General features: G+C 49.2%; 7 protein-coding genes and 1 long non-coding RNA gene across 22 annotated transcripts; 5 read left to right on the forward strand and 3 right to left on the reverse strand.

The window, feature by feature from the left end:
* Positions 1-3,733: 3,733 nt before the first annotated feature.
* On the reverse strand, positions 3,734-13,113 carry CA4 (carbonic anhydrase 4). The gene is made up of 8 exons (XM_024572868.4): positions 12,929-13,113; positions 8,505-8,555; positions 7,104-7,259; positions 6,294-6,439; positions 6,088-6,171; positions 5,753-5,816; positions 5,432-5,598; positions 3,734-4,515 (listed from the first exon to the last, which is right to left on the reverse strand). Exons 1-8 carry the CDS (start codon positions 12,984-12,986, stop codon positions 4,321-4,323), a joined length of 921 nt encoding a protein of 306 aa, XP_024428636.2. The 5' UTR covers positions 12,987-13,113; the 3' UTR covers positions 3,734-4,320.
* A 17,446-nt stretch (positions 13,114-30,559) lies between these two features.
* Positions 30,560-53,212, forward strand: ZNHIT3 (zinc finger HIT-type containing 3). Of its 2 annotated transcripts, XR_011650401.1 has the most exons (6): positions 30,560-30,739; positions 30,875-30,906; positions 33,274-33,360; positions 34,320-34,400; positions 35,905-36,219; positions 52,890-53,212. XR_011650401.1 is itself a non-coding variant. In XM_045182173.3 (5 exons), the coding sequence occupies exons 1-5, from the start codon at positions 30,654-30,656 to the stop codon at positions 36,084-36,086; spliced, it is 468 nt and encodes a 155-aa protein (XP_045038108.2). In that variant the 5' UTR covers positions 30,561-30,653; the 3' UTR covers positions 36,087-36,495. The 2 variants fall into 2 exon arrangements, 1 of the variants encoding a protein (XP_045038108.2); XM_045182173.3 differs by lacking the exon at positions 52,890-53,212 and having other exon boundaries at positions 30,561-30,739; positions 35,905-36,495.
* On the reverse strand, positions 36,581-67,592 carry MYO19 (myosin XIX). Of its 5 annotated transcripts, none has more exons than XM_071219348.1 (27): positions 67,434-67,592; positions 67,012-67,193; positions 66,601-66,746; positions 64,476-64,627; positions 61,552-61,678; positions 61,059-61,207; positions 59,184-59,297; positions 53,178-53,310; positions 52,686-52,755; positions 52,036-52,138; positions 51,405-51,501; positions 51,215-51,291; positions 49,643-49,745; positions 49,021-49,192; positions 47,524-47,597; positions 46,689-46,810; positions 46,399-46,512; positions 45,977-46,153; positions 45,481-45,633; positions 44,362-44,469; positions 43,376-43,446; positions 41,621-41,724; positions 39,878-40,044; positions 39,620-39,749; positions 38,702-38,787; positions 37,951-38,253; positions 36,581-37,083 (listed from the first exon to the last, which is right to left on the reverse strand). In XM_071219348.1, exons 4-27 carry the CDS (start codon positions 64,485-64,487, stop codon positions 36,955-36,957), a joined length of 2,895 nt encoding a protein of 964 aa, XP_071075449.1. In that variant the 5' UTR covers positions 64,488-64,627; positions 66,601-66,746; positions 67,012-67,193; positions 67,434-67,592; the 3' UTR covers positions 36,581-36,954. The 5 variants fall into 5 exon arrangements, with proteins under 5 accessions (XP_071075449.1, XP_053786740.1, XP_024428891.2 ...); XM_053930765.1 differs by having other exon boundaries at positions 67,012-67,284; XM_024573123.3 differs by lacking the exon at positions 67,012-67,193 and having other exon boundaries at positions 49,655-49,745.
* On the forward strand, positions 66,758-71,008 carry PIGW (phosphatidylinositol glycan anchor biosynthesis class W). Of its 6 annotated transcripts, none has more exons than XM_045182167.2 (2): positions 66,758-66,892; positions 69,107-71,008. In XM_045182167.2, exons 1-2 carry the CDS (start codon positions 66,770-66,772, stop codon positions 70,625-70,627), a joined length of 1,644 nt encoding a protein of 547 aa, XP_045038102.2. In that variant the 5' UTR covers positions 66,758-66,769; the 3' UTR covers positions 70,628-71,008. The 6 variants fall into 6 exon arrangements, with proteins under 6 accessions (XP_045038102.2, XP_045038103.2, XP_024428894.2 ...); XM_045182168.2 differs by having other exon boundaries at positions 66,766-66,904; XM_024573126.3 differs by lacking the exon at positions 66,758-66,892 and adding an exon at positions 67,636-67,735.
* A 440-nt stretch (positions 71,009-71,448) lies between these two features.
* On the reverse strand, positions 71,449-77,037 carry LOC123477936 (uncharacterized). Its single transcript, XR_006652978.3, has 3 exons — positions 76,754-77,037; positions 76,536-76,640; positions 71,449-74,791 (listed from the first exon to the last, which is right to left on the reverse strand). It is a non-coding gene; the product is annotated as an uncharacterized lncRNA (long non-coding RNA).
* A 56-nt stretch (positions 77,038-77,093) lies between these two features.
* On the forward strand, positions 77,094-106,752 carry GGNBP2 (gametogenetin binding protein 2). Of its 5 annotated transcripts, none has more exons than XM_024572972.4 (14): positions 77,094-77,224; positions 77,791-77,986; positions 84,566-84,646; positions 86,012-86,265; positions 89,599-89,697; positions 93,933-94,046; positions 98,114-98,323; positions 99,367-99,541; positions 100,817-101,011; positions 103,023-103,170; positions 103,514-103,639; positions 103,722-103,870; positions 104,360-104,608; positions 106,107-106,752. In XM_024572972.4, exons 2-14 carry the CDS (start codon positions 77,894-77,896, stop codon positions 106,308-106,310), a joined length of 2,097 nt encoding a protein of 698 aa, XP_024428740.1. In that variant the 5' UTR covers positions 77,094-77,224; positions 77,791-77,893; the 3' UTR covers positions 106,311-106,752. The 5 variants fall into 5 exon arrangements, with proteins under 5 accessions (XP_024428740.1, XP_071075450.1, XP_024428743.1 ...); XM_071219349.1 differs by having other exon boundaries at positions 98,114-98,317; XM_024572975.4 differs by having other exon boundaries at positions 77,094-77,208.
* A 2,018-nt stretch (positions 106,753-108,770) lies between these two features.
* On the forward strand, positions 108,771-117,287 carry DHRS11 (dehydrogenase/reductase 11). Its single transcript, XM_024573377.3, has 7 exons — positions 108,771-109,076; positions 111,840-112,049; positions 114,572-114,666; positions 115,326-115,455; positions 116,126-116,218; positions 116,429-116,494; positions 116,620-117,287. Exons 1-7 carry the CDS (start codon positions 108,930-108,932, stop codon positions 116,659-116,661), a joined length of 783 nt encoding a protein of 260 aa, XP_024429145.1. The 5' UTR covers positions 108,771-108,929; the 3' UTR covers positions 116,662-117,287.
* A 745-nt stretch (positions 117,288-118,032) lies between these two features.
* MRM1 (mitochondrial rRNA methyltransferase 1) lies at positions 118,033-122,736 on the forward strand. Its single transcript, XM_024573137.4, has 5 exons — positions 118,033-118,840; positions 119,035-119,128; positions 121,505-121,637; positions 121,738-121,857; positions 122,066-122,736. Exons 1-5 carry the CDS (start codon positions 118,281-118,283, stop codon positions 122,236-122,238), a joined length of 1,080 nt encoding a protein of 359 aa, XP_024428905.2. The 5' UTR covers positions 118,033-118,280; the 3' UTR covers positions 122,239-122,736.
* Positions 122,737-138,076: the final 15,340 nt, after the last annotated feature.

Here is a 138,076-nt window from a genome sequence, read left to right on the forward strand (position 1 = left end):
GGGAGGGGAAGACTGCAGCAAATCCAGACAGGACAAGCCTCCTGGCAGGCAGCCAGGGACAGAGCCAGGGACAGAGAGAGGGACGCAGCAGAGGGTACACCGGGAATCCTGCAGCTGCTTGGGAAGGGGAAGGGCCAGAGGAAAGTGAAAAGGAAAACTGGTCCCCAGCCGAAACAACCCCAACAGGACAGGGACAGGAGAGCTGCAGGGCATCCTGGGCCTCAGCCTGCTCCCTCGACTCCCCCTGCTGTGCTGGGTGACCTTAGGCAACTCTGGGCAAAGGTCAGGCTGGGAGGCCTGCCTCCGTGGACTGTTCTGTGAATGTGGAGTGGAGTGCTGAGGGGAAGGGTCTGAGCGGAGAAGGTGGCCCCCCACGAGGGGTCTTGCAGTTCCTTCTTAGCATAGGAAGGCTGCCACCCCAACCTGCACCTGCTCCTTACCACAGAGGTGACCCGGCGTGCCGCTCGGAATCCCAGCCCCCACCCACTGTTCTCTACCGTCCCCAGGAGAGGCCAGTTTCTCCCGTCTGTAGGCCCTACCCATCCTTCTGTGTTCTCTCTAATAAAGAAGAATCACGATGATAACTACAAATTATTGAAGACATGTCCTTGGCCAGGCATCTTGTTTCATCTTTGCAGCAATTCTATGAGGTAACTGCCACCGTCATCCCCACTTTACAGATGAGGAAACTGAGCCTCTGGTGAATTACAGTGCCAAAGGCACCTACCTCACTAACTGGTCAGCAGTAGAAGAGCACTCAGAGCCAGACCTGCGTGGCCCTGGCCCACGCTCAAGTATAACTGTGCCTCTTTGACAGCGTGTATTTCGTGGATCTGGTACCAGTGCCCTGTGTCTGCCGTTTTGGTCAGGAGTCTTGGAGGAAAGGCACAGATTGGGGTTTTTTTTGCCCTGAATCCTCAGCCCTTGACACAGAGGAAATAATAGTGTTTGTTAAAAGACTAAATCTTGTTCCAAAATGTACACAACTCCCTTCCCTGTCCCCTGTCCCTCTTCCTGTCCTCCCAGGCCTTTTAGTAGCCAACACTTGGAATATGAAGAGCCTTCTCCTACGTGTCCAGTTTCAGCTGGGGCTAGGGCTCTGAGGAAGGAACTGGCTTATAACTTCTCTGTCCTGTAGCTCTCCTGCAAAGGAAGCCCCTCCCTGGGCGGGCGCCTGGGCCCTGGGACACGTCCTCGGTCTCTAGAGGAGATAATGCCTTTGTGCCTTCTCAGATAAACAAACAGAGGTGGCCAGAAGCGTGCAATGCAAGGTGCGGGAGCCGCGCCCCACCCGTGGAGATAGGCCTGGACTTCCTCCCTGGGTCACCAGCAGGAGACGGGGGACAGCTAGGCCCAGTCAGATGCAAGGCCACCTGCTTCCCTTCCTCTGCCCACCCATCACCTACATAGAAAGCACAGAGCCTCGGGTCACACCACACAAGGGTGCTGGTCACAGTGTGGTCTCAGCATAGGCACCCCCTGGAGTTTTGGGACACAGCCGCTTTTACAGGTGCGTGTGTGTGTGTGTGTGTGTGTATTGCCACCACCGCCACCCATGACCCTGGGCCCCTCTGCACCCCTCTCCCCTGCCCCCACATGGTCAGGTCAGGGCCACAGGAAGCAGGGCCAGCAAGTGTGCAAACCAAGAGCCAAGATGGGGATGTTTATTTTCCAAGAATCATCTAAACATGCGGGGAATATTTTTAGGCCCTGGTTCCTACCCAGATGCCAAATCTAAACAGGGGGCCAGAGAGACGGCCTGCTGGGGACACAGAGCAGCCAGTGGAGACAGGGTGGGACAGGGCGCTGCAGACCCCACCTTGCCCCTCGGATAACTGCCAAAGGAGAAAGCTGGCCACAGGAGCCGAGGAGGGGCAGAGAAGTGACTGCGGGTGGGTGGGCCCTCTTTCTGAATAAGGGGGCCACTGGTAGCCCACTACCACCTCAGAGAGCTGTGTTAGGAGCCAGAGGTGCGCTGTGGGGGGCTGTGGGGCCCCACAGAAGGAGTGAATTTACTTGGAAGGGGAGGCTCTCAAGAACATGCATAGCGAGAGGGATTGCCCAACAGTCTCAGCCTCCTGGGTGCGGGGGGCCAGTTCCAGGGGGGTTGGCTGCACACCCCTGAGATGACTGGCCAGGAATGACCTTGATTTGAGTGGTGTGCTGACAGCACCTGCCCCAGCCTCCAGGCGCAGGAGGGCAGGTGGAATGCTGGGAGGAGGCTTGAGCCCTGGGCCCTGGACAAGCTGTGCCCATTCTGGCCCCCACTGGCCAGGTTCATTATTGTTGTTGTGGGGTCCAGGGTAGAGAAGGGCAGTGTGCCTTCTGCCTGGGGTCAGAGAGGCCAAGCTCCCCTAGACTCCTGCAAAGAGCTGGGACTTCCTGGTTCTGCTGCCCCGAAACTTACTGAATGTTGCCTTGAGGGCAGGGACTGGGTGGGAGGTGGGGGAAAAGTGGGGGAATGGGGTGGTTGGGACTTCTGAGAGCCCTGAGCTGGAGGGGGGGGGCAGGCACTTAGATCTTAGATCCCTTGCAGGCTTCGTGGGAACCAAAGAGAACAGGTTCAGTGTCCACATACCCCCTGCTGACACAGGCTGCCTGCTGTTGCCATGGTGACAGCAATACCAATCTCCCTCGCCAGCCACCCACTGCTGTGTGGTCACCAGTGAAAGGAGGGGGTGCTTATTCTTGGTCACGAAGGGGAAAAGGGAGGGGAAGCTCATATGGAGGGGGGAGCAGCCCTTTCTCCCTCTTCCCAGGCTTAGCTGAGGGGTGGTCAGGGACTCTGAGGCAATCAGGGTGGGAGAAGGCTTAGGGGTCACCTCCTCCAACCAGCTGCCCCCCAAGCCCGCAGCAAGCCAGGGCTTCTCACCCTGGGTAATGGAGTCCCGGTGTGCTTGCTGCGCACTCCAGCCCACGGAGCCTGTTAGAGAGGGTGTCCCCACACCATCCTGGCCCTGGGCCTTGGTGGGGGCGGGGAGGCACCTTTTCACCCAGCAAGACCCATTCTTGTCCCCTTCCCCTGCGTGTCAAGGCTCATGCTCCTCCAAAATACAGTCCTGCTCTGAGTGAGGAGGCCTCAGAGCCTGGGCCCCTCAGTCCCTGGCACTGGGGACCTAGCCTGGCTTGGAGCCCACCCATGGAGCCCCTATTTTCTTCTCCCTTGGTTTCCCAACCCTCTACTCCCCACGCAGCCCCTCCTTGTCTCACTCCCTCTCAGGGCTTCAGAGGCAAAAGCCATCAGAGAGGCACTCCAGGGGCAGGGGGCGGTGCTGGTGGGGCTTCACTGACAGCTCCCAAGTGCAAGGGCCAGAGAGCCTCGGATTCACCCTTCCTCCTCTTCCTCGAATGTCCTGTTTCTGACCGGTCAGCAACTAGACCACGGCAGCAGCCTCCTAACTGCGCCCCTTGCTCCCCGACCCTGCAGCCTCTGCTCTGCAAAGCAAAGTCCCTTTGGGGGCTCCTGGTCGCTCATGCTCAAGACCAGCATCCTCACGAGATCCTACTTCGAGGATCCCCCTCACCCCCACACACTGCCTCTTCCTGCCCCCTCCCTCTCCCTTTTCTCCTCCTCCTCCTGCTCCTGCTCCAGCCTGAACACTGGCTGGCTCCAGGTGCCTCCTCCCTTGCCTCCTGCAAGTCTTCCGGATGTCACATCCCCATTGAGGCCTTCCCTGCCCACCTTCCCTTTCTGACTGAGTTTTCTCCCAAGCACCGACAGACGCCTGAAACATTGTACAGTGTGTCCATTTTATTTATAATGTCTCCCTACTAGACTGAATTCAGGAGGGCAGGCATTTTTGTCATAGCCCATGTCTAGAACATAGACGCTCAAGATACATTTCAGCAAATGAATGAACTCCTTGTCACCCACCTCATCTAGGCTGCACCCACCCACACCCCGCACTCTCCAGCCCCAGTACAGAGGAGAAAGCACTGGCTAGTGTCTCAGGCGCCTCTGCGTTAGCCGCCATGTTGGCCTCCGCCCGGCCTCTCTCCTGTCGCTGAGCTGGAGCTCCAAGGTGCCTTCTGCATCTCTCCCAGTGGGGTGTGGACAGGGTGATCACAAAGGTGGGGGCAGGTAACGTGCAGTCCCTGTTTCAAAGAACCTCCAGCCCCAAGGCCTCTGCCTGGAACTGGGTAGGCTGGGGGAAATGGGCAGGGGTAGTTGTGGGAACTAAAAATAGTCGTGAGAAAGGTTTCTCCAAAAATATATCCATCTTTTCATCATCATCAAAGTCCAATCTGGGAAGCCTGAGGGAGGGAGGCCCAAGCAGTCTCAGGGCTGAGGTCAGAGGTCAAGTGTCCAACTGTGAGCCATCAGCGGAGGAAGCCAGCCATCAGGCAGCTGAGTGTGGACGCCAGCAGAGCGGGCAGCGGCAAGGGCAGCAGCAGTCCCGGAGCCCGGGACTTGAACACCAGGCGCTGGCCCCGGCGCTGTAGGGGCCTGACGTTGTCCGTCATGCTCAGCTTCTGCTCATTGTCATAGTACAGCTTCTCAGAGAATGCAAGGATCTGCAGAGGGACAGGGCTTGCTAGGATGGGGACCCGCAGGGCTGTACTCCCTGCTGTGTGACCCCAGGCCAGTCACCTTGCCTCTCTAAGTCCTCATTAGTGAAGGGGCTCAGAATCCCTACCTCTCAGGTGTCAGTGCAGATGAAAAGAAAGATGTAAAGTGCTGGGCATTGGTGGGCGTTCAATTCCCATTAGCTTCCCTTAGCCAAGTGGACAGCTTGGGGGGCCTATGATTACAACTATCGTTAAAGAACAGCAGACCTCAAACCTGAGCAGGCATTAGTGCCACCTGGGGGCCTTGTTGGGCCCCAGCCTGCCAGGCCCCACCCCCAGAGTTTCTGATTCAGTAGGTCAGGGGTGAGGTCCAAGAATTTGTCTACCAAATTCCCAGGTGATGTTGATGCCATTGGTCCAGGGAACCACTCTCTGAGGACCAGTGTCCTGAAACAAAATACCACAAGGGCAGGGACGGAGGCCCTCGTGACTCACTGCTGTACCCCCAGTCTCGTGTGTTATGGGGACTCCAGGACCATGCGAGGACTGAATGACCTGTTCCCCTGCAGTGGCTGCACTGACCCTCTCTCGGCTGCCCCTGGCCAGCCCAGGCCCTCCACACAGGTGCCTCTCCCCAGGACACACGGCCCCTGCCCTCAGCTGGCTGACTCCCACCTACTTTTCAGGGTGCACCCTGGAAGCCCTTTCCTGACACCCCTGTCAGGGCCTCCCCTCCTTACACCAGAGATGGGACAGCTGGGACCCTTCCTGACTGTCTCCTTCAGGGAGTGTCTATGGATTTAACCAATAGGCCCTCAGCTCCTTGGGATGCCCCCGACCCAGGGGTCTCTGGGGGTCCAGAGGGACAGTTTCTGGGGAGCTGGGCAGTGGGAGGCTGCCGCCTCAGCTGGGCCCTGTGTACCTGGTCCTGGTGGAGCTGAATGGGGTCCTCAAACACAGTCCAGACAACCTTCTCATCACAGCTTGGCGTGGTGAGTGAGCCCAGGTAGCGGAAGTAGTGCCTCAGTTTTTCCTCCTCAGGGAGCAGGTCTAACAGGCTGATGCTCTTTTGCATTGTGGTGTTCATCACTGGTGGGGGGTGATTAAGGATACCGATGGGGGGGGAGTCTCTGAGACATTGATCTCTCTCACACCTCACTCTGAGAGCCAAGCCCCCTTTGCAGGGAGGAGTCTCCTCCACCCCTCCCATCCCCCCACCCCCGTCCTGGTCATCCTGACTCACTGGGTTTGGGAATAGCAGACAGCGCCTCCACCAGGGGCTGGAAGCCGTCATTCCTGGATCCAGCCTGGAATAGGAGGGGAGGGGCAGCTTGAGAGGGGCTTGTGGGGAGCTGGTGGTGACCGCCCACCCATTCATTCCTCTGGTCTGGGGTGGGGAGGGCAGGTAGCTGCTGCAACTGAGACCCTGAGAGACTCTGAGCCCCCGCACCCGGGGGTAGACCAGCCACTGAGAAACAGAAGGCAGGGCCTCCCCAGGTCCCTCTTGTCTTCCCGGAATCCCTGGTCTCTGGATCCTAAGAAATAGTCCCTCAGACCCTGGGGATGGGGGGTTCCTACCTCCACCAGGAAGGCCAGTACTGCAATCTTGTCTTTGGGGTCCTGGGCCTCTTTCGGGTTCTCTTTCTCATGTACTATGTGCATCTGGTGAGAGGCGAGAGAGATGGAGAGAGAATTTGGGGGGAGACCTGGACCACCCTTCTTGCCTAAGGCAGGTACATTCAGGGCCCAGCCAAGGCACTAACCTAGGAGGGGCCACCACTCACCTCCATGGCAAAACGCTCCCCATCCAGGCTGTGCTCCGAGCCCGCATCCAGCACCCTGGACCAGTGCAGGTGCAGCTGCTTGGCTCGGTACCGGGTGGCTAGTCCTCCTCCAGCAATTGTGGCCTCGTTCCCCAGCAACACCATCACTGAAGGGCATAGGAGGGGACAGAGTCCTCGAACCCACCTCCCCTAGCCTCTTCCAGCCACTCTTCCCAGCTCCACCCAGGCAAGACCACTCCTATCTCCCACCCTTCATGGGCTGTGGGCCTGCACCTGGAGGGAGGGAAAAGGGTGGGTGGTACAGCCCCAGATCTTGCCCTGGCCCCGTACTGGCCTCCCTGCCTGCCTCCCTCTGAACATCCCCCACTGCCCCAAACATGAAATTCAGTAGGTTCCTCCCTTGCTCCAACCCCTTTCCATGGTGCCCTGGTGTCCTCAGGGGAATGTCCAACCCCTCAGCCCTCAGTGACCTGCCTCTGGGCTGGCACGGCCCCTCCCAGCTTCCCTCTCTGCCCTCCACCCGTACAGAGCCACGTGCAGCTCCCTGAACACCGCGACCTGTTTCACGCCCCATGCCTTTGCACATCAGTGCTCCTTCATCCTAGGACGTCCAGACTGATCTGATGAAAGTACCGAAAATCCTGCTGGCGTGTTCTCTGCTTTCCGAGCCCTTCCTCTTCCCCCTACCCTCTCCTCAGCAAAGGTGCTCCTGGGCCTCTGTGCCCTCCTAGTACTCAGGGAACTCTGGGCCCCCCTGGACCAGGAGCCCATGCCTGCCCAGGTCCTCCATCCCACCCGTCTGGGACCCACCTGAGTGCCCATTGTTTTGGACGGTCCACTTTTGCTTCTTGTCATAGCTGGAAAAGGAGAAGCGTCCCAGGGTTTTGTTCACCTGTGCCTTGGTGGTGACGATGTTGATGGGGGACTGGCGGGTCTTCCGGCAGTCTCCACCCCACTGGTCTGGCCCTGAGTGGGAGAGAGGTGGGATCAGTCAAGGAAGCCTGGCGCCAGGGTGCAGCCTCCTCTGCTCCGTGGAGGTCAGACCCGAGCACCCCGCTCACAGGCGGCAAGGTCGTGGGATGGCTGGCAGGCCGTGTTGCAGGGGTCTCTCCGCTCAGGCACACACACACGTGTGTGCACCTGCAAAACAGCAGGTCTGGAAGTGATGGCAGGGTAGGAACAGGGTGGCTAGTTGCTGGCTGTGAGCTCTGAGAGAGGGGTTGTCCCCCTCTCAGATGCTGGGCTGTGAGGGGAGAAATGTGGTGATAATTTGCTTCATAACCTGTGTAATGAAGTTCAAAGAAGGTGAGTGGGAGAGCGCCGGAAAGGTGTGGAGTGGAGTCCCCTGGAAGGGCTGTTTATGAAAGGGCACACTGACTAGACACTGAGCATGTCTGAGGCTGCAGCGGGGAAGTAACCCCGGGGGGAGCCTGGTTCCCCGAACTGCTGGGTGGGGCTCGGGGGCGGCAGCGCTGTACCGTCACCACAGCAGAGGCAGGAAGAGAGCAGACTTCAGGGAAATTGAGAAATTCGTCAGCTTTTAAATAGAAAGTGACAAGGATCCCTTCCAGGTTCTTTTGCAAACAGGACCAAGTCTCCTTTTTTTTTTAAATCCTCACCCAAGTACATTTTTTTTCACTGATTTTAGAGAGAGAAGAAGAAGAGACAAAGAGAGAGAGAGAGAGAAGGAGGGGGAGAGAGGGAGCAAGAGAGAAAAGAGAGAGAGGAACATCAATGTGAGAGAGAAACATCAATTGGTTTCCTTCTTGTACGTGCCCCAGCCAGGAATCGAACCCACAACCTAGGCATGTGTCCCAACCAGGAATAGAACCCATGACCTTTGGTCTGTGGGACGACGCTCCGTCCAACTGAGCCACACCAGCCAGGGTCCAAGTGTCCATTTGGTAACAAGAAAGAGCGAAACGTATCTCTCCATTTGATGGTGCTGATGACACTTCATAGGGGACTCACCCTCTTGGTGACAGTGACTGTGGTGCCAGGGAAGGCTGGGTCACTCCACATTCTCTGTCCCCTGAGCACCTGGAGTGTGTGCGTGTGTGTGTGTGCGCTCGCGTACGAGTGTGTGAAGAGCTGACGTGACGGGGGGACACCCTTATCCCTCATCCTTCCCACCGTCCTGTGTCTCCATTTCAGCCTGCACGCCCCCACGCCCCATGCAGTGGGGCCTGTCTCCAGACTCGCTGTACTCACCCAGGCAGTTGTTGGAGGCCTTGGCTTGAGTCTCGTAGCACCAGTGTGACTCTGGAGCAGAGAGAGGAAGGATGTGAGGCCTGTGCGTGCGTGTGTCAGTGCATCCGTGCCCACACACGCCTCCACCAGCTTACGAGAAGTGTGCACTCAGCCTGAGCTCTGGCCTCTAAGCTCACACACACACAGGATGGGTGTGAGCACATAGTGGGTCAGAGGCTGCGAATCTCCCTGAAGTCAGAACCCCCTGGGGTTGGGGTGGGGTATTCCTGGGGTCTGGGAGAGGATACTTAAGAAGAACATGGGGGGGGCGGTGGGGAAGGAGGCAGTACGAGCAGGCAGGCTGCAGGGGTCCCTGGCCTGTGACTCATCTAGTGGTCATCCTGGCCAGCACACTGGTCCTCACGCAGGGCAAAGCAGCCACCAGCCCTTGACGGGGCTCCTCTGAGGCCCCCCGGGGTCTGGCCCCCATACCCCCCTTTGTTGCTCATCATCCCCCCCTCCCTTTTCCAACCCACACCTGGAAGGAGGCCGTGATGAGAGGGGAGGAGGAGGGTTCGGGCCTGGCTGCCTTCCCAGAACTGATCAGGGGGGCGATAGAGAACGGGTTGGCCCCTCCCTCTCGCGTTGTTAAGACCCATTGTTGGCTAAACTTTCCTAGCCCCACAGCAAGGAAGGTGGCCAAGCCCTCTCCCCAGTCCCACCACCCCACAGTCCTGGTGTTTGTGACCCGACAGACTCAGGTTCTAATCCTGGCTCTGCCTCAGGGTAGAACCGGCATCTCTGAAGTAAAGGCTGCACCACAAACCTACCACACTAATGCAAGATGGTAACAATGGGGGAGACGGGGCAGGGCAGAGGGGGACACAGTAGCTTCTGCTTTCCGCTCAGCTTTTCTGTAAACCTAAATCTGCCCTAATTAAAGTCTATTGATTTTCTTTTTCAAAGGCTGGAGAAGCAGGGTGGACAAAGCATTTGATCCAGAGCTGGAATTCTGGCCAAGTCACTTAATCTAACTAAGCCTCAGTTTTATCATCTGTAAAATGGTACTAACACCACCCACCTCATTTGAGGGCCGTGGGAGGGGGGGATTAAATGAAATGGTAGGAGTCCCTGATGCACGCACCCTTCTGTCCTGTTGCCTTGCTCCCTCTGCTCTCCTGTCAGTGCACAGATGGCCAAAGCCGCGTTGGAAAGAATTCAGGGATGAGGCAATTCCTAAGAAAAGCACAGCTTCCCCCTCAGCCTGAGCTCAGACCTCTGAGCTCACACGCCTTCCCTCCACCTTCGTGTCTGGGCTGCCCGCATCCACTGCCACCTCCACTGGGGTTCCTGGAATGGGGACAGGGTGGGGAGGGAGCCATGAGAAGGTCAGGACCTCAGTAGGGGGTGGGAGGATTTGAGGCCAGGAGCGAGCACCCACAGAAAGCTGAGCACCCTCAGAGCCACTTTGGGTGTTTGAGTTCCCCAGCTCTGGATCAAATGCTTCACCCACCCTGCTGGCACAGCCTCTTTCAGAGACGAACAGTCCCTGAGTGTTTTCCCCATAACAGTCCACCCCCTGGACAGGGCTCTGCCGCCCCAGGGCTCTGCATCTGGGAACGGCCCTATGGGTCAACTCTGCAAGGGAGAGCGGCCACTTCCTCCACAGGTGGAAGGGGCTCTGGAGCTGGTGCTGGTTCACTGGCTTCCCATCCTAGCTCTGCCTTCGCTCAGTCACTGCCTTTTCTGAGCCCCACCTTCTCCTTCAGGCAGAAGGACCTAGTGGTGTTGTTGGAGGAGACAATGGACGAGAGGCCCCCTGCTCCCATGAAAGCCTCCTTGTTATAATCCTCCTGCATCTTCCCCTGTCAGAGGTCCGGAAGGAAGAAGGGGTCCCCAAGGTCAGCCTGGATTGGAGGCCGAAGGGAAGGCCACTCCAGGGGAAGCCTTACTTAAACCAGAGTCTGAGGGAGCCAGCTGTGACGGGTGGAACCCTCCAAGCCTCCCCCCGGGGATTATTTGGTTCAGGCTGAGCTTTTCTCAGGAATTTACTCTTTCCTGCCAGCCAGGCTCCTGCGTTTGTAATGGTAACCTCTGATCCACTGCCATAATCATAGAGACTTTTGACCTGCTTGGGCGAATGCTCTTGTAACTACCCTCTTTCAGGAGGCAGGAGGCAGGAAAACACAATGTTGATGAGGCCAAGGCCAGGGGTCAGGTCCGTCTGTGGGCTGAGGACAGAGGGCCAGCTCTCAGGCAAGAGGTGGCAGGTCACACACCAGCTCAGGTTCCTGTAATTGTTGGTGAGAGGGCTGCCCTTGCAGGTGATTACCAGCCCTCTGTCTCAGGCCCCTCCTCGAGGGCCTGGGAAGGAGAATGGCCCCAGGCCCCAGACTCCAGGCTCCAGGTTCCACCGGGTCCACCTGCCCCAGCTGAACCGGAGTGAGAGACCTCACACCCACTGCCGATCCCCGAGCCACTGTTCTCCACCCTGGCTTTTCCTCCAACCCCTGTTCTTTAGAGATGGCTGAAGAATTTCTTTCTGATGGACCTTGCTCACCCCACCCTCCCACTCTGGGGGCAGGAAAAAATCCTGAAAACCAGCTCAGCAAAAGCCAAGTATGTCCTGGGCAAAGTCTCAGCAAGTCCTGGCCAGAAGGGACCCTGTATCCTCTCCCCTCCTCACTCCTTGGCATCAGATGCTCCAGGGAGCTCAGTGGGCAGCCCGGTCATTCTCCAGCCTCAATTTCCTTGGTGGGCTGGCCCCAGGCCCGTGGTAGAGCCAGCACGGCCAGCACGCATGAAGTGCCGGGCATGGTGACAGCAGCATCACACTAAAGCACTTCCATCACCATCCAATGTGAGTCCTTGAAACAACACCTGAGCTCACTACTATCCCTGCTTTGTAAACGGGAAAACTGAGAGTGACTTGCCCAAGGCCACACGGCCACAAACCAGCCGGATTAATTGCAAGGCTTTTCTCTTTCTACTCGGCCCAGCCACTTAAGTAGGTTTCAGCGTCCGACGCTATAAATCCAAGTTTTCACATCCTACTGTGGGGGAGGAAGAAACGTCCCTGTACGCTTCTAAGAGCTTTTGGCTGTCTAAGAATCAAATAGACATGAGACAGATTAACAGGAGAAAATGACCACATTTAATAAGTATGGGCGGGAACCCCTCAAGCAGGAGAGGTCAGAGATGGAAAGGAAAAAGGATGCATATGTGGCTTTCTGAGCTAAGGTTGAGGTAAGGCGCCTTGGGACTTCAGAGGGGAGATAAGTCATAAAAAGTTATTCATGGTCATAACTCTTATTATTGGCAAGGACCCCAATTTAAATTCTTTAAGGGAGAGGTAAAAGTCTTGATTGCCTTCAGCTCGAAATAATTCACAAGCCAACGCGGCACACTTGGGGGAGACCTGTTCTGAACGCCCTCACTGCCTTTTCTCTCTCCTCCTCTCCTGCGAGCTGTTGCAAGACACCCCTCACCCAGCCCTCCTGCACCCCACCGGCCCGCTCGGTCTGTCCTGCAGTCGCCGCCCGCTCTCTCCTCTGCTGCTGAGGCCCCCTCACCACTCACTCCATGACTCCAATAGGGAGCACCTAGCTTTGGAGACAGGTTTGGTGGGACAGACCCGAAGGACCGTGGGAGGGGTAGCTGAGCTGGGGACTGGCAGATGGGAGTTCCCTGCGACGGAGACGGGCCCCGGTGAGGTCGCGGGAAAGGTGCTCCCGGGATCCCTGTACCCGGCCGCTGGAAGCACCTTCAGTTCCTTATCAAATATTAACACGTTTCTCCTGCTACCTCCTACCTAGGAGAATAATTAAGAGCTTGGCCTCACCACTAATCTTTAAAGGCAAATCACCCTGGCCGGAAAGACTGGCTCAACCCGGGACCTCGGGTCCCCAGGTGCCCCCAGCCGGGCTCCCAATACAGCGCTGGCGGTTTGGCGGGAATGTGAAGGGAGGTGGCAGCCCCCAATGATAAGGAACTCAGGGTGGGAAGCGGGGGGTGCCAGGGCCCCACCACACCCAATGCCCTTGCTCTGGGCGGAGGAGGGCAACCACCCTGCCCCCAGCCCCGGCCAGCGGACAGCGACCCACGGACAAAATGGGGAGGACCGGAGCCGCGTGAGACTCCAGAAAGGACGAGAAACGGAGGCGTGCGTCGGGGCGAGTCGGAGAAGCATCCTTCTCCTGGACCCGCAGGCTCGTCTCCTCAGGGCCGCCGCACTCACGCGTGCACACGCTTCCCCCGCACCGCACGTGGCCGCACACCAGATGGCTCGCGCCCAGTCCGCCCGCAGCCTCGGCGCCCCGGGCGCACACCCTAAACGAGACGGGCGCGCACTGGTGCCGGGCGGGCGCGTCCTGGGCCGGGGGCGCGGGGCCGGGGGCGCAGAGCGGGCCACCCGAGGGGCAGGGGGCCGAAGCCCAGGCGTTCACCTGCGCGGGCCAAGGACCGGGACGCGACGAGGGCCAGGAGCGCCAGCAGCAGCCGCATCCTGCGCAGGAGCAAAGACCAAGCCAGGGGTCGCACACCGAGAAGGCCGCCGGGGGTGCTGCGATCGTGCCGGCCAGGGTTTTATAGCGGAGCCGCGACGGGGGGAGCCCCGACCACAGGACGCGGGTAGCGGCTCCTCCCCCTGGCGGAGCCTCCCCTTCCCTCGTCCAGAAATACACCGCTCCCCCCCCACCGCCTCCCCGCTCAACGCCAGAGCCCCCCTCACCCACTCCGCGTCCTCTCCCCCCCCGCCCCGCCCCGCCCCGCCCCATTCCACAGGGTCTCTGGTTTGGGAACGGGGTAGCGACATCGCAAGGTACTTGAGCCACACTAGGGTGGGCGCCTGGATTCCTGACTTTGGGTCATTTTGGCGCAGACCACTGAGCGGCCTGCTCGCCCAAGGGAGCGCCCGCCCGCCGGGCCTTGGGAAGGCAAAGGGTTGAGGGTGGGCGGCGGAGACAGCCTTGGAGGACTGGAGGGACACGCAATGGTGTTGGATCCGGTGTCCCCAGAAAGAGGGTTTGCTTCTCATATTCAGGTGGTGGCCGCGGATTCTCTGTTTCATTTCGTTTTTCTGTTTCCTCTCAGGCTGCTGCAAACATAATTTCGAAGCAGACCAAAGACCCTTCTTCCAACATAGAGTGCAGACGCCCCTAAGTGATTGTGAGTATTTGTGTGACGGCCAGAGCAGGGAGGGTTGAAGGGCCAGAGCTGAGAAATGAATTGCAAACGGGCTCAGTGAGGGAGAAACTTGTGGGGTCAGATGGGAGGGGTGGGTCCTGTTGAGTCCCCTCCACCCCTAAGAAGAGATGGGAAGAAACCAGATGGTGTCTGAATGGACCCCTAGTTTTCTCATGAGCCAGGACCTTCAGCCGAGTTTAGGGGGAAAAAAGTTCCCTTGAAGGGACCCTAGCATCTGGGGCAATGGGCGGGCTGGGGCTTGGCGGGGGCCAGGGGGTGGTGGGTGCAGTGACGGACCATAGAGAAGAAGCTGCTTCTTGTCTCAGGAGGGGTGCTGAGCTGTGGCCCCCCTGCCTCAGTGCTTCCACTCCTTCTTGGCTCTAGGTACTTTATGCCCCACATGGAGGGGGGGGGGGCTTCTGTGGGACTTTGGGAAGCTCAGACTTGGGTGAGGAAGAGGGATGGGGAACCAGGCAGTGGTCCTGGGCCCCTCCATTAACAGGAAGCCCCAGTGTTCTGGTCTAGTCGCTTCCCCATCCGTTGCCAACCTCTCAGCCTGCACCAGCCTTTGAACCTGGGCTAGGGACCTCTGAAAAGGGGTTGCCTCCCTAAGAACCGCCTGGGTACAGGGGCTTCCTCCTTCATTAGAGTGCTGGCTGACACCCCTCCACCCCCTACCTCCTGGCCCAGGATCACACAGCCCAAGCTGCAGCTTTGATCTGACAAAAGCAGGAGCGCCCTTGTCAGGCTTAGGGCCCTATTGTCCACACAGCCTCAGACTTCAGCTGCCAGCCTGGGACAGTGACAGGGGAGGGTTCTGCACCCCGGGGGTTAAGGGGCTACTGATCAGTGACTATGAGATCCACTTCAAAGTCCATGCATTGCCCCCCCCCCCGTGGGGGGAGGAGTGTTGCGGGGAAGCTGCCCCCTAGGTAACCCTGCTCTTCTCAGGTCAGTGCACCCCTGGTATGTTTTTGGGCCAGCAAGACGGGGAAGGAGAGCCAGGCCCCAGTGCAGGGGTCCCTCTCAGGCTTGGGGCTAGGGAGGAGGGTAAGGATGGGCACTTCCTCATGATGCGTCTTAATCACAGACACTGAGGAGGTGGGAGTGGCTCCCGCCCCATCTGCCATCTTGGACTCCAAGGTTACCCAGGGTCAGGAGGCCCCCACTCCTGGTCTGAACATCCCCACTCTTATCTCCCAGCCCGGACCCCGTCCTGGACTGCCATACACCACTCACCTGTCCCTGTTTCTCTCCAGTGGAGAGGACAAGGCCCTCATTAGAGCAGGGATGGCCCTGACAGAGCTCCTCCAGCTTCCAGCCCAGCCCTGCACGCCCTGGCCCTGCCTCGGCCTCCTCCCTTTCACTCGGCACAGGTTCCCCAAGACCCTGCATTCAAGCCTCTGCTCTTCCTCTGACTCAAGGACGACCTTGGGCAACTTTCCTACTTTTTGCAACTTCCTTATCTGCAAGGTGGGGATGATAATCTCTGCCCTTCCGACCTCTGCCAATAAACAGTTATTGGACTTGCTGCAAGCCCGGACTTCCACAACCAGCCTCACGGTGTGGCACTGACCCACTGCAGATGCAGAGATGAATCACAGTTCTCATCCTCCAGGGATCTGCACTCACAAGGCTCTGCCCGCAACAGGAAGGAGGCAGTGGGCAAACCAAAGGGTTTTGAGGTCAGGCAACCCTGAGATCACTTCTGTTCCACCCACTTGTTCTGTGATATCAGCAGAGCCTCAGTTTCCCGCATCTGTAAATTGAAAGTTATACCCCTATCTTCCTCATAGGCTCCTGTGAGGATTCCATGAGCTAAAGTCCAAGGGGGGCTGATCCATGCTGGTCACATTAGTGCACATGACCATGACCTCTAAGTGGAGGTCCTTTCACTTGGATTAAACATGACCCTAGGTAGGTATTGATCTGGGTTCGGGTGGCAGGGGACACCAGGCTGCGCCCAGGGAGGGGACCTGGCATCCTGGCTCCTCCTAGACTCCTAAGAACGAGGGAGGGGTGAGGAAGGCTGAGGGGCAAGAGGGAAGCTCCGACTGCACGGACCTGAAAATGTTAAGATCTGATTCTACCCTTCCTGGGACTCCGATTTGGTAGAGTGGGGTGGAGCCTCATATCTCAGCACTGCACTCGTGTTCATAGATGAGAGGAAGGCCTAGAACTGACCTCTAAACAGAAAAGTAAGCCTGTGTTCAGAGGGTTAGGTGGGCAGACAGAGTATGCAGCAAAAGCTTTGAATGGGCCTTGGAATAACACTGCCCTGGGTTCACATTCCACCCTCAACCCTTACCTTCTCCTCCCTCAGGCTCAGTGTCCTGATCAGGAAAATGGGGGCAAACACAGCACCGGCCCCCCATGGCTCTGTTTAGGATTCAGCTTGATGATGCTGGATAAAGGGTGTGGCGGAGGGCCAGGCACTTAGTAAGTGCTCAACAAACCTCAGCTGTAGTTGCTGGCTGTTGAGGGCAACAGTGGCATATGCCCATGACACCAGAGCCCAGGGGAGTGGCACCTAACTCAGCCAGTCAGTAGGGAATCAAAGAAGGCTTGCTGGGGGAGATAAGCTGACAAGTAATTACTCCCAACAAGAAAGGGAAATCCAGGCAGAGGAAACGGAATGAGAAAAGGCATGGAGGTGGGGTGGGTGGATGGAGCATCAGTGAGAGGTGAAATGTGGAGATGGAGCTGGAGAGGAGTGTGGTCCTAAATGGATGGCATTTGTCTGTTGGGATTAGAAGGTTGGACTCACCTTTCCTTCGAAGAGGTGTAGATATCAGGGACCTGATTTTATAGGCCAGGAAACATCCTTGGTCACTTGACTCTAGAAAGGGACGAGGATAAAAGAAAGAAAGAGAAGGGTAGGGATCTTCACCCATTTCTCTGAGTTACAGAAGAGGAAGCTGAGGCTCAGAGAGGGCAGTGACTCAACTAAGTTGCCCAGCAAGGAGAGAGTAGAGCTGGGATTTGAACTCTGGTCTCCCACCCCCAGCCATGCTTTCTTTCCATGCCATCTCATTCCCTGAAACACACACACCTTCCTCCCTTTGGGACTCCCAGCCTCCACCTCCCCTTGCTTTCTGCAGAGTCTCCTCTTATTAGAAGATGAGTAGGATTGTAGAGACTGCAATTTTCGTATCCCTGGATGTTGAGATTAAACCCACATGCAGAACAAGATTTAACCAATAGCCTCAGCGGATCTCTGCCATTTTCTAGCACAGACCAGAAAGCTCCTTTCCTGCCAGCATCTGTGAGGCTGCAGTCCCTCTTCCCTCAGCTTCACATCTACCCTCTTTCTCTGGTCTGTAGAGAGAATCCTGGGTGAGCAGGAAGAGGGGGACAGAGAGAGAGCTGGGGGTTGTCATGGGGTTGTCATGGCTTCCTTACTAGAGGAGTTGGCAGGAACTTATGGGCCTGAACATTTTTAAATAACAACACCAGTAAGAAGCATGGAATAATCCAGGCCTGGAGATGACATATGTTCTGTTCCTGTCCTGCGGAGTTCAGGAAAACTCCCCCATGGCTCTCCCCTCCCATCTCCTCTCTGCATCTAAGTGTCTAAGCCAGGCTCACACCAGCAGGAGACTGAGATCAGGACAAAGCTTCCTTGTGTTTTCCAAGTGTATTCATCTACATTCTGGCTTCGTAGTGGAAGGACATCTAAAGAGGGTGATGAGGATGGAAGGGGGGGAGGGGCAGGGAAAAGGGAAGAGCCACACAGGCCGGGTGGGTCACTCAGTTGGAGCATCGTCCTGTGCATCAAAATGTACGGTACCATTCCTGGTCAGGGCACGTACCTAGGTTGTGGGTTCAATCCCTGGTCGGGTGTGTAGGGGAGACAACCGATTGATGTTTCTTTCTCTCTCTCCCTTGCTCTCTCTCTAAAATCAATAAACATGTGCTCGGGTGAGGATTACAAACAAGCCACACAAGCAGCCTTGCAGACAAAGGGGACAGTCCCTACTCCATGAATGCTGTGGCAACAACCCCTTTGGGTGGGTGGGGGTGTTGTGATTTCTTTTTTCTTTGATTATCCAGGTAATACCTACTTAGTGTAGAATATTTGGAAAGAAGCAGGGGGGAAAAGTCACCAATAACCTTATCTTCTAAAGGGAACCATTTTATAATTTGACTTATTTTTAAGAAAAAAAAAATTTAGCCCTGGCTGGTGTGACTCAGTGGATTGAGTGCTGGCCTGTGAACCAAAGGGTCGCCAGTTCAATTCCCAGTCAGGGCACATGCCTGGGATACAGGCCAGGTCCCCAGTAGAGGGCGCATGAGAGGCAACCACACATTGATGTTTCTCTCCCTCTCTTTCTCCCTCCCTTCCCTCTGAAAATAAATAAATAAAATCTTAAAAAAAAGAAAAATAATTTAAAGAAAACAACCACCCCACTTTAATCCATCTGTTTTTAATTTTTCCATCTTCCCTTTTACTCTTTACATGCAAAACACAATTGACATAGTGAACAACTTAGCATCCTGTATTTTTAAAAAGATTTTATCTATTTTTAGAGAGAGGAAGGGAGGGAGAAAAGGGGAGAAACACTGATGTGCAAAAGGAACATCTGTCTGTTAGGGGAATCAAACCAGCAACCTTTCAGTCTGCTGGACTATGCCCAATCCACTGAGCTACGCCAGCCAGGGTGTGTCCTGCTTTTTAACCTTGACATTTTACTGTAAACATGAGTAAGTGTTAACCTCACAGCCTTCACAATTGTTGTCTTGTGGCTTCACAATGTACACAATGTTAAAAAGCAAAAATAAAAAAAAATGAAAACCAAAATTGAACAGAGTTAATTTGAAGATCAAATTGGCTTTATTAAGCAATTCATGGACTGGGCTTTTAAAAAAAATTCCCATCCTACACCCCCTCCCCTTTGTCAACCACCAGCTTGTTCTCTATATATGGGTCTGTTTCTGTTCTGTTATTCATTTTTTTTAGATTCTACATATAAGTGAGATTGTACAGTATTTGACAAGTGTGATTGTACAGTGTCTGACTTATTTCACTTGGCATAATACCCTCTAGATCCATCCATATTGTCACAGATGGCAAGGTTTCATGCTTTTTTATCATTGAATAATATTCCACCATGTATACTCATGCATACAATCTCTTCTTTACCCATTCATCTGCTGATGGGCATCCAGGTTGCTCCCCTATCTTGGATATTACTAGTAATGCTGCAGTGAATATAGGGGTACCTATATCTCTCCGAATTAATGTTGTTTTCTTTGGATAAATACCCAAAAGAATAATTTCTGAGGAATCTCTATATTGTTTTTCACAGTAGCTGCACTAATTTATGATCCCGCCAACAGATGAGAAGGGGCCCCTTTTCTCCACATCCTCACCAGCACTTGTTACTTGATGTATTGATGACAGCCATTCAGAGAGTGTGACATAATATCTCACTGTGGTTTGAGTTTTCATTTTCCTGATGGCTAGTGATGTTCATCATCTTTTCACATGTCCGTTGGCCATCTGTACGTCCTTTTGGGAGAAATGCCGATTGAGGTCCTCAGCCCATTTTTTTAATCAGGTTGTTTGAGGGTTTGTGTGTGTGCGTGTGTGTTAAATTGTATGAGTTCTATATATGTTTGGATAGTAACCCCTTATCAGATGTATCATTTGTGAATATCTTGTCCCATTCAGTAAGCTGTCTTTTGGTTTCGTTTCCTTTGCCGTGCAAAAACTTTTTAGATTGATGTGGTCCCATTTGTTTATTTTTTCTTTTATTCCCCTTGCTCAAGGAGACATATCCAAAAGATAATACTAAGAGCAATGGAAAAGAGTTTACTGCCTATGTGTTCTTCTAGCAGTTTTACAGTTTTACGTCTTAACATTTAAGTCTTTAATACACTTTGAGTTTATATTTGTATATGGTGTAAGCAAGTGATCAATTTCATTTTTTTTTTTTGCACGTGTCTGTCCAGTTTTGCCAATACCATTTATTAAGGAGGCTGTCTTTACCCCACCGTCTATATTGGGCTGGCCAAGAAGTTCTGTAAAATGGCTCTGGTAGTGATTAGTTGTCTTTAACTTCATTCAAAACAATTTTGTTAGGCTGTATTGTGACAGCTGTCATATCAGCGTGCATTTAAAAAAAACATCAAAATTGGTGAATTTTTGTGTAGCCATTTTAATATTAAAGATGGAAGGAAATAAGTGTCATTTTCAGCATAGTGCGCTTTATTATTTCAAGAAAGGTAAAAACACAACTGAAATGCAGAAGGAAGATAAAAATATGAACAGTAAAATGGCAATAAATACTATCTATCAACAATTGATTCTAAAACTCAAAATACGCAAACAAGCAGAACAGAAACAGAATCGTAGATACAGAGAACTTTTGATGGTTGCCAGGTGGGAGGGACCAGGGGAATGGGTGGAAAAGATGAGGAATTAAGAAGTACAGATTGGCCCTGGCTGGTGTGGCTTAGTGTTTTGAGCATTGGCCTGCGAACCAAGGGGTCACTGGTTCCCTTCCCAGTCGGGCAGGGCACATGCCTGGGTTGTGGGCTGGGCTCCCTGGTGGGGGACACGTGGGGGGGGCATGTGAGTCAACCATGCATTGACGTTTCCCTCCTTCTCTTTCTCCTTCCCTTGCTGTCTAAAAATAAATAAATAAAATCTTGAAAATAAAGAAGTGAATATATCCTATAATATTTTATATTTAATTACAGTGAAGTATTATTTTCACTTGACTTAAACCTAAGCTTTATGATTTACATTAGTTATACATATGCTTTTCTTACAATTGTTTAGAAACAAAAAAATGTTTAAATACTTTATTTATTTATTTTCAGAGAGAGAGGAAGGGAGGGAAACATGGATGTGTGAGAGAAACACATCAGTTGGTTGCCTCTTGTGCGCCCCCAAAGGAGGACCCAGCCCATAACCCAGGCATGTGTCCTGACAGGGAATCGAACCCACAGGCCAGTGCTCAATCCATTGAGCCACACAAGCCAGGGCATATAAACAAAATTTTATTTCATTTTATTTTTTAAAAGATTTTATTTATTTATTTTTCATAGAGAGGGGAAGGGAGAAAGAGAGGGAGAGAAACATCAATGTGTGAGAGAAATTATCAGTCGGTTACCTCTCACACACCCCCAACCAGGGACCAGGCCCGCAACGCAGGCATGTGCCCTGACTGGGAATCGAACCAGTGACCTTTTGGTTCATAGGCCAATGCTCAATCCACTGAACCACACCAGCCAGGGTCAAAATTTTAAGTCAAAATAAAAAAAATAACAAAGAATTTTTCATATAAATAAATAAATAAATCTAGGTATGGTTACCATGGACTTTTAGCATGAGTGAAGGCATTTTGGGCCTGTGATTTTCTCCTTAGCAGGCAGTATCCCATCTAGCCAGTAGAAAGTAGAAAGGCACTTCAATGAGTGGTACAAAATAAAAGGTTTTTATTTTTTTAACATTGTTTTATTTATTTATTTTTGTATTGTTGTTCAATTACAGTTGTCCCCATTCTCCCCCCCCCCATTACTCTCCCCTGCCCTACCCATCCCCCACCTCCCACATTCAAACCACTCCCCGCCTCCGCTGCTCTGGTTGTATTTTGCTCCCTTGTTTGTTTTGTAGGCAGAAAGGGGTGGGACTAAGAAGTTAAGAGTGGATTATTTCAGGTAGGGGGTTCTAATCAGGAAATTCCAGACTGGTTTAAAATTCTACTCCTGGGAGAGGCTGACACTGAATTAGGTTAGTTATTAAGTTTGGGCTTAATGATATGGCAACAAAAGTGACTCCATTTTGCCTTCCTCCATTCCTCTCTTTCTTTCTCTCTTCCTTCCTTCCTTCCTTTCTTTCTCTCTTCCTTCCTTCCTTCCTTTCTCTCTCTCTCCTTTCTTTCTTTCTTTCTTTCTTTCTTTCTTTCTTTCTTTCTTTCTTTCTTTCTTTCTTTCTTTCTCTCTTTCTCTCTTTCTCTCTTTCTCTCTCTTTCTTTCTTTCTTTCTTTCTTTCTTTCTTTCTTTCTTTCTTTCTTTCTTTCTTTCTTTCCTTTTCTTCCTCTCTCCCTTCCTTTCTTTCTCTCTCCCTCCCTTTCTTTCTCTCTCTCTCCCTCCCTCCCTCCCTTCCTTCCTTTCCTTCCTTCCTTCCTTCTTTCCTTCCTTCCTTCCTTCTCTCTCTCTTCTTTCTTTCTTTCTTTCTTTCTTTCTTTCTTTCTTTCTTTCTTTCTTTCTTTCTTTCTTTCTTTCTTTCTTTCTTTCTTTCTTTCTTTCTTTCGTGTCATCGGTTTACTTATCAAGGTAAATAACACTGCAGGGAACCTCTTCCCATTGAAGGGGCAGGACCACAGGCTGGGGAGGGAAACTGGGGTCCCAGTTTCATTCCCCAGCTCCTCACTGAGCAGAACTACCTTCACTTCATGAAAATACTTTGGAGGTGGGATAAGGATTAAGGCAAAAGATTTGTGAGGCATCTCCTCTAAGGGGCCCTCAGAGGCCAGTTGGAGAATCTAAGCCTGGAGTTCTAACTCTTTGACCTCTGATGTGCCTGTAAAACAGGGAATGTGTGGGAGCAGGGAGGAGGTGAAGGCGGGGGGTGGACGAGGATGGTGTTTCTGTGTAGATCTGCAGGGTAGAGATGTTACGGGAAAGGGACTCATCCAGGAGTGGGTCTGCCTCAGGACAGCCATTAGTGTGTGGGTTCTTGACTTCATGCAGGAAAAGATTTCACAACCCAAGCCCAGGTGAATTTGAGAGTATGTTTATTAAGGCTGGGAACAGTGAAACAAAGGAAGTGCTTAGGGTAGGTAGAAGCAGCACCAGAAGAGAGCTTAGGCGGTGCTCTGCTTTGGCTTTTTAGAAACGTTATAGGAAAGAAGTGGGCCATGCTGGGCTGCGTGGACTCACTGAGAAGTAGAAGTCACAGTGAAAGAAGTGAGCAAAGGCAGAGCTGCTAGGACAGAAGAAGCAACAGGAGAGAGCCTAGGCGGTGCTCTGCTCTGGCTCCCTAGAAACGTTATAGGAAAGAAGTGAGCCACGGTGGGGCTGCTCTCAGCTCACTGGAAAGTCAGAGCAAAGGGGGCCTTGGAGACAGAGTCAGGGGCAATCCTGGGACGAGCTGTTGCTGCTGTTGCTTCCCTGGTTGCAAGTCTCCTGGAGGCCCTCAGAGTTTAAGAGAGAGAAGTAATGATGCACACCTGAGAGGGAAGAAAGGCGTGGCTGTGCTCCGGATAGAGCCCTTCCTGGGCTTTGTCTTGAGCGTCCTTAACTCTTTTCAAAGGTGGGAATTTTAGGGGAGGTCTTAGGGGAGGATCTCAATAGAATATTCATCACCTTTATGCTGATGCACCAAAATGAGATGATCCCCCTGACTTTCTGTGTCCTTGGGGTTGGTTGGCACAGATGAAACTAATTGGATTTCTGTTTCCTATCACCCTGAGTAGGGTGATTCAAGCTATTTACCCTCTGATTGGGGAGAAGTGTAAACTGTTTACTCTGTAGTGTCCTTAGTTAGGGAAGGCAAGATTTTGCCATTTACTAGATGTCTGTAAACTACTGTTTGCTTCGGTTTCCCTGTTCCCCTTCTCCTGGCTTACTGACCTTCTTAGAGAGGTTGTGAGAAGAGTGAGTGCTTGTGGGTGCTCTTCCCACAATTGTATTTGCACAATGGCGCCCTCTGCTGTCCCTGCTTTCCCAGCAATTCAGCACCTTTTATAGTTTGGAAGTCCTTCCTCCTGTCTGTCCATCCCTAGCGTTTCAGTTGTGGGGAGGGCACCATTTAATGATAACAAAGTAACATTCAGAGAGCTGAAAAACAGCTCTTTAGGTCCACCACATGCCTGATACCCAGAACGTTAGCCTGCTTCCCCAGACTTCCCGATGCTACTACCACATGTGACCTCTAATGGCCCCACCTATTTCTTTGAGTTGTGACCCTGGTTCCTCCATGCCCTGGGAAGGATGAAGGTGTCAGAGCTGCAGAAAGAAGCTGAGATTTGGCAAGTCCGAATAGATAGCTCACTTCTGCCTCTGCAGGTCCTGTGAGATGGTAAGGTCAATTCTTCCCTGCTTCCTCCCTTATTTTGGCAAACCAGAAATTGGGGGCAGTGTCTCTGCCATAGTAAGTAACCCAGAGTTAAGCCTGAATGTATGATAGTCATAGTTTAATGAGGCCTATATGGGACTCGGTGGGCTTCATGGGTGTAGAACTTGTGTAGTCCCAGAGGGGCTGCACTTGGGTTAAAGTTCTGGTGTCACCGTCTTGAAATGCTTAACAATTTTTTAACAAAGGGCCTTGCTTTTTCATTTTGTGGCCCATATGGGGTGAGCACGGGAAGTGCAGTCTTCTGGCTGGCTGCCCACCCTCCCAGGGCTGGCCCAGCCATGGCCAGGCAGTGGAGATCCTGAGAACAACCTGAGAACCCGCAACCCCTTGTAGAGTACTGGGCTGGCTCAGGTCCTGCTTTCTCACAGGAAACGCTCCCTTGCTTGAAACCTAGGGCACCGGACTGCTCCCTCCCCTGCCCCCAAGGCCTCTCCTTGCAGCACTGCCTGGAAGCCAGCTCTTTGGCACAAGGGCTGCTGAGGCTCTGGGGGCTGTGCACCTGGTTCAGCCCAAGCCCTGTTGCCACGGGGCCAGCCTGGGCTGGAAGTCTTGTCTGACAGGGCTGGGTGCTGGCAACTGGGCACTCGCTATAGGCTCAGCTCACCTGGAACATGCCAGGGGCACCTGCCAGCCCTGCTCTGCAGACTTCTGCCTCTACTATCTGGTCTTCCTCCGGGTCGCACACTGTGACTCAGGATTAAGATAAGAAGGCAGGAGGAGGCCCTGGGGGTGGCCTTGGAAGAATGTGCAGGGGCAGAGCAGGAGCTGAGGTGCAGCGAGTGGGCTCGGTGAGGCACACACATGTGGCCTTCGGGCTGTTCAGCAGCCCTCTTTTCTGAATGAGTCCCTGCTGTGAGGAGCTGTATCTGCCTTCTTCGTGCATCCCAGCGTCACCACATGACAATCACACTCAATTCATTGGGCAGCCTCTTCATCTGCACCATCAGGGACAAAAACCTGGACCTGGAGTTGCGCTATTCTGAATTGGACACAGCTGGCACCTTACTCCTTGCCAAGACTTTGAGAAGCACAGGACCAGGACTGGGACGTGTATATGAGCTGGGGTCACCCCACGTCGAAGGAGAGCATATTTTCTGTGTGAAAGGTGCATGGGAGGAATTCTAGGGATTTTTCTCTCCTTCACAGGTAGCAGTGTTGCACACCATGGATGCCACAAGGGGGTTGACTCCCTGGAAAGTGAGGGAAATCTTCCCAGTCTCCCTACACAGTTCATAGGACAGGTCTGAAGTGGGCAGGGGCTACGTCCATAATGTACGAGCTCCTGCCAGCGCCAGGACAGAGCATGAGATTAGGGTTTTGCCCTCCTCTCCCATGATCCCGGGGTCCCATCAGGTCACGGACGTTCTCTGTGCCTCCTCAAGGAAGCTCAGACCTCCTGCATGCTTCCAGTTCAAACCAGCGATGGCCTGAAATGTTGAAGCCGACAATGATTCATGAGGGTTATTGGACCAGTGCGAACACGCCCTGGAGTTTTTGGATGGGTTCCTGAGTGGAGGCTGCAGGCCGGGTGGGGGGACTCAGCTATTCCTCGAGGGCGGAGGTCGAGGGGAGCTTCAGCACCATGAGATGGACAGCACCCGAGGGGCTGGCGAGCCCAGGAGGGGTGGTGCCAGCCCCACCCCGCCACCCCGGGATTTAGCCTGGAAAGCAAGGGGAAGGGGCAGTCCCAGAGGCCCTGTTCCTGGCGGGCCTCCAACCCCCGAGGCTATTTGGGGCTTGGGGCCGGTGTCCAGGGGACCCGCAGAGTTCGAGGTCAAGGCTGAGGGGGAAGGAGGGAGGGAGCTGGAGCCGCGCTGGTCTGGGGAGGCCGGCGTGCTCGTGGCTGGGAGGGTGGGGGGGGTGGGGGCGGGGCCGAAGGCGGAGTCCCGGTCTGGCCCCCGGAACCTCTTTCCGTTTGCTCGGAATTCCGGCGCAGACGCTGGGTCCCGGGCTCCTTCCCACAATCCGGGGACCGCCGCGGGCCCGGCTGCAGCCTCCACCCCCCGCCCCAGGTGACGAGGAGAGGGAAGGGCACCTCTGAGGGGAGATGGAGGTGAGGAGGCCTGTTTCAGGGGAGGGAGGCAGAGTGGTTCCGCCGCGCTGACCTGGTGACAGCGAGGGAAATTATGGACTGTTTCTAGGAACCGTGGTGTGCAAATGGCCCTTTGTACGGTCCAGATTACGTGCAGCCTGGGAGCGCAGCCACCTCCCAGCCAGGGCCTCCCCTCAGCTGCCGTCCCCAGCACCTCTGTGGCGTGTCGTGGGCTCCCCGTTAGAGAGCAACAGGGGAGGGAGGTTTGGCGGGGGCTGAGCGGGGCAGCAATTCATGGCCCCTGGGAGAGCTTTCGCAGGGCTTGCGGGAACCCTGGGCAGGTCCCCCCCCCCCACCCTGGGACAGGACGGGCCTAGGGCTCCCGTTAAATATGACTCCATCTATGTGCAACACCTCATCTCTTTATTTATTTATTCATTTGCAGAGAGAGGAGAAGGGAGGGGAAAAGAGAGGGAGAGGAACGTCGATGTGCGAGAGAAACATCTACTTTTGCCTCTCGCACGCCCCCCACTGGGGACCTGGCCCCCAACCCAGTCATGTGCCCTGACTGGGAATCGAACTCGCAACCTTTTGGTTCGTAGGCAGGGCAACACCTCATCTCTTGAGCTCTCACATCCAAGTCCCATCACACCCCACCTTGTCCAGCTCATCTCTGGCTGTGTCCAGTCCATAGGCAGTCCCCGCGGATTCCACTTCCTGCCCATTTCGGTCTCAGATTCCACCTATCAGGCACGCCCTTCCCAGTCAGACTCCTACGTGCCCTCTGGTCTGAAATGTCCCAGTCCCGACACCTCTAACCTGGCCACGTCCAGATGCCCCTCTCATTCCTTCGGGCACCAGCTATTGCCATTAAATCCCTTCTGTGTGTGAGAAGCTGTGTCGTGGTGAAACAGTAGCCATCTCTGCTCTCTCAGAGTCTAATGGGCCACAGTGGGCATGCCCAGGACTGATATCCAAGCACAGCCAGGGCCCTAGTCGAGTGAGCCTCGGTGTCCTGAGAGGTCCTCCTGTGGCAGCTGGTGATGAAGCTGAGGTTAGAAGAAGGAGAAAGGAGGAACTAAGAAAGTGAAGTGGAGGGTGGGACTGAGGGGAGAGTTGGGGGGGGAGGTGGCAGTCATTGAAGAGCATTTCAGAAGATGAACAGCACGTGCCCAGAAAGGCTCAGAGAAAAAGAGAGGCTGTGGGATATTGGAGAAAGTCACAAACGATTCTTGCTCAAGGTAGAGTCCCAGGAGGCAACTGAGAGGGTGGGCACAGGCCAGATCATGGAGGTTCTTATAATGGGCACACCCCAATGACCACTCCACCAGCGGTGGGCAAGGGGCCCTCGCTGTGTGGAACCCACGGTCCCTTGAGATCAGTTACACCTAATGGTCTATTTGTGTATTTCATATCTCTGTCTTCGGATGGGTCTTGGTGCCCTGGGCTGTCCCCATTCATCATTGGGCCTTCTTGCCTGCTCTGGGTACAGAGCAGGGGATGGGACCACCTGGGTATGTGTATGGAGGGGAGGCTGTCAAGGCTCATGTTCCCCTACCTCATCCCCAGGCACCCCACTGGTGGGTTTCTTCTGGTTCATATGTAGACATGCAGGCTGCCAATCTTTCAATTTAGTGAGAGGGCTCCTACCTTGGCCTTCTCCCAGAGGCCCCTGCAGTGGCCCCTCAGTTTTCCCTCATTCTGCCAGCCCTGCTGGATATGTTTGGTTTCACGTTATTCCCAAAGAACAGCTTGGCAAGCTGTGGCTCAACTCTGTGATGAGAAGATGAAGCAGCACTTCTGGCTCGCTGCCTGAAGGCGCAGCAGGTGCGGGAGGCCCCTGCACTTCCTACAGGCCCCCAGCCTTCCCCAGGGTCTGAAGGGCAGTCCTTTCTTCCTGGGTGTTTTTCATGTGCTTGCAATGGCTGTCAGGCCAGCCAGAGGGTGGCGTGTTCTCCCTAATGTCATAATTACCTTCCTCTGGTCCTTTCAGGAGGATGTTGTTGAGGACCCTGGAATGACTGTTTGTTAATTACCATGGTAATCAGCTCTTTGGGTCTGACAGAAGGGACTTCAGTTAGCACCAGCTCCTTGATGAGTGAAGTGGAAAACAAGGAATGGGAAGGAGGATGCTGGAGTGAGCTGAACGCCAGAAGTCGGTCTTTGGGCTTTCTCTGGGCTTTAGTGACTTTCCTATGCCTTCTCTGACCCTCTGATTTCCCATCTGCCTAATGAGTTTGCAAATATCCACTTTGCCCCTTGGGGTCACTATGATGCCCAGGGTGACACTAGTTATAAATCTATGGCCATGGGGGCCACAGTATGGGGCTCATCTTTTGGGGTGGGGTAGGGCTAGGCCTTGTCATCTGGCCACGACTGCACATACCTATCCCACACAGGTGTGTCCCTTTAACAGGCCAAGCAGCACTGCCCATCTCCAGACACTCGGGGCGCACTGGCAGGCACCCTGGATAAGGAGTGGGGGCAGGCCTCAAGAGTCAAGCAACACCATTCACTAGGCACCCTTTTTGCCTCCACTAGTACCTCATCTCTGTCCCAATCTGAACTGAGTTTGACTGATGCTAAGGAGGTATGCTTGGGCCCTGGGCTGCCAGGATCATCACCAATGAGGTTCTGGGGGAGCCAGGACATGGCAGGTCCAGTGTGGGCTTGGTCCTGGGCACTGGTGCAGCCACCCAGCTGCCCCTTCCGGTGTCCTACCAGCCCCTCTTTTCTGGACTAGTTTCTGCCCCAGGGGCTATACCCAGCTTCTTCATGCCTCTCAACATCACTGCCACCATGATTATGATCAACTAACTCACTGGGCAACTGTGCCATTTACTCCTCCAAGGGCAAGATTCTAGACTCCAAGTAGCAGAGCCCTTCACTGGGGACCCCTTATCTCCCCTGCCTGCCTGGACATTGGATGAAGGGTGCAGTTGTGGGCATTCACGGAATTGGGGGTCATCCAGGGTAGAGGAAGAGGCATCCTTATTGGGAGGAATGTGTATGGAAGGAATCCCAGGAATTGTCTCAACTCTCCTTCAGGTAGCTGGGCCTGCTGGTTTGGATGCATGTGGGAAGAATTGAGTTCCTGGAAAGTGAGTGGACCCTCCCCACCAGTTTACCCACACAACTCATAGAACAAGTCTGGAGAGGGCATTGGAGATGCCTGTAGTGTGTGACTGTCTACTGCTTCCAGAATGGATCACAGGAATTGAGTACCGTCCACTCTCCAGAGCCTTGTGGCCCCTGGACAAACATTGGCATTCCCTGGGCCTTCTCAGAGAAGCTCGGATCTCCGAGGCAACTCCAGTTTATACCTGCTGAGCCAGACAAGCATCCCTGGAGATTATTGGGCTAGTCTGAATGATGCCCGGGTTGGGAATGGCAGATGCAGGCGAGGACAGTGTTCTGCTCTCTGGCGGCGGGGCCCAGGACGCTTCAGCACCGTGGGCTGGACAGCGCCTCCGGGGCGGTAGGGCGGCTCCTCTGCTTTCAGCCAGAATTCCGCCGCATTTAGAGGCCGCGGCGATTTGTGGCCCAGAGAGTGCGAGAGCGCGTGGCGCAAGAGTCCTTACAGGTTGGGATACCCTATGGGGCCGGGTTGAGGAGCAGGGCTGCGTTAAAGTGAGACTCGGTCTGTATGCAACGCCCTATCTCCTGACTCCGGCCCCTGGAGACAGGTCACAACCCGCTTGTCGGAACTTACCTCTGACCAGTCCAGGCCTCAAGACTCCTGGATCCAGTACCTCTTAAGCTGGCTCTGCCTGGCTCGGCGACACTTATTCTGGGCCCCACTCCCTTGTGCAGCGGTCACTCTGCAGGTCACTGGTCTCGGCCCTGCTCAGTCTCCCCACCTCCACCCCCAGGAAAGACACCGGATTAACTTTTCCCCCGTGGCCCCAGCGCCTGCTCAGTGCCGGGCACACAGTAAAAGCAGCTCCCTAACTATTTCTCAGGGGACGAGTCTCGTTTTTGTTTCCTCAGCGAGGATGGCCTGGGCTGGAAAGCAGGGCGGGAGGGTAGGTTCTTGCACGAAGCAAGGCTGGTGGCGCTGGGAGTCGTGTGTCACAGCACCCAGCCTGCGGTGCCGATCTGCCTAGTCCAGAACCCCGACTGACGCGAGCTCTTCAAGGATGCTGGATTCCTGCCGTGCAAGCCGCCCTTTCTTTGCCCCCTCACAGTGTGCAAATGGGCTACAGGCTCAGGGAGTTGTGTGGGGCTCGGTTCTCCATGATGCTTCTCTGCTCCCAGCTGCAGCGACAAGAAGTTGTGCACACATTCTGCTTAGGGCTCTGAAACTAAAGTGAAGTAAAGAAGAAATAAGAAAGAAGGGGAGGGAGAGACAGAAAAAAAAAAAACTTTAAAAAGGTGCAGGCAAACCAGGTCCTCTCTGTTCCCTGAGTGAGTGTCTTGGACTGAGCCTGGGGTGGAAGGTGAGGCTGCTGGGCCGTCAGGCAGTCTCAGCTCCTGCTGCCTCTTAAACGTGCAGGTGTTTCTCCAAGTTATAGGTTTGAGGGTTGTTTTAAAAAGTAACTTCTGACTTCTGTGCTGACTTTAGAATTTAACCTTTATGAAGTAGTCCAGTGACTGGACTTCTAATTTACTAGAGGTAAGCAAATGACGTGTGTGGGAGACCAATCAAGGAAACACTGATACAGTTATTGGATGCACATCGAGTGTATCGACCATCTACTTATCAGGCCTGGAACAGTGAGCCGGAGCAATCCATTGCTTTTGACTGCCAGTAAGTGCTGCGCGCTGATTGGTTCTGGTTAAGGAGAAGGAAGGAAGGGCTTGCACGTGGGACCGTGGGGAGAGCTGCGCGCTCCTGGAGTGGGAGATAGTTCCCCGACTTGTCATGGCGTCGCTCAAGTGTAGCACCATCGTTTGCGTGATCTGTTTGGAGAAACCCAAATATCGGTGCCCCGCCTGCCGTGTCCCCTAGTAAGCGCCGAAGTTCGTGGGGGAAGGGGAGCGCCAGTGTTGGGCCAGACGGGGAGGGGCCGGGGGCCGGGGTGGGACTGAGGGAGGGTCCGCGCGGCCCTTGGCTGAAGTGCCCTGTGGTGTCTCTTGTTACAGCTGCTCCTTGACCTGTTCCCGGAAGCACAGAGGTAAGGCCCCCGCGTCCCCGCCTCAGCCCCGGCCCTCTTCCTCGTGCTGGGCAGCTCCTACCCCTGTCTTGGGAACATGGACCCCTCAGGACACGCGCTCTCTCCGGGTCCTGTCTCGATCGATCCTGTCGGATCCCCTGGGGAACCTCTGCCTGTGAATGCGTCTCCGGATTTTGACCAAACCCTTTCTTCTGCTCTGCCTTTTCCGCTACGTGTCATCCTTTATTTGGGCTCCGGTCGGAAAAGTCCAACCTCGCTATTTCATCTTAGTGTTCCGACGCAGCGCCGCTCATCATTTGGCAGAAGCTGCACTGGCTAAGGTTAACAAGAACATTTCTTTCTTGTAAATAATTCATTGTTAGAAACAATGAGGTAGATTTGTTTACAATAAGGACCGATGTCCTTGGCTGTAAATGTTGTCAAGTCTACATTTTAACTTTTCTCAGGTCCTGCGCATCTTCTCAGCTCTCAGGGACCCTTTCCCACGATCCCCTGATTGGTTGATTCTTACGTTCAAGTTCCACTTAGTTTGCCTCTCGTTTCATCTCCAGGCCCTGGTTTACAAGCAGTATGTTTCAAGCCGTCCCCCCAATCCCTTGCTTTTTTTCTAATATCTCTGGAGCATTTCAAAAGCAACCTTTCAGCTAAAGATAAACAGAAAAGAAGTACAACTGCTTTGCTGGAAATAGGGTTGGAGAGCCGGGTCCGGAACACCTCCCTCTGGCTCTGCATTCCTGTGAGGCCCCACTGAAGAACGTAATCGGGAGCTCTTATCTGTGTGGTCCTGTTGCTGCCAGGGTGATTTTTCTGAAATATAAATTTGAGCAATTCACTCTCGATTTTGTTTTTTAAAAGATTTATTTATTTTTAGAGAGTCAGGGGAAGGGAGGGAGGGAGAAAAAGAGAAGCATCAGTGTGTAGAAGAAACATGAATCTGTTGTCTCTTGCACGCCCCCAGCTGGAGACCTGGCCTGTAATCCAGGTATGTGCCCCAGCTGGAAATCACACTAGTGACCTTTTGGTTTGCAGGTCAGCGCTCAGTCCACTGAGCCATGTCAGTGAGGGCAGGTCAGTTTTGGGGTTTTTTTTAAGATTTTTTAAAATTTATTTTTAGAGAGACAGGAAGGGAGGGAGAAAGGGAGAGAAATATCAATGTGTGGTTGCCTCTCACATGCCCCTCCACTGGGGACCCAGCCCACAACCCAGACATGTGCCCTGACCGGGAATTGAACCAGCGACCCCTCGGTTCACAGGCCAGCTCTCAATCCACTGAGCCACACTAGCCAGGGCAGGTCAGTGGTTCTTAACTTGGGTATTGCTCTCCCTGGGGAGACAACTCATCACAATGTTTTTGCTACAGTAGCTGAGGAGGGATTGGTGTTATTTCTGGTAATTGGTATTGATTCTAATAAACATCGTGTGGCGTGTGAGACTGCCTTACAGCACCCACAGCAGTATCCTTGCTGAGAGACGCCTGCCTTGGGAAGAAACACACATGGCCTGTGTGTGGCATTCTTTGCTCCTGCTTTCTCCACCTGTGCCCTAGCCACCAATCTGTAGCATTTGCTCAGCACCATCTCTCCTCCCTAACCCTACTTTAAGGGTCGGGTCTTAGCCATAGACCTTCCCTGTACCAGAAATGCTCTTTAACCTGGCAACCACCATCCCTCCCAGACTCCTCTTGGTCTCGTCTCCCGGCTCTCTCAGGTGACTTAGATCAGCAGACCCTGTGCCTCTTACCCATCTCTTTCATTGTTGTCGTTAAGACTAAATCCCTCTGGGGTGGACCTGGTGACTCCCATCTGTGTTTGCCCAATGGCACGTGCACATGCACATTCGGTATCTCAAACTCCTGAGGAAATGCAGGGACTGGCAGAAGTAACACCTGTTTGAGTGTGGTTGGTAGGGTAGTAATATGGGTGGAATAATTTATAGTTTTAATTTGAACATTTCACCTAAAAAGTCATGTGGTGTGCTTGAGTGTGATATTGTTATGTTACAGAATTACATGCTTATGATTTTGTAATAAAAAAGGGACTTATTTGTGCTGGACCCAGTAGTTGGAGGCTGATTGAAGTCAGTGTGCCACTTAATTGTAATGAGAGCCCCGAGAGATTATGCGAGGCGAGGCGAGAGCTGATCCGAGAGGTCCTAGGGGCCCGTGAGGTCTTCTGCCAGGTTCAGGTTTGCTTGTTTTCATTATACGGTCCCTTATTTGATCTCTTACTTCCTCTGTATCCATCTCCACCTCATCCACATCCCTTCCTCCATGCACATGCTTCCCACCTAGATGCTGGCTTGTTGGGAAGGTGCAGCCTTATCACTAACACGGAGGTGATGTGCTCCTGAGATTTGTGTCTCTTTCAGAGCAGTGCAGTCCTGAAACTCGTCCTGTTGAGAAAAAACTAAGATCAGCTGTTACTGAAAAAACTACAAAGCCTGTGGAAAACAAAGGTGGGTTAGTTGACTTCACACAAACCTAGAATGAGGGTTCAGAGAGAGTAAGTTGGAAGAGGAGACCTGGGCTGGGGCAGGGAGTCAAGAACAATGTTTAGGGAGAAGCTGTTTCCTTAGCCCAGAGCGCCAGGAGTCGGGGCACAGGTGATGCAGAGCAGCCTGAAGGCATCGTTCAGGACAAGACAGATGGGGGCAAGAGGTGCAGGGGAGAAAGACCAGAGGTGTGGCTTGAGGGGTGGGCCCTGCTGGTGGGAGCCTCCTGTAGTAAAGGGCCAGGCTGGGGCTGTCAGTTCACCTGGGCGTGGGTGGGAGGCTGCCTTTGGCCTAGGACACCCTGCTGCCGTGGTGGGCTTCTCACAGCTTACAGGGGTGGTGAGCTGTCATCCCAGCCAGCCAGTCTTTAATACCTTCTGGGTGTCATGCACCATGCCAGGCGCCGAAAGCAGGCTCTCCTGGTGCCACTAAAGATGTAATGAACATTCGCAAGGGGACAGCCCATTTCTGCCCTTGGAGAAACTTCCTTGTTGGGTTCAAGCAATGCCAGCAATTTCTGCTAAGGGGATTCCCATTAGCAAGTTTTTATGGAGCACGCCTAGTTTATTGGCCCATCATAGGGCTGGAGCCAGGGTGAGGTGAGGTGGGGTGATGAGATTTGGAAAATCAGCCTCCAAGTGTAATGACCACAGGGAGACACGTGGACCACGTGCGTGAACACTAGGATGCATTTGTTAAAGTCACCAGTTTTCCATTTTCCTTCCCTTTCCTTTGCTAAAAGAGGAGTGTTGGTACAGTCACCAGTTCCAGAGGTTTGGTTTGTTTCGTCTGTACCTGCTTGCATACCCGTTACTGTCACATGTGTGTATATACATTTTTTTGTCTATTGGGGAAGTTGTTAAAATCTGGCACCTGGGCTTTCTTTGTAGTCATAAGTATTGATTGCGTTATATATTCCTTAGATGATGACGACTCTATAGCTGATTTTCTCAATAGCGATGAGGAAGAGGACAGGGTTTCTTTGCAGAATTTAAAGAAGTTAGGTAAGTCTGTGCTGTGCTTATTCTTTGTCAGTCATCGAGATATATTTACTCTGTTGTATAGAATGTGATTATTGAATTATTTATTTTTGGAGGGAGGGGTAGAGAGGGAGGAAGAGAGGGAGAGAAACATCAATGTGCAAGAGAAACATCAGTTGGTTGCCTCTCACAGGCCCCCAGGTGGGGAGCTGGCTTGCAACTCAGGCATGTGCCCTGACTGGGAATTGGACCTGTCACCTTTTGGTTCGCAGGTAGGCACTCAATCCACTGAGTTACATTGGCCAGGTTAGAATTTGATTCTTAAAGTTATTAAGTACTTCAGTGTGGCATGCAGAGCCCCTCATCCAGCCACACAGTTCTTTAAGCAATACAAGTCTGGCCCTGGTCACGGGGTAGCTCGGTTGGTTAGAGCATCATCCCAGTTTGCCATAGTTGTGGGTTCAATCCCCAGTCAGGGCACCTACAGAAGCAACCAGTGAAAGCATAAATAAGGGGAACAACAAATCAATGTTTCTCTCTCTCTAAAATCAATACGTAAAAAAATTAACACAGGGCTTCCGAACCTCCCAGCCTGTCTACAAGACCCTTCCCTTGTCCTGGAGTCACACTAGCTCTGTGGATTGACAGAATTCTGTCCCTCCTTCCACGCTTTGTTCAAGTGTTCTGTCCTCGGTTAAACTTGACCTTTTGATTCTGTCAGACACTTTTTCATCTTCCTGTGGTGCCTTGTCATACACCACTCACCGGACTTCATGGTAATGTGTCTCACACCAGCCGGTAGGGAGAGACCCTGTATTTATTCCCATGTCCCTCATGCTCCGTTTGCAGTCCAGCAATTCATGCAGGCTGGGTGATCCCAGGACTTGATTTTTTTTAGAGGGATGCGGGTGTTAATACTGCCCAGTATTTTTTAGGACTGCTCATCCAGTCCCCATAGCAATTCTGTTACCTATATAATTAAAGGACCGGGTAGTTCCTACAGGTGGGCGTTATTTTCATTCCCATTTCACAGAGCCGGCCTAACAGGTAGTGCTTTGCACGCAGTCCCGTGGCAGTGATTAGACTGAGTTTGGAGCCAGCTGCGGGCAGGTACGAACAGTTCTGTATCTGTAAAAATCTAACAGATGCTAGAGCCAGTTCACTGCTGCTGATCCTGTTTCTCGCTGAAGCGCCTGCTTAAGTGTCATTCAGAGCATTTGGTATAATGACCCTTGCCAACAAGTTAGTGCTAGGCTCTGCATTTGTGGTAGTAAAGTATTGTTTCTTAGCCAAAGTGGCATAAAGTTAAAGTATTTACAAAGATACCAAGAACAGTAATCTGTGACAGCATGTAACTTAGAAATCACTTGATACGCTGATTTCACTTTGTTTATGTAAAGCATTGGGGTTCCTTTGTGAATTTAAAGGTTAAGGGCATGCAGTTATTTATTACGTTTAAAGCATTTAGCTTTCAGCCATCTCCATCTGTTGCCACTTCAACTCAGATTGGCTTCCCTTCATTTTTCAGGGGAGTCTGCGGAATTAAGAAGCTTACTGCTCAACCCACACCTCAGACAGTTGATGGTCAGCCTCGATCAGGGGGAAGGCAAGGCCAAGCTCATGAGAGCCTGCATGCAGGAGCCCTTGTTTGTGGAGTTTGCTGACTGCTGCTTAAGGATCGTGGAACCATCCCAGAATGAGGACTCTTAAAATGGACTGTCGTGCTGCTTGCTCAGGCTGGTGTTGGACTCTCAGAGCCTGCTTGCTCCCTGTCCCAGGAGACCAGCCACCCGGGCCTGGATCAAGGGCAGTGGTTTCCAGCATGCGGGCCGGCTGACGTGGGGTAGGTCCTGCAAGTCTTTGCTTCTTGTGCTGTGGGCTTGGGTATCAGGCGGATGGGGGCAGTCCAGGGGCAGACACTCAGGTGGTTGTTTTCAAGTTATTTATTTTGGGTGCAGTGAAGGTGGATGTTGTAAATGATAATTTATCAAGTTCCACACTCGTCTGAGTGAAAATTTAGTGTTACTAAGTAAAATCAAGCTGTGGTTCTGTGGCACATGGCACTTTCATGCTCCCTGGTTTGTGATCTAACTGCTTGAAATTAAATAAGTCAACAACACATTAAATAGTAAGGTTTTGTTCTCTTTAAGAAACTAAACGCAGAATTTCCCCAGCCAAAATTTTAGAGCTGATACCAAGCTTCCTGTTCTGTTCGTGGGGAACCAGTGGGGGGCGCCACCGTAGTGACAGGCAACTCTCATTCTCGTCTGATTGGAGCTGGACCCGCGAAGGGGGTAAAAGTGTGAGCTCCTCTGTGGCCCTGATGGTTTTTAACCTGGATTTGCTGACTGCTCACCCTGACACCTGTCAGTGCCTGAGACGGGGGCTGGAGCCCCAGGCCCGTGTGGAGGGCGGGCAGGCAGAGGTGTCACTCTCACAGGCCTTGGATCACTGGGAGTCGTTTGGCAGCGTTCTGTCGATTAACTGTCTTTGGCAAGGCAGCTGGCAGGGAAAGGCGTTACGGAAACAAAAGGCACGCAGATCGCCCAGCCAGGTGAGGAGAGAAGGTGAGCAGAGATCACACATGGCCCAGCCAGTGCCTTTCCAGCAGAATCTGATTAAAACCAGTAACACTGTAGGACGAAGGTTCAGGACAGATGTCAGCGTAGCGCAGTGGAGACTTTCTGCAGTGAAACTTTATCGAGCCCTAGGGGGAGAGAGAGATGCAGGTTACCCCGGCTCCCAGAGGAGCCAGGGCCTAAAGGTACCTCGAGGAGCATGTGCTGGAAACGCAGGGAGCAAGCTCTGGCATGGGACTCACAATGTTTTTTCCCTCCTTTTGCTATAAGAGTGGCAGAGTCCAAAGCTGAGTTAAAATATAAAAGCTCACATCCCTTCCGTGTGAGACAGATGAGGAAATAGTAGGAGAGAGCTCTCCCCTCCTAGGACAATCACCTGTCACAGCCCTAAGACTGCCTAACGTCACGGGGGATTTTACCCAGGTCCTGGCAAACAGTGATTCCTCTGGAATGGGAATTCATGCTTCCCTTCCTTCTGCCTTGTCAGTTATCACTTAATCCTGGCGTGTCAGCCTACTTTATACGCTGGCAGGCTTTTTCCCTGGCTGCCCATGTAAACACAGTGCTCAGGCCACTGACTCACCTGCTTGTTGCTTCCTTAGCTGGGAAATGAGATACACCATGTAACATCACTTGGGGAAAACATGGTGCCGGATCCGGTGCCACTGGAGGGAGTAAGCTGTCCTCACAACCCAAGCTCTTTGCAAGTGGGACTAATTAAAAGGAGATGCTAGAACACTGAGGCAGTTTTTTAAAAGTGATGAAAAGGCTCTGGAAAAGCCCTAGGAGTAATGGCATCCAGCTGGGAAGCTTAGGCTCTGGTTGTTCCCCGCCCACCTCCACAGGGTTGGGTCGGAGGTCCTCACGGCCTCCCGCCTGCTCTGGCTGAGGATTCCCGGGCCTCGCCTCCTGCCTTCTACAGTGAGATGGGAGGGGCTCAAGCTGCTGTGGGCAGGGCCGCCACAGCTGGTTGCTGTCGGTCCATCACTGCTTACCTGAGGCAGCGCTCGGATGGACTTGACACCATCCTGCTCTTGTGCTGTCCGGATGGGGGCGCTGCCAGGGCTGCTGGAGGGGAGCTGGAGGCAGGCCCAGACCACCAGTTTCCTCTGAAAGCCACGGACACCCACTGTCGCGTTGGCCAGGACCAGTCCCAGGGGCCAGAGGCGGATTATTGCCCCCAGGAGCCAGGTCTGTGTCGGGGGCAGTGGGAAGGAGCCTGGGGAACGGGGAGCTTGAAACAAGTATTTCTCTTCTACACCATCCAGTTCTTTAGAAGCAAGGAAGGCCATTCTGATCTTTAAAAAAGAACACCAATTTGTAGCTTTTGATTTAGTAGCTCTAAGTGGAAAACGGAAACCAGAACTGTCTTTATTAACTGGGCTTGTCAAGGTGCACTGATGGGCCCTGGGCCAGCCTGGCTCTGCGGCAGACAGAACTGCGTACCCAAGGCACCTGGGCTTAGGCCTTACACGTGCCGCTTTAAAAGACAGCCTGGCGGAGATCTAATTGATATAAAATTCACCTGTTTAAAGTATACAATTCTGTGGTTTTTAGCATGTGCCCAGTTGCTTATGCCACTCTTGGCCGTCACAGCCACCCTGCAGGGTAGGTGGTGTCATGCCCACTTCACGCGTGAAGGGCATGGGGCTACCTGTGTTGCAGTGGCGGGGCCGGCCCTCCAACCCGGCTCCGTCTGCCGCCAAAACACCCGCCGCCACCCGATTCCCTCAGCCGGATACTCACTCTCCACCGCTGCCACGCGTGCTTGATGACCGTGGCAGCCGCGTGCAGCCTCTGGATGTGTTTCCGAGTTAACCAGGAACGTGTGGCTAAGGGGTGGCCCAGAAACAGGAAAGAGCAAAATGGTCATTCCAGCCATGGGTGACCTGGCTGTGCAGCTGCTGGAAAAGTCTGAATGAAATAGGTGTTTTTTCAGTCAGTGGCCACCTGTGCACCACCTGAGGTCAGGTTAGAAGCTGGCCCTCAGATTGCCCACAGGCTTGGAGTGATCTGTCCCTTGAAGGGACAGCCGAGAGCAGGGTCACCTCCCACCTCAGGCCCAGCCCGGGATGATGCCCAGGCAATTAGAGGGTCTGAGTTGCCTGCATCTTTTAGAATTACTTATATTCGGTTCGGAAACCCTTACGTGCGACTTGCTCGCTTTATGAATCCATGAATGACACCATCATACACCACACGCTGGTACAGGTAGTAACATGGTTCGTACATTTCTTTCTTTGGTAAAGCAAGTCTTGTCAGGTTTTTACCTTCTTAAACTCATTGAAAGCCCTGGAGCCCAGCAGGTAATGATTTAAGTTGTCATAAAGGGAAAGATGGTATAAACAGCTGTCTAGGTCTGGGAAAAGGGAATTAAAGACAAAATTCTTAGCCTCTACTACCTATAAAGCACCCTTATTGGTGGTGTGACCTAGTTTCCACTGAACTAGAAAGATGCTGCGGGTGAGGTGGACAGGGAATTTTAATCCCAGCACACCATGGGGACGTGCCACCAACGTCTTGAGGCTGTCAGCTTTGGTATGTGGGGACTCAGAGCAGCGTTTCAAAGGAAACAGGTGTCACGTGGGGCCTGTGTGCAGTTGCTGAGAGCAGCTGCACCTGGGCCCGTCACAAGGCTGTGTGTGCCCAGGGCCCCGGTCCTACCTGCTTGGATGAGCACAGCAGCCCGCCTCTGCCTCGCCTGCTTGCGGTGCTGGTGTCGCCTCCAGCTGCCCTGGATGCAGCGGGCACACTGCTCCAGCACCTGGGCACGCCCGCGCTCCAGGAGCTCCAGCTGGGAGAAGGGGCATCCACTGAGGTCCTCGGTCTCTCCCCCCGGCCCTGAGGAGGGCCCATCCCCTGTTCTGCAGACAGCACACAGCTGGTCTGTGTGATCTCTGCTCCTCATCTGGAACGGCTTACCGTGGAGTCAGTCATGAACACCTTGGTCCGGCCACAGTGCACTGGGGCTGGTGTGGCCTCAGCTGGGTGGCTGGGTGTGGCTGCTGCCTGAGTTAAAGCGGGCAGAGTATGGAGGATGTCCTGGAGTAGATGGGGTGGTGGGGCGTCCTTGGCGTGTGGAGGCCATTCTAAGGGATGGGAGACAGGTTCCATCAATGCTGTGTCATCTACACACTCCTGTGGCCCTGAGAAACTGGTGCTGGTCTCGCCAGCACTTCACAGGCTTCTTGTCTGTTCTTGCCTCGACTCTTCTACCTCCTTTTTTAGGGGAGAGACCAGGGGCAGCCCCTCTATTGTCCTGCAGGCCCCTGGCATTCTAAGCAGGCTTGAAGTCTTGCTGAGGCTGTGCCCAGGACTGGCCTGCGGCCTCCACTCCTGTGGGTCCCCTGGGGCAGGGTGGCAAAGGGTACTTGGAGCCTGGACTCCAACCTGGAATCCCAGGTTGTCCAGCCGGCATTTGTTTCTACCCCAAACATGCTGAGGACCAAACAGGGCAGCTGGGCCACCCCCTCTGCCCTGAAACCTCAGATCCCGGGCCTGTGGAGGCCTGCAGGTCCCCCTGTGTCACGGGGCTGCTCCTGCAGACGGAGGATTTACCTGAGGGCTCTGACCACTTTTAGTTGCCCAGTGCCTCTCGGGAGACAGAGGCTGCCAAAGAAGACTCCGTAGACGAGAAACAGCAGCAGAATCAACCAGGGACCAGGGGACTTGGGCAAGAGACAGAGCAGTAGAGCAGACCATGGAGAGAGGATGAGAAAGAGGTGGGGGGAAAGGTGAAAGGACAGTGACAAATTGTGCCCAAGACAGGAGACCAACAAAGCAGAAATTGTCCCAACTAGCCTTGCTGGGCCCCAGGGTAAGGCTGTGTGGGTGGGAGGGGCCACAGCCTCCGTGACAGCCACAGGCCCGCAACCCCCACCAGGGTCACAGGCTGGACCTTTCCCCTGAGATCAAAGTTTGCTGAGTTCCCTGGCAGGGCTCAGCAGCTTCCCCAGATCGCTTTCCCCACAGGCCAGGCACAGTTCATTATTTTAATTTTCTCCAGTCCTCTCCCTCTGCATCTAATCAAGTGCTTGCCCAGTCTGACCAATTTCTTCCCATTTCCTGACTGTGCCCGCATATCTAGCTTCTCTCTACTCCAGCCAACTTAGCATCCATGGCCTTCCACATGGCACCCACAGTGATCTTCAGGAAGCAGGAGGCTGACATCCCTACCTTCTCTGGAAGTGCCTCCCATCTACCCAGAGAATAAAGTCCAGCTTCTGTGACTGGGCCCCACCTGCCACCCAGCCTCACCTCCCACCATTCTCTGCTCTCTTATGAGCTGACAACACTGAATGACCTGGGGTCCCTCACACTGCTGTCCCCTGCCTGCAGGCCTCTGTTCAGATTACTTCTATTATGTGGAATGCCCTTCACCTGGTTAATCCCATATGTCCTTAGACACCACCTCCTCCAGGAAGTCTCCCCTGATTTACATCTTCCTGTCACCACCCAACAGCATTCTACCTCTGCTATTCCACTTTTCCCACTGTTAAATTTTTTTTTTTTTTTTTTTTTTTTTTTTGGGTCTTTCCCCATTGAACCAAGAACCACGAAGGCAGCAGGGCTGTGTTTTACTCACCTCTGAACCCTCAGCCTCTAGTCCTGAGATGACCCAGGGTAGGAGCTCAGTGGCACAAATGACAAATGGGCTCCACTCACCTGAGCGTCCTTCATTAGGAGATGGGCTCTGGAGGCCAGGGGCTGTGCAAGGACGGAGCCTTCTCAGTAGTGCATACCGTTCCACAAAGTTCCGGTGAGAAACCCTGGAAGCCAAAGTAGGCGGAAGGAGAGAATGAAGTGACTTCATCCGTGAGCCAGGCACAGCTCTCGGGAGGAGTTACTGCACTTGATCTGCCCAACAGCCCAGCGGGTGCTGCCCTGACTGCCCCACTGGATGGATGAGGCTGCAGTTCTGGAGAGGTTACTAGGTCACTCAGCAGGAAGCCCAGAGAGACATTGTAAGCTGTGTCTGCTCTCCCTGCACCCTGTCCATAGAGGATTAGCTGCCTGCCTCCTTCCAAAGTGGTGTGCAGGCCTCCCCCAGAAGACTGGATCATGGCCCCCCTCACTCATGCTCGGCTGCGTCTCCCACCTGTCCTCTCTGACCCCTAGCCTCCTCCTGGCGTCACTGCTCCTCCTCATGGCAACACTTCTCTAAACAGCTGGTGACATCTGATATCTGTACTTACTCCTCTGAGTTTGGCTTCTGTCCCCCACACTGCACCCATGTGGCTCTTGTCACAGCCATCAGCAAACATAATGCCACCAAACCCTGTGGTCAGCGGCATGATCCTGCCTTCCTCCTTCAAGTTATTGTTGCTGGTTTCTCAGAATGTGAGCATTCCTCGGGGGATGACCCCGACCCCTTCTCTCTACTTGGGATTTCCTCCAGTTCTTAGAGCTCTGCTGGGCTTGAGCCTGTCACACAGCCATTTCAAGCCTGACCCTCCCACCCTCCAATCTGGGCCTTCCTCAGACCATCCAACCTCGGGGAACTGTGCCCCAATATCCATCTGCCTCTGATGGAGGTCTGGAAGTTGCTTCTGCAGCCTGGAAGTTGACTAGTCCCCTGCTCAATACCCCACAGCCAATCAGTCCACAGCCCTCTTTCTATCGCAAGCCATACTCCAAGTTGACCCGCTTCTCACCATTTTTCACTGTTGCCACCCTCACTGGGGACGCCATCTTGCCTGTACACCTGCGCGACAGCCTTTCACTCATCTCCTCCCTTCCCTCCTGGCCCTACTCCATGTGGCAGACTTGGGGTAGGAATGAGAGCACAGCACGCCTTCCTTGTGATGCCCAGCGGCTTCTGCTGTACTCAGCACAGCCTGCGACGCCCTCCCCTGGCCTGCAAGGCCCTTCAGATCTGGCTCCCGTGCCTCCTCCCAGTGCTTTGTGCTCCGGTCACTTTAGCACCTCTCAGTTCCTGACCTGGGAACTCTGGTTGCTGTTCACTCGGTCTGGAATGCTCTCCTCCACCTACCCTCCAAGTCTTCCCAGGCTGGCCTTTTCCCTCCCATAGGCCCAAGCTGCCCAGAGGGCCCCTCCTTGACAGGCTCAAGGATCCCCTTCCCCATTACTCTACCTAATAGCACTTTTTGTTTCTTCCCTGGCACTGATTAGCTTTATACTTCTTGTTTGTGTTCCCACAGGGATGTATGCCCCAAGGGCAGACTCCCGCCTCCTTGTTCACTGATACACATACCAGGAACAGCGCTAGTGCACAATCACACACAGAAAGGGGATGGATAAATGACAGGTACAGCCCCTTGAGTCCCAGGTTGACACGTGCAGACCTGCCTCTCTCTCCATCTCTGTATCCTGCTCAGCACTGGGTAGGCTCTTGTGGGGCCTGAGCCCGAGATCCACCCTGACAATGGCCCTGCCCTCTGCAGTGATGGGCCCACTCACCGGATGGGGAAGCCGGCGGCACTGATGTGGATGGTCTCCACGAGGCCACAGGCCTCCAGCTGGCTCAGCACCTGCAAGGGTGGGGAGAGAGGGTGGCACCTGCAGCACAGGGCCAGCAGGCCAGACAAGGGCCTCCTTCTGCAGCCCTGCCAGTGTGGACCTGAGTCTCCTGAAGCCCCGCTGGTAGAGGCACAGTCTCTGGGGCAGTGAGAGATTAAATATGTCCCTGCTAGAAAGGGTCCTGGTGGCCCCAGGTGCCCTATGTGATGCACGGCTTTGGATGCAGCTGAGGCAGGTGCTGGGTCTGGCTCGGCCTCACCATCCCCAGCAGTGCAGAGGCTCTTTGCCTCCATGCAGCCCAACACCGTTTCCGTTTTTATTTCATTCATTGTAGGCAATCAGTGGGAGTCATAGTGGATGGGCATGGGAGGTTATTCTGTGCCGAGTCTTCTGGACCTGAACTAAGTCTTTACCACAGAGCAGAGGGCCCTGGCGTGAGTCCTGAGATCACCTCTACCAGGTGACTGTGGGACACTCTCCAGCACTCACACCTCATCCACGCCCCCGGAGCCAGTACCCTGAGCAAAGGGCAGCTGCTGGCCACTGTGTTTGTGCAAATTAAAAAAATAAATAAATAAATAAACCTAGATTATAAGGTAAGATTGACTTTGAGTTAATCACAAAAACCACCCATTGCTCTGGGCAGTGCCAGTCTCTCATCAGGGCACGTGGTTGGTGAGAAGACAGCGAGAGGCATGGAGCCCCTACTTGCTTCCTGGGCTAGGTCACCGTGCAGCGCATCGACCACGCAACCACATATGACCATCCTGCCAGCACTGGGGAGACAGGCCCTCCCGGACATCAGGCCCAGCCCGAGGGGTCCCCTCTGGTCACTCCATTTGGAGCAGATGTCCTGTCCTTCAGCCCTCCAGGGCCTTGGCCATATGGGGCTCTCTGCAAAGCCCCTCTGGCCCCGTGTGAATTACCTCCTCCCGGAGGAAGGTCTGCGCCTGGCCCTGGCTGTTTGGCTTGATGCAGCGAATGTAGTGGGGTGTGGTGCTGTGCAGGACCTGCAGAAGCTGCTCCAGGGAGGCCTGCAGAGGGGAGGACAGTGGGGTTCAGGCAGAGCCTGGAGCAGCCCCGGGGCATCAGCTGGGCCCAGGTTAGAGACCACATCAAACACCTCCAGTAGCCCTCTCAGCCCTGAGACCTGAGACCAGGATCCTCACGCGCCCTGGGATGACTATTGGATGCTCTCACTGGCTGTGCCCGAAGCACACTCCTCCCCTCACCTCCCACTGCTCCTCACCTCTGCCTCCGGGGACCTTTCTTGACCTGTGACCCTCCACCTGGTTGGTCTATCTGCATCTGGTCTCAGCACCCCCTCCCCCAACAGCAATCTTCCTAGAAGAGAACAATCTCAGAACCCCCTGCCATTCATTCAGACAACAGCTGTGATTAAGCCAAACGCCTTCCTGTGTGCGGGACCCTGTTTGTGCTGCTGTCTGAGCTCAGGGTCTAACAGCCACACGGCCACTGCACGGGCACCCTCTGGTGTGTCTGAGGCTGCACAGGAGAGTGCTAATTGAACATGGGCTCCCTGGTGCCTTCTCGAGGAGGTGACAATAATGCAGAGGTGTGAAGGATGAGAAGGAATTAACTAAAGAGATGTGGCGGGTGGAGTTGAAGGGGCCACGGTGCGGAGCAGAATGTGCTCAGAGACAGTAGAAAGCATAAGATACCAGAGGTGACAAATCTGCTCTAGCCAAGGACAAAGTCCGAGCAGGAAGCTGGAGAACTGGGAATGGGCCAGGTCACAGAGGTCCACGTAATTATTGCTGTCCCCCAACCTTCTATGAGCAGTGGGTGAGAGACCCCACTGTGCCACCCAAAGGCCCTTAGGCTTCCCATCATGTCAGTTGCACTGACAGCCTATTTGTCTGTTCCCTGTGTCTTCCGCACGGGACTGTCAAGTCTGTACAGACACAGCCCTCCTTCACTTGACTCAGGAATGCTCCCCCATACACCAATCCTGGGAAGTACTCAGTGAACATCTGAGACTGAGGAGTGAACCGAGCACATCACATCAGCACCGCCAAACCCACCTTGAACTTGGACACCACAGTCAACACAGGGGCCCTGCTCTGGCCAGAAGGCTCCTCCTGGGACTTCTCTTCAGGGCCAGTAGGAAACAACACTTTGAGCAGGGGGTCCTGGGATTGCTGCAGGAGCGTGGTCAGCTCAGTGGGGACAGGATCCTTTTGGGAAAGGACAAGGGGAGCGGGTGAGGGCAGGTGGAACGCTGTCCATGGGCCTGCATCCTGCTCACCCAGCCCCAGAAAGAGCTTCCAGGGTATGGCAGGCCCCGAGTCTGAGGCAAGCTGGTCACCTCTGAACCAGCGGACCCAGTGGGACTGGGGTCACCTCTGGGCAGGTCATGCCTGATTAGCAGAGACCTCAGGCAGAAGGCCCAAGAGATGACCCTGGATTCTGGGGAGGTGTTCAGGAGGGAGGATGCACAACAGGAAGTGGCCATGTGTGGGCAGCAATGATTCTGAGGATCATTTTATGCAGGCCCCACGGGCCACGGCCCCACCTCACCTTGTTCTTCTCCACCAGGCCTGCAGTGTGGTACCGCACAGGCCCCGCGTAGTGCAGCACAATGAAGCCGGGCTCTCGGCTGAGCCTGTCATGGCCCAGGCAGGGGCTGCCTGCCAGGGCACTCTCGATGCGTGTCTGGAGCTGGGCTGCACTGCTCGGCCGGTTAAGGCGGCATTCCTGCATGGGGCGGGACAGTGAGAGGGGCTCACCACACCCTGACAGTCCCCACCCTGCCGCCGTGACGGTAGCAGAGTTGTCACACAGGCATCACTGTGACCCTGAGAGTGATGAGAGTGAAGGAGTATAGGGATTTGCAAACCCACTTGGGAGATGGAGAGACAGAGGCACAGAGAGGGCACAGGATAGTCTTCAAGGCCCAAAGCCCAACTCTGGTGCTCAGCACACTAGCTGACACTCCCCACCTCATTTATGAGGGAGCAGATGCTGATGGGGCTCCCCTCGATGAGATCCAAACAGGTCTGGTTGTCCTGGTAGTTGACAAATGACCACTCCAGGCCCTCAGCTGCATATTCCTCCTAGGGGGCCGGAAGGGGGGGTGCAGAAGGCAGCTATGGTCTGAGGCCCAGAAGGACCACCCTGTGGCTGGCCTCAGCAACACCGTATATTCCAGAATAGCATCGAAGAGGGAACTCAAGGTTGGGTCCTGGGGGCCAGGAAGACTCGGACTGCCCCGCCCCACCACACCCCTCACCTGCTGAGCCCTTAGGTAGTGAGCCACGAAGTGCTGCTGCAGCTTCTCGTTGGCATAGTTGATGCATAACTGTTCTAGGCTGTTGTCGGGAAACGACTCAAATCCGTACACATCCAGCAGGCCTGGGAGGTCGAAGGGAGAACCATGGGGCCACTGCAGGGCAGGGGGACTACAGGAGCCCAGGTGGCTCAGGCGGAAGCTTGGGGATGAGGCAGAGTGAGCAGGACACCCACAGTGGGCAGAGCACCCTGCCTCACCCCAGAGTTCCCATCTCTACCACACACCCCCTCAGAACTCAGAGCAGGAAGAAAGGCCAAGGGAGGGGTGAGGGGCAGCCCTGGGTCCATGTCTGAGTCTGAATCCGTAGGTCCTAATAGGCCCCTCCTGTGAGGGAACCAGGCCCCAGGGAAGGTTTTCCGCATCCAATCCAGTGAGGGGACCCGGGCCTCCCCAGCCCAGCTAGTGTCTGGAATTCCACTGTTCTGTGAACTTCACTGGAGCCTCTGAGCTTTTACTTCCTCCCCTGCCTGACCATCCTACCCTGGCTCCGCTGGTGCCATCCTTCACTCATCCCCACGCCTCTCCTGAGAGTGCAGCTGGGTGTCTGGGGAGACAAGGCACCCTCTGATCCTGCCCAGCAAGCTAGGGCCAAGTCAGATGCGGGCACTGGGCAGTGCTGAGGTGTCCCTGCCCAAATGCTGGTGGGCAGATGAGGAGATGGGGATGCAGGGACGGGAAAGGAGCTGCCCAGAGTTAGCCCAGTGGGCCCAGGGCACCCCCTGTTCTTTTTTTGAACACCTGCTCCCAATGGAGGGGGGAGCGGGGACGCTGCTACCTATGAAAGTGGTCCAGGAGTCGGGGTCTGCACAGATGCTGCTGTTGATCACCGATACCAGCCAGTCAAACAGCCTGTTATGGGGAGGGAGGATGAGGGGGGAAAGGGTGGATTCTGGTGAGAGAGGTTCGGCGGGGCCCGAGGAGTGGCGAAGTGGCTCCTCCAGCAGGGGTGCCACACCCTGGAGCGCCTGTGTTCTAAGCCCGGCAGACCGAGGGCTAACCGTCTCCTGGTTTCCCACCCAGTCTGTCTTGACCGACTACAGATGCAGGTTATAGTCGTGTGCTTTCCTGGGTACACACAAAGCTGTCCTGTCCTCCCAGCAAGACTGAGCACAGGACCAACTAGACTCAGGCGCTAGGCAGGGAGTGAGCCACCTCAGTGTCGTCTTGACACCCAGCTGCTGTCTTGATTAGAAGGGGCTGATGAGCAGGCCTGGGTGGGATTTGCAAAGAAGCGAGTTAACTGGACTCCCCTGCAAAACTTGACCTGTGGAGCCGAGCTCAGGGCCCTGTCATGTCCGCCCACTTGGTCCTGTACAAGTGGGTCATCCTTTATCTGCTCATTTCGCAGTCACTCGATGCAAAGGTTTTAAAAGTCTTGGCCTCAGAATGTGACGTGAAATTAGAGGCAGTGGGAACGGAGTCTCCTGTGAACTGGGTTCAGGCTGGGCCCAACTGCTCTGGCCATTTTCAACTCAGAGGGTCTCACTCCCTCAGCAGTGCTTCTCAGGCTCTTGGTTCTTTGGGAAGTTTGTAAAAGCAGGCGCACCCTCTCCCCAGATGCCCAAGTTTCTACAGCACGCACACACACACACACGTTCTGTCCCCTGATTTCAAAGGATTCTGGGCCCCTTGACACCCTCACATGGCACCCCAAAGGCTCTCAGAACCAACAGTGAGAAGCCACCCTTAACCACATGGCCAGAGTGTGGTGGATATGCCCATATAACCCACTAGGAATGGCCAGGACCCCCATTCTACCCTGTTCTGGGCTCCCACTTGCTGCTCATCATGTTGCCCAAACCTCTGGCCTGAGCTTCTGGCCCTGCCACATCTGCCAAATTCACCAGGTGACTACAAGCGCTGAAACACAAGGGTCCATGGAGAAAAAGGAGCCTATTCTGCCATGGTCTGTACCTGGAACTGTGAGGGCCCCCGATCATCTCTGGGGCCTGCTTGCCAGTGGAGAGCGAGGCAGGCTTTCCTCACCTATTGCCAAGGTCAAGGCAGGTTGCTGTACATAACAGCGAGCTGAATCTAGGCCAGGCTGTGGCAACTTCCCGACACAGTACTCCGAAATTGAGGCCAAGGGCCTTGTTCGGGGAAGTCCCAGGAGCTACTCACTGCTGTCCCCAAGGATCTGGGGAGCAGGGAGAGACACCCGACTGCTTTGTCTGGCAGCCCTCCCCCTGGGCCTGGGCCCATTGCACGACAGTGTCTGGTTCAACTCCAGAGGGGGAGAACCTGGGAGGCGGCCAGGGCCCAGAGTGCTCACCGTGCGTAGACCAGTTTGGCCAGACAGTCTCTGCGGGTGTCGCACTCGGCCCGGGAGCAGGGCTTGAGGAACACCTGCTGCTGCCTCCCTGCCCTGATGGTTCTAATCCTCAGTGTCTCCAGCAGCGGGTCTTCTGGGAGCCACAGCAGTGAGGCCGACGTCCTGACAGAGCCTGGGAGGGACAAACCTTCCATCCAAACAGCCCTCTTCATAAGGCAGCGAAGTCACTGCAGTGGAACCATGCTCCTCCCCCCTCCCCGCCCCCAAGTGAAGGAAGGAAACCGCTCAGGTGGGTGAAGAGACCTGCCGAAGGCAGGGGCAGGACTTGAACCCAGAACCTCTGTGCCCCAGCCCACAATACCACGTGTAGGACAAATGACTGTATAGAACCTCTGACTCTCGTTTGCTCATCTGTAAAATGGAGACAGTGCCGCCTGCCTCAGAGATGGGGTGAGGAGTAACTCATCCAGGGCTGGGCCCTACAGTTGACAGGTTAATCAAGGGCACCACCCTCTGACTACCACCCAATCCCACCGATATTTCTGGGTAGGCTCTTTTCTGGGTAGGACCTGCCCTGCTCCCTGGGTATGTGACCAAAGCCTGAGGCACAGCCCCCCTCCACCTCTGCTCTCACACTGGGCACTGTCCATCAGCTGGCAGGGCTGGGCTTCGTCCTCGGCATCGGCAAACCGGACGTTGCCGAGGTGCAGTAGTCCAGCTAGGACCTGAGGGGCAGGAGAAAGAGACACGCGGTGGGCACTTTGTCAAGGGCTGGAGCCTCGCCTGGGAAGGGCCTTTCTTCTACAGAATATAATCCTAACAGATTAACAGCAGCTCTCAAGTACTGCCCACTTACTACACGGCTCTGATAGACATGATTCTATGCATGTTACAGGTGTCACCTCTGCTAATCTTAACGTGAGGCAAGCGCTGTAGCGATGCCCATGACAGAGAAGAGAAGGGGAGTGGTTAAGTGAGAACCCTGGCAGTTTGACTTCAGAAGCCTCCCAGGGCAGCCAGTGGGGCCCCCTTGTCACCCACAGTCTGTCCCTCTGTCCCCTACCTCCCTAGGAGCAGACTGTGTGGGACACCGCTCCGTTACTTCTGGAGCAGACTGACTTCTGTGTGGCTAGCGAGGCTTAGCTTGGACTCCCTTTGGCCCCTTCTCGGCACAGCTGGGCTCCTGCCCGGCCAGCCTGGGGGAGGATCTGTGACTTTGCTCTCTGTACAGTGGGGCCCTCCTGCCTTTGCGCTCAGTGATCCCTGGGGATGAGCTCCCAGGGGCTGTAGGAAGAAGGCTGCAGTGCCAGATGGGCCATGTGGCTGGGGCAGAGGATCATGCCACCTCCAGCCAGCACTCCTGTGCGGACTCCTAGTGTGCCTACTCCCTATGCCAAGCAATGCCTGGTGGAGCCCACACTGGCCATGACCCCCTTCCTGCCTAAGCAGCTCCCATCTGGAGGTGAAGGTCACTTCCCACTGAACTGCCATCTTCCTGCAGTGGCTTCCCTGTCTCTGCAGCCAGCCTATCCGGTCCACGACCTCCCACTGCTCTGGTGGGTGAGGAGGTGAGGGGGCGGGAAGGTAGTTGGCCCTGTCAGCAAAGATAGATGGGAGAAGGGAGGCCACCAGTGGGAGTGAGAGGAGCCCAGCTCACCTGGGTCAGCATGGCCCAGAAGGAGGGAAAGGAAGTGGGAAGCTGGAATTGCTATGCCTGGTACCTGCTCTACCTGTATCAGTGGTATCTGCCTTGGGCAGGTCATGTTACCCTACTAGTTTTCTCAAGCATGAAATCGGAATAATCTCCATATACACAGGACTGTTGAAAAACCAAGTGAGCTAAGAAAGAGGTGTAAACATGACTTAAAAATTCCTACACACTAGACAAACATGTGGCAGCAATATTTCCCTATTCTGATCGTTGTCATAACAGCTGAGCCCGGCTCCTCGCCCTCTGAGATCCTTGCTCCTCCATCCCTGTGCCACTTTATACCCCAGACCTATGTGCTCCATGCCCTTTCCGCCCTGACACCCTGTGTCCAGGCTTAGTGGCATGGCTGAGTGGGCAGCTTCTGGGAAACTGCCCAGCGGGGCCCAAAGTCTCTGATCCTCATGGGGAGACTCCTAAGGAGCCTCAGAGAGAGGGCTGCCTGTTACCCCTGTCAAATGTAAGTGCAGTGGCTTTTCTTCTGACCTTAAAGATGTTGTTCTGGGTGGGGGTGTCGATGCCTAGATGAAGCATGGCCTCTCTGGTCACCTTGAAACAATCCTCTGAAAAGAAATCCAAGTCACAGCCCAGTGTCAAGACCAGAGGTCAGCAGGGGCAGAGAGGGAGGCAGGCTGTGAGCAGAGGGTGGGTGGGTGCTGGCTAAGGCTCCCCCTACCTTCCAAGGTCCTCTCTGGGTTGGGCAGCCAGCAGAAGATGGCTCCCTCAGGGAGGTACCACTGGAGCCTCTCATCTGCGCTGGCTCCTTTGCAGATCTGTGGGAGGGGGGACAGGTAGCTGAGCTGGGGTTGCGAAGGAAGCCCCAGGCCTGTAGAGACCTGGGGCTGAGATGAAAGGAGTGAGAAATGGCAGTGACCTCACAAGACTCAGAGGTCGCTGTAGAGCACCCAGGGCAGGCAAGGGGCAAAAGCAGCAGCAAACAGTCGTGCACGTCTCCGACCTGGTGCGAGACGCCCTGCGCGGAGGCCTACGGTCTGAGCAGGACAGCACACTACCCACGCCTTGGGGGACCACCCGTTTGACAAAAGAGGCACAGCTTTGGAGAGTCTGCAGCACCTTCTGGTCTGACAGAGGAGGGAAGGCACGTCCCCAAGCTGAAACCATCCCGGGAGCCCAGGCCCGGTGTGAGGCAGTGCTGCAGGAAGTTCGCTGGAGTGCATGGGGCGTCGCCGAGAGCAGACGAAGAGGCAGGCAGGCATGGGGCAGTGAGAGGTGTGAGGGATGTGTTAGAGTCACAGGTCCATCTCCACCCTGTGCCTGGGCAGCCGTGGGCCCCTCCTGACACAGACCTGGTAGAAGATGTGGAAGTTCCTCTCGCTGGAGGCCTGGCAGGCTACTCGAGTTTTCTCTAGGAGGTAGGTCTGGACTGCAGCTCCGGTCATCTGCTGGGCCCTGGGTGCAACATGGTCAGTGCCCATTAGCTGCCCATTCATTCCACAGGCATTTACTGTGTGCCAGACTGCAACCTTGCAACCCTCCCCCCCACCCCAAGCCCTTCCACCTAGCTAATGGGGGCCGTGAGCACGAGGGCCTACTCAGCAGGTCCTTCAGTGGTCTGGGAGGGACTTCCTCCTGCAACCAGCGCTGAGGCAGGCAGGGCCAAGGCCTCTGTTAGTTGTCATGCCCCATCCCAAGGCCGGAGCAGACGCCCCAGCTTCAGGCTCAGGGGTGGGGCCCACACAGGTGCTGTTTGACTAGAAGTCCCCAAGCAAGGGCAGAAGCCAGAAGGAACATACAGGCTGTGACAAGCACACTGCCCCAGGGTCCCTAAAGCCAGAGTAGCTATAGTTCTCTAGATTCAAAGGTCACCCTTAGGGTTCACTGACTCTAATGAATCCCACATACATGCCTGCCATAGGGCGCCCAGGCTAGAGACTGCTCCAGCTCCTTGCAAACTCCCTACCCCAATCCCCTGTCAGCCACGTGGCAGCGCGATTACCTGTTCAGTTGGAGCTGGATGAACTTCCCGAAGCGACTGCTGTTGTTATTCCTCAGCGTGCACGCGTTCCCTGCAGGTCACACCTCTGGTTACATGCTCCCCCGCGGTCAGAGTCCGCATGGGCCCAGGTGGCTGCCTGGCTGCTGGGGGCCTGTTTCTACCCTCCAGTCATCTAAAGGCCCGTTTCTGGTTTCCGTGCCACAGGGGACAGGACTAAGAAAAGGCCGCTCGGGCTTTAGCAAGTGTGATTTGGAACTCAGAAGAACTCCAGCACCACGGTCACTCTGCCTAAGCTCAAGGGAGGCGGTGGCGGAAGGATGGCGCCTCCACTGGAAAGAGGCTAAGGGACCCAGGAGGAGGCTGGGAAGCCAAGGCAGCGAGCCATACACTCATCCTCTAACCTCCAGAGGGTCTCCCTGCTCCTCTCCCTGGAAGGTGGCAAATCACAGAGGAAATGGGACTGAGGCACTGTGCAGAAGACACTGAGCTCACCGAAAGCTTCCATGACAGGGTTGGAGTTCAAGATTCGCTGCTCAATCCTCTCTGCAATCTTGTGGCTCTCCCAGGATGTAGGTGAGGCGGCCACCATGGCGTAGAACTTCATCAGGCAACGGGACGTCCATGTCTGCGGCAGAAACAGCCCTGTGGGAGCTGTGTCCAAGTTCCCTCCCACTTCTGAGTCCGCCCGAGGGGACGGTGCCCACTAGCAGTCTTCACCACCATTCAGTGCTAACCTAATGGGTGAACGCTGAGTTCAACTGTGTTCTTGGGCAAGGCACTTCCCGGCTCAGGGAAATGGGGGCAGGGTGCTTACTTCTGCTTCTCCTAGCTCCAGAGAATACATTTAAGAAAGGAGGCAGCCTGGGGCAGAGATGCGACAACCAACCCTGACCTCAGCATGCTACTGTGTCTCTGAGGACTCACAGCTAATTGATTACTCCAAGCTACGGAGACTTCCCATGCTTTTACCCCCAATCCTATAGATGCAGGTGCAATTACACCTGTTTTCAAAATGATGAAACTGAGCCATAGGGAGGTTTTAAGTTTTATCGAAGATCACGTATCTAGTAAATGATGGGGCTCTGATTTACACCCAATCTAATGATAAAATTCTGTTTTGTTTTCAATCAGCTAAAATGAGATATATTTTCATTTTAATTTCCATTTGTTTGTTGGTAGGACATAGAAATAAATACAATTAAAAAAGAAACCTTAATTCTAGGATATGTTCATTGATAAGCGACACACACACACACACACACACACACACACACACACACACACACACACTCTGATTGGTTGCCTCCCGTGTGTTCCCGACCAGGATCAAACCTGTAATCCATGAGCCCCCTGGCAGGGCCAACTGGTTTTTATATATTGAGCCTGTACCTCTCACCTTGCTAAACCCTCTATACCTCACTACGACATTTCAGTTGTAGTTTTTTTTGTAAATTCTCTTTAAGTTTATGAGGTGGGAGATGTTCCCCCCCTTTCCTATTTTCTGAAAGAACTGTGTAGAATTAGTGATATTATTTCCTTAAATATTTGGTAGAATTTACAAGTGAAGCCACTGTGGAAAGGTTTTAAACTATGACTTCAATTTATTTTATAAATATAGACCATTCGGTCATGTCTTTTTTGTGTGTATGAGCTCCCACAGTTTGTGTATTTCAAAATATTCCTCTATTTTATCTAAATTGTAGAATTTATTGGAATAAAGTTGTTCATCACAATCTCTTTATCAGTCCGTAAGATCTTTATTTACAGATTGGTATCTATGATGTCAGTCCTTTTATTTCTGACACTGGCAATTTCTTTTTCTGTCTTTAAGTTTGACTAGAGGGTTATCTATGTTATTAATCTTTTCAAAAAATAGCTTTTGATTTGACTTATTTTCCCTATTTTTGTTTTCTATTTTATTGATTTTTTCACTTTAATTTCTTCTTTGTGTACTGTGGGTCTGCCTTATTTAAGGGTCTTTCCCTGCCTAGTTTCTTAAGGTAGAAGCTCAGATCATTGATTTGAGCTTATTCTTTTCTAAAATAAGCATTTAATGCTTCAAATTTCCCTCTAGGTACTGCTATTTTTAAAAAGATAATTTTTCATGCTGTGCTTTCATTTTCATTCAGTTTATTTTCTAATATCCCTGTGATTTCATCTTTGACCCATAGTACATTTCAAAGGATGCTTTAATTTCCAAATGCTTTGGGATTTTCCAGGTGTATTTGTTTTTATTTCTAGTTCAATTCTACTCAGGACAGAGCACATAGTTTGTATGATTTTAATCTTTTCAAACTGAGATTTGCTTTGTGGTTCAGAAATGCTGTATGTTATTTTCTCTCATTGATGAATTCACCAATTTATCATTATGAAATGTCTCACCCTTAGTCACATTCCTTGTTTTAAAATCTGTTTTGTTCCATATTAATATGACTACTGTAGCTTTCCTTCGATTACTGTTGGAATGGTGCATCTTTTCATATTTTTACTTTGAATCTATGTCTTTATAATTACATTGGATTTCTTGCAGAAATCATACAATTTGAGTCCTGCTTCAGAAACATCCAGTCTGACATTCACTGTCTTTTAACTGGAATGTTCAGTCCATTACATTTAATTTAATAATCATGATGGTTGGGTTTCAATCCACCATCTTATTTTTTTTCAATTTGTTCTATGTGATCTTTGTTATTTTTTTTCTTCTTTTACTGCTTACCACCAAATTTAGTACTTTTACTATTCCACTGTATCTCCACAATAAACTGTTGCTATTTTTGCCTTAGAGTAATTTATTTAAAGAGAAAATAATGAGATGTTACATCTCCAATGCTCTTTATTGTATCAATCCATTGTCACCTGGTTTCATATTCTTTTGAAATATGAAGAACTTCCTTTAATATTTCATGTAGTACAGATCTGCCAGCAACGAACTTCCTCAACTTATTTGCCTGACAAAGTCTTTGTTTCACTTTCATTTTTGAAAGATAGTTTTGCAAGTAATAGAATTCTACATTGGCGGGTACTTACTTTCATCACTTTTGAAGATGTCATTCTATTACCTTTGGGCTTGCAGTTTTTGAGAAGATGCCTGTCGTCACTCTTTGTTCCTCTTTATGTCATGTTTACCTTCCTGGCTTCCTTTAAATTTTCTCCTTATGTTTGGTCTGCAGCAATTTGACTATAGCATGTCCGGATGTGATTCCTTTCTTTCGTCCCACTTAGTGTCTCCTGAACTTCTAGGACCTGCGCCTGCCACCTTTTGTCAAGTTTGTAAGGAATTCTGACTCATGTCCTCTTCCCCCGAGTCACCAATTACAAGTATGGTAAACTACCTGACATTGTATCACAGCTCGTTGATGTGCCGTTTGGTTTTTTAATTGGATTATTTCTGTTGACCTGTCAAGTTCACTAGTGTATTCCTTTGCATTATCTGCTGATAAGCATAAAGAAACTATTCATCATGTGTCACATTTTTATCATTTCCTTTGAACTCTTTATAGTTGCCATTTCTCTGATGAAGATATTAGAAAAATCTTTTCTGGAGACAGACACAGGCTCAGGAGAAAAATTATAAATATCCATGTTCCCACCAGTTTAGAAAGCTGTCTGCAGTGAGGCCTCCTGTTCATGAACAGAGAGATTCTAGTCGGGTGCTTCATGCTTTATTCTGAAGTTTGAACAGAAATTCGAGGATCATTAACTACTTGATAAACTTCTTTTACATGAATGACAAATATGACAAGAAACGGAGAAAAAGGAACAAGAAGGAAACAGTCACTGCAAGAAGACAAGTGAAACTCACGACATATCCTCGATGAGAGGTGAAGATGTTAAACGTATGACGTGAGACCAAGATCCTAGGGGAAAATAACATTCAGAGAACAGGAAAGCGTTCTCAGAGTTAAAATTCAGAATTCAAAAGACTTAACAGGTATTTTGAAAAAGAAAAAAATTAGAAAGGTAAAGTAGAGAATATCTTTCAGAAGATAGAATAACATGTTAAGAGATGGAAGAATAGGTGAGAAAAAGAAGAATATTACACAATCAAATTTACTAATAGAGAGGAGTAAATTATTAGATATACTACAAAAATATTTCCCCAAACAAAAAACATGAATTCCTATTAAAAAGACCAACATAAAGTATCCAGCATAGAAAGTAAAAAAAGACCACGCCGAGATAACACTACTGTGAGTTCTAATACCTAGGATGAAAGAGAAGACCCTAAAAGCTTTTGTAAAGAACAAAACAAATCACCATTTATGGATCGGGATTCTCCAAAGTAACACTCCAAAGAATATATAAGGAAAAAAAAACCTTCTAAATTTGAAAAGAAAACGATTCCTAACCTGAAATTGTAAAACCCAGCCAACATATCCAATCTGAGGCAGAATAAACATTTTCAGATGTGCAACAACTCAAACATTTGTCCTCCACTGAACCACTTTTTTCAGGACGCTACTAAAGAATGTTCTCATAAAAATAAGGCAGTAAGGAAGGAGGGAAGCCATGGATTCCAGCAGCAGGGGATTCACCGTGGCACAGAGGCCACTCTAGACCCCCAGAGGGAGGCAGAGAGCTTGCCGGGGGAGAGCTGCGAGGCAGGAGACCTAGCCAGCCACCAGTGCAGGGGGAGCAAATCAGAGAGCTCTAGGAAGGGCATCGAGAAGGAAAAAAAAACAGCCTGATGTACTTGCAGGTTGACGAGGCTGGAAAAGCTCTGGTAAGAAATTTCGTAATAACTTAGTAATAGACATACAGAAACTAAATCAGTGAAAAAAACGGGGGGATATTTTTTATTACTTTCCCTCACTTTATTGAGGGAAAGTAAAAAATGCTGTGAACAATATATACATTATTATAATACAGACACTGCATATTAAGTTAATTAGAAACCATGATAAAACTACCTATGGGTTTTGGGGGTAGGGAAATAGGACTAATCAGGGGTGTCAAACTCATTTTCACCGGGGGCCACATCGGCCTGGCAGTTGCTTTCAAAGGGCTGAATGTAATTTTAGGCCTGTCTAAATATAACTACTCCTTAACAGTTAAGTGAGTGGTTGGTGCTGCCGCCAGGCAGAAACAAGGTGCCAGGCCGGATAAAACAAGGTGGAGGGCTGGATTTGGCCTGTGGGCCTTGTGTTTGCCACCTGTGGACTAAATCCTCATCAAAGTAGGAAAAGATTAGTTCCAAAACTGAAAAAAAATCAGTGACTAACAATATAAGCATGCCATTTAGAAGTATGATAAAAACATGTGAAAGTAGCCAGAGAGGGTTGAGAGGTATGGGGCAGGGTTGCTGTTTTTCTTTGTAAGCCTTGTAGTATTGCTTATTTTTGAACTGTGCAACTATGCTAGTTGTTAAAAATAAGTTTAAAAAGCATACCAGGCCCAGGCCTTGACCACAGTGGCGGCTCAATAATGGGTTACTGCGCTCTGGTGGCATGCGTCTAGAGCCAAGTCAGCCTCAGCTCCCCAGAGGGACCATGGGCTTTGCACAGGAGCTGGACATCTGCCACTGCACTGGCCACCTTGATATAGCTCTGAAGATCCCCTCCTCACCCAAGTCCAAGTCCTCATCCCTATAGCTTACTGTCTTCATCTGTTTCCTTGTCTGTCTTTCTCAGTGGACTAAGAGCTGCAACGCCCCCACCCCAGCCTCCACTCCTCAGTGGCGAGCCGGGGCCTAGAATCTCATAGGTGCTCTTGAGCTCAGCAATTTTCTCGTGTGTGAGGGTAGACAGTGGGGGTTCATGGTCCACAGAATCCCCTGTGAAGGTGAGTTTTGTGGAAAGGGTGGGGTGGCTCGGTGAGACTCGGCAAGGAGGTAGCGAGGCCTGGGCTAGCAGCCTCCTCGACCAGCTGTGCAACTCCTCACCCATCCTTGTGCAACCTTCGGTCTCACCTGTTGTGGTTCTGCCACCCAGGGAGCCACATGATCACACCAGGAGCTTCTGGCCCAAGGCACTACCCCTGCCCTCCTGGGCAACGCAGAGGACGCAGGTGGGCTACTCCATAACCCCTTTCCCACGAGGCCCCCAGCTCCCTTTCGTGTCTATGTGCACTGGCTCACGGAACTCTCACAGAAGTCCCACGAGTTAGATGTTGTCTTCCCTCCTTGCTACTTTAGAGGAGAAAGAACCAAGGTGTGCAGAAGCTAAATCCCTTTCGGATGCTCCCCGAACCACTACGCTGGAGTCCCCAACAGCTGACTTGTGTCCATCAGTGTCAGAGCTGGGAGAGACCCACGATGAGAAAATGAAGGCATGGGGGGAGGGGTCACACCCGGAGTTACATCAGAGCTGGTGGAAGAGCCTGGCTTAGAGTCCTGCCTCCTGATTTCCTTTCCGGCTTGCCCGCCACTACGCACCGACTCCCCAATTAAGCCAGCCTGTCTGGGAGTGACATGGCAGCAATGGGCTCCATGGGGAACGACCCCACCTCTGCCCATCCAGACAGTCGTGAAGTTGACAGGTGGGGAATAGGTTCTCCTACCTTTCCAGCACCACTCTCTCCGCTGACAATGATAGACTGGTTGACAGGCTCCATCAGGCTCTTGACATTCCTGTAGGTCTGTTCACCCACAGTGAAGATGTGGGGCTTCAGTTTCTGAAACGTCGAGGGGTGAAAGGTCATGTGAGAGAATGCCTGTCTTCAAGGAACGGCTGATCCAATGATGGCTGAGATGAGGAGCCTGCCAATAGCGGGGCTAAGAGGCTTCCCCTGCAACAACTTCCTGGCTGTACCATGTCAGGCCCCATTGTGGGCCCCCGTGGTGGCTTTACCCACTCACCTTCTCTCAGTCTGGAGGCAGTGCTAGCCTCGAACTCTGTATCCTCCCGTTTTACCTTTTTTTTTAAGAATAATTTTATTTTTTTCTCCCATTTTATCTTTCTTTTTTAGATTTTATTTAATTTGGGGGGTGAGAGGGGAAAAGTGAGGAAGAGAAACAGCAATGTGCAAGGGAACATCGGTTGGTTGCTTCTCACACGTCCCCAACTGGGGACCTGGCTCACAACCCAGGTATGTGCCCTGACTGGGAATTGAACTAGCAACCTGCCCAAACCACTGAGCCACACCAGTCTGGGCCCCCAATTTATCTTCATAGTCTTGTTCTGCTCTTTAGTATTTGTTACTGTACTTTGCAGTTTGCAAAGAACTTTCTTTCAAGTTACTGCCAAAGAAGTCTGCATTAGTTGGATAGCTAACCCTATTTCATAGATGAGAAATCTGAGGTTCAGGGGGTTAAATAACCTTCCCAAGGCCACTCAGCAAGTAAATGCAGCTACTTGATTGCACCCCAAGCCACTGCTCTCCTCCTCACCACCGAATATTAACTGTCTTCAAGGTGCTAAGTATCCAGGTGGGCACTGGGGAAACAGAGGGGACTGTGACATGGCTTTTGCACTTAAGGACGCAGAGAGAGTATGATATACTGGCTCCCAGGCAGACTTCACAAGGATTCCACTTGGACACAACCACACAGGAGTTTTTGGAGGCCAGCGTGCCTGCACAATGCCTAGCCCGCCCAGCACTGCCCACCCACGATGGCCACCTACCCAGAGCTTCCTGAAGAGAGAAGGCACAGCTCTAGATGGTGTCAGAGCTGTCCCTCTCTCTTTCTGTTCTTGCCCCAGTCACTTCTCACCTGGACTATTTACAAAGTCTCCAGCTGTTCTCCCTGCCTCCTATCTCGCCTTCTTCAACACAACTCCCCCAACCTCCGGGGAAATTATCCCCACAGTGGGCTCCTCTCAGTCCCACCTGCACTCCTGACAAAGCAGCTTTGTGCACACCCTCTGCCTGCTGGGAGGCCTCAGACCCCTCACCACCAGCCTGGGACCTTCGTCTGTCTTCCGACCTCATCCACCGCCTCTCCCCCGCAGCCCCTTCCTGCCAGCAAGTCCGCTCTCGCCTCTTCCCAAACACAGTGCACTTTAACACCAACTCGTCTGTTCTCCACCTGCGCTGCCCCACCCTATCCCCATACGAATTTATTCCTCTCGGTAAAGATGAACTGGTGCTGAATTTTCTAGGGCAATCCTTATCGCGTGTAATTTTATCTTTTTCCTAAATGGTGGTGTACAAATAGACCTTTGTAAATCCTTTCCTATTAATAAATTCACACACAAGAAAACTTTGCCCTATGTCTGTTTTATGATCCAGACTCAATAAACAAGTGTTCATCATCCAGTGTGCACACTGTCACGTGTCCCAACTCCCCTGAGCTCCTGGTGGGCGGCGCCGAGGCATCAGCAGATTTGAAATGACTGCATGGCTGGTGAATAGATGGACGAGGACAGGGGCGCTGAAAGGAGGCCTAAGGGGAGGGAGGGGAGCCCTGAGGCCCGTGAAGTGGCTGAGTCTTACCTGGGGCTGAGGAGCAGCATGGTACTCTTGCATTAGCTCTGGTGAGTAGAGCTGAGGGATGGGCTTGAACGGGTTCAGAGCCACCAGGGTGCAGCCAGCATTGGTGTAGAAGGTGTCTGCCATGTACCGGGCCTGCAAACACCTCAGGACTGAGGCAGAGGTGCTTTTAGCAAACTCTGCCTCAAATGTAGACACGAGCACACACAGACATCCGCCTAACAGGGCTCTCTCTGCAATTAGCCAAGAGCCATTCAATCCCAGCAGCTCCCTGATGAATAGGTACAAGATCTAATTAAGATGAGTGCCAAATCTGGAGCAGAGTCTGTGCTGGGGAGCCCAGGTGCAGCTGCCAGGCAAGGTCTGAAGCAGCTCATCTGGCTCCAGGTCAGGAGTCCTGCCTGCCTTGGTCTGGCCGGGGGAAGCTGTGCCGAATGCCCACACCAGACCTCCTCCCTCTTGGAGACGGCACTTGCGAAGAAAGGGAGGCCCATACCTGTCTCCAGTGTCACAGGATTCACCTTGGTGAGGTCATCCAGCAGGTGCAATGGGGCCTCCTGGCCCAGGAACTCCTGCAGGTCTTCTCTGCCATGGGCATCAGGGCCTGAACCATGGCCATTCACCTGGGAGGGAATAACAGGGCCAGGAGAGCTGGAACCCAGACCAGGTGGCAGCGCTGGAGGGGTGGAGGCCTGTACAGTGGCAAGAAAACTGGCCTCTAGTATCACAGTCTGGTTGGGTTCAAATTTCAGTTTTGCCACTTCTTAGGTGTGTGAGCCTGGGTAACTTACTTAACCTCTCTGAGCCACAGTTTATTTGTAAATAAAAGAAAATAAAACCAGTTCACAGAGTTATTGGGAAGAAAAATAAGAAGTGTCATACAAAGCGCGCAGTCCTTAACACACAGTACATGGTAAATCAATAAAAGCTATTCCCTCTCCTATGCCGTGAGCTCCAGCTTCCAGGCTGGCCAGCTGCTAGTCTTACTGGGTCTAGCAGGGGTGGGGGCTGTGGTGGGGGGCCAGCTATAGGAGTATCGCAAAGGAAAAGAACCATGTTTGGGGCCTTTTTTAAAAAAAAAAAACATTCAACTTGACATGAAAAATTAGCTGTGAGGTAGGTAGCCTCATACCTTCAATACCTGCCTCTTAGGGCTTAAATTTAGTCTGGCTAATCACACAATTAGTTCCCTCTGCCCTGGGTCTACTACAGGGGCTCAGAAGTCAGATGAGGTCAAGAATGGGCTCGAAGAACAGGCCCTTTCTCTTTCTCCCTTGGCCATGCGTGATGCCAACACTTCCCACGTGTTTCTTCTCCCCATTTAACCTCTCGTCTCCCTGGGGCTGTAGGAAGGTCGGGTGGGGAGTAGGTGAGCACAGTAACCTGGCTGAAATCTGCTTTCGGAGGAAGGGGTCTGTGATAAGACGTGTGGTTTCCAGTGACACTAGTGAACCCTATAAGCTCAAACTCCTGAAGCCCAGGTGGCAGGTGTCATCTGAGAGACCCAGTAACAAGTTTCTTTCCAAAGATGTTGCCTCTGCTCTGGACTTGGGCCCACCCTGATGCACAAGGCAGAGTCCTGGCCTCCTGAATAAGTGCTGAGGTCAGAGCATGGCTGGGTCCATGTAAATCCCCCCGCTTTAGGGGTGAAACTCACTCATACACCCAGCCACAGTTTACGAACAGCTCTGATCCCTGGGTTTGAATGCTGGTTCCACCATTTACTCGCTGCATAATCTTATGTAAATTTCTTTATCTCTTTGCGCCTCGATTCTCATCTGTAAAATGAGAACGGTGGTAGCACCCACCTCATAGATGCTAATAAGCACATGAAGTATTTTAAAAAGGCACCAGGTATATACACCCCCCCCCAGCCCCAAATTAGCTAGTGTTATTCTTTTAAAAGCACTTCTTCTAATTGGGCAATAATGTATCAAGGGCCTTAAACCTACTTATGTCCCTTGAGCCTGCAATTCTGTTTGTAGAAAGTAATCCTATATAAAAGGCCATAAGAATGCTCAGTATATATATGAGCCATTTGCAACTGTAAAAACTGAAACCAACCTGAATTTCCAAATAGTAGATCGTACATAGTACATCCTTACAATGGAATAAAGGTCACAAAAATGTGATACCTTTAAATGTTTTAAAAAAATATATTTAGGTGGAAAAAAACCTAGGATATTCTCTAAAATGTTGGTTATCTCTGTAGTATAATTATGGGTAATTTTAATGTTCTCTTTGCTTATCCATATTTTCCGCATTGCTTATAATGAATGTGACCTTGAATAAGTCACTTAGTATCTCTAGCCTTATACCCAAAATAAGGACATGATAGCACTGTGTATAGTATATCTTTCTCGAGAACTAAACAAAATTGTACGTGTAAACTCCTTCCCATAGTGCCTACCACACAGCAAGGGCTCAATGCAGAGTAGCTGCTACTATGATTGTAATGAATTCTACAAACCATAAAGGGTTCAGAGAAGACAACTGTCCTGCCTGCTTCTCTCCAGCCTTCAAGCCTATTTCATGAGCCAAAAGGCTGGGAGAAGGTCAAGGGGCAGCGTCTACCGTGGCTCCCTTAAGGCTGGCTGGCCCCACACTCGGCTGTCGTGCTGAGTCTCAGGCACTTCCCTGACTAGGACTCCATTAGACAGACCATGAGCTTCTGGAGGGCAGATGTCATCTGAAACATCTTCCTCAGTCCAGTGCCTGGCACCACTTAGTAAATAAAAATCCAGCAATTATCTACTGGCATTCCCTCTGGACCAGGAGCTGCATGTGAAGGATGCTCTGAGTGTCAGATGAGGCTCCACAGTGAAGGGTGAGGTGGAATCCGGCCGGTTTTGTGTCCCAACAGCTACCCCTCATGCGCCCTGCGATGCATTCATCAGAATCCTTCTATATTTCCATGTTGGTCATCTTCTCCCACATTTTTGCAGACCGACCTCTTTGTCTGGGCTGCTTATTTATTTTCTTTCCCTACTTGGCTAATTCCTGCTTATTCTTTAAGGCTCAGCTTCAAGCAGACATTGTCAAGGACATCTCTCAGCTTCACCTCCTCTGGGAAGCCCCAGGCTTCCACTGTGCCTCGGGGCTTGCAGCGAGTCTCTCTGGACTTCCTCCCTGGTTCAGGCTCCTAGGGTCATCAAAAGTGCCCGCAGAATTCCCTTAACCGCCCCAGGGAAAAGAGCTAAAAATGACAACAGGAGGAATTCAAATTAGGTATCAGGAAGAGCCTCTTTACAACCAGTGAAAGGCACTGGAATGACTATCTGAAGAGAGGAAAGAAGAAAAACCTTTAGAGGTCTTTTCCTACCTTCCCATCAGGGCACTGAAACCTCATTCAGAAAAGGGGAAGATGGGAAGGTGCTTTAGGCGCTTTAGGGCCTGGCTTATCGGAGGGAGAGGTTTTACCTGCTGGAGCATCCTCCTTCAGTGCGGTCAGCCAGGGTTCTGGGTCGCAGGCACGAGGGGTGCTATCCACCTAGTCATGAGGACACAAACTGGGACATGGGTCCGGCAGAGGGCTCAGTTCTGGAGGAATCTCAGATGAGTCACTCCAGAGCCTATGGCATGAGAGAGAAGACAAGGGCCACACATAGGTGAGGGCTTCTCCAGGTGACTCACTCCTGCTCCTGTCACTAAACAGAGAGACCGAAATGAGAACCAGAGAGAGACTGGGCAGACAGGGAGAGTCTTTCCTGTTTCCTGCCAATTAGGGAACAGCGGAAACTTTTACAAGAGCTCCTGGAGGCTCCCTGGGCTCCTCCAGGGCTAGTTTTACTGCAGGGGTTTGGGGTGGGGTTGCAAATCTGGGTCGGTGTGATGCTGAGAATGAAGACACTGGGAGACAGAGAAGCCTGGTGCTCCGTCCTCTCCACTGGACAGAAACATCCTATTTTGGGACAGCCAGTAGTTGCTGGGGTGGAAGGCTGAAGACAACTAGATGCTCCAGGAAGAGAAAGCGCAGCTCAGTCTTTTACAGGTAAGTCACATCACCTTCCTGGCCCAGTTTGATTCCTCATCTTGCAAATGTAGGTAGTAAAATCTACCTCACATGGAGTCGCTGTGAAAGTCAATGAGGTCGTGGATTGAAAGCACCGCACAAAGTACAAATCTGAATATTCACTCAGAGGGGAATATTGTTAGTACAATTAACAATACTTGGGGGCACTGAGCAGGTGGAACACTCCGGTGTCAACTTTAAGATGAGAATTTCAGAGGAAGGGAATCCATCTGAGAGAGGGGGTGTTGTGAGGCTGGGTATAGGCCAATCTCTGAAAAACTGTAACGGACCCCCAGGCTCAGAATTTCCCAGGCCACAGGCTGCCCCAGCAAGGCGAGGTGAGAATGAGTGGTGCCTGCTGTGGATTAATCTTGGTGGAGACTTTCTTTTTTTTAAACATTTTTTAAAAAGAGTTTTTAAAATTTATTTTTAGAGAAAAGGAAAGGAAGGGAAAAAGAGAGGGAGAGAAACATCGATGTGTGAGAGATACATCTCGCATGCCCCCAACTGGGGACCTGACCCACAACCCAGGCATGTGCCCTGACTGGGAATCAAACCGGTGATCTTTTGGTTCACAGGCTGGCACTCAATCCACTGAGCCACACCAGCCAGGTGACGTTCTTGAGACTTTCTTGAGGCTCTAAATACATCTAGTCTTTGAAACAACTTAGGAATAGGAACTTACTTTCTTTTTTTCCCAAGAGTTTTATTTATTTATTTATTTATTTTTAGAAAGAGGGAGAGAAACATCAATGTGTGGTTGCCTCTCACGCTCCCCCTGCTAGGGACCTGGCCTGCAACCCAGGTGTGTTCCCTGACTGGGAATCGAACTGCCACCCTTTGGTTCACAGGCCTGTGCTCAATCACTGAGCTACACCAGCCAGGAGGAATAGGAACTTTCATGGAACATGAAAAATGAACAATTCGGGCAGAGAAGGGAATCAGGACTGTGTCGGACACATTCACCCTGAACGCTGACTGTATCTTGTCCACGGGACTGCTATGCAAAGGGCTCTGGAAAACTCAAGAACAAAACTCCCTCAACTGGAAGCTTCTCTGAGAGAGGACCAGAGACGAAGCGCTAGAGGTTGTGAGGTTAGAACCCAAAGCTCATGCCCCCTTGGATGTAGATCACTAGAGCTCCTTAAGCTTTATTTCCTCATTTTCAACCTTCACAGCGACTCCTTGTGAGGTAGATTTCACTACCTCCATTTGCAAGATGAGGAATCAAAGTGGGCCAGGAAGGTGATGTGACTTACCTGTGAACAACTTAGCTGCGCTTTCTCATCCTGGAGCATCTAGTTGTCTTCAGCCTCCCACCCCAGCAACTACTGGCTGTCCCAAAATAGGATGTTTCTGTCCAGTGGAGAGGACGGAGGACCAGGCTTCTCTGTCTCCCAGTGTCTTCATCCTCCGCTCAACACTGACCCAGAAGATATGCAGCCCCACCCCAAACCCCTGCCGTCTGCAAAAAGGAACACTAATATCCAGACCTCACAGGGCAGAGTTCACGATCAAATCGGCTAATAGTACCTGTGAGAGCTGCTTGCCAATGTTGGTTATAACATGAAACGTCAGAGTCAAGTCAGGTTAGAGCGGGTTTTCTCCAGTCCTCCCAGCTCTTGCTCCCAGTCGGCTTCCCGGTTACCAGCCGAGGAGTTCTGGAAAGGGTGTGACCACTGTGGGCAGGAGGGAGCAGGTAATGAATAGAAACACCAAGTCAAAGCAAGACAAGTGCCAACCTGATCACCAGCTCCTCCTCCTCCCCAGCCTCGGGTTCTTTCTCCGCTCGGAGGACAGTGGGAGGGAAGACCAGAAGAGCCGGGTAAGGGTCTAGGTAAGCCTAGCCGACTCCGTCCAGAGGTTCCGGGCGGGAACCGGGGACCCCGGGTGTTGGTGAAGTGCCCGCCGGGACCAGGGCTGGGATGCCGCTCCTTGAAGCACCTGGCACGGGGAGAGTATGTCCTTCCCGGGAAGGTGGACGTGACCCCAGCCAAGGGCGCGGCTTCCCCGACGCCTCCCGGAGCCAGCCGCCCCCTCACTGACCCCTCGGTAGGGCCAGGAGAGGACCAGCGGCTGGGATCCAGCCTGCCAACTGGGACTTTCCCCCCACTGCGGGTCGCCAGCTGCAGGCAAGGTGGAAAGGTGGAGGGTGAGCATGAAAGGTCCTGGTTCATGAAAGGTCCTGGTAAGGGCCGGGAGCCAGGCTACCTCGTCCTGGGATACGAGAGGATCCAAAAAAAAAAAGAAGAGAAAGGGCAGGGAAAATGCCCCCTTTTCCCCCAGCGCTCCGGAGGCAAACCGGCCTCCGCTGCCCCTTCGGGGTCACTGAAGGGCTTCGGACCGGGGCTGGGGGTGGCACTCACCGATCCCACGGCCAGAGCCGCCGAGCGTGAGGCCCCCGCTGGAAAGGCGGGCAGTCCGGGTGGGGCGGCGGGAAGAGCCCGTGGAGCGGAGGGAAGAGGAGGGGCAGGAACGACCCGGGGAGAGAAAGCCCAGACTGCGGGCTCGCACCCCGCCGCCCCGCTCTAAGCTAAGTGGCGGGGACTGGCCGGCTCCTCCCCCAGGGCGGTGCCTGCGTACCCGGCGCGCGGCGCACGTGGTCCGCCTGGGATGCGGGGTTCCCGAGTTGTGGGCTCCACGGGGGACAAAACTTTGAGAGCCTGGGGTAAGGTGGGAGTGCAAGGGAGGCCCCCGGTATTCTGGTGGGAGAGGCGCGGAAGGCAGTGTCTCCTGAGCCATTTACTGGGCTGTGGAGTCTCTCAGTAGGGGCCTCCTGGGCCGAATCTCGCTCCGGGCTCTCTGACCCCATCCCTCTGATAGGCCTCGTCCTGGGGTCTGAGCAGTGGTACCGCGCGTGAGGCGCCTTTTCCACTCCTGGCTCCTCTGATGGGCCGGCCCACAGCCACGAGCCGGGAGGACCTGGGCTGCGCAACCCCATGCTAGAGATGGCGTGGGGAGCCGGCGGGGCGTGGGAAACCAGCACCGCCCAGGGTCGCGTAGGCGCGGAACCCGCCGGCCGGAAGCGCAGGCCGCCCCGCGTTGGCCGGAAGCGCCTCTCGGGAGGCGGAAGCTGCTTGCTGCCTAGTCGCCCGGCGGGTGCGGTGTAAGCTGGGCGGCGGGGCCGCTTGGCGGCCCGACCAACGCAAAGTGCTCTGTGCCGAAGGGCGCAGAGACCAGCCAGTGCATGGGAGGTATAAGGCGCTGACGCGGTGGTGGAAAAGGGCTTTTATTAAAAGGCCAGCCGATCTATTTGTTACCGTGAAGTATTGTTCCTTGGCCCAGACAGGTCATCCATACATTCATTTGTTCAACGTACTTCGTGTTCGGTCGACAGATGTGTTTTTCGTGTGTGCCGCTTTCCAGGCATTGATATGTGGCAGAGAGGCGTTTTATATCCTTTGAAATTAACAACTAACACTAGTATGCGCTATACACTCCCCCCTCCCCCCCGCCATTCGCATCCATTCTTCCTACCTACACCTAACATGAAATTTGGCTCTTTGTAAATGTAAGAAGCAGCCTGGGGCTCGGGAGGTCACCGCAGGACTCAAATTGTACCAGAGGCAGTAGTTTCAGGGTCTCTGAACAGAAACCAAGGCCCCAACTCCAACGTGTACTTGGATACCTTCTCTGCCCCTGTCCCTCTTCCCATCTTTCAGGTTTCACTTAAAGGTCATTAGTTTATGTGTATTCAATTTTCACTACATAATCTTAATGACATACTGTGTTGTAATAGGAGTTTCTATGAGGTGGTGATTCCATTCTCAGGGTTTATATCCCAAATGCACTTTCTTTGTGTATCTGCTTTATATGTCCTAAAAATAAAACTTTTTAACCTGTAATTTCATGCTGTTAGTGTGACATTCTTATCCTAATGTGTTAAGTGTTAGGCTTCTTCCCCTAGTCCTTCCCACAAGTCTTAGGTGCTACTCTAAAATCTAAGAGTAAGAGTAAAATTAAGTCAGGTACATATATATGCCAATTCCACAAGAACATTGTTTTCCACAAATGCATTTCTTTGCTCTCCTTTCCACAGGAAGACGAAAAAATGTCTCAAAAGCAGATGAAAGAAGCTTTTGTCAGTAACCACAATGGAACCAGCGTGCTAGAAGTTACCCAGGGCTTGTGCGTGCCTGTGCTCTGTATCCTGTGCAGAGGGCTCCTGATCATTCTCTCGCAGCTCTCGCGTTCTTCACATACCTGGAGAGCTCGGTTCTTCATTGACTTCGTTTTCCTCATAGTTCCCCTGGTGACCACTCTGACCATTTTGTCTTCATTTATCTACCTTGAGCACATCGCCGTAATTATCTTTGGGGCAGGGCTATTCTACCACCTATACTGCCGGAGAACTTGCTATGCCAGAATGCCTGTCCAGAAAATCCTTGAAAAGTTCTTAAAAATTAGTCTAGAATCAGAATACATTCCAGCCATCTCCTGTTTCCGTGTAATTAACAGCACATTTACTGCTGTTGCCATTTTAGCTGTGGACTTCCCACTTTTTCCCAGAAGATTTGCCAAAGCTGAGCTCTATGGCATAGGAGCAATGGATTTTGGAGTAGGAGGTTTCGTTTTTGGGACTGCAATGGTTTGTCCAGAGATTAGGAAAAAATGTATGCAAGGGTCCAAATTTTATTATTTTACAAAGTCATTGTACTCTGTTTGGCCATTGGTCTTCCTAGGAATGGGACGATTAATCATCATAAAATCCATTGGCTACCAGGAACATATAACTGAGTATGGAGTTCACTGGAACTTTTTCTTTACCTTAATAGTTGTGAAATTGATAACATCACTGCTTTTGATTTTCTTCCCCCCAGATAAGTCTTGGGTTGTGGCTGTCAGTATTACTGTATTATACCAGCTAGCCCTTGACTTCACCCCATTGAAAAGGGTGATTTTGTATGGTACTGATGGCAGAGACACAAGGGTTGGTTTCTTCAATGCCAACCGAGAAGGAATCATGTCTACCTTGGGGTATGTAGCAATACACATGGCTGGTGTGCAAACAGGGTCATATGTGCTTAGAAAAAGATCACACGTCAAAGACTGGACAAAAGTAGCATGTTGTATTCTACTCACAGCTATTAGCCTCTTTGTATCTCTTTACATAGTTCAGGTAAACGTAGAAAAAGTATCTCGAAGAATGGCCAATTTAGCCTTTTGTATTTGGATAGTTGCTTCTAGCCTAATCCTTCTCAGTAGTTTATTAATGGGTGATATAATTTTGAGTTTTGCCAAATTTCTAATTCAAGGGGCTGTAGTACCATGTTCTTGGAAACTTATCCAGTCTCCAGCTACAAATAAAAAGCATTTAGAAACTCTAGTGTCTGAAGCTGAAAGAAAGAAACCCAGTCTTTGTTTAATCACAGCTATAAACAGAAACCAGTTGATTTTTTTCTTGCTGTCAAATGTAACAACTGGCCTAATCAACCTGATGGTAGACACATTGCACAGCAGCACCTTGTGGGGCTTATTTGTGCTCTGCCTCTATATGGTTACCAACTGTTTCGTTACGTATGTGCTACACTTGCAAGATAAGACTATAAAATTCTGGTGATCAAAAGGCAGTGGATGTGTGTGATCGAGCTATTAATGAGGAAGAATATACATACTAAATGTGAAGAAAAGGGGTTTTTGGCAATCCAGTGTTAACTGTATTTTCTTAAACTGAGTTTCAATCCTCTATAATAATAGTGAGGCTTAATATCTTAATGTATCTCTGGACTATGTAAAACAAGCTAATAGAGAAGAACCAAAGTGTTGTGTCTTGTTAGAATCTTGTTTCAGAATTTTAAAGGAATTGTGTTTGTAGTTGTGACACTGGAAGATTGGAGGGTGGGAGAAAGGTTTTTTATTCTCTAAGATCATCTTATATCATTCTTTATTTTTTATTGTATGTATTTTATAATATTTACATTAAAACTGTGAATTGTGGAAATGTCGGCAGCTCTTTACTGAATTTTAATCTTTTAAAAAAGCCTAAATATGAGAAAGCAAGTGTTTAAAATCAAATACACATATACTATTAAAGTCAGAAAACAGTAAAATGCTTCAAAGAATAGACAGAATTATGTGATGTAGTTAACATGGTAAACTTGGGACTAGTTCATTTTTTTTTTAGCCTACTAAGTACCAAAGCTCCTGGTATCTTCGTACTTGCAATCTTGTGGGAGAAACACATTAAACAACTTTTATAAATTGTGTTGTCAATGAAATACAGGTTGTCAAGTGGCAAACCAAGAACTGACCTGGCAGAGTCAAGAATATTTTCCCCAGAGATGGTATTTACTTTGAGCCACAGCTGATGGGTAGGATAAATTGCTGTTTGTGTGTCTAGGGCGTGGGGGGCCAAGTGCTGGTAAGAGAAGGGATAAATAACAGGAATCTAGGAGTATGAATCCCTCAGAAAAGGTCCTGAGTTACAAGGGCACATCGCACATGGTGGAAATTAAAGGAAACGTGAGCTCAGAAAAAGAGTAATGAGCTAGGGAGGCAGGCAGGGGCCATATCAGGCATGCCTTACCTACCATGTTAAGGGGAAAAAGAACCAGTGAGAAAATCATCAAGTACCTAGTCTAACAACAAAACTATAGCTATATAGGCCCTGGCCTGGTAGCTCAGTTGGTTGAAGCATTGTCCTGATACACCAAGGTTGTATGTTCAATTCCTGGTCAGGGCACATACAAGAATCAAGCAATGAATGCATAAATAAGTGAAACAACCAACCAATGTTCCTCTCCCCTCCCTCTATCTCTGCAAAATCAGTAAAATAAAAAATTCTTTTAAAAACCATAGCTATAGGAAGTTTTAATATCCTACAGAGCTTGAGTCTTTTAAAGACTCTTAAGTTCTTAAGCAGAACTTTGAAACTGCTGTTTGAAATCTAAGATTTAAAAAACAAATATTAATTGATTTTAGGGAGAGAGAGAAACATCAATGTGTCGTTCCACTTACTAACGCGTTCACTGACTCCTGCTGCCATGACCAGGGATCGGACTGGCAACCCTGGGGTATCGGGATGACGCTCGAACAAACAGCCACCTGGCCTGGGCTAAACAAAAAATTTTGTTTCCGATTCTAATGTTCCTTGTATATTGTTTAAAGTGGGTGAAAAGAAAAGTCAAACTATGCTGTATACCTGAAACTAATACAAAATAATATTAAATGTAAACTGTAATTGAAAAAATTAAAAAGAAAACAAGAAAATTAAAATCTGCCTTTCTATAGTCCATTCTGTTTTCAAGTAAAAATCTTTATTGCTGTGACAAGGATAAGATGTTCAAGGTAATTTTATATTTGGTAAACAATCTGGATTGTTTGTAGGTAGAACCTCCTCTAACATTAAATGGTGGATTTGCTGTTAGTTTTAGTTCAACTAAATTAGTTCAGTTTAACTAAACTAATTCGTTCAAAATCAGTTTTATTCCCTGATTTGTTAGATGACTATTTTACTAATTTACTTCAGTTTGTTACATTGATGATGGCTAGTTTAGTATTTATGTGCCATTTTATATTTGCTAAGTAGGATACATTATATCTGGAGGTAATCTGTTAATGAAAGGAATTTTCCCCTCAAATCAGTATATTGAACGGTTATATAGTTATAAGAACAAAAATTACATTTTCCGTGAAAAGACTTGAAATTTAATAAGATTGTAAGTATGTGAACTAAGCATGACTAGGAAAGGTGATTGGTCTTCCTGCTAATCACAGTGCTGATCCCCCACGATTTATCTGTTCAAAGTCTTCAGGGGAGGGCTGTGAGGCCCTCTAGATTCTCAGCCCTCCTTCAAATAAAGGTAATTTAAAGTAGGTAATTTAAATAAAGGTAATTTAAAGTAGGTAATTTGATGACTTAATGAATATGTGGTCTGCTGCTGCTTGTCATTAACTGCTCCTTCGTCCTTTTCTAGGTCATAAATATCTCAGTAAGTTTATGTCTCACAATTATACATACTGAATCATAACTTAAAAGAACAAAGTGTTTTATGTGTTTTCCACCTCCAATTAGGATATTCATGTAAGAGAAAGCTAATGAAATAGCATTCATAACCAGAATTAGTAAAAAAGATCCTTCTGACTTGATTCTACCTTCTGAAGAAAAAGAGACCATTCAACAAAGATTTATTGAGCTCCAATGTGCCAGGTACAGGTAAGTCCAGGGAAACAACAGAAGAAAGACAAAGGTCCCACCTTCAAAGGGCTTACATTTTAACTTGTGGACATTATTTTCCCTTTAAAAAAATGTAAGTGGGGCCCTGGCTGGTGTGGCTCAGTGGACTGAGTGCCGCCTGCAAACCGAAGGGTCATCAGGTCGATTCCCAGTCAGAGCACATGCCAGGGCTGTGGGCGGGTCCATGGTTGGGGCTGTATAAGAAGCAACCAGTGTCTCTCTCTCATACTGTTGTTTCTCTCCCTCTAGTTCTCCCTTCCCCTCTAAGAATAAATAAAATATTAAAAAAAATGTAAGTGGGGAAAATGTGTATCTATTTTTGATAGACAACAATCTCCCACTGTTAACTCATGAAAAAGAAAATCCAGATTTGGACAACTATGGTAATTTAAATAGCATTGTTAATATTTTAAAAAAATATTTACTTACTTATTTTTAGAGAAAGGAGAAGGGAGAAAGAGGGAGAGAAACATCACTGTGTGGTTGCCTCTGGTGCGCCCCCAACTGGGGACCTGGCCTGCAACCCAGGCATGTGTCCCTGACTGGGAATCCAACCGGTGACTCTTTGGTTTGCAGGCTGGTACTCAATCCACTGAGCCACACCAGCCAGGGCCTCTGTTGTTAATTTTACCATGTAAAGCAACATGGTTAATATAGTGACAATTATGATTAAATCAATTTTCTTTTCAAGTATCAATATTTGAGGACAGAAAAGGGAGAGGGAAAGAGAAGAAAAAAATACGTTTAATCTGGTCTAAGACTTTATCCTATGAGCTTCTGAAAGTGACTTTCATTTTACACAATTATAAACAGGCGACATCTACCTCATATACATAAAGAGCTTTGTGTTTAGATGACAACCAGTTTTATTTTTATTGTACATCAATGATATATAAATCATACAAAAACATATTTTGCTCCCTAGGAGTTTATGTATAGTCTATGAAGATAAATAATAAGGAATAAATCAGTACTCTTCATTTCTTTTCAACCTAGATAGCTTCGAAAATAGTCCTATGTCATTTATACCTGATTTTTGTAGCTGGCTCTCACACACTGGGGATCTGTATAAGAAGAAAAACGGCATTTTGCTGATAATTTATCACATCTCTATCACTTCAAGTGTTCTTTATTAGGTAACAGCAAAATGTCCTCCACTGTTGACTGCTTTCTCCTTCCTGACATTTCAAATCCTTCCACCATGACCTTCACAATGCCAATATTGAGATTTAAAAATAGGCAACATCGGGCTTTTTTATATAGTAATGACTTACTTTGTCAATTAGAGGCGCACTCTCTAGAGGCAGGTATTTAGTCATGAAGTAGCTGCTGCAGCGCTGCTGCCTACAGCTGCAGATGGACAAACTGGAAATATTAATAAAAACGGGCCCCGACTGGTGGGGCTCAGTGGGCTGAGCATTGTCCTGTGAACCAAGGGGTCACCGCTTAATCCCCTGTCAGGGCATGTGCCTGGGTTGTAGGCCAGGTCCCAGGTTGGGGGCGAGCAAGGCGCAACCAATTGATGCTTCTCTCCCTCTCTTCCCGTCTCTAAAAATAAATAAATAAAATCTTTTTAGAAATTAAAAGAAAAAAGAAAAATGAGTGCCTGTTGTAAAACTAAGATACATAGTTAAAACTTCTACAAATTGTTTTGCAATGAAATAATTTTTTAAACATTTTCCCTCAGTATGATTTTATAATATGATTTTATCGTATTTGTATCACCAGGCTATCACCTTAACCTTGTGAGAAAGAGCAAGTTAGCTGGCAAATTATCCACCTTTTTAGCTTTATAAATATTTATTGAATACCTACAGCATGTGAAGCATTGTCCGAAGATAGTAAGCATTGTGCTCGGTAAGCATTTTTATGTCTGTAGACATAAAAAACATTCAAATCAGATAAAGTAAACTCAGATGGAAAGAGATGGTTGTAGTTTCCTTATGTTTTATATTTGGATTTTAAAGCCTTTTATAAGTTAGATTTAAATCCCCATTTAAATACTTTGTTCTTTGCTAGTACCGTATGTGCTCAGTTACAAAAAGTTATTAAAATTAGCACCTATATATTGAGCTTGCTACTTTCAATGTCCTTTACTAACCATAATCCAAAGAAAGTTTAAAAGGTAGCGTGGGCCGGGTCTCAAGTTGGTTAGAGGGTTGTTCCAATATGCCAAGGTTGCGGCTTTCATTCCCCGTCAGGGCACATACAAGAATCAATCAATGAGTGCACAAATAAGTAGAACAACAAATCGATGTTTCTCTCTCTAAAATCAATAAATAAAAAAGCTTTTTAAAGGTGCAAAATAGTCACATTAATCAAGTCTCTATAGGAGCACCTTTAGATCCTAAAAACCACAGTATTCTTTTTTCCTTAGGAGTGTTTTTACAGAAACACAAGGTTCTCTAAAAATGTCCAAGCTTTCGCCACGTAGTCTAACCTGTCAGAAGCTGCATGCACATCCTGGATGCTCACGGGATTTAAGCTAACAACCACACTGTTTTGCTCTCCCAACAGGGCCACAAGACATAAATACTTACTGGCTAATCACACTTTGGGACTTAACAATGGTTCTTCCACCCCAACAGTGACCACACAATATCTCAAGTCAACATGGCTAAGGATGCACTATGTGAATCTCTAACACTGTATGTGATGACTAAAGTATTTTTAATTGAAAATTTTTCTTAGAGAGAGGAAGGGGGAGAGGGCGGGTGAAGGGGATAGAGGGAGGAGAGAAGGAACATCGACCTATCATTGGTTGTTTCCTACATGTGCCCTGATCAGATCGAACCCGCAACCCTGGCGCATAGAGACGACGCTCCAACCAACTTGGCTACCTGGCCTGGGCAACCAAAATATTTTTAAAGGTCAGTATCACAGCTCTACCTATTCTCCCAGGAAACATATCTGTTATCAGGATTAGGTAGTTGTAAAAGCAGCAAATGGATTTATCCTTAAAATTGGCAGACTTTCCCTAGGCAAAATACTTCCCAACAATTATTTTGGCTTTACAACAGGTTTTCAAAGTCTTCAAGGTCGGAACTGAGTACATGGTGGCACGCGAGTATAAGTGAATTGTCTTTAAAACAGCTCCGCTTCTTAGGAGAGGGTGAGAGGGAAGGGCCTTTGGCCAGTACCAGTACTTTGCCCAAGGGAACTAGTGTCCTGAGTTCCTAAGTTAACATTAACCCGGCCCAAGAAGTTTCGCTGGTTAGGGAGCATACACAAGCCACTCTACACATAGTCTTGCCTCTATGTGTAACAACAACAATAACAAAAATGTCAGCACTTAAGAATTGCCTCCTCGGCGGTATCTCAACGCAGTTTGTCTGGGAAGCAGTGATGCGGCTGGCTCCTGGTTAATCTGAGTGTCTGGGAAAGCCACGTCCAGTACCTGGAAACCAAGCCCAGAGTTTGTTTCTTATCCCGTAGATACCCGTCTCCCTTACCCTTACTCCCGCCTTTGGCTGTCACTGACTTCGAAAGCCTCAGCTCCTTCCCACTTACCCAGGTCCTCACTGGGCCTCGACCCTCGCGTGGGCCCTGACTCAGCTCGGCTTGACTCCCTTCGCCCCTCGGCCCTTGGGAGAGCTGTTTCGCGGCCCGCGCGTCAGGGGCCTGAGGTTTGGGTGTACTCAATCATTCTCAGCAGTCCTGTTTTTAACTTATTTGAGTATCTAGACTCGGGGTAGGGCACCGATCACCTGGTTCCAGGGGACGTGGCGGAAACCCCACCCCCGCCGCTACGGTTTTGAAAGCGACCTGGCAGGGGCGTTCTGCAGTCTCGCGAGAGGAGGCGGAGCCCCGCCCGACGTTCTCCGCCCCTCCCTGCCCCACCCTCCCCAAGTCCACCGCCCGCCCTCCCCCACTCCCCGTGGCGCGAGCGGCTGATCCCGGAGAGGAAACGGCATTCGGCGCCGCTCTCCCGCCCAGGCCGGTCCTGACGCGGGCCTCGTCAGCCGGTAACGGGGAGCAAAGGTGGGGGTCAGGGAGCCGACCACGAAAACGGAGGTTAGAGCCGAGAGGTCTCCTTGAGAACGGTGGGGAAAGGGTCTGAGCCTCCCCACTTGGCCTCCGCAGAGCCGAGGCGGGGTCGACCCCTCCCAGGGGCGGGGTCGCGCTGAGCAACTGCAACCCGGGGGACTGTCTGGGCGGGGCGCTCCGAGAAAGGGGGAGAAAGGGGTCAGCTCTGGGGTCCCCGGCGGCGGGAAGCAGGCAGTGGGTTGTGGAGCTGAGGCCCGAGGTGAGGTCCTGGAGCCGGGACTCCAGTGACGGGCTGGGGAAGCCCTGGGGCTGCTGAGTCCCTTCCGCCTCTCCTCTGGACCCTGAGTGGACACCGGCCGCGGAGGGGGGTGGGGAGGAAAAGCGGCGCGAGGGGGCGGGTCCCGTCGCCGCTCGGCGCTGATTGGCTGAGCGCGTGTGGAATCGGGTGATGGGAAACGCAGCTCGACTCTTGGGTCCCCTCCTGCTCCTCTCCCTTCCCCCCGTGGCGAATGTGCTGCGCGGCGGCGGGTGCTGAAGCTCGCGGCGTTTGGCTGTTGCAGGCAGGAGTTGGGAGGAGGCGGCAGCAGCAGGAGCAGCGGCGGCAGCCACAGCAGCAGCAGCTGGGAGGAGGTGGTGACGGTGGCAACGGCAGCGTCGGGGACCATGGCGCGACTGGTGGCAGTGTGCAGGGACGGGGAAGAGGAGTTCCCCTTCGAGAGGAGGCAGATTCCCCTCTTCATAGACGACACCCTCACGGTGAGCGGGTCGGGCTCGCCGCTCCCCTGGCAGCTGTTTCCCTCCTCCCCCTCCCCCAGGCCGTGCGCTGCGCACTGGAGAAAGAGTGTGTTGCAACTCCTAGGCGAGGCCTTTTCTCCGGCAGGCCCCGTAAACTCGCCTTTGCAGTGGGTCGTTCGGTAACCTCTGCAGGGCCCCTGGCACTCCGTTCGCACTTTGAGCCCCTCTCCCTAAGCTATCCTTCCTTTTTGAACCGTTTTTCCTTTACCCTTTCCCTTTAGGGGACGCTGCTTTTGCCAAAGCACGCGCTTCGGAGAGGGGTTGAAGGATCTTGGGTGTTCAGGGCCTATACCTTACAGAAACCACCTACCCTCGGGGAGCCTTAATTATCTGGAAGTGTCGCAGCTACACTGCTATCTGTATATTGTCTATCTCATACTACAGCTCTCACTACAGCTCCCACTACATTTTTGAGGGCACAGTGACATGCTCTTGCACAGTTAAAATTCTACTAAAATGATTTGATTTTGGTGTAAATAGTCTCGTATTGTCTAGTACATTAAAACTCTTAGAAATGATTTCACTGCTAGGCCATGACTCTTCAAAATGGGCTTTCTTGGCATTAGTTATTCTTTAGTTCACTGATGGACATTTTTTTAAAGAAGCAAAATTATTGAATGTTAAGAGCATTATAAAAAACTGATTGTTCATCTTGAATGTCAAAACCCGATTCCTGGTAGTTTTTCTTACTAGATTTAGTGGTGGAACAGCATTATAGACCCTCTGCTCTGTATTGCTGTAGTGTTTCCTTTAAAAGGAAATGGCAGAAATTTGAATTGAATCTGAACAGGAAATGAGTGCAGTTGTTGCCACTATTTCCTAAGAAATGAAATGAACCTATTCATAATATCTTTTGAAATCTGTTTTGATGGTGCTGAAGCCTATTTGCCTATTTTGAAGAGGTGTAACTAAGTCTCTTCATTTTCTCCTTTTTTGGCTCTCTTAAGGGAACTGATTTGTTTTGTACCTGAATTTTTTTTTTTTTGCAAATATCTACTTTTTTCCCAAATTTTATATAAAATGCAAGTCATTGTAGAGATGCCACTCTATGCCTTTCTGTCTACCAGTCTCAATTAAGACTTGATTGAGCTGCAGTACTTTTAAAAGGATTGGGAGAGCTATTGAATGACTTAATTTGTTACAACTTTTTAAGTGAAAGCATCTATAATAACTTAAGAGAATTTTTTTTCTTGTTAAAAGGTAGAATGATTTGGCCTGTTATAAATAAGGTAAAGAGAGTTTATGTTGAAGCATTAGAAAATACTTGTATGCCTTGGTGATGATATTTGCACTTTTTGCATTAGAAGTATATTGGACTTGTGTTTTAAGTAGTTAAAAAAATTAGCACTCTGATCAAATTAAATGGTGCATTTCTCAATTTGAAAACACCTTATGAGTTCATCTATCCGCAATTTCCTTCTTCTGTCCCCTCCAAAACACTTTTTTGGAGCACATAATAACCTTTTATGTTTATTGTCCCAGAATGCACGTTTAAAAAAAAAAAAAACCTTTTGGGTTTGGACATAAGATTGCTGTTGAGTGTATATCAAAGCATAGAGGAAATCCACATGAATTTGAGTATTCACAAAATTTTAATAGACACTGACTTCTCTCCTTATGACCACATAGCCATCTTTAATGTAGCAGGGATATATCTGTTACGTACCACATTAAAATAGCCTGCTTGGGGGGTGTTTTTATACTCTACTCTCTGTACAATGATACTGGTTCCCAAAATTTTCTATAGAAAAAGATGTGGTCTTGCACTGTGATGTATTATTGTACTTCTCTCCCCAGAGAAGTTATGATTGGACTGAACTTAGTATTTGAGTTTTGCTTTTATTGCATTGTGGATTTCTGACCAAGGCAAATAAAATTTAGGCTTACTTAATTTAAATATCTTAAAATAGCATTTTATTTAGGAAAAGCAGTTTTTCTTTGCTTTGGAAGGGTTTTTATACATAGGGAATGAGTAGGACTATTTGTTGCTTTGTCTTGGGACTTCTGCTTATCATTGAATGCTGGTTAGTGAAAATTCTTGTCAACAGTGCATTATATTTAGGGAAAGAAGTTTCTTTCAGAACCATTCTACCAAATACTACTTAAAGGAAGAACACCAAGCAAGTACCTGTTGGAGAAGAGCGAAGGAAAAACACGTTTTGCTCTGCCCCGTCTATTGGTAGTGACAGCAGTGTGTCCCTAAAGTTAACATTTGCTTTGGTCTTTGTTCCTAGGGTCCATAGGTAAGGCATGGAGAAAACATTGTTATCTTCATTTCCGGTAGTCTTTAGAGTCTTGTTAGCTCCTAGGTGTTAAGTCTACTTGTTTAGTCAGTTACAAACGTTTAGTAAGAGACACTGAAACCTCTAGCCTTAAACTGGCTATTTTATGATTTTGGGGTTTTTTTTTTGCTTTTTGACCCCCCCCTAAAACTGGTTATTTTAAATTGTATTTGTAAAATGCAATTAAGAAGCTTGTATGTGAGGAAGTAGCCTCCTCTTTTATGTGATATGTTGTGTCCACATGTAAAAGACTCATGTGGTAGTTCAGTGGGTTTGAGTACAGTGCTTATGTAGGTGTATTTGAGAAAACCCCAAACAAGTAAGCTGGAAGAATATTCAGGAAAGTGGCATGCTGTGTGGCCAAATGCTTTTCTGTGTTAATAGAATTAGAAAGTAGCAGGTGGATGGAAACAGATACTAGTTTAGAGATATCTTTAATGACAATTTTAGGTTCTTTTAAAAAATAATAAAGTGAAAAAATATTCTTTATATGATAATCTTGAAAAATAACCATACAACAAAAGAAACAAATTGTTTTTAATCAGAGATAAGTAAGGATGTAGCAGCATGTGATGTAGTTCCAGTCATAGACACACACAGAGATCCATGGTTTAGATGTATTCTCGACACTTTGTATCTTGCTTTTTTTCACTAAGTGTAACATTGAGAACATTTTTCTCTTGTTAAAAAGCTTTAATGGCCATGTAATGCATAAACCTTTGCATTATTTTTCTTGGGCTTTTGTAAGTACAATTATTGAATCAAAGGATAAGAACCTTTTTAAACGTTCTTGACACATACTGTCAAATTGCTGCAATACTTGTGGGATGCAGATTATCCTCCTAACTCACACCAATCTGAATGAACTAGAAACTCTCATAAGCGTTTTAACTGAGACTTTAAAAAGATGATAAATAGTAGCATGTCCACTTGGGCATTAGATGTTTAGCATTTGTTAAAAGTTTAGTATTTAATGTTTTATTCAACTCTTGATTATATAATTTTATTGAAGGTGACATTACAAATAGCTGTGAGGTCAAAGAAGTAAAAACTAAAGTGACAATGATTTTTAATAAATACAAGTTTGATATTGTTGGTTATAGCTTATGAGAATGCCCTAAAAAACCCAGATTATCTGTGGTCAGGAGAAACCAGGACAGATACTTAGGAGTGAAAGTGGGTAATGGATTCAGTAAACTTTATAAAGCAATAATTGCAGGACAGTGACTCGTTTCACATATTTTTGGCTAGGTGAGGATAGGCAACGTCCTCATGAAGCCTGACACTAAGGGGTCCTCTGGGAAGCCATCCCTGAAATACTGTACATGACTTTTTTGTACATGAAGGCTAAATCCAGGAAGTGGTTTTAAAGAATGGGGGGGAAAGTTGTGTACCTATTCTCTCTGTTTCCCTTTACTTCCTTTTTTTATTGTCATGTCTCAGTGTTGAACATACAGTGATTGGCCAGCAAACTGAAAGGTAAAAAATCCATTGCCCTCCCTAAATGTTTGAAAGGCAAGTATTTATTAGAATACAAAAGACAGAGTATTTATTATGAATGCAGAGTAAGTACAAGAGAAAATTTAGTATTATCCATGCCAGTGAAAACCAAGGAAAGACACAGTAACAGACCTGATTTTGACATCTGTCAGTACTACTTGGGTAAAAATGAAATGATCTGAAATGAGGGTTTTCTTTTTAAAAAATTTTAACCCTTGCTGATTAAAAAGGATTCCTAAAGCAGGCATTATTCACTATGTTATATGTGTATGTACATATATAAATATATTTTGTATTCTATTTTATTTTATTGAATGACTAGTCCTTGAAATCCTTAAGATGAATGAGACGCTGCAACAGCTGCCCTCTTGGGTTTAGGTGGTGTTCCTTCACGGAGTCCATGCCTGAATCTGTGGTATACAGTTTTTAGGTGCCTCGTATGGCCAGTCCCGATGGTGTTTCATTGGTTAGCCTTGGCACTCCTGTTAGACTTCCTCTTCTGCTTGGCAGGGTATCTCCACTTGCTGCAGGTGGACTTCGGAAGGTGGTAGGCCTTCAAGCCACAGTGGTGGCATGGTGTGTGTGGTGCTTGCTGAACGATGATGGCCATGTCCCCTTTGACATCTTGCTTTGGCCACTTCCGAGACCAAAGAGCTAAAATATACATATTTTAAAGGTCAACTAGCAGGTCTCGATGTGTTAGGTGTGTTCTTTGACTTTTGCTTTAATTATTAAAAAAGTAAAACATAGTTGTTCACTTATACAGAGTTAGAATTTAGGATTTCACCTAAATTAGGTTCACCAGAATTACTGTGTGTGTTTTTTTAAAAATTTGAGTTAAATATGGTAATCACATGGGCAGTATGGATCATTAGATACTTTGCCCATTTATTTCAGTCATCCTCACCAGTTCATTTAGATCTACATTATTAATGTGGACTGGTGACCAGTTTTACTTTGTACTGCTGGTAAAGTTAATACATGAAAATACTTAGAACAATGCCTCGTATATATGAAACTACATTAAATATCTTTATTATTATCACTGCTCTTTGAAAATATTTATAAGAAGACTATTAGAGGGGAAAACTACAGAGAAGTCGATAAACCTGAAAATTGGACGATTGATTTTAAGTTGAGATTTGAATTTATAGCTTGTATGTATGGAAGAGGAGACTTCCAGAACAGTAAAAGCTATTGAGATGAATGCATGTGTTTCAACATGGTATAATGTATATAGAATTGGGAGCAAGGAACTTAACTTTCCCCCGGATAGTGAGTATCGTAGTATATGTACATTGTATTAAGTTTCGGAAAGATGTGAACGCATAAAAAAGTCATCTACCTTCTCACTGCCTAGAGTTAGTCACATTTAATATATTCTTTATTTGCTTTTTTCTGTAAGAAAATATACACATGCGAACATTTGAATCATACTATACATGCGTTCTGGTTCTTTGAAATTACAGCAAAGCCCTCTGGATTATCTGCATCGTTGTCCATCCTTAGCATCAGCTTTGTCTCTCTACTTCACACGTCCAGTATTTCCACCTTATCAAATGAGGAAAAGATATCATATGTATTGCTTACACTTGCCTTAGTTGTTTAGTCCTCAGTTTATTGTTAGAACAAGCAACTTTTAAGGCTCTTCTAATGTGGAGAGAAAAGAATGGTCAGCTCCATTAAAGAATCAGGTGTTTGTGGTGCTGGTTGGTGAAGGGAGGAATCTTTTTAAGATCACCTCCAAGTGGGTTTTTTAGTGTTTTGTTTTTGCCTCTAATGGGTCTCTTTAAACCTGACAGCACTCTTTGGATGTGTAGGAGTTTGTGGGCACTGTTATCAGGAAGTAGAAGTTTGTTCTGCACAGTGTGTTTGATTCCTTGAACAGCGATTTAGTTAAGATACAAATGTGTTGCTTTATTTCATTGTTTCGAAGGGAAACTATTTTCATATTTTTAACATCTCTGAAATTGGGTTGTTGCGTTCATTTGGTGATATACTAGTTATAATAGGTCTTTACTAGTGGTACATAACTATGGTACTTCTTAATATCTGTGCTGTGAAATGTGTCAATTACTGGTTCCCCATATCTGACATCCTGAAACATCCTTAAGCTTTTTTGTATTTCTCTTCCTCTGGTAGTGAATTTTGGTAATTGAATAAATATCTCAGTGTATCCCTTTAGTTTATAATTAGAGCAGACATTTACTATGTGCCAAGTACTGATCTGAGTACTTCTCATTTATATGTGATATATATCATATCATATCATACATGTGGTCATTTGCGTTTTAACATATACTGTATTCCATAGTTAGGAGGAATGAATTAAAATGTCAGGGTATTTAATGTAAAGTATCAGGTTATTTCATTTAGTAAATGCTACTATTAGCCACCACAAGAAATACTTTTAAATATCATTTAATCCTCACAACCTACTATGTGAGAGATACTAAAAATTATTACATAATCTCATTTTGTAAATGAAGAAGCTGAGAATCAGATGACATAGATTATAAGTGACAGAGCTGGGGCATGAACTCATGTCTGCCTACCTTCAGTGTTCTTGCCCCGAATGCCTATACTGCTTCTTGCTTTAGAAACGTGTGTGGCTTGGATTTTTTTTTTTTAACGTTTTTTGGCACGTGGGAGAATCTGGCTTTGGGGGTCTATTTCTGTCCTAAGTGTTTGTAACATAGTCTGTAGCATGTGTTCAAATAAGATAAAATAATTGATTTTTATTCTTTTACATATTAAGATGGTGATGGAATTTCCTGACAATGTGTTAAATCTCGATGGGCATCAAAATAATGGTGCACAACTGAAGCAGTTCATTCAGGTAATAGTTTTAAAACTCAGAATTTTAAATTGTGTGTGTGTTTTAAAGTGTCATTGAAAATTTTAGCCTTATTAATTTTGTTTTGCCTAGGGCTCTCTAAGTCTTAAGATTACACTGAAGTTGCTACTGTGAATATATTTATGTACCTGTTATGTGAAAGAGATTTGGTTGTGATGTGTAACCATTTTACATGTCTATAAGGCTTTTAATTTTACCAAGTCATCTTTCCTATTTTTTTTTTAAACATTTTATTTATTTATTTTTAGAGAGGGGAAGGGAGAGAGAAAGGGAACCGTGTGTGTAGTTTCCTCTTGCTCCCCCTACTGGGGACCTGGCCAGCAACCCAGGCATGTGCCCTGACTGGGAATCCAACCAGCCACCCTTTGGTTCACAGGCTGGCGCTCAATCCACTGAGCCATACTAGCAAGAACTCTTTCCTATTTTTTAAAGATAAGGTATACAACTTCTCATTGAGAACTTGCTGGTTTTTTTCTGTAGTAATTGTTTTATTCAAGTAAAAAAAAAACCCAAAACAAAAAACTAATCCTGCATTGTGATCTTTCTGATTTTTGTATAATTCTTAAGCACAATGGTACTTTATAATGTACTATATATAATTAAGATAATGGAGGATAAATTGTCATTTCAGAATTCTGTCTTTACTTTTGGAGAAAACTGTCAATGGATGGTTAATAATAAATATGAGAAAAATCTATTTTGGGGGGTATCTGTTTTTAGTAAAGCTGGGGTTATTACTTGTAGTGTAACTTTAACTCCATCCAGGTAGAAGTTATTTACTAGAGTTTTGCCCATATCTCTACAGCTTTGCTTCTCAGTCATTTTTCTACCTTGTCATCATAACCAACAGATAGCATTCATGTGCACCAGCATATTAGTTACTCATTGCAGGCTTCTCCTACATAGGTAAGGTAGGCATTGTTCCTGCTTACTAATCCACAGCACACCTGTCCATACCTCCAGATTAAGAATTTGCTGCTCTACCTGATCACCATCCTAACTTGACTCCTGTAGTTAAACATAGTGTGTTGTTAAAAGTTCAGAAGACATGGTAAATCTGTATTGTGTCTTTATTAATTTTTACTTTTTTAATTAAAATTAAAAAGCAGGAGTACTAAGTTTCATATGCACTGAGTAAGCACTGAATTTGCGGATGCAGGGCTTCTTTTTCAGTACAGCATGGACAAGGCCATTTCGTTGCCTTTCTGACTCAGTGGCAGATAGAGATGGCAAGCCTTTCCTATATTGCACTAAATGCACGCAGATAGGAACCAGAAGTAGTAGTGGAAGAATAGTTTTATGTACTCCTTAGGGATTGTTCCTCATTTTTCTTTCTCTCTCTCTCAGCGACATAGTATGCTTAAGCAACAAGATCTAAGTATTGCCATGGTGGTGACATCACGTGAAGTCTTGAGCGCACTTTCTCAGCTTGTCCCATGTGTTGGTTGTCGTCGCAGTGTGGAGCGCCTCTTTTCCCAGCTTGTAGAATCTGGAAATCCTGCCCTTGAACCCTTGACAATAGGGCCCAAGGGAGTCCTATCTGTCACTCGAAGCTGTATGACTGATGCCAAGAAGCTTTATACGTTATTTTATGTACATGGGTAAGTATAGTCAATTAGGGAAAAAATGGTTTGTTAAATTTTTTAACTTGGTGACAGTGGGAGAATTTATTCTAAATTTGGTTGGGACAAAGCTTGATTTCACTTTCAGTAATTTTATATGTGCTCATGACTATAAAATTTCTGTTTCCCTGCAGGGAAAGGCAGGATATAAGCACATATGTAATTTGTCAGGTATGATATTACAGAGAATGAGTAGGTAGAATTAATATGAAGGATGGCTAGGGAAGGCCTCTGATAAAATAACATTGGGTATAGACGTGAATGGAGTGAACCATGTGAATAGCTGAAGGAAGGCAGAGATGGGGCAGCAGTGTAAAGCTTGAGATGTTGGAGTTTTCCTGGCACATTTGAAGAACAGCAAGGAAGCCACTGGAGTGGCTGGAGTCGGATGAAGGGAAGAGTAATAAAAAATAAGGTCAGAAGAATAAAAAGCCCAATTATGGAGTTCCACCTGAGGTGTTTTGTTTTTTTTTTAAACTCCGAGTGACATGGGGAGATTTGGGAGGGTTTTGAGCAGAGTGACAGGTCTGACTTGAAGTTTGGCTTCCTTTGACCTCTGTCGAGAATAAATGGAAGGATGGAGGAAGATCAGAGAAACAGGATGTTTAATAATCCATGTGAGATACAACGGTATGGTGGCCACAGAAGTAATAAATAGTTAGACGGCCCTGGCTGGTGTGGCTCAGTGGTTTGAGTGCCTGTGAACCTAAGGGTCGCCGGTTTGATTCTCAGTCAGGACACATGCCTGGGTTTTGGGCCAGGTCTCCAGTTGGGGGTGTGCGAGAGGCAACCCATGGATGTATCTCGCACATCAGTGTTTCCCTTTCTCCCTCCCTTCCCTTCTCTAAAAGCAAATAAATAAAATCTTTAAAAAAAAAAAAGATTCTGGATATAATTTGAAGAATGAGCCAACAGAATTTTTGGGTAGATTGGATATGGAGGAAGACATCAAGGATGATTCTCAGATTTGGGGTCTGAAGAGTAGGACAAATGGTTTTCATTGACTGAGATGGCTCAGAATGGAAGAATTTTGCAGAGTTCCCTTTTGGATGTGTTAAGTTTGAGTTACTAATTGGACATCCAAGTAGAGTTCAGACAGCCCTGGCCTAGAGATGTAAATTTTTGTTCGTCAGCATGCACGTACACACACACACACACACACACACCAATATACAGGGTCTGGCAGAAGTAAGGCTTGCTTGAGTGTGGCTGGTAGGAGACATGAATGTCTTGCATGCAATGGACAGCAATTTGAACATTTCACCTAAAATGGCAAATGGTGTGCTCAAGTGTGATACTGTTATGTTACAGAATTACATGCTTTTGATTTGTAATAAAAGATTTTGTAAGAAACAAGAGGTGTTATTTGTGGCAGACCCTACCATCACCTGTAAATAGGAAAGCCCCAGGATTGGGTCTTCAGACCTCTTCTCTTTTCCTGTATACACACTCTGTGATGATCATATCTCACCTCATGCGTTTAAATGTTGTGTGTGTGTGTATTCCATATGTATTTATATACTATATATATAGTTTAAATACTATATTTATAGTTTAAGTACTGCATATGAGGAGGGAACCAAAAAATGGAATTCATTTATAAAAATTGTGTATTTATTCTTACATGTTTAAACTTCAGTCACCTTCAAAGTACTCTCCATTTGATGCAGTACACCTACCAAGGTGTTTTTTCTCTCACCTCATGGGTTTATATGTGTGTGTACTTGAGTGTGTGTATATAATAGTCCATATGTTATGTGTATGTGGACCCTGTATATATACATACTGCATACACAGACACACACATATATGAGGGGACCCCCCCAAAACTATAATTATCTTCTGGAGAGTAGTCCTTTTGTAATACAGGCTTCTGCCGCTAGGTGAGTGTTGGAGGAACTTACCTGTATCAGTGTACCAGCTGGCATCATTGTGAGAGGCTGCATTCCACTTCAGTGAACTTTCTTTGAACACTCTTTAAACGCGTTTGCCCATTTCATGATGGATGATTTATGAGCACACGTGCCCATACTGCGCTGAGCATTCAACAGTTTTTGACCAAAAACAGCATGGCCCCCACCCTCTCTATTCACCTGATCTTGCCTCAAGTGACTTTTTTTTGCTTCCCCGGAAGAAAAAATCCTCAAAGGGCAAAATTTTTCCACTATGGAAGAGATCAAACTAAAAACAGCAGAAACACTAAAAGGCATCAGAATTAATGAGCTCAAAAACTGTTTCGAGCAGTGGAAAAAAATGTCTTGGTAAGTGTATTGCATCAAATGGAGAGTACTTTGAAGGTGACCAAAGTTTAAACATATAAGGATAAATACACAATTTTTATCAGTAAATTTTGGGGGGTTTTTTTGGTTCCCCCCTCATATATAGTATTTAAACTATAAATACGGTATTTAAACTACATACATAGTACATAAATACATATAGAATATATATATACACACACACACACATATATAACATTTAAACGCATGAGGTGAGATATGATCATCAAAGAGTGTGTATACAGGAAAAGAGAAGAGGTGTGAAGACCAAAACCTGGGGCTTTCCTATTCAGATGTGATGGTAGAGACTTTGGGTTTTTATTCTGCCTGAGAAAAGAAGCTTTAGAGGGTTTTTGAACAGAGAAAAGACATAATAGGATTTTTATTTTGAAAAGATCACTCCAGCTGCTAAGTGAAACCTTGGAATGTAAAGACAAAGGGTGGAAGGAAGGAGACCATTTGGGAGGCCAGCTGTTGCAGTTTACTAAACTAAAGAGAATAGGGCAAGAGTGGTCATGGTGGAGGTGATGAGAAGTGACTTGGTTCTGGATATACACAAAAGTTAAGAGTTTACAGGCTTTCTTGATTAGTTGGATGTAGGGTGTGGATATTAGCTTTATATATCTCTGTATTTGCGTAAAATTTCTGTTGATGACTCCTCATCAAGGATATAGTGTATATTTAGATAATGTTTGGACAAGGGAAGGTGGCTAAGAGCCAGGTAGCAATCAGTCATAGAGTGCTAGGCACAGTCTAGATGAAGTGCAGATGTAGGGATGAATGAGACAGATGCAGTCTGGGGGAAAGAGTGTACTGAGTAGAGCAGGTCACTCAGCATTTTGACAGACTGAGAATGGAATGGGAAGACTAATGTACAGTCTCTCTTGGATTAGAATTTGTTTGCTGAGAAATTTTCAAAGTGCTGTGTCTTTAATACTTTAATTATACTTCTCACTAAAAGGCAGTAAATATTTTGAAAATTTTAAAGAAAAATAAATATTAATCAAATCTTTAATGGTTTATTTTTAATTAGGTCCAAATTGAATGACATGATAGATGCTATTCCAAAAAGTAAAAAGAACAAGAGATGTCAGTTGCACTCTTTAGATACACACAAACCAAAACCTTTGGGGTAAGTAGAGCTGACTACCAAGATACTTTGTTGTTGTTAAAATTGTAAATGTTGATTATGTTCAGTAAAAAGAATAAAAACACTGCCAGTTCTATTTCTTTATTGGTTACGTTATAACAAAGGTCAAAATAAATGTCTCCTACTTATATAGGCCTTTCTGATGCTATACAGATTCTCAGTATAGGTTTGAGTTTTTAAAAAAAGGTTTCTTATATGAAATGTATTTCAGAGGAAAGAGGTAGAGATGTTTGTGGAAATTTATGTAGCCAATATAAGTTTTTCATAGTAATATCATTCTTTGATTTATTTAGTATTTATATACCAATAACATTAATATAAATTAATATAATTACATCAGCAATTATTAATAACAAACATTCACTCTCAATTGTCAAATGATATTTAACATATTTGTAATTAATAACACATTAAACTATTAATATGTTAACTATGTTAACATATATTAAACATATTAATATAGTTATTTACATATTACTAATTATATTAATTTATAGCTTATATTTCTTGTCTTATCTGTAGATCTTCTTAATAATTTATCAAGGATTAAGAAAAGGCTTGAATCAGTTATAGCAATGTTTGTTTATGTAACTAATTCGAAGTTTTCTTCTTGGTTAGGTGCTACAATGCCCAAGGTTGCTTCTGCCCTCATCTCCCAGCACAATATCACAGTTGCCCCCTACAGAGTTGCTTGGGGTTGTGGGTGGTAAGGAGAAGCCATGGAATTTGAAGGGAGTTTCTAAGAAGTAACTCTTGTTTTGGAGAGAATGGGATAATGTAAAATTATACTTACGAATTAATTTCAAAAATCTCCTTAAAAATGTTGACACCACTGTTGTATAGACATTGTCCTCCCTGATAAAAAGACCTTGATGACCAGGTGGCTGTGTGTTAGTAATCTATTAACAAGGTTTGTTGTTTTTTTTTTCCTGTAATCAGAAACAAACATTAAAAAAAAATTTTATTATGAAAACTGTGAAACACATAGAAAAGTAGACTATACAAGGATCCCCCTCCCTCAAATGCCTTCACCCAGATTCAATACTAGTCACCAAGATTTGGCACATTTGTTTTGCTTATCCTCCCTTTTTTTGCTGTAGCATTTTCAAGCAAGTCTTGGGCATCATGTTTTACTCCTGCATGTTTCCACATGTATCTCTAAATATGTGGACATTTTCTTTCATAACGACACTATATAAATCTAACAGAATTAACTATAATATCTAACAGAATTAACTATAATATCTAACAGAATTAACTATAATAATCCAATACCCAGTTTGTAGTCAGATTTTTTCAACTGTCTCAAAAAGTGTCTTTTTACGTTGATTTGTTAGAATTAGGATCCAAACAAAAATCACACATTACGTGGATTCTAAATGCGAGAGTATTCTGAACCCAGTGAAAGCTCTACATAACCTAAAGTGGTTATCTAAGGATAATGGTTATTTCACATACCTGATTCAATATTAAGTATCTTCAGAGAATTCCTGACTTTGTGAATGCAAAATCTAGTCTCGTAAGACAATAACCTTTACTGACCTGTTGGTTAAACCTACAGAATAGTATGGTATAATAAAAAGCCTGCCTTCTGTATTTTTTGTTGTTGTGCATGTTCTTCATCGAGGAACTAAAAAGCAACAGGTACTCCAGTGTCTTACACATCTGTGCTCCTTGCCACCCTCCTTCAAACACCAGTTCTTCCACTTTTGCTCTGAATTCTGTCTCCCCTCATTCTCGATGACTTTGCATCATCACTTTTCTACTTTCATTAAATTGACATACAGTTCTGTTTTCCTGTCTCAGCTTAAAACAAAACAAACCTCCACAGACTTCACATCCCCCTGCAGCTACAGCACTACCACATGGAACGTAAATGTTTTAGAAGGCTGTTTGCTGAGTTACGAAATAGTATGAATGGAGTTAGTTGATCTTAAGCAATGTCTCCTAAGGTAGCTTTGGTTATTCCCACATGCCATATGGAGAACAGACCAGGGAGTGCAACTGGCTAGCCAAGACTCCCTCTCTTCCACTTTGGATAGTCACTGCCATTGTATGCTGCTGTGATTTTCCATTTTATATATTTCCACTGTTCCCCATTTTTCTGTTTAGACTTTATGCAGGGAAAGTATACTCCAATTGATTAGGTTTCAGCCTAACTAATTGCAGCAATTCAATTCAGCTTTCCTGAGAGTATTCTCATGTCCATACAAGTAAACCCAAGTAGTTGTTTTTTTGTCTGGCAGTAAGTTTGAGATTTGAAAGGAAGGTCTAGACCAGTAGCTGATGGTTCAAGATTACCTTAGAGAATGATATATAAGATTACCAAGAGGAAGAGTAGAGAGAGAGAGAAGAATGCCAAGGGATTCAATTTAACGGTATAAAAGTAGAACTCAGTAAAGAAACTTGAGAAAGAGTGGCCAGAGAGGAGGAAACCAAGGGAGAAGAGTGTATTTAGGAGGGTCTGGTCAGCTGTGTTGACTACTGCTTGGGACAGGAAGGACCTAAAAGTGTCTCCTAGCTATAGCAAAACTGACACCATTGGTGATCTTGATGAGCAGCTCTGTGGGCTGAGTGGAAACTGAGTCCAGATCGGAATGGATAGGTGAATGAATGCAGTGTAAGGTTGTAATGGATTAAGCTGTGAGTGGAAAGAATGGGAGTAGAGCAAGGAAGTGGAGAGGCTTCTTTTTCAAAAAGTTTCATCTTGAACGGAAGGAGTAATATAAAAACATTTGGTGTAAAGAGATTATGGATAAGATCTTGATTTGAGTTGTAGAATATATTTTTAAAAAGCTTTTTTTAGGATAATGCTTTTACATCTCGATGTGGAATAATTGTTCCCCAGCTCTGATTTCATAAACCTTTGTCTCAGTTATGAGAACTCGAGTTTGAGAGAGATTATAGATCACTTGAACATAATTAGAAAAAGAGGAAATATGAGAGCTGAGAGAAGGATATAACATGGAAGCCAGAGCAGGAGTTGTGGTTTTGTTTAAAAAAAATAAAGAGCACTGATCCTTGACCTGAGCCCTTATTAGAGGGAATAGGGAACTGAATTTTATATATATGTATATATATGTGTGTATGTATGTATGTATGACCTTATATGGTGGGCAGGGGGTTGAGAAACACTTAACTATATAATGTAGGTTGAGTAAAGATTCAGAGGTTTTTTCCATTTCATGCATCCAAGGTAATGAATTTCTAGTACTGTAGTGAGACCTGCAGAAGAACAGGCAGGAGCGAGTTCAGAATTGTGCAAAATTAAGGCTGTTACTGAATGGAATATAGACACAGATTTCTCTTGGAATGCACACTTCAGTAAAACAAAATGCATGACCAGCGCCACATTGAAACCTGTGGGCAAGGGAGGGTCTGGGAAGTTTTTAATAAGTTTTTAAAAAATTATATGTATAGTACTTACTGTTAATTTAGGCTGTGTAAAGTATTCATCTTAGTATGCTATTTTTATTTTAGTATATATGAAAATATATTCACCGTAAGATTAATCTGTGACTTTCCCAGCTACTTATAAATGTAAAGGCAGATACAAATTTTGTGGCCATGGACTAGCTATAAGATCACATCGAGTATATCAAAAGTTGTTGTAATTTTCAATTTTTGGAATATCAAGTCACATTTATGGGTGAAAATATAATTTTTTTCAGCCCTTTTGACTTTAGAACATTCCAAGTACATTTGCTCATAAAATGCTTAGTATATTAACCAGTTGCTATCTTGGTAAATATAAATGCTGTTCAATTGTATGAGGTAAACTTAATAGTTGAGCAGAAGTTTTTATATAAATATATGAGCATGTTTAAATCCCATTTTAATAAGCTTAAAGTGAATGTGTAATTATATATATACAAATTTGCTAACTTATCCTACTAATATTTTAATGTATTAAAGAGTTCGTGATTTTAATACAGATAACAGAAATTATTCCTTCAGCTAATCTCAGTGTCACTAAGCTTTGTACTGTACTGTACTACAGTGAAGGGAGCAGTAGCAGTGTCAGTTCAGAGAAGTTAAGTACAGATAAGAGAAGTAGTGAAGACCACAGGAAGGACAGCAAGTGTAGGATCATTTTGCATTATGGACCTTTCCAGGGACCAGCCAGGTAAAATCAAGCAATCCTTTACTCCGCTTTTTAAAATGTTTTTACCCTTATCTATTTCTCCTTCTTACTAACATTTTTTTTCTTTCTGCAGAGGTTGTTGGATGGATGTATGGGAACTAATGTCCCAAGAATGCAGGGATGAAGTAGTTTTAATTGACTCTAGTTGTCTTTTAGAAACACTAGAAACATACCTGCGAAAACACAGGTAAGTGTAATGGTCATCACGGTGTAGCTGAAAGGTGCTTGGCTGTAGGTTATCCAGAGTAACCTGTCATTGACCTCCTTCAGGGACAGGCTTTCCGTTACTACCTGGCACTAGGTTGAGTTTAATGGTAGGTAGATAGTTCCTGTATGGGACGACTTTCAGTGTTAGCCTTTGTGCTGCGCCCGCATCTCTCCCTCTTTCTCTCCTTTTTAAAATTTTTATCTGTTGGTTTCGTATTGTATGGCTGTTGTATTTTTAAATCACTGTTTACTTATGTTACGATTATGTACAGTCAAACATATTAAACTACTCTGAGGATTTAGAGCAGTACAATATGGGGGAAATATTTCAAGTTTCATCATTGGTACTGTATGATATTTAACCATTTATTTCCCAGAAAATGTAAACTTACTATTTATAACCTGAAAACATGGTAGGATTTGTTAATTCTGTGTCCATGTCCATTTCTCCCTCTAAGGGAAGGACTTTTTAAAAAAAAATTGTGGTAAAAGAAAACCATATAATATAAACTGTTCCTCTTAACAGTTTCCAAGTGTACATTACAGTGTTGTGAACTGTGTGCACATTGTTATGCAACAGAGGGCTAGAATTTTTTCCGTCTTGCATGGCTGAAACTATGCCCAATGAACAACTCCCCTTTCTACCCTTGCCCCCATCCCCTGGCAACCACCATTCTATTTTCTGTTGCTATGAGTTTGATTACTTTAGGTAATTTAATATAGGTGAAATCACGCAGTGCTATATTGGTCTTTTTTGTGATCTGCTTATCTTCCCTAGCGTAACGTCCTCAAGGTTCATCCATGTTGTAACATGACAGAATTTCCTTGATTTTTACAGCTGAGTAGTATTCCATTGTGTGTATATACCACATCCACCTATCAGTGGTCATTAAGTTGTTACCACATCCTTAACTGTTGTGAAAAATCCAGCACTGAACATGAGTGTGCAAATGTCTCGTTGAGGTCTTGTGTTCAGTTCTTCAGGATGTGTACCCAGAAGTGGATTGCTGGATCATAATGGTAGTTCTCTCTTTTTAATTTTTTGAGGAAATCCCACATTCGCAGCACCGTTTTACAATCCCACAAAAGTTTTAATTTCTCCACATCCTTGCCAACACTTGTTATTTTCTGGGTTTTTTTTTTTTTTTAATAGTGCCCGGACTAACATGTATGAGCTGATATTGCATGGTTTTGATTTGCATTTCCCTGATGACTGGTGATACTGAGTATCTTTTCATGTGCTTGTTAGCCATTTGTATATCTTTGGAGAAATGTCTGTTTATGTCTTTTGCCTACCTATTAATTGGATGTTTTGTTAGTGAGTTATAGGAGTTCTTTATATATTCTGTATATTAACCTCTCATCCATTTGCAAATATTCCATAGGTTGCTTTTCATTGTGTTGATTGTTTCCTGTCCTACACAGAAGTTTTTAAGATTGATGTTGTTTCGTTGTTTATTCTTTTGTTCCCTGTGCTTGTTTTTAAAAAAAGATTTTATTTATTTTTAGAGAGAAGGGAAGGGAGGGATAGAGAAAGGGAGAGAAACATTAATGTGTGGTTACCTCTCATGCGCCCCCTAGACCGGGAATTAAACTGGCAACCCTTTGGTTCGCAGGTTGGCACTCAACCACTGAGCCACACAAGCCAGGGCAGTTCCCTGTGCTTTTGATGTCATATCTAAAAAATTACCACCTCTTCCAGGGTCACGAAGTTTTTCTGCCGTGTGTTTTCTTTTAGGAGTTTTAGAGTTTCAGGTCTTCATATTTAGGTCTTTAACCCATTTTGAGTTACTTTTAAAATTTTATTTGTCAACATTATTGCCTTTGTTTACCAAGTGGGCTTGGAGCCTCTAATTTAGTATACATTCATTTCAAGAAACACAGTTATCTACTGTTGGGCCAGAAAGATGATGTATCAAACTAATGTGTGGCAGCATAAGGGTAGATAATATAGTAAGAAGTGTAAGCCAATAAGTGGAATACAGAGAAGGGTTGAATTCTAGTTACGGGAATTGCAGAAGGCTTCTTTAAGGATGGACATGATTTAAGCAAATGATAAAGGATGTGGGGAGTCATGGGAAGGAAGCAGAAGAAAAAAGACTTTGAGGTAGAGACACATGAATTATATGCAGAGTAGTCCATTATATATATATGGTGTGTGTGCAAGGCAGGGTAGAGTGGGTGGGACCATGAAGGGAGAGGTGAGCCTTGGGAATTAGGGCTAGAAATAGTAGGTTGGGTAAAAGAAGAAATCACTGAATGCCTTAAAAAGTTTGAATTTTATTTGTAGACAGGAGGTTTTTAAGCTGAGAGTGAGATAATCAGATTTGTATTTAAAAATCATTTTGGTATGAGAGATGCATTAGGGCTAGAAAAGTGGAAACAGAAACCAGTTAAGAAGCTTTTTAAAAAATTGTCTAGGCAATTTAAAATAGAAGAGAGAATTGGAAGAAGGGACCTACACAGAGGTAAGAAAGAATTGATACCAACTGGCTCTACCCCTCAAAGGGGGACCTAAGGAGAAACTAGAATTAACTGAGGTTTTCATCCTGGGTGATTGTGTGAATGGTGATGTTCTTAGCAGGAATGGAAGGGGACATAGGAAGGGAACAGTGTTACCTTTGGTTTTGGACAGTGAGTTTAACATGTTGGCTCTTGGACATCTGGGATATTTCTTGTTTCTCAGTATGGGTCTGGCCCCTGGGCAAGGGCAGGCAGGGACTTGAACAGAGCTGTAGAGTTGAGAATCAGACATGTTGGCTGAGGCCACGAGAACAGATGAGCTCACCTAGTAATGAATTTAAATCAGATCAAAATTTCCTGGTTCTATCTCTGGCGGGTGGATCAGTTGATTGGAGCATTGTCCTGTGCACGGAAAGATTGTGGGTTTGATCCCTGGTCAGGCACATACCTAGCTTGCAGGTTCGATCACTGTTCTGGGCACATACGGGTGGTAACTGATCAATGTTTCTCTCACATCTTTGTTCTTTTACTCTCTTTCCCTTCCTCTCTTTCTAAAATCAATGAACATATCCTTGGGTGAGAATCAAAAAAAAATTTCCTGGTTCTACCACAGCTGAAGAGAAGCAGTTATTAATATTATGAGCCAGGCTTGTTCACTAGACCAAGCTCCTCTTGTTTCAGGAATTTAAAGATAAAGTAACCAGGCTTCTATTCTTTTATTTTTTAAAGACTTTTAAAGTATATTTCGATTGATTGATTGGAGGAGGGAGGGAGAAAGAGAGGGACAGAAACATCAGTGTGAGAGAGGAACATTGTTGGCTGCCTCTGGCATGCCCCAACCTGACCCCGAAACCCAGGTATGTGCCTGGACTGGGAATCGAACCAGCGGCCTCTTGATTCACAGGCTGTCTCAGTCCACTGAGCCACACCAGCCACGGCTCTTTTTATTTTTCTGGTTGAGTAATGTTTGGTTTCTTAAAATTTCATCATCGTCTATATTCACATGCTCTTCTACATGTTTGCTACATTATATACACTTAAGTTTAAAGCACGTTTCTATGTGAATGTTGTCTACAACTGTGTATTGTTGCTCCCAGCCCCCAAACGCTTAGCTAGTGATGAACTAAAATAAAATGTAGTAAAAACCTGAATCAAGGTTTACTGGTTGAAGATACCAGCTATTTTCAGAGGGTGAAAAGAAAAGGGTCCTACAAGTCATTGGCTCGGAGCCTCTGTTGTTTCATTTCTGACCTGTGCAAATAGCTTTTGAAGTGGAGGTACGCTCGTCTTTGACAACTAATATTTTCTGGGCATGCATTCTATAAACTAGCGAGTACGGAACTGCCTCGTTCTTTTGACCCCTGTGTTTCTCAAGTTTAAAATTTGCAAATGGAGATCTATCTGTATTCATGTAATCTCTAAATTTGCATTTACTTTACCTTGTGTATGTTTTCCATTGTGTATGGAGGCTTTTTTTTTAATGCTGTACATAGGAGGGCAGTCTTATTGTCTAGTACACCATTATATCCCTCGTGAAATAATTACACAGCCAGTTCTTAATTTTGTGGTTTTTCTTTTCAACAGGTTTTGCACTGATTGCAAAAATAAAGTCCTCCGAGCATACAACATCCTTATTGGTGAACTTGATTGCAGCAAAGAGAAGGGCTACTGTGCTGCACTTTATGAAGGCTTACGGTGCTGCCCACATGAACGACACATACATGTTTGCTGTGAAACGGACTTCATTGCACATCTTTTGGGTCGTGCTGAGCCAGAGTTCGCAGGAGGGTATGAGTATGTAATTTGCTAGAATGGGCTATCTAGCGCTTTGCTTCATTTTATTACTAAAAGTTTATTTCCATCACCTGCCTCAATTCATATGATATATGTATAAATCAAAGTGTGCCTGTAAAATTTTTGCTTTCTTTAAAATGTGTGTTTCTTAATTAACTAAGTAAAAACAGGGAGAAAGTGTTCTGTGGTGTTTGGTTCAGTCCTCTGCTCTTTGTTGCTTGAAGTAGGAAGGCTTTTTTGGCTTTCATTATTACAGATTATCATTTTCATTTGAAAATGATTAGAAGGAATTTTTTTCCTCTTCCGTCCATTCATTTCCATATTTAAATTTTGTTCATAATGATGGTTTCTGCATAGGAAGTGGGTTAAAATATACTTTATTAATGTAATTCATGAACTGTGTATATTACTAAATTAGGAAGCTAAAATTTTATCTCTGGCTTTGTGGTGAAAATACCAGACAATGTTGTTTATAGAATAAATGGAACCCATTTCCCTTTGTGTGTTGTGTACCAACTCTCATTTGAGTGCCTACTTTCTGCTAGGCATTTAGAATACCAAGGCTTATTTTATCCCTGAAGTTCTGTGAACACTTCTAAAGACTGGCCTAGAGGGCTTTTGCGCATAATTAAATCAGTTTGGCATTGCCTTTCTCCATTTACCCTCAAAAAAAGAAACAAAAACCAAGTAGGCATTTGCTATAATTGGAAGGTTAAAGGAACTGTCATGCCAACTACAAGCTGGACATTTGTATGTGACTTCTGTACTCAAAAAAAACATCTGTCTAGGACCAGTTCCTGAATTACGTTATTTTTAACAATATTAGAACTGAGTTCTACCTGCATGTGTATTTTTCATTGGTTATAAACGTGTGCTTATGTATTTTTCTATACATTGAGTTTGAATGTATAACTGTCTTGTTACTAAGTTGTTAACAGGTATGAAGATTGTGTTTAAAACTTGAACTTGTAGATATGTTATCCAAGTTTTACTGTTCCATTTAAGGTTATTAGGAATTTTGTGTGATTTATTCTCCTTTATAGGCGAAGAGAAAGGCATGCTAAGACAATAGATATAGCTCAAGAAGAAGTTCTGACCTGCTTGGGAATTCATCTTTATGAAAGACTGCATCGGATCTGGCAAAAACTACGGGCAGAGGAGCAGACGTGGCAGATGCTTTTCTATCTTGGTGTTGATGCTTTACGTAAGAGTTTTGAGGTAAGAACAGTGGGCTCCTTTGGGTGTCCAAGATTGCTCAGTCAAATTATTGGACTGAATCTTTATATAAACTACCATTCTCACCTTGCCCCAGGGCTGCAATCAGCTGATATAGTGTCATGGCTTTTAGGGAGGTTGGGGAGGGGTTTTGTGGGAACTGGAACTTAGAAGTAGTTTGTGGGTTTTTCTTTGTTTTTTTTTTGTCGTGTTACTCTATAAGCCTTGGCTTTTTAGACTTTCAGAAAACTGAAGTTGATGATTATTTACCAAGATGCTGCCATGAAACATAACTAATGAAAAATTAAGAGTAGTCCAAAAATAAACAAAATTAGAAACTGGTAATGAGCCCCAGTTTGCTTGTTGATGTCTAATAATATGAAGTAATGCTGTCAAAATGCCACGATGTAAGAACTACTCTGGCGCTGGATGGGTAGCTCAGTTGGTTAGAAGGTCATCCCAATATGCCAAGGTTGTGGGTTCGATCCCCTGTCAGGGCACATAGAAGAATCAACCAGTGAATGCGTAAACAAATGGAATAACAAATCTCTTTCTTCCCCCCTTCCCCCCCCAAATCAATAAATACAGTTTTTTTTTTAAAGAACTTACAAGTACACTGAAGGCTTTCTATAATAATGTTGGTGTTGGGTTTAGTGTTTGTGATTTGGTAACCTTTTTTCCGTTATACCCTGTACAGCATAAATTCTTGGCTAGTGAATATTTTGTTATATTCTAGGATGTGGTTGTAATCCTTTACCTTGTTCACCAGTCCCTTGTGAGAACAGTATGAAAGCTACGGACCTTCCCCCATCCCCCACCCCCAGATGCCTGTCATGAACTTAAAGCACCTTTCTGAGGAGTCTGCGATCTGTGCTAGTTCTTGCTAAACAGATTTCCTATCCCTTTTCTCTTTGTATGTTTCTGTCTTCAGAAACTAGATCATCTAATCAGGTTAAATAGTTTCATTGTGTGAAGAAATGAATGTTTACTTTGCTGTGTTAAAATTCTGAAATTTCAAATTAGAATATGCTGGAGGAGTGTATATAAGTCTGCTTTTCCATATGGACTAGTTGTATATTCACTTCCTGAGTAGATTTTAAGACTGTTAATCACTTAAGGTATGAACATTTGAGATTCTTTGTGGGGACTATTAGACAGAATTGCAGCATGAAATACCAGTTTCTGTGTTTTGGTTTAATTTAAAATTAAAAATGAGAATTTTTATGGAAAGTAAAGGAAGTTTTGACTAATTCACTCTCAACTTTGTTTCTGTAATAGATGACTGTGGAAAAAGTACAAGGTATTAGTCGATTGGAACAACTATGTGAAGAATTTTCAGAGGAGGAACGAGTAAGAGAACTCAAGCAAGAAAAGAAACGCCAAAAACGGAAGAATAGACGAAAAAATAAATGTGTATGTGACATTCCTACTCCCCTACAAACAGCAGACGAGAAGGAAGTAAGCCAAGAGAAGGTAGTGTTCCTTAATACTGACTCATGAATAGATAGTATTTCTGTTTGCTAGATTTTGGCGTTTTTACTGTGCATTTTCCAGAATGTGGGCTACTGCCTTTTTTCCAACTATAATCTGTATAAGCCAAAAGTTTTATTGTCGTGTGTTTGTATTATAAAGACAGTGTTGGATAGTTATCTTTTCTCTGACCTCCATATGCTGTTAGATCAAAATCCAAATGTGGAAAGTTCTCAACTTTTTGGTCTCAGGATCCCTTTGCATTCTTAAAAATTAAGGTGCCCGTGAGCTTTTGTTTATGTAGATTAATACTTGTCAACATTTAGTGCATTAGAAATTAAAATGGAGAAATTTAAAAATTCTTTTAAAAATAATAGTCTCATTATATATTAACATGAATAACTTTTTTTAAAAGCTATTTTCTCTCTTTTTTTTAAGACTTTATTTATTTATTTTTAGAGAGATGGGACGGGAGGGAGGGAGGTAGAGAAATATCAATGTGTGGGTTGCCTTCTGTATGCCCCCTACTGGGGACCAGGCCTGCAACCCAGGCATGTGCCCTGACTGGGAATCAAACTGGCAACCCTGTGGTTCACAGGCCAGCACTCAGTCCACTGAGTCACACCAGCCAGGGCTAAAAAGCTATTTTCAAAAGAAAAGGTGAGAAGGGTGGTATTATTTTGTATTTTTGTCAATCTTTTTAATATTTGGCTTAAAAAGAACCAGGTGGATTCTCATATCTGCCTCTGCATTCAGTCTGTTTTCCGATGTTGCTGGTTGAAGCACGAAGAAAGTCTCACAAATGTAAATGGTAGGACAAGGGAGGAGTATTCTAATACACACTTTCTCAGATACTTGTGGGTATTCTTCTTTGGCATTACAACTCAACAAATGGTAGTTTCTTAAGGATTAGTTGCAGTGTGGACCCTGACACCTCATCAGTGACCTTTTCATACCGTATTATTTAAAATCCATTAGTCTGCCTTGCACTTGAATAGATCTTTCATTCATGCATGATTTGGTAACGTAATGCATAGGTTATGTGAAAGATACTGGTTCACTGAGTATCTTCCCAGGTATTGACATTTCATTATATAATATCAGATAATCAGGTTAAAACCTACTAATCTCATCAGAAAGGTTTTTTTAATTATTGGGAAGCTTCAAACTCGTTGTGCTTGCATATACAAGTTTTCAAAATTGTGATTGTAGTTTGAGAGATTGAATTTTATCATTGACAACAAATACTGTCCATTGATTTCTTTGAAGTGATAGGCTGGATTCATTCATTTTTGAGAAAATGTCTTTTAAATATCCAGTCTCGTATTCTTTTTTCAAATGAAATTGATGTTCCAGGGAAAATAGCAGATAGTTCGGCTTGCAGCTCACAATGGCACAAGCACTTTTCCTTGAGACAGTGATTGTTCTCTAGTATTTAGCAAAAGTGCTTTAAGCATCCTTCCCATTTGTCACATAGGCTATTAAAAAGGCATCTACTCAGGGGTTGATTTTTAATAAAATTAATACTTTTACTTCTTCAAAGATACTCATATTAGTGAAAATCTATCATCTATCTTATCTGCTGAGAGTGCTTGACAGGTGAAGAATGTAGTGATTACAGGTACACTTCGATTGCCACTACCTTGATTTGTGCTAAAGCACATGGAACTTTTTCCACTGTTGCTTTTGTACCATTAGTGTAAGTGTCAATACAGTGAAAAAGGCAAATCACATCTTGTATTATGATTAAAATTAGTTTTGATTTAAGTAGCCCCTAGGGTCAGCAGAGCACACTTGGAGAACTGCTATCCTAAACTTTTACCTCATACCATTAACTCTTAACTTACTTTTAATTGGCTCATAATCCTGAAGTGAATTAATAATTTTTCATGGGAATAGTTTTTTTTATTAACCTCATAACTCATATCTAATTGGTTAATGTTAAAGAAATTAGAGTGAAGCCATTATGGAGATAAAGTTTTTTAAAACTGTCTCTTAATATTGATCCTTAAAGGAAGCAGACTTCATAGAAAACAGCTGCAAAGCTTGTGGCAGCACTGAAGATGGTAATAATTGTGTAGAAGTAATTGTTACCAATGAGAATACATCGTGTACCTGTCCTAGCAGTGGCAGTCTTTTGGGGTCCCCTAAAATAAAGAAAGGTAAGTACATACCATTTCTTCTTAAAATTAACTCTTAAGTTTCTTTACTTTTAAATGCAAGAGCTTTAAAGATGCTGTAACCTAGAATTGAGGAATTACTTTATAGCAGCTAGGATATCATTTAGTCAGACACTTAATATTTCCTTTTTTTAATGATGTTTGACTTAGTATTTGATAAAAACAATGAAACTATAAATCCCTAATCATATTTTCATTATTTAACTTACTTTCTACTTTTAATAAGCCATCAATTTCAAAATTTTTCCATGGTCCTTAGTTGGTTCACTCTTGTCTTAACATATTTATTGGTACGTTAATTGTAACTTAGCTCATTTATTCTCAGGCTTATCTCCACACTGTAATGGCAGTGACTGTGGCTATTCGTCTAGCATGGAAGGCAGTGAAACAGGTTCTCGGGAGGGTTCAGATGTTGCCTGCACTGAAGGCATTTGTAATCATGACGAACACGGTACGTTCAGATTTAGCTTCCCAATCATTTCTGCTACCTGGCTGATTTAAGCACATAAATAAGAGATGATTGATTCCTGCAGGCGATGACTCCTGTGTTCATCACTGTGAAGACAAAGAGGATGATGGCGATAGTTGTGTTGAATGTTGGGCAAATTCTGAAGAGAACACCACCAAAGGAAAAAATAAAAAGAAGAAAAAGAAAAGCAAGATGTTGAAATGTGATGAACATGTAAGTGTCATAACTTACAATTCTTAAGCCTTTGCCTTAGAGGGAAGAACAACCTATTTTCCTTAGAGTGGCAAGCGTGCAGTTTAGCTGCTAGGATTGATTTTCTATTTTGAAGAATGAGCACCTTATGCAGTTCCATTGGTTGCCCGTCTTGTGATTTGTCTGTGTGTCTGATTTGGTCATTTGTCCACAATCCATGAGAATCATAAATCAGTTCATTCTTTTCATAATTCTTTGAAATGTATTAAGCAGTTAGCTTGGTCTTAGTTTTCCCACCTGTAAAATGAAGATACAGGTCCCTACAGATTAGGTTCCGTGAAGATGAAATGAGATTATATTGATGGGTTAGCATAACATCTGGTATGTAGTGTCTAGTTAATACACTTCAGCTGCTGTTTTTATTTAGCATTCTTTTAAAAAATTTAATATACTGTTGTCATTTTTTAATTCCTGCCTTTTTATCTGGAAAATCCTTTGCTATGGTTTCAGATCCAAAAGCTGGGAAGCTGTATTACAGATCCAGGTACTCGAGAGACCTCAGGAAATACCGTGCACACAGTGTTTCACCGTGATAAGACCAAAGAGGCACATCCTGAAAGCTGTTGTAGCTCTGAAAAGAGTGGGCAGGCACTGCCTTGGTTTGAGCATAGGAAAAATGTACCACAGTTTGCAGAACCTACAGAAACATCATTTGGTCCTGATTCTGGAAAAGGTGCCAAGAGCTTAGTTGAACTTCTTGTAAGTAAGCCATGATGTCTTACTGTGGGTAACTGATTGCTCATGGGCTAGATGTGGAAGGGGACAGTAGTTTTGAGGGTTTTAAGTTGGGAATAGGGGAAGGCTCTTAAGAAATTAAAGGCATTGTTTTCTTTCTTTTTCGGTGACTTCATTCTGTTTTTGCAGCTACTCTGTAGTACATTTTGTCCTCTTTTGTCTCAAAGGTAGAAGAAACTAGTTGGGAGAGGGGAGTAGAATTAGCATTATGTCTAGGAATCTGCCTCCTTGAAGAGGAGGGTTATTGTAAGTGAACCACCTTTCTTTTTTTTTTTTTTTTTTTTTTTTAAGATTTATTTGTAGATTTTAGCCCTGGCTGGTGTGGCTCAGTGGATTGAGTGCCAGCTTGCAAACCCAAAGGTCGTCATTTTGATTCCCAGTCAGGGCACATACCTGGGCTGTGGGCCAGGTCCCCGGTTGGGGGCATGCGAGAGGCAACTGATCAGTGTATCTCTCACACATTGCTCTTTCTTTCCTTCTCTTTCTCCCTTGCTTTACCTCTCTCTAAGAGTAAATAAATAAAATCTTTTTAAAAAATGTATTGATTGATTTGAGAGAGAAAAAAACATTGATTTGTTGTTCTACTTATTTATGCATTCATTGGTTGCTTATGTATGCCCCAACCGGAGATTGAACCCACAACCTTGGTGTCATCCGGACGATGCTCCAGCCGACTGAGCCACCAGGCCAGCACAAACTGCCTTTCTGAGTGGCAGTTAGTAGTAGACACCCTTCCAGAGAAGGCAAAAATACAGAATCGGAACTAGAGCCTACTTTCTAGGTTACTTCCTTTAGCTGTCATGTAGGTTAAAAGTATTAACTGAACTTGGAAAACCTTTCATAATTGATTCCAGTTGTTGATACTGCAGATGAAGTGTATACACCTGATTCTAAGTGATCCAGTGCGTAGTTGGTGTGAGGTTTGGAGAAGGGGGAAGGAAGAAGGACGGTGTCTTTTCTGTAGTAATGAGGCACCTACTGGAACTGCATTCTTTAGAACACTAGTCTTTTTTATATGGTTATAAAGTTAAATGATGTAGTTGTATAACTAAGTTAAAAAAAGGTCATATTTTACTTAATTTGTAGAAATAAAAGTTTCAACTGAGGATCAGCTGGAGACAAGTCTGGTTATATAAAATTTGGTAACTAGTTGTAACTATCTCCAGTTTGTGATCTTTTAAGGCAGAAAGAAGGTATGTTAGCATCAGCCAGGCTCATAAGCTTCTGGGACAATGACAGATCCAGAGTTTCAAACCGAGTTGAGCTGGATTTTATTCTCATTTAGTACTTTCTAATATAGGATGATATTATGCTTATTCTGTAAACACTTTAATTAAAGGCTTTATTTTACTGAATTGAAACTAAAAAGCTAGACCGCTTTAATATTTAGCTGTCCTCCATCAGCATAGCATTTTCCATTCTTAATTTAAGTCATAGTTTTAACTTCTGCTTTAATTTGCAGGATGAGTCTGAATGTACTTCAGATGAGGAAATCTTTATCTCACAAGATGAAATACAGTCATTTATGGCTAATAACCAGTCTTTCTACAGCAATAGAGAACAATACCGACAGCATCTGAAGGAGAAATTTAATAAATACTGCCGCTTAAATGATCACAAGAGGCCCATTTGTAGTGGCTGGTTGACAACAGCTGGAGCAAATTAAGTAAATAAAATAGCTCTGTCTTTCATTGAAACACTCAAGATGACTACTGCGCCTTCTATTTCAAAAAACCTCTTAATTTAGTGACTTACGGCAAATTTTTATCTTAAATCAATGTGATTCTTTCTTGTTTTGGGAGATGGTGGAGGTAACCTCATTAGTTTGTTCTTTCTTCAGGCTTGTGTCTTTAGTTGCGTGGCTACGCAGGCCTGCCATATGATTTAAGCCATCTCTTTTCATTAAATGTTTCTCTTCCTGTGAGACTTACTAAAACAACTTAGTGGCAAAAAGTAATGTTGTACTTATACTTCTGTACAGAAATGACAATGAGCTGAATATATGGTTTTACGAAGTAGACATCCACTTGCGAAATGTTTGGATGTAATGTTAAAAGCGCAATGTGCAAAATTTAAATAAAGAATATTTATTAATACGCACAGTAAAATTTGGTGTACATGTTTCTACTTCATGTATGGCAGTATTTTAATATTTGTCACTTGTGGACTTGGTACTTGGCCAGAGTTGATGTTCGAGAGGATGAAGAGCAAATGAGGATGCAGATACAGATTGCTGAAGACAAAAATCTTTCCTTGATCAGAATTGACATCCAAGAAAAGAAGTTTCCAGTCTTTTGGTTTGATAGAATAAATTTGCTGCAATACCATTAAATACTGGCTAGCATCTTTCTCATTTAATTGCTATTATTGAAAGTTCCTTAAACTGAGAAGTTCATATTGAACTAGAAGAAAGAAAACAAAACTTGGCAGAGTTTCAAGCAAGGGTTGCCGGATAAGTAATTAGTGGGTAGAACTGGGATCAGAAGGCTGCACTGAAAGCTGACCACACTGGGGTCTGGGGAAGGGCATGTTCTTACCTGCTTTCCAACAATGAAGTCACTATGGCATTGCAGTTTATACTGCGTTCTCAAGCTGTGAGTACTGGAAGAGAGAATCCCCTAGGGGTAGCATTTGGCTGCCATTTAAATGGTTGAGTCAATTGTTCAATAAACACACACGCTTAGAGCTTTGTGTCTGCGTGTTGATATACTTGTTGGGCAGCAGACAGGTATTGGAACTGTCAGAACCTCGGTGCAAGTGGAGATGTGAATTTTATGGGCTTTTTCTACTGCCTAATCAGACTTCAAGTGGGCAACATCAGAAACTTAGTGAGATTTAATTTATGTAGTTGGTGGCCTTTCTTTGATCCACTTCTTGAGTTGTCTTTTTAAATCTTAAGTGTGGTGTAGGGATTCCTCTCTACCATTGTTGCTTTCATCTTGGAATCCATAAAAATTGACCAAGGGCATTGTTGGAGCTCAAGCCCCTCTCCACCACCTGTTGCAGTCAAGTTTTCTCTTGCGATCCCTGAAAGCAAGGGCTGGTTTTGTTTTAATCTTTGCCCTTACGGCCAAACTTGAGTGCTTGTTGAATGAATAAGCCAGCCACATTTACTGCTTATTCTATTGCTTGCGTTAGAGGGATTCCAGTAGTTATACAGAGAGATTTTTTTCTTTGGAAGGATGGCTACACTAAGAATGCAGAAGTGAGGAAGGTTTCAGTGCTTTGATGAAATATATCCTAAGTGGTCAGAGAGAAAAGTGAGCAAAACCAACAACCCATGAAGAGACAAAAGGGAGAATGGGGTGAAGACATTTTGGGAGCACATCCCCTGGCCTGAGACTGGACTGCTTGTGGTCCAAACCATGCTTTACAAACCATTTCTTAGTTATCTATAAAATGAAGGTATTAATGGGTCCTATCTCATAGGACTGTTCTGCATATTAATATATTTAAAGTGCTTAAAAGTGCCTGTCACGCTGTAAGTGCTCAATAAATGTTAGCTATTGCTTTCATCTTTGGTATATACATCGTGATATATTTGCTGCAATGAGAGCGAAGAGGCTCTAGTGCAGTTGGAGGCGGTACATTGGAACAGAATCCCCCCCACTACACGTGTACTTGGAGGTGTCTCAATATTTAACCAACACTTCTTGGTAAGGGTAGGAGGTTGTGGATGCCTAGTGGGGCAGACCTCTACCTTCGTTCCGAAGGTCACCCAGTCTTTGGGCTGCTTCCTTCCCGTCAGCCACCGGTTGGTTTAGCAGGGCGTTGAAGTCACCTTAAGTGCCCTTAATTTCCCTTCCTGGCCTTCCTGGTCAGGAACGGGAAAGGGCTACTGAGCAGGAGGCAAAGGTACGTGGGCCCTGGAACAAACCCCTGCTAAACATCGAGTTCCCTGCCCCAAGGGGAAGAGCTTACCAGGGAAGGGGGACCCCAAGTTCCCAGGACCCTCCCGCTCTAGCCCGCAGCACTGAAGGGTCAGTTCCCTAGCGCAGGGGGTGAGGCGGAGCCGGAAGGGGCGGGGCGTGTGCGCGCAGCGGGCGGGATTGCCGGGCTGCCTCCGCCCTCCAGCAGGATGTGGCGGGTGTCCGAGGATAGGAGGGTGGAGTCTCGGCCGCAGGCCGGCCAGATTGTAGGCGGGCCCAGGCGCGGCTCCGAAGGGGGCCGGGCGGCGGAGGCTGCCCGGGCGGTGAGAGAGCGGCCAAGCCCTTGCGACCTGGGGCGGAGCTCCGCTATCCCAGTGCCCAGCTCGCGGTGCGAGGCGGGCGGGCGGCTCGGGACCATGGCCAGAGCCGGCATGGAGCGGTGGCGTGATCGGCTGGCTCTCGTGACGGGAGCCTCGGGGGGCATCGGTGCGGCCGTGGCTCGGGCCCTGGTCCAGCAGGGACTGAAGGTGGTGGGTTGTGCCCGAACCGTGGGCAACATAGAGGTAAGGCCTGGCCAGGAGCTAGCTGACCGCTCTGGGAGGCGGGAGGTGTCGTTTCCGCGGGGGCAGGGCCCAGGTGAGGAAGGGGGAGTGGCCTGATTCAGGCAGGGACGGTGACACTGCCTTTGCTTGCCAGCCACCCTACGGCCATTTACAACGGGATTAGAGACCGGAGGTGTGAATGCCTAGTAGAGGAGGCAGGCCTCTTGGATCCCCAAGGGCAGGCCTCTACCTTCGCTTTTTTAAGTCTCGTCTTTTAAGGAGCCTTTTCTCCTGACAGCCCCTACCTCATTGTACCAAGTCTCTAACTCTGGCCTCTTTCTCCCTCTCTCCTACCTGCCTCCTCACGTAGGCTGAGGAAAGGGGAACCAGAGATCAGGGGCTAGCTAGGCAGCCACGGAGAGGGAAAGAAAGCTTTCTGATCTCAGTGGCTGTTAGCTATTACTGGGTTGCTTCCTCTGGACTCCAGGCATCCCACAAAGCCGAGCCAAAGTGGCTGGCCAGCCAGATGAGCAGGAGCTAGAGATTTTGATGATGACAATTTTTCACCCTGGTCTGAGGTTGGGGTTGAGGTGGGAGTAGAGATTTTTTTGGGGGGGGGAATGGCTACCTCCCTCCCCCAAATCTGAGGTTTAACCCTCTACCCAATGGGCATAAAGGACTGACAATGGAATATTCACAGGTAGACCTTTCTCCAACTGCACTGTCCTAGGTGGGACTGAGTAGGTGAAGTAGGGCACTGAACGTGTGAGCCCTTGAGGGGACAAAGCAATTGGAACTTCTGTTTTTTCTGTTGAAGAAGGTGGGGTTGGGAGCAACAGGAGCTCAGGGGCAAATGAAACAAAACTGACCATGTTGGAGCATGGACGAAGAAGAGGAGAAATTTTGCTCATGGTTCATTGGATTTGCCCAGCAAGATCACTCTCAGGGGTTGGGCTAGTGCCTAGCTGCCCAGCATTATCTCCACTATTGCTCCACTATTGCTGGCAGGGAAGGGGTAAAGAGGCCTTGTGTAGGGGCAGAGGGAGAAGGTGTACAAGAAGGAGAGCTATCCCCTCCCCTGCTGCTGACCAAAGGTATACTTTATTGCCTCCTTGACAGTCTCAAGGTCACCTGGTTATACTGCTGCCCCACTCTGCCCCGCCCTTTCTTCTGGAGCTCAGGAGCCTTGGAGCACAGAGGATTATGGTCAGGGATAAGATGGTTGGATTCCCTAATTCTAAAGCTACTCTCACCTTCTCTTCCTACTCCCCTGCCCCAAACTAGCCGGGAAGGGGGGTCCCTGAGCTCCAAGGAGAATCTCCAAGCTGATCACTTAGCCGCATGATGACCCCTTTAATGAGGGGAGAATGCCTTCGCTGTGAGGGGACTGATGATGTCAGGTCATTTTTGAGGACAAATGAGGACAGGTGAGGCAGTGAGAAGGCAGTGACAGGGAGAAATACACCCTCAGGCCCTCTATTCTGGCTTTCCTGTGGGGTTTTGAATCTGGAGGAGGAAGGGAAAAGTTGCCGGCCATGTGGGGAGAACTCCAGGTTTCCTTGCCCACAGTCTGCTTTTATTGCTGGACTGGTTGATATTAAAACAGTTCTGAGTTCTGGCCTCCTATGGAGAGAAGCCCTGTTTCCTGAGGTGGTCATATGAGTAGATAAAACTGGGTGAAGGGGGCGCTTCTGAGCCCCAGAGGACTATTCGTTTTAAACTTGGAAAGTTAAAGCAGAAAAGAATATCCTAGGTCACCCGATCCAGCCATTTATTCCCAGCTTGGTTCGAAGGGAAAGACGCTGCAGGCCAGAGCAGCTGGCCAAGCTGGCTTCCCTCTAGGGCACCCCACACCCCATGCCCTACACCCCTCTCCCTCTCACACTTGTACACATAATCACCTTCGCGAGACTCAGGGGCTCAGTCCCTGGCCTCCAGGGCCACATAGCTTGTTTCTTCCTGCTTCTGAACGTCAGCTCCCCTCACAGCCATCTCTCAGCGGCTCTGCTTTCTCACGTCTTTCTCTCAGGGCTTCTCAGTGTGTTGAGGGGCCTGGCAGTGCCAATGTCACCTGCCACCTGCCTCATAGTCTCCGGAGAAACTCTAGGGTGGAGGGTGATGCCCCATGGGACAGAGAAAGAATCTGTCCCGACTTCCTGACCCTTCCTGTAGGTAGGGCGAAGGGAAATTGGCAGTTGGGCTCGACTGAAAAGTGTGTGTGTGAGAACTCTGAGCCACTGGCTGCAATTTGTGGAGGGCGGGTGATAGTTCAGGTATAAGCCCTTCTGGATGAGGTGATGGGAGAGAAGAGACCGAAGCCCTGGCATCACCAGCTCAGTGGCTCTGGCCACCGCCGGAAGAATGGGGTGGGGTGAGAGATGCATCTTACCTATGAGCAGAGGAGGTTTTCCTATGGAGGGAGAGGCAGAAAAGAAATCTCACTCCATTCCCAGGATCCTTGACCCCCTTCTTTGGCCCCTCAGAGCTCCAGCCCTTCTTTCTCCTTAGAACTGAAGACTTCCAGTTTATTGGTTTATCAGTGAGGTTTCTCCATTGATAATCTCAGCTTTCCCCTCCCTCACTCAGGGGGTGCTCTCATCCCCTAGACTTTGACCAAAGGAAACAAGCCTTGGGGATGGGGCAGTCCCAACATCAATGTGATCAGCAGGTGACCCCCAAAGGAGGGAGTTCCATAAGGGGTGACAGCGGAGGGAGGTTGTCCCTGGCTGGGGAGGTGTGGGAGTGAGCAGCTCACCCCAGTTAGATCCCTGTTGGGTTTCATAGGAGCTGGCTGCTGAATGTAAGAGTGCAGGCTACCCCGGGACTTTGATCCCCTACAGATGTGACCTGTCAAACGAAGAAGACATCCTCTCCATGTTCTCGGCTGTCCGCTCTCAGCACAATGGTGTGGACATCTGCATCAACAATGCTGGCTTGGCCCGGCCTGACACCCTGCTCTCAGGCAGCACCAGCGGTTGGAAGGACATGTTCAATGTAAGGGCTGAGGACCTGGTGTGGGGATTGGGAGGATAGCAGGGAGCCAGGGGCTTATGGAGACGATCCCTGCTCCGGATAGGACATCTAGCAAGAGGGAGCTTTGGGTTCCTACCTGGGGCACCTTGACTGACTCCTTGCTTCTTTCCCTACCGGAGGGATAGTGAGTGGATGAATGGCCATATCTTTCCCATTCTTCTTTCCTTAGAGCCCCTGGGTGTAGTTCTTAAAGCCTAGGCTGATTCCTTCTATTGGAAGAAAGGTCAATGGGGGAGAGAACTGCTGTTCATTGAATGTCCCCGTATGTCAGCACTGTGTGGAGTGCTTGTGAACAGGGTCTTACAGGAAGAAAAGGAACCAAAAGGAGATAACGTTCTTACTCAGCCCTGCCAGTAACTATGTGGCTTCAGGGAGGTAGTTACCCTTCCTGAGCTTCAGTCTTGTCACATTGAATTGGGATGAACACACCTATACCATCAATATCTGGAGTCAAAAACTCCAATGTCCCGATGCGGCCAGGTAGGTACGTAAACGAGTGAGGCAGGGCTGATGGGGTCTGCAGTGAGAGCACACGGCCAGGTACAGGGAAGCCCCTGTTGAAGTCCGGGCTCATTGCTGTGGGACAGTGTGGCCATGTGACCAGATCTTATGATTCCTTTGAGAGGAGTGGGGAGCCTGGATATTTATGTGATGCTCCATCCCTCCCGTTCACCCAATCTTCAACTCCACAAGGGCAAGGATTTTTGTTTGTTTTATTCTCTTACAGCCTCAGCCTGTAGACACTCAACAGAATGTTTTTAAAAGATTTTATTTATTTATTTGTAGAGAGAGAGGAAGGGAGGGAGAGAAACATCAATGTGGGGTTGCCTCTTGCGCGCCCCCTATTGGGCACCTGGCCCACAACCCAGGCATTTGCCCTGACTGGGAACCAAACTGGTGACTCTTCGGTTTGCAGGCCTGCGCTCAATCCACTGAGCTACACCAGGAAGGGCTCAATAGATATTTTTTTGAATGAATGAAACCTGATACATGTTGGAAATGAATTTAAAATGCTTTACAACTACATGTGGCCAAAACACAGCCTGCAGGATGTGGGTTTTCAACTTCTGTACTCTTAATTAGGGGGCATGTTGGGGTATGAAAGTATTCTGAGAAGTTGCAAGCAGTGTGTAAAGGGGATGTGTCTTTCCCCCCACAATTGTTTTCATATGTGCTCTTAGTGGCTTTAGCACCTAACAGGTGCTTGGGCCCGAAAGTGAACCGTGAACATTGAAACAACGAAAGTGGAAATGAAGCACTCTTCCTGCCCTCACACAGCCTTCTGGGAGATCTGGGTTGTGATCCTCACCTGCAGTAGGATCTCAACTTGCCCATCTATAAAGCGAGGGACTTGTATTAAATCCCTAAGGCCCCTTTCAGCTGGTAGTTCTGTTAGGATCATCCCTGAGGCATCTTCTCCACTCCCCCTAACCCCCCAGGAATAGGACATTGACTCCCCTGACCCCAAGGGATCTGTTTCTCCTACTCCTTCTGTCCTCAGCAGCTGATTCTCTGCCCCACCAACCCACACTGCTGAAAGGGCCAGAGACAGGGCTGAAAGCCCCCGGTGTCCTCATGCTGTGAACGCTGAGGCAGCCTCACGCCGAGAGTGTTCTGTCCTGATGCCTGGCTCTGACACCTGATAAAGAGAAACATCTAATCTCCCAGCTGGGCCCCTCTCTTCTGGAGAGGCGAGACATGAGGACCTGCTGAAGGCTTTATCTCTGCTTGTCCCCCTGGGTAAAGCTAAGGGGTGGAGCTGGGCAGGAGCTTTTGAGCAGAGACACTTCTTCAGGCCTCTGTTCCATGAAGGGTGGGTACTTGAGGTCACCTCTGCTGGAGTGGGCAGGGAGGGGCGGAGGAAGGCAGGAGGCCCCCTGCCTTCCTGTGACAAGTTACCTCACCCTCTTAAGAGTCTCTGTGCCTAGTCCTATAGATGGAACAGAGGTTAAAGGGAGGGAGGTCAGGCCTTCTTCACTGGTTGTCTCAAGGGAGGGGGCAGGAAAGGAGAGGAGAATAGCTGGGTGAGGTGGGGAGGGGCTACCGTCTGCTTGAGGAGAGAGACTTTAAAAGCTATTTTAGGCCGTTTAGGAGAAAGCAGGACCAGGGACACGGTCCCAGAGAAGAGTAGGGTATTAGGGGAAGAAAAGGAGGTGGTTCCCTTTCCTAAGGTAGAGGTTCTACTGTGTCGAGAGGAGCTGGCCAAGGCACGGAGGGTTCCTGGGTCATGGGTGGGGCTTGGGATTTCCATTCCCGTTTGCAGGAATTTGGGGGTCACCCAGGGAGAGAAGCTACCTCTGCTGTCAGCCGGAGCTGGTGGCTTTAGGGGAGAGATACCTAAGGCAAGGTGCCCTGGGCCGATTGTTGGTTTCTGATAGGACCTAGACTCAGTTTTGGAATGCCCGCCCAGGGGCTCTCTGGCTCCAGCAACTGCTCAGATGGGCCCAAGCTGGAGACACCCCATTGCCCTCCCTGGCCTGCAGGTAAATGTGCTGGCCCTCAGCATCTGCACGCGGGAAGCCTACCAGTCCATGCAGGAGCGGAAGGTGGATGACGGGCACATCATTAACATCAACAGGTGAGACAGGAGGCCGAGGGCTAGAGCGCAGACCACCGCTCCAAGCTGGGCAATCTGCTACAGCTTATTTGACCTCCTTGGACCTGTTTCTTTGATAAAATGGGGGTTTAATACTCAGTTAACACCCACTAGCATGGTTATAGTGAGGGAAGAAGTACTGTACGTCAAGTACCAGCCCCCACTTGGCTGGAATGGGTAGCTCAGCCCCTTGTTTTCCCAGCTGAAGCCTGGGGGCTCTCCCGGCACTGAGGGTCTCCATTCCTCAGGCCCTGGAATGAATCCCACCTCGTGGTACAAAGACTACACAGCATCATTGGGGAGCCCCACTCTGAGCGGAGACCTGGCCTCTTCCCCCGGAGATCTGCCAATAGAACCACATCAGTGAATGTGCAGATGAAATGGGGAGATTTTTGATGGGTGCATGACCAGGAGAGTGGATTCTGGGGTCAGTGTGGAGAAGAATTCTGGAAGAGTAGGGTTTCAGGAGCTGCTTGGATAATAGAAGCTGGATTAGTGGGCCATGACGATGGCCCCCAGAGGCCCCCTTTAGAAGGCTTCCCTGCAGCATCCAGGTGGTGGGGTTGACTGGTACATCGGGGGACACTGCTGGTCTCTCGGGAGCATCACTCTCTTCTTTCCCCTTCCCTCCCTCTCCCCAGCATGTCTGGCCACCGAGTGTCACCCCAGTCTGTGATCCATTTCTATAGTGCTACCAAGTATGCTGTCACTGCACTGACAGAGGGACTGAGGCAAGAGCTTCGGGAGGCCCGGACCCACATCCGAGCCACGGTGAGGGTGTGGCCTGGCCCTGCTGGGGATGGGATGGGCACAGGCCCTCTCCACCCCCACACATACTGGCCAGGGGGCCCATGTCCAGGGTGTGCTGCTTAAACCTCTGCAAGCATGCTGGGCACAGAGCTCCTGGGCTCTGCTGCTACTTGCGTGGCCATGCTCGGTGCTTGGGTTTCCCCCTTTCACTGACTTTGAGGTGGGAGGGAGCTGGCCTGAATGGAACGCGGGAGGATGGTAGGATGGGACTGAGGGAAAGCAAGGGGTTGTGGGAAACCAGGTGCACAGTGGCTGGAAACCAGAACTCTGGCCTCTTCCATCAAAGGCCAAATGACCTTGGGCAACTTACTCAACCTCTCCAAGCCTCAGTCTTCTCATTTGTAAAACAGAGATGATGATCTATCAGGTCATGAGGTTTTTTAAGAGACAACATTTTGTAAAACATTTACCTGGCTCACAGTAAGGGCTCTGTAGATGGTAAATATTATTGTGATCATCGCCAGTGGCAGCTTTGGAGAGAGGAGGCAGCTGCTGGACATGGGGCAGCCATCCCTGTGAAGCTGGGTCCCGGTGGCTTCCAACCTTTCCCTCCAACCTCCCCAAGGCCTGACCTCTGATTAGGGTGGGGGTGGGACAAGGCTCAGCTCCTGACCCCTCTCTGTCGGCCCAGTGCATCTCTCCAGGATTGGTGGAGACACAGTTCGCCTTCAGACTCCATGACAAGGACCCTGAGAAGGCAGCTGCCACCTATGAACACATAAAGGTGGGGCCTCCCTCTGGGCTTGGTGGAGCCACTCGAAGTGAAGGCAGAAGGAAGGGAACCCTGGCCTTCAGACCCCATCCTTCTCTCCAGCCTGTCAACCTTCCTGGAGGGTTGGGGTGGGAATGTGGATGCTGGAGAGGACCTCAGTGGTGGGAGGGAGCTTGCATCCATTCTGTCCTCATTTCAACCCCCCTCCCCCGGTGCTCTCAGTGTCTCAAACCCGAAGATGTGGCCGAGGCTGTCCTCTATGTCCTCAGCACCCCCCCACATGTCCAGGTAAGTCTGGCCTTGGCTGTCCACCCCATGGAGAAGCCCAACCATCCCCAGGGGAGGCGAGCAGGGAAGCCTGAAGGGGCTGGGCAGTGTGCCCTGGCTGCCTCAAGCCTTTGTGCCTTCTGCAGATTGGAGACATCCAGATGAGGCCCACAGAGCAGGTGACCTAGTTTCCTGCGGGGTTCTCCTCCTGCCCTCCCAACCCTTGCCCTTGGTTCTGGCCTCTGGATTATAGGTGTTAGTTTCTGGATTCCTGCATTCCTGGATTCAACTTTCTCCACCCCAACCAGGGATTTGAAAATTTGTTTGAGGTCTTTTTTATCTTGTCAAATTGTTTCTACCACAAATGTGAAAAGTGGGCTGGGAGGGGAGGTGGTGTCCCTAACTGTTTTACCTGTTAATCCATTCTTGGTCCCCTTTCTGGGCTCCTTGGCCTTTGTTTGCTGTCCATGGTCTTTTCTCTTTGACCTGGGGGGAAGGGACTTTGGCCAGAAGGGTGGCTTCCCCCTCTCTTCTTGCACTCTACCCCTTGTCACTCAGGGATGAGGTAGCAGAGAGAACCCCTCACCTTTTATCTGAGTGGTTATCGAGGGCTCCAGCTTCCTCCTCTCCCTCTCCCACTGCCCCCACCATTCCTTTTCTTCCCTTTCCCAGTTCTCCAGCCTAATTGTGGCTTCTTGGCCCCTGGGGCAGGGGTGTCATCATTTTACTCCAACTGCTGCAGCACAATACCAGGACCTGCCTCCCAAGTGGATTTCAGTGTGATAATTAAAAAAAGAAAAATCACAACAACCGACCTTGGCTTCATGGGTGTCTCTCAGTTCTTCCCATTTCTCTGTGATCAGGGGTGGTTGTGTCTCAATTTCTTCCAACTGAGTGGAAAGTGGGTGAATTTAGAGCCTCACCTTAGGTAGCAGGTGTGGTATCGGGTTGAGTCTTGAGAACATACAGGCCAGCCAGAAAAGGAGACGAGATGTGCAAGGCCCAGGAGCCTGAAAGAGCACGCAGTGTTGTGGGAACAGAACTTGGTGCAGGAGCGACGTGGGGCTGGGAAGCCTGGATCCCCCGGGGTCCGAGTGCTGAACAAGGAGTCTGGCCATTACCTGTGGGCCAAGGGCATCCGTTGGCTTGGCAGCAGGCTCAGGACAGGCACAGAGCTGTCACTTAGAGAATCAGCTGCCACAGGATAGGAAGTTATTGCTGGTCCTGATAACTGGTGTTGAGGATTTGACAAGGCCGTGGAAGTGCAGAGGAGGGCTGGATGCAGGAGAAGCTTCTGAGGAAAACCACCAGCATCCGATAGGGAGGAAAACACCACGACTGACCTGGAGAACACATCCCCTTCAAATGTTCTTTGCTGGTGCCTGGGTAAATGGCACGCTCCAGCCTCCTGCGACCTCCAAGGGCGCAGAATGAAGCCTGTAGCATAGTCAGCTCCCTGCTGATCCTTGCCTTCCGCCGGCAGCGGTGCGGTGGAGGTTGCTGCTTACTCAGCCCTGCAGGCGGCGCTGTAGAGACGGCCTGGTGGCCGAGCATGCGCGGTGTGTCACCGGACGGGGGCGGGGTCGTACAAACCCGGAAGCGGAGTACCCCACGTGGGGTAGGGGGCTGTGTGGTCGGGCTACCTGGTTTTGGACAATTTTCGAGCTAGGAGGCTGGGCTGATCGTTTCTCTGTCTGAGGAGGCGGGGTAGGTGCAGCCGTGGAGGCCCCTTAACCCGTGTTCGGGGCCTGGCAGCAGGCCTGGTCTGCAGGGACAGCTCCTGAGAAAGAGGCAGGGGTCATCGCCCATGGCGCTGCTGCTGGCGCTCCGGGGCGCGACCTGGTGTAGCTCCGGTCACCTCGCACGTCATTTCTCCCAAACGCCTCGGTGTGGGGAGCGGCCGGGTGGAGAGGAGCTAAGGCGCCTGGTACTGGATGACCTGGCGCCTACCCCGCGGTCCGCCAGGGATCTGGAACTTCTGTTTGGCCTGTCCCCGTGTCTTCTGGCTCTGCGGGCCGCCCGCCGCCGTGTGGCCCGGCTCTTGCTCCAGGCCCGCAGGTCCGAGCTGCAAGGAGAGCGTGCCGAGCTGCTCCGCGTGGCTGAAGCACGGGGCATTCCAGTTCTGCGGCCCAGACGGCAGAAGCTGGACGCCCTGTGCCGCTACGAGGTCCACCAGGGCGTCTGCATGGAGGTGAGCCCGCTGCGGCCCCGGCCCTGGACGGAGGCTGGGGAGGCCAGGCCAGGAGATGACCCCCAGCAGCTGTGGCTCGTGCTCGAGGGGGTCCAGGATCCTCGGAACCTTGGGGCGGTGCTGCGCTTTGCTCATTTCCTCGGCGTGGATAAGGTCATCACCAGCCGGAGAAACAGGCACGGACGTTCCTTATTTCCCATGTGATCCCATTTCAAGGCGCAACAGAGTTCCTAAGCACCTTGACCCTCTGGTGATCCCTCAGGCCTCCCTATTGCCCGAATTCTCATCCCTAACCCTTAGGGGCGGGGGAGGGGAGGGCACTGGGTTTGAGATTACACAGATTTATAAGGGGCATGGGGTAACTTTGCAGCTGCCCGCTCACTCCGGTAGTCAGCAAGGCCAGCGCGGGGGCTGTGGAGGTGATGGACGTGTTCTTCACTGATGACCTGGATGGTTTTTTACAGGTAAGGACCTTGGCAGGGGGTGGGGGGGCGCGTAAAGGAGCAGAAATGAGCCAAGTTCATCCTTTCAGGGCACTCAGCCTGCAACTGAGGGAGGAAGGGGGAGAAGAGAGCATGCTGACATCACTTTCTATGTCTCTCTAAATCCCTTTGGGAAGAGGGAAGGCACAAGTGGAGCAGAATCTGAAGTGAGAGACTCCTAGCACCATCCCCTTTACTGCACTCCTTCCCCAAGCATACCTTGTTGCCCCTGCTGCAAGTCTCCCACAGTACCTCATTACCTAGCCAGTAGGTCTTCAGTAAATGCTTAGCTGGGAGGATTTGCTGGACAGGTGTCCTGGGTTCCTCCAGAGGGGCACAGCTTGAAAGGCTCTTTGAATAAGGACTAGTCTATGCCTTTCCCTTCTTCCCTCTTACACACACAAAACAACGCCCCCCCCCCCCAAAAAAAAAATTTAGGGGCAAACCTTAGTAGAAAAACCCCTCTGCTGTGTTTCTCTTGCTGGACACAAGAGGGCAGTATTGCCCTACATTTGGCAGTTCGCCTGACCATTTCCCAAGTTTCAGTAGTCGGATCTCTTCTGCATATACTTTTTTGTGCGTGTGTGTGTGTGTGTGTGTGTGTGTGTGTGTGTGTGTGTGTGTGGATGGGGAGGTCGGTGGGTCTCATCCACTCTCGTGGCTTTAAGTAGCATCTATATTTGAATGTCTCCCAAATGTATATTGTAGCCTGGATCTTGCTCCTAAACCCCAGATTCACGCATCTAGTTACCCTTTCAAGAGCTTTCTTTTAAAACAACTGGCACCACTGGCCCTGCCTGATGTGGTTCAGTGGATTGAGCTCCCTGCCTGCCAACTAAAAGGCTGCTGGTTCGATTCCCAGTCAGGGTTGCAGGCCAGGTCCCCAGCTGGGGGGGTGTGAGAGGCAACCAATCATGTCTCTCTCACACACTGATGTTTCCCTCTTTTCTCCCTTCCTTCTCCTCTCTCAAGTAAATAAATAAAATCTTAAAAAACAAAACAAAACCTAGCAACACGGGTGTCAACAATGCAAGGTGAATTATAGTTGATGGGATTTTACAAAGATGCTAAATGTCCTCAACCCAGAGTGATTCCAATATGAATAAATAAAAGCATCTCAAATTTTTGTTTTTGTTTTTGTTTTTTTTTTAAAAGCTGTCTTTTGCTGGGCATTTCAAACTGACCTGAACATTTCCATAGCCAAGCACCTGTTCCTTCTGCAGACCCAGCTCAATCTGTGGCACCTCTGTCCTTTCAGTTGGTCAGGCCAGAACCCTTGATTCTTCCTTGATTCTTCCTGCTCTCACACCCATTCCCATCTGTCAGTGCATCCTTTCTGTTTTACCATAAAGTTGTTTCCATATTCTCACCATTTCTTTTTTTAAAAAATTTTATTTAGTTATTCTTAGAAGGAAAGGGAGGGAGAAAGGGAGAGAAACATCAATGTGTGGTTGCCTCTCATGCGCCCCCTACTGGGGACCTAGCCTGCAACCCAGGAATGTGCCTTGACTGGGAATTGAACCGGTGGCCATTTGGTTCACAGGTCGGTGCTCAATCCACTGAGCCACATCAGCCAGGGCTCTCACCATTTTTTACTATCTCCACTGCTACCACTCTGCTCCAAGCTACCATCATCTCTTGCCTGTGTTATTGTGGAAACCTCCTAACTGGTCTTGCTTCTGTGATTGACTCTCAACACAGCAGGCAGAGAGAGATCCTATTATTTCTCTACTCAGAACCTTTCAAAGCCTTTGAATTTCTCTCAGAGTATAAGCCAAAGTCCTTCCGGTGCCCTTTGAGGCTCTACCTTAAGTAACCCTTTGTTCCCTCTCCTGTCTCAATGGCCCCCTTCCCACTGGCCACCTTGCTGACCTGCTGTTTCTCACAATACCAGGTAAGCAGCCACCTCTTAGTCTTTGCACTTACTGATCCCAGCCTAGAATATTCTTCCCCCAGCTGTCTATACAGTACTTCCTCATCTCCTTCTGGACCACACTCAAAGTCACTTCAGTGAGGCCCTCCCAGACCACCCTTCCACCAGGCTGGGATTTTGGCTTCTTTTGTTCACTGCCTTATCTTCAGTGCCTAGAACAGAACGCGCCTATTCTAGGTGCTTAATAACTTGACTGAATCAAATGGCTCAGTGAGGGAATGAACACGGACAAAAGTAAGCTTACAGTTATTCATGTGGGAAGTAACAGTAATAAATAATAACAAGAACAAACTCTGTTTCGTGGTCTCACAACTGTAAGCCTGCTTTTGCCCCATCTGCATATGAGCAACGTTGGGCCTGCCTTGGCCAGGGCTCTGATGAAGGTTTGGTGAGCTGGAGTGTGAGTTCTTCTTTTTCTCTCCCAGGCCAAAGCCCGGCAGGGCTGGCTCGTGGCTGGCACGGTGGGCTGCCCCGGGCCTGAGATTTTCCCATCCTCTGAGGTCCCCATCACCAGCTGCCTGGAGTTCCTCTGGGACCGGCCTACTCTGCTAGTGCTGGGTAGGTAGATGTCCCTGCTTTTCTGTGTTCAGACATGCATTTCCTGAGTGCCTGCATGTCCAGCTGTGGCGTCCCTCATCCTCTGGCCCATGCCCCACAGGGAACGAGGGCTCTGGCCTGTCTCCAGAGGTGCAGGCCTCCTGCCAGCTCCTCCTCACCATCCTGCCCGGCCGGCAGCTGCCTCCTGGACTGGAGTCCTTGAATGTCTCTGTGGCTGCAGGTGGGTCTACTCTCCCCTTACTTCCCTCCCTCCTATCACACTTGTGTAGCTATTTCATCCTAAGTAAGTTTCTCAATCATTCTTTATCTCCATTGCTTTCTGTGCCAAACACGGGAAATGCATCCTTTTGAGGACGAAATGAGGGAGTGCCTGGCACGGGATCCTTCCTCTCCTCGGTTCTCTTCCCCATGTCATTCTGTCTTTGCAGGGATTCTGCTTCACTCCATCTGCAGCCAGAGGAAGAGTATTCCTGAAGAAGGGAAGAGAGGGCAACTTCTCCAAGGCCCCCGAGAGCCCGCAGCTACAGCTGAAGGGCCCAGGGTAGCTCAGGACCCGGTACAGTCCTCAGGATCCGAAAAAGTGAGGCAAGATGGGGCCTGACTCGGACTGTTGGAGATGTGCGTGTGCCGGAGGGCGGGGATAGATTGCTGTGCGTTCAGAGGTGCCGAATCTCTTGCCTGGGTGTGCAGCCAGGCTCTGTTTATTAATCTCCGTCTTGGGAAGCAGGGAGCTTTGTGGTGGAGACCAGAGGAAGTTCAGTTTCCTGTTTTGAGTTTGGACTTGCAGTTGGAGATGGTAGCCTGTTAATTTCTAGGGTGTGCTAGTTCGGAGGGTCTGTTTCCACCCAGGTCCTGCCTGGGCATTGAGGGAAGTCTAAACATCAGGAGGGAATCGGGCAGCTCTGTCCAGGGAGCCTGTCTATTCCCCTGGGACCAGTGTGAGAATGGAGAGGGAGGCCAGGGCCTCTTGTGGGCCAGACGGGCAAATCCAGGCCCAAACGCTGCCCCACAGTGGGGCCTTGGGCACATGGCTTCATGTTTATGTGCCTCAGGGCCCTTGTTGGCTGTTGCGAGGCTCAAATAAAACATGTGGCGCCCAGACTGGTGTGGTTCATTGGTTGGAGCGTCGTCGCACAAAGTAAAAGGTTGCTGGTCTGATTCCCCATCAGGGCACATTTCCTGGGTGGGTTGCCGGTCCGGTCCCTGGTCGGGGCACATAAGAGAGGCAACCGATTGATGTTTGCCTCTCACATGGATGTTTCTCACCCTCTCTTTCTCCCTCCCTTCCCCTCTCTCAAAATAAATAAATAAAGTCTGAAAAACAAAACAAAAAAACCATCACCTGGTATCCAGCAGGCCCTCAACCAGCGGGCCATTCTGTTCGATTCCTCCAAGAGGTGGCAGCCTCGCTCTTTGGTCCACAGTCTCTTCAGGACGCTCTGGCAGCCAACTGGCGAGATTCCTGGCTGTGGCCCCGGGAGGCAAGGGAAAGATTAGCAGACACCTCCCACCCACTGGCCCTCCAGTCCGCCCGGCTGGTGAGTCATCAGTCAGTCCACCTGCCTGCAAGGAACCAGTGAAACCTGGCCTTTGACCCTGGGAGGTGGTGAGGGCAGGGTTGCTGGTTATTGTATCATCCAGACCTAGGTGGTGCTCCCCAGGGTCCCACAATGGAGCGGAGGCCACCAGTGCAGGAGTTTAGAGCAGGCTGGGCTGCACATGGGAACCACCCCGCAGGCTTTGGGACACAGCGAGCACTGGGACCCACCCCCAGAGTCTGATGTAATTGGGCAGAGTGCCCCCATGGTTCCAATGTGCAGCCCAGGCTGAGAACCCCTGGAGCAGGGTTTGTCAGTCTCAGCGGTATTGACATTCTGGGCCAGATAATTCTCCGTTGTGGGGGCCGTCCTGTGCATCGTAGGATGTTTACCAGCGTCCCTGGCCTCTACCCCTGTATGCTGGTAGCACCCCCTCCTCTAGTTGTGACAACCAAAAATCTCTCCAGACATTGCCAGATGTCCCTGGGGGAGACAAGCTCGCCCCTAGTTGAACACCACTGCTCTGGAGTGTGGATCTGGAGGACAGCAACCCCAAGTTCAAATCCTGATTGCTGTGTGGCCTTGGGCAAGATCCTTACCCGCCTGAGCCTCAGGCCCCTCGGTGAAGGGGGATAACCCTACCTTTCCACAGTGCAGGGAAGGTACAGAGGACACTAGGAACTCAGTGCGCACACATAGTAGGTGCTCAGTAAGTAGTGCCACTCTCTCTGTAGACTGGACTTGGAATTCTAATGGTGGTGCCAATTTAGAAAGACATTTGAATTTGTTTAAAAAGGGCCTTTAAAGTCAAAGTTTATCCTCTCGAGAGAGGAAGAAACCCCTTCATTGACTCCGTAGGTCACCACCTCATCGGCCCCCCCTTGCACTGTCTGTCCCCATCTGGCACACAGGGTCTGACCCCCACTGGCCTGTGTCAACCTTGGGCATACTACCCCACTTTCCCGATCTCTGTCGCATTCTTGGCCAAGAGCCCAGTGTGATTTTGAATCTTGGTTGCACCCTAGAATCACAGTCAGGCAGTGGGGACAGCTTATAATATCCCAGGTGCCTGGAGGCCCTGGGCTGGTGAAATCAGAATCTCTGAGGCAGGAGCCAGGTACGGGCGTCTCTCACAGCTCCCCATTGATGCCGGTGTGCAGCCTCTTTTGAGAATCACTCGCCCTCCAGCCACCAGCTCATGTCCAAGAAACCTTCCAAACCACACCCATGCTTTCGAGTGCATGTCTGAAAGCACACACCAAGTGACCGATCATCTGTCCCTTTGGAAGGTGCTGGTTCCAGCCCTGGCTCCGTGGGCTTCCTACCTCGATGGCTGCTCAAGCCTCCACCCCTGTAAAACGGGGATGGTGCCGTCGCACCTGCTCCAGCTACCCCCTCCCCAACAGAGAAGTTGTACAGTGAGGTGGGAGCATGTCGGTGGACAGTGTTCTGCACCCAGGACCAGCACACAGTGACAAACCTGTTGTGACGGTCCAACGTCTGTGTCAGCTGGACTGGGCTCTGGTGCCCCGATATTTGGTCACACTTTCTGGGTGTGTCTGTGAGGGTAGTTTTGGGTGAGGTGAATATTTAAATTGGTAGCTTGAGTAAAGTAAATTGCCCTCCCGGTTGTGGGGGGTCTCATTTAATCAGGTGAAGGCCTCTATAGAACGACAAGCCTGACCCTCCCGCGAGTAAGAGAGAATTCTTCCAGTCTTTTCGATGGAAACATGGGCTTTTGTGGGGGCTTGAGCCCGCTGGCCTTCAGATGGGAGTGACATTAGTGGCTGCCCGCATGCATACGCAGCCTGCAGCACTTGGGACGCCAGTCTCCGTAATCACATGGGCCAATTCTTCATAATAGATACATAAGCAAGTAGGTAAGTATGTATCTATGTATATGTGTGTATCTCTCTCCTACTGGTTCTGTTTCTCTGGAGGACCCAGACAAACAGACTTGATGAAAATAAACTCAGGTGTCCTGGAGCTCCTTCCGCGTAGGGGCACAGAATCGAGCTCGGCTCTCTAGGACCAAACCCAGCATGGAAACTAGAAATTGGGGTTGAGGGTCTCCGGGTCCAGATCCCCCTCTGCTGCCTGAGGACTCCTCTGTGGTATCTGGAACCCTGTCTGACCTGCTTTGGGCATGCTATTCATCAGCCTTATGGGTCCCTGTGGTCTTGGCCATCTGGAGGGGTCACTCTCCTGGGCTAAGAGCCAGGCACAGGCGGCTCCTCCCTGCTTCACCCCCTGGGCAGCCGCTGGCCTCTGGGAAGACAGGTTCACCGGAACCACAGGGAACTGAGGCTGTAATTACCTCCTGTGCACACACCAGTATGTGGTTATGCCACGCAAAGCAGGCATTCCCAAGACAAATGGCACCCGATGCCCAGGATGAGGTCTGACTGTCCTGGGAGTGGCCTCTGGTGCCTGACACACAGACACTGTTCGCTGCGTGCGGTTGAACGCACAGGAGCTCCAGTGGCTGTGACTGAGGGTGTGAGGGAGCTGGGTGGGGCTCCTGCCCCTGTGGGACAGGGTCGGGATGAAGCCAAGAGGCGGGAACAGTGGTGGTGAAGAGCGTGGCCCTGGCTGTCAGGCAATTTGCTTTGAGTTGCAGCTCTGTGCCTTGCTGATAGTGGAAATGGGAACATGTCCCTTAACTTTCCCCAGTCTTATTTTCCTCATCTATAAAATGGGGATAACCACACTGGCCAGTGTAAATGGAGCACAACTCGTAGATGAAGGGTCATGGGTTCAATTCCCGGTCAGGCCGCATACCTAGGTTTCGGGCATCATCCCTGGTTTGGGTGCATACGGGAGGCAACCAATCAGTGCTTCTCTTTCACACTGATGTTTCTCCTTTCCTCTCTCTGAAAAGCAATCGGGAACAATGTCCTCAGGTGAGGAAATAAATAAATAAATAAATAAAATGGGGATGACCATAGTGTCCACTTCCCAGGATCCTGGTGCTGATTAACTGAGATCACGCACTTGAAGCCCTCAGCTGGTGCTGGAGGGCAGCAGCTGTTCGTTCTCACAGCACCCAGGGGCAGACCTAGGGGTCAGGGCACTGGGCTCTGCTCTCCTGTCAACCCGGCCTCAGCTCCCCCAAGGTCTCTAGGGCCCCTTTCAGCTGCAACACGCAACGATTCACCTGTGAGAGCCGCCGGAGGGAGCTGGGGAGGGAAGGGGTTGGGAATGACACGGGCAGCACCCTCCTTTGTCCAGCCTCCACAGCCAGGAGTGGCAGGGACTCAGAAGGGCCGGCGGCTGCCTTGGTATTTCCAGAGCAGCCGGACTGTGGCCAGTGCCCCTGCTTCCCTCCAGGGCTGGAATCTTTTTGGGCAGGAGGCCGCATTGCTAGCTTCTGCCCCCAGGCTGGGGTCCTAAACCAGATGCACCCCCCTCCCACTCCTGCAGGCCCACACACCAGGGGGGCCTCCCAGTTTGTAAATGTAATCAACCCTGAGGTCTCCGTCTTCCACAGGTGCAATTAGCATGCCCATCTGCTAATCCCTGATTAATGATGTTTACAAACACGGGGCTGTGCTCACAGAGCTGCTCAGGCTGGGGTCTTCCCACACCCTCCGCGCCCCACTACTCCAGTCCTCCCCAGCCAGTACCCCTCTATCCCCCTCCCAGGCAGTGGGCAGAGCTGGAGGTGCCTCCCTGGAGCCCCCTGCCCCACTCAACGGCTCACACGTTGAGAGGACGCACAGGGAGACTGTGGGTCTGGTGCCAGTGGTAGTAGGATCCTGCTGTTCCTTCTTTCCACCATGCTTCCTTCACTCACCATGCCAGGGGCAGCCTGGGACACACGCGCACACACACGCACGCGCGTGTGCACGCCTCCCTCGTGCCCTCGGGTGGGAACATTTCCACCTCACCCACCTCCCTGCTGAGGACTTCGGTGGGCTGCTGTCAGAGGCACAGAAGCAAAAGCATGAAGAACACAGACTTCTGAGTTGGATAGTCCGAGTCCAAATGTTGGCTCTACCTCCGGCTGGTCACCTAACCTGACTGAGCCTCAGGTTCTTCATCTGTGAAATGGAGATAAGAGGACCTAGCACAGTGCCTGGGACACAGTAGGTGCTCCATACATGTGCATTTTTTTTATTGCTGTGAAAATGATGATTATGATGATGAGGAAGAAAGGAGGCATCAGAGCTACGAAGATGCCCAGGGCTCTCCCCTCCTCCCGCACTCCCCTCTCTGGGGAGGAGGGCAGGTCCCAGCTCATTACTGGCAGGGGCTGGGGTAGAGGTGTCAGATTGGAATCACTCCTGGGTCTGTTCGCAGCTTCCCTGTTTCATTAACACCTCCCTGGTGGTCTGCAGCTCTTCCTGCTGGGGGGAGGTGCTCCAGAAAGTTCTAACCACTGCCTTACCAGCCCAGAGCTCCACGTTCCTCCTAGGTTTGTGCTCAGAATGCCCACAGAGGGTTTTATGTGGGGAGATATGGCCACTGGCCAGGAGGATGTCACTGTCCCCTCCCCCAGGGTCCTGGAGGCCTGGTCGGGGGCATAGCACCTGGGGCTACTCCTGGCTTCCCCTCCCCCATTGACCTCTCATCCAGAGGTTCTAGTCCCTCATCCCCACAGCTTCCCAGCCAGGCCACTTCTTCCTTTCAAATCAGAGAGTTCTAGTCCTGACCCACCACCTCCTAGCTAGGTGACCTAAGGCAAGTCACTTATCCTCTAGGATGTTCAGCTGCCTCTTCTGTGAGTGGTGACGCCATACCCAAGCAGCATAGCACAGTGCCTGGTGAACTGTAAATGCCATCAGGGCGGCCATTGCTCTTGTTGTATAGAGACAACTGCTCCCAGAATTACCTTTTTAAATCACAGAATCTGTTTCACCAACTGGGGCGGAGTGGTGGGGAGGGGGGCGGGGACAGGGCCAGAGCCAGAGCCTGGCACCGGGTGCACGTTCAGAGAAGCAGGACAGGGTGAGAGCTGTCTCCGTTAATTGTCCCGGCTTCTTCCCCAGTCTGGGAAGAGGAGTGGGGCTGGGTGTTGAGTTAGGACCAGGAGATTTCTACTTTGGCTCTGCAGATGCTGCACTACACTCGGAGAAGGACCCTTATGGAAATGCCTGTTCTTCGCGCCTTTTCCCCATGCGCTTTGGGTCACAATATTCTATTTCAGAGGACACCCTTCACCAGCCGCGGTGGGGACGGGAGGAGGCGCTGGGCCCAGGCCCCTTCCACCCCAGCTGGTTCAGCCAGCTGGACTTGGCCCCCTCTGCTTCCTCCCGCCACCTCCGCACCCCTCTCTGTCTCAGGCTCCCGGCTTTTTGGTGAAGTTAGTGGGTGTCAGAAGGAGAGACTCTATGAAAAGTGGCGCCTTCTGTGGTTTACCTGCAACTCAAAAAAATACCAACGGGCTGAACAGTTTTCTTTAGAAAGAGGAAACCAAGGCAGAAATGAACAGATGAGGGAGGCCATCAGACGGTGGGCTGGGTCCCTCCCTGCCAGTAGCCTTACTGGCCCCCTGTCCCCTACAACTTCCCCGTGGCCCCCACAGGCCTCTGTGGGCACGTAAGCCCCACCCCCCTCTTTTAGCCTGTCAGGACGGGATTAGCTCCCCTCGGTTTACATTCCCCGGTCCCAGCACAGCGCCGGGCTCATCCTGAGTGTTTAAAAAGGGTGAATGAACAGCGCAGAGAGATGGGTCCTGAGGTTGGAGACCAATCGCCTCCCCCTCCTCTTCACTCTAGGGGGTTGGAGGGGCAAGTCTCTCAGCACATTTCCAGCTGGCCCTGACCTTCAGCTTTCCGAGGAGGCAGGACACAAATGCTCCCCCAGCCACAGCTGCTCTCTGAGTCTTGGAAACAAAGGAGCTGATGAAGGGCTGAGAGGCTGCTCTGTGGAACCCTCAGCCCTCACCCTGCTGAGGCCCATCTGCATCCAGGCCTCACGCAATGCCCCTCCCAGCCATGGGGGGATGAGCTGCAGGCCAGGCACTGCAAGGTGCTGGATCTGATTTAAATCAGAGCCTGGGACCGACACACACACAGCAGTCTCACCGTAGTGGGTAGGGGACCCGAGAGCTGTGTGCTTGGAGCAGGGTGATGATGATGGCGATGATGATGATGGCGCTACCATTTATTACGTACTTACCGAGTGCTAACAGTTGTACGTGCGTGCCTTGACTCATCTAATTCCCGTGATGCTTTGGGGTAGGCGCTGTTATTACCTTTTGTTTAGGAATAGGAAACAGAGGCTCAGAAGGGTGGAGTAACTTGCCCAAGATCTTGCTGTGGCAATCAGAAGGGTTTGGGAGCGAGGGAAGTGTGGGAGAGAGGGTGGGGAGTGCGGTGTGGAAGGAGGGAACCTCCGGTCCAAGCATCAGCTGGGAGGCCTGCTGCTGAGGAGGCCAAGCCAAATCTGCACACAGCCGCCCTCCCCAGGCACTTCCCCCCACCTCCATCTCCCCAGTCCTCTCCTAAAGCATCTTGACAAGCTCTCAGTGGGGCATCCCAGTGGGGGGGGCACTGGCACCAGCTCCCCACTCAGCTGTGGGTGGAATGCCCGAGTGGGGAGGCCAGAGTGACAGTCTAGGGCTGTGGGACCCAGCAAAAGGTCTTGCCTCTTAGACACCAGACTTGGGTTTAAATCCTGGCTCTGCTCCCACATCAAAGTTCTCAGGCCTTAATCAAGTTTCTTAACCTCTGAGCTGAGTTTCTTTCCTGTAAAATGGTGCCAGAAACCTCTTTCTCCCAGGGTTTTGTCTGCTTCTTCCTCCTTGTTTCTCAGGCGCCTCCTCTGTTCTGTGTCTGCTGCTTCTCTGCCCTTCCCAGCTCGGGGCTGGTGCCTCCTCTCCCTCTCCAGTCTGCCTCTGTTTTCTGATTATCTCTGTCCTGTCTGCCTGCTGTGGCTGGGTCACTGGGGGCTCTCTCTTGCTGCTCCCTTTCTGAGGCTGTGTCTCTACACCCTGTCTGTCCCTCTCCTTGCCTCTCCCCTGGCTCCTGATACCCCAGGGGCTGATCGATGGCAGCCGCTGGTTATCGATTGGGGTGGGCATTCAAGTGTGGCTGCCAGAGGCCGCTATCGATGGACAGAATTGGTGCCCAGACCGTATGGAGTGGCAGTTGGAGAGCCTGGGGCTGTTGGGGAAGTGGGGCCCCCCCACTGCCAGGACCTGAGAGCGGACCCTGCTAGGGATGAAAATGGGGGTGGGCCAGAGGGCCTCTGAGGACTGAAGGCCAAGGCTTAGCTCATGTTGTCATCTAACAAGTAGTTACTGAGCACCTACTGTATGCCAGCTGGGGTTATAGCAGTGAACAAGCCAGCAGAAATCAGGGGGCTGGTGCTCACAGCAGCCCTGTGAGTCCGAGTCTGTCCACGCCCTGCTGCGGATTTGGGGAGACCGAGGCTCAGGGGCGTTGGCCCCTGGGACTCAGACCCAGTTCTGTCTGACTCCAAAACCATTGCTCTGGCCTTCTGTTTCGCTTGCTCTCTTGACCGTTTTTAAGTACAGTTCGGTAGTTAAGGACGATCACACTGCTGTGCAACAGCTCTGCGGCCCTGCGTCATCTCACAGAACCGAAACCCCCACACGCGCCGAGCAACAGCTCCCCTCCCTCTGCCCAGCCCCCGACAACCGTGTTCTGGGTTCTGTGTCTAGGAAGTTGATGACTTTGGCTGCAGGTAAGTGGAATCCTGTGGTGTTCCTGCTATAACGACTGGCTCGTTTCATTTAGCATAATCTCTGCAAGGTCCACCCACATTGTAGGATCTGCTTCCTCCTCCTAAGGCTGAGTGATATGCCATTGGATGTGCACACCACGTTTTTTTACCCATTTGCGGGTTGCCGGACACTTGGGTTGCCTCCTTCCCTTGGCTCGTGTACACAATGCTGCACTGACCACGGGTGTGCAGGTGTCTCTGGGATCCTCTTTTCAGTTATGTTGGGTATATGCCTAGAAGTGTGGTTGCTGCGTCATATTTTAATTTTTTGGAGGGACCACCATTCTGTTTGCCATGGCGGCCACACCATTTTACATTCCCACCGGCAGTGCGTGAGTGTTCTAATTTGTCCACATTCTCACCAACATGTGTGGTTTTCTGGGCTTTTCCTTTTTTTTTTTTTTTTTTATGGTAGCCATCCTGTCGGGCGTGAGGTGTCACCTCCCTGTGGCTTTGATAAGCATTTCCCTGTGACCAGTCATGTTGCGCCTTTTCATGTGCTTGTGGGCTGTCACATGTCGCCCTTGGAGAGGTGTCTGTTCAAGTCCTTCGCCCAGTTCTTACTCTGGCAACTTGTTTGTTGGTGGTTGGTGTTGAGTTGTAGGAGCTCTTTATGTATTCTGGATAGTAACCCTGTATCACAATGATTGACAAGGAGAATGGAGGAAACGTAGACTTAGAGCCTGGCAGGCCTTGGCTCAGGCACCGTCTTGGGCCCTCACTGGCCGGCCGGCTGGCTGGCTTTGGGCAGTTGCTTTAACTTCTCTGATCTTCATTTCTCTCATCTGAGCGAGGGGCTGGCTCCTCTCTTGCAGGGTTTTCTGCAGAATGACAATCACAGGTGCTCACTGAACTGCAGCGATCAGAGTTAACTCACTGCCTCTCACCACCCTCTGAAGCCCATGACCCTGAAGAGGGCCGCACAGCCCCTCCCTCCAGTGACTACGTCCCACTGTTCTTGACCCTGGCCGGCCTCTCTGACCTGGGTGGACCTCAGCCCCTCTCCCTTCTGAGGGCTGGGGATCTAGGCTCCTGAATCCAAAACTCAGCTGGACCACAGCAGACACCCAAGACAGCCCAGGGGCCCTCTCTGGGCCTGGCAGGTGGGCCTGATACCCTGCCTGTCTGTTAGTTCTTTGTCTCTGCCTGGCCCTGCTGGCATTGGAGCTTCCTCACTCCTGGTGGCCCAGTTGCTCCCAGCGCTGCAATCTGTTTAACCCAAAGGCCCCCAATATAACCCCCAGCCCAGCCCATCATGGAGAAAAATCAGATCTCATTAAAAGTCATTGATTTTCCTCCAAATTTACTGCGAGGATACTTTGAGGCTCCTCGATATCGCTGCCTGTTCCCAACTTCAGCCCCTCAGCCACTGTCATAACTTCACCAGGGAAACAGGAGCACTAGGCTGGCCGTCAGCGTGCAGGGGGAGAGGGCGGGGGAGCGGTCTGCCGATGCCCCCAGCCTGCTCTGGCCCTTTGGTGTGGCAAGACTCTGGATGCACCACTGGTTTCTGGGGAGCGAGCACTTCCCTGCCCTGCTGCCCCCGTCTTTGTGCGTCAGTGTTTGATTGCGAGTGTCTGTGTGTCAGGCGTGTCAGTGGTCTGTCTCTGTGTGTCTGTGTGTCTTTGTCTCTGTATATGTGTGTATGTCTGAGTGTGTGTGTGTGTGTATGTGTGTCTGTGTGAATGCAGGATGCAGGGGTGGGGCTTGGCTTGCAGGTGAACTCTGGAAGGGGCTTGATTTGGGATAAACTCAAGACGTGGTTCTCTTCCAAAGGGCCGAGGGCCAGGCTGGGCGCTGGAGGAGCACAGGTTGTCTGCCCTCTCCTGTCCGCCTCTGCCGCCTCTTTGTTATCGTGAATGTGAACATCCTGCTGACATTTTGGGGCTGTTGGATTTGGGGTTTTGGGGACTGGCAGAAAAAATTTGCAACCTGATGTTGGGATGAAGGGGCATGAACTCCTTCCCTGCCTGCAGTCTGCACAGAGAACTCCGGGTGGCCGTGTTGAGGGTTGAGAGGACATACTGTCATCTGTGAGTGCGGAGAGAGCGGGTTGGGAGGGAAGACTGGGCAGTGAGGGTCCGGGGGGTAGAGGTGACTGTGACCCGGAGGGAGGGCATTCCTGTCTGCCTGGGCCATGCTCCTGGCCTAATGTCAAACATCTAGATGAGCCTTAGTGGGGAGAAATGCACACACAGGGGCCCTTTGTCCTTTGTGGGGAGAAGTTGGCTTGTGGCCTGGCTGTAGGCCAGACCACTTGCCTCAAGTCCCCCTTCCAGGACTGGAGGGCAGCCTCGGTGCCGCACTGGCCTGCTAAGGCCCTGGCGCACAGCTGAGGTGCCCCAGGGAGCAACCATGATGGAGCCTCCTGTACACTTGGTGGGGGGGTGGGCTCTGGGTATGTGGCCTCGACAAAGCCTCGCCTGCTACCCCCACCCCAGCCCTGCACCGGCGTGTCATGTAAGTTCATGGATGTGCATGCATGTTCTCCTGGCAGCTGGGAGCAGCTCTCTGGGTTCCAGAGACGGACCAGATTTATGGCACTGGGAGAAATATTTAGGCCTGAGACAGTTTGGTTGTGTTAATTATGGAAATCTAAAGATAATCTATATTTAATGCTGAATTTTGTCAAATTTGCTAAAGAATTAGGGGAGCGTGTGCAAACAGTGACACTTCAATGAAGAACAAGGTGCAATTAAACTCTGAAATTTACAGTGGAATAATTGGAGAGCATGACAAATATAGTTATCAGCAGCAACTAATTAGGGGTCTGCTCGAGGTTTCTGGGCTTGATTAATCTCGCCTGGATGCTAATAAGTTATGCTGGGCAGCTGATAGCGTTTGTCCCCTCCTCTTCCACCCTCCTCCAGAGTACTTGGGGGTGAGGATAGGACCCATTTGGTCCCTCCCTCTGTGCAGCCTGGTCTGAAGGGGGGTGGGGACACCACAGCTGCTATGCTGAGACCCTCCCCGGCTCAAGATGGGGTGAATGCCTTGAGCCGCCCCTGCTCAGGCATCCTGGGGTCTCACTGGTTGGTAAGTTCTTCTTGGTGTCTCACTTGAGGCGTGTTGGGATTGGGGGAGAGGAGACTGGGGGCTGAGTCTTAGGGTCTCTCTGGGCCTCAGTGGGTCAGATTGGTTCCTTGGCTGTGACGCGGCTCAGTCTGACTCCTGCCTCCACACCTCAGGGACAGGGGCTCTGAAAGCTCCTGCTTTGACCCGGGTGCGTCCCATGAACTCCCATCCTTGGCCAGACACCCCTCCTCCTTCTCTCCCAGGTCTCTGCTAATCTTCCTTGCTGCTGACTGTGGCCAAGCCTTAGCTCCACTGATTAAAGTTTAGGCCTTAGTTGGTGCTATTACCTGGCTGGTGTGTGGCCAGCACCCTGGGTGTTGCTTGCCAGGCCCAGCTGTGAAACTACAACCATCCCTTCCTCTGTCTCTGTCTTGGGAGCCTTCCTCAGACCTGCTGCCCTCATCATCCTTGAGGAGTCCCCCTGGGAGGGGTCACTGTGTGACTAACCAAGAGAAGGGAGTGATCCCTCAAGCACTCTCCCCTCCAGCGCCCACCCATTCCTCAGAAGTACTCCTGACTGATGGGTTCCCCACCTGGGGTCGCCTAGGGCAATGGGGCGTGGACCTGAGCAGCCCCCTGCTATCTCTTGCCATCGCTCAGTATTACCTGGAACGGGACGCAGAGACTGATGGGCAGCCTCACAGGAGATTGGGAGGTCTAAAATGGCAAGTCAGACGGCCTGATCTGTTGTGAATGTCTTAGAGACAGCGGAGCTCTCAAAGCACAGGTGTGTGAGTGTGTGTGTTGAGGGAAGCTGGGCCCTGGGTGTGGCTGGTCCAGAGGACAGCTGGGAGGGACTGCGGGAGGGGTGGGGACCTCCAGAAGGCATCAGGTGGAGACTGAGCCAGAGTGGTTCACCTCCTGGAGAAGGTGGCTTTGCTTCCTTGAGGCCTCAGTTTCTCTTCCTGCTTGTGGCCTGAGCTTCTTTGGGGTCAGACTCTCCTGGACTTGTGTCCTGGCCCTGGGGATCCTGGGCTGTTCCCAACCACATCAAGTCCTGGTTTTCTTCTCATGGAACAGGGAGAATTACTTCAAGGCCACCTGCTGGCAGTGTCCCCAGGACCTCCTACGGGGCCAGGAGCTGAGCAGGCCCCCAGTGAATGGAGCTTCCTCCCTCTCCCTCTTCCCCTCCCTTCCAGTTCCCTCACCCCCACCCTTTCAGGGCACTCGCATATCTTTTTAATCAGTGCTAGGGCCCTGACTGGAAGTGGGTTGGGGTGAGACCCAGAGTCAGGAGCTTCACCCTCCCTACCCGCAGCCTCAGGGAATCACACTGGGAGTCGAGGCTAGAGAAAAAAGGGCCTGCGAGGTCTCCAGTCCGGCCTCCAGGCGTTGCTATCATTAAGAAACCGTGTGCAGGGAGGAGTGTGCTCCAATAGTGTGCAAGGCTAGTGTGCTCCAGTAGCCTTCCTGCCTCCACTCTCTCTGCAAATGATGCGCCCAACGTGCGAATCAGCCCACATCCTGCCCCTGCTCCCAGCGCCTCCAGGATAAAGCACACACTTTCAGCCTCCGGTCAAAGCTATCTACAGTCTTCCCCAGTCTGGTTCCTACTTCCTCCTGGGCCTCTTGAAGTCCTTTTGCTCTACCAGTCCCCTCCCCCTCCCCCAGCCCTGGGCCCTCTGAAGGCTTTTACTGAGGCAATTCCCATCCTCTAAAATGCCTTCTCTCTGCTTCCATCCCCAAGTCCTCCTTCCTGGAGACCCAGCTTAGCTTAGGTCTCACTACCTCCCACAGCCTCCCTTGGTGCTTCTAATCGTCTCTGTCCTCCCTCCCCAGCCCCACCTGAATTCCCACCTGTTGCATAGTTGTCCCTTGTGGCTATGTCACACTCCCCCACCAGAGGGCAACAGATGCTGTGGGCACAAGCAGAAGGGATTCCGCCCCCACCCCCAAGCATGGGTTGCACCCTTCCTTGGGCCCGCCTCTGTTATGCAGTCTTCTGGACCTCAGGGTTGGAGTGGTTGGGGTCAAGGGGTGCTTTGTTCCCCTTTCTTCACCCTTTGAGATTTGGGTAAAAATTACAGAGCTAGCTTCTGACGTCTGTGCGGTGCAGCAAGTTTATCAGTCACCACCGGTGTCCTGGGTTTTCGGGTCAGGCTTGGTTGGCCCGTTTTACAGGTGGAGAAGCTGTCTTGGTCTTTGCCTAATCTTACAGAGACTGGGGAGTCACTGGTGCAGAAGTCACTGGCCAAACCGAGGTTCGGAGCAAATTCACTGAGGGTGATGAGACCTGCTGGGGAGAGCTGGGACTCACACCCAGGCCTCTCTGACTTCTAGGTTAGCGATTTTTCCCTCCACGCCAGTTTTTCTGATGCACCAATATGCCAGTCTAGTCCCTCCCTGTCATTGCCACAGCCCCTGGCTCTGAGGTGACTGCAAATGGTGCCTGAGGCCCCCGACTGCAGCCCCCAAGTCCTCCAGTGCTGTGTGTCTGCAGACAGATCACCAGCCGCTCTGAGCCACAGCTTCCTGCAAATGGTCAGCAGTTGCTTAGTCCCTGTTCTGCAGGGTCATTATGGGGTGAAGTGAGAAGATGGGTACAGAGACCCCTCTCACCTACAATGGTCCCCCTGCGAACTTGGGCTGGGGTCCCCCCGGGCTCTCAGTCTGTCACCTAGAGCTGGGAGGGGGAGCACCAACACCTGCAGGCCTCACTCAGCCCTTCTCTGGGGGAAAAAGAGTGATCTGGGGGTCTCCTTTCTTAGGAGCCTCCAGCCCTTGCTGCTGCTGGAAGTGATCCTCCGTCTCCATGGCAACACGGGCAGGCTGCCTGCAGGGCCTTATGTGCCAGCGCCGTTGACCTCACTTAGGATGATTACCTTTGGGCAAATAAAATAATTGTGTTAATAAAGAGGCTGTCCATGGGTCCCTCATCCCCCACTCGCTTGGCCTGTTCCCCATCCCCGCCTCGGAGGAAAGAGACTTCCCCCCACCTACCCCCCACAATTACCCCTGGCCCCTGGGACGCCTTACTCTTAAACAAGTTGTTGACTGAGACCCTGAATGGGTTTTAATTTTTGCCAGTTTTAACCGTCTCCCCCTCCCCCCGCCCCCCCCCCCCCCCGCTGTCTCCCTGCCCCAACGTCTCGGTTGAAGGTGCACAATCGCAATAATACTGCTCTTCTCGTCTTCTTTTGACGTGGCTTTGAACACCCATCAGGCCTCCTAGGCTTCCATAATAATAAATTCTATTTATTGAGGGCCTGCTGTGTGTTGCGCCCTTCACAAGTGTCTTCAGAGATGTCCTCTCTTTAATCCCTGGAACAACTGTGCACGTCAGGGGCTTCATCGCGTGCAGAGGAGGAGACTGAGGCTCTGAGAGAGAGAATGAGTTTGACAGGGCTGGAAGCCTGGGGCCGCCCAGCTTCTGCGCTGGGGGATGGGCTCTCCCGACAGGGTGTGGCCACTGCGCCTGCCATCTCCAGTCTGGTTCAGCGGCACTCTGGCTGGCCATTGGCGTGGCACCGGGCTGGGCCCCAGGTTGGGGGGAGGAGATGGACGTGTCCTGAGGCATCGGACATGGACGATGCAGTGTGATCGGTGCTCTGAGACCAAGAACACGGTGGTCACCCAGCTTGGGGTGCGCTGTGCAAGCAGCCCCCACCATAGAGGGGTGCAAGGAGTGCGAGACTAACGCTTTGCGGAGTGCCTCATGCGTCATCTTGTGATGCTCATCACAGGCCCATTTTATAGACGAGAAAAGTAAGGCTCAGAAAGCTGAGGTGAATTTTTCAAGGTCATACAGCTGGTACGGAGCAAGGTAAGGAGCAATGATTCAAACCAGATTTGTCTGACATCCCTGCCCAGACTAGTGCTTGTTTGACTTTATCAGGCTGCTCCCTGGGTCATGGATGGAGAGGAAGAGAGAGAGAGGGAGAGCAAGAAGGAGAGGGAGGGAGGGGGAGGGGAGGGGGAGGGGGAGGGAGAACCACGAAACAGGAGTGCAGGCTCCGCCGCAAGGTGGGGCCTCTGGAAGGTCTAACACCTTAGCCACGTTTCATTATTTGAGGCTCTTGTTAAAAGTAGCCTTTCCAAAGACAGGTTACCAAAATTGTGGCTAATTTGAGAAATTTAATCTTTACCAATGAACACAAAATCATACAATGTGAATAGGCTTTTTGAAAGCCCATT

The sequence above is a fragment of the Desmodus rotundus genome, chromosome 9 (assembly GCF_022682495.2).
Source record: "Desmodus rotundus isolate HL8 chromosome 9, HLdesRot8A.1, whole genome shotgun sequence".
Taxonomy (NCBI): domain Eukaryota; kingdom Metazoa; phylum Chordata; class Mammalia; order Chiroptera; family Phyllostomidae; genus Desmodus; species Desmodus rotundus.

Excerpts from the sequence above, each read along its gene's own strand:
- DHRS11 (XM_024573377.3), top strand. The coding sequence starts at position 108,930 with ATGGCCAGAGCCGGCATGGAGCGGTGGCGTGATCGGCTGGCTCTCGTG. Across the intron at positions 114,667-115,325 it reads CACATCATTAACATCAACAG|CATGTCTGGCCACCGAGTGT; the intron begins GTGAGACAGGAG and ends CCCTCTCCCCAG. Across the intron at positions 115,456-116,125 it reads GGACCCACATCCGAGCCACG|TGCATCTCTCCAGGATTGGT; the intron begins GTGAGGGTGTGG and ends CTGTCGGCCCAG.
- GGNBP2 (XM_024572972.4), top strand. The coding sequence starts at position 77,894 with ATGGCGCGACTGGTGGCAGTGTGCAGGGACGGGGAAGAGGAGTTCCCC. Across the intron at positions 86,266-89,598 it reads ACGTTATTTTATGTACATGG|GTCCAAATTGAATGACATGA; the intron begins GTAAGTATAGTC and ends ATTTTTAATTAG. Across the intron at positions 98,324-99,366 it reads GAGTTCGCAGGAGGGTATGA|GCGAAGAGAAAGGCATGCTA; the intron begins GTATGTAATTTG and ends TCTCCTTTATAG.
- CA4 (XM_024572868.4), bottom strand. The coding sequence starts at position 12,986 with ATGCGGCTGCTGCTGGCGCTCCTGGCCCTCGTCGCGTCCCGGTCCTTG. Across the intron at positions 8,556-12,928 it reads CCGGTCCTTGGCCCGCGCAG|AGTCACACTGGTGCTACGAG; the intron begins GTGAACGCCTGG and ends TCTCTGCTCCAG. Across the intron at positions 4,516-5,431 it reads TTCAGCTCCACCAGGACCAG|ATCCTTGCATTCTCTGAGAA; the intron begins GTACACAGGGCC and ends GTCCCTCTGCAG.
- PIGW (XM_045182167.2), top strand. The coding sequence starts at position 66,770 with ATGAATAGAAACACCAAGTCAAAGCAAGACAAGTGCCAACCTGATCAC. Across the intron at positions 66,893-69,106 it reads GGGAAGACCAGAAGAGCCGG|GAAGACGAAAAAATGTCTCA; the intron begins GTAAGGGTCTAG and ends TCCTTTCCACAG.
- MYO19 (XM_053930763.1), bottom strand. Across the intron at positions 51,292-51,404 it reads CCCAGAGAGGACCTTGGAAG|AGGATTGTTTCAAGGTGACC; the intron begins GTAGGGGGAGCC and ends ATTTCTTTTCAG. Across the intron at positions 37,084-37,950 it reads CCATCCGAGCGCTGCCTCAG|GGCTCGATAAAGTTTCACTG; the intron begins GTAAGCAGTGAT and ends CTCTCCCCCTAG.
- ZNHIT3 (XM_045182173.3), top strand. The coding sequence starts at position 30,654 with ATGGCGTCGCTCAAGTGTAGCACCATCGTTTGCGTGATCTGTTTGGAG. Across the intron at positions 30,740-30,874 it reads CCCGCCTGCCGTGTCCCCTA|CTGCTCCTTGACCTGTTCCC; the intron begins GTAAGCGCCGAA and ends CTCTTGTTACAG. Across the intron at positions 33,361-34,319 it reads AAAGCCTGTGGAAAACAAAG|ATGATGACGACTCTATAGCT; the intron begins GTGGGTTAGTTG and ends TATATTCCTTAG.
- MRM1 (XM_024573137.4), top strand. The coding sequence starts at position 118,281 with ATGGCGCTGCTGCTGGCGCTCCGGGGCGCGACCTGGTGTAGCTCCGGT. Across the intron at positions 118,841-119,034 it reads ATCACCAGCCGGAGAAACAG|CTGCCCGCTCACTCCGGTAG; the intron begins GCACGGACGTTC and ends GTAACTTTGCAG. Across the intron at positions 121,858-122,065 it reads GAATGTCTCTGTGGCTGCAG|GGATTCTGCTTCACTCCATC; the intron begins GTGGGTCTACTC and ends CTGTCTTTGCAG.